Below are 144,179 nucleotides of genomic sequence, written 5' to 3'. Positions count from 1 at the left end.
GGTCACATGGAAGTAAACTGGAAATGTTGGGATTTGAATGGAGGCATCTGACTCCGGAGCCAGACCGTGAACTGCCAACCTAAATCCAAAATGGCTACGAATTCCCCACTAGCCCACCAAGCGGCAGTAGCCTTTCTCTTCTAGAACATCTTTCCTCAGACTTCTCCATCCAAGCTTTCACATGACTTTAGCGGTTTGTTTTATTCATGCAAATGGTTGCATTGCCTATTTCCAATTATATTACTATTGAAACAGTTTCCCCTCATTCTTGCATTTCTCTTAATTAAGTCAGGAGAAAAATCAGTATTTCATGGAGGAGAACATGGATCATAAAGTGCATTGGCAGGGACCTAGAAACAGGCCCACCAATTCCTTGTGCCTTCCTCCCAAGTCTTATGACTTTCAAGAAATGTATCTTTTACATTAATTTCCTTAGTTTTCAAGTGCAACGTGTGAGAGAAGCCTGGCATGATTTCCCCCAACAGGAGTAGATCCATTTTTCTCACTTTCTTCCTCCTCTTAACACAACAATTTGTACTAATCCTTTAGAGGGGCAGTCTCCCGATTGCCTTCTGTTCTATTAAGGTAATGGGCCATTGTCTTCTGACCCTGTGTCCAATGACTACTTTGCCATTCCTCTCAAATAGTTCACCATGAAAGTTCAGGGTCAAATAGCCTTTGGATGCTGGAATGGCCAGCCTGGCTGAAGACAGAACTTGGCACCCTTGGCCGAAGATTGATTGATCAGCGCCACTGGTCCACTTTGTGGGGAAAAGTCTCTGAGCCAAACCATACAAAGCCAAAGTTGGGAAGGAGGGTTGGGGAGTTCAAGCCAGCCAAAAGGCAATTTTTTTTCCCTGTCAAAGAAAGCAGTCATGTAGTACAAAAGTGAGGCAGTGCGGGGCAGAGGCTGGAAGCTCCAGTGGCAACCATGGTGTATAATGGCCTCACAGGCCTCTCATCTTGATGAATGTGTTCTGGAGCTTTGTCAGCTTCTTGGTGCTTCGGTTCATCCCTAAGGAGTGATCTACTATCACCGTTATCAGTGACCTGTTCAGTTGCTGATATCTCTTTTGGCTGATTACAGTTTAGGCCCAAGCCCCCCCCTCCTTGAACTTGAACTAAACCACAGTTGCAAAACGAAACGATCCGGTATCTCAAGTATCATTTACCTTAAGGAGAAGACCTACTTTCCAGTGCTCAGTCACTGGGGTCATGGAGAGAATTCTCTAGATATAAAATCATCTCCAAACCCAGACTACCTTCCTTGACTGACCTATTTTGGCCATCAGCTGCTTTAAACATTCACATTACATTTGAATACCTTAACCTACAATGCAGCATTTTTTTAAAGGTTTATTTATTTATTTTAGAGTGGGGAGGAGCAGAGGGAGAGAGAGACTCTCAAGCAGATGTCCCGCTGAGTGTGGAGCCTGATGCGGGGCTTGATCCCACAATCCTGAGATCATGACCTGAGCTGAAATCAGGAGGTGGATACCCAAACAACTGAGCCACCCAGGCACCCCTGCAACATTTTTTCCTATCACTTCTTTGCACTTTGATAAATTATGTGCCTACTTAACCTAAACTGTGCCAATTCCCTAAAATGTTTATGTACCCTTCTGAGATAGAAGGTGCTATTCCTCTGAGAAATATGTTGCTCTTTTCTTGGAATCTGTGTATTTGAATATGGCCCCTGCTTGCTCACAACATGGGAATCAGTGAAGTGTTTAAAAACTGCTGTAAGACAAATTAAGACTCCAGTGGGGCAGTCAATAGAAGAACATGTTCAAAGGGAAGATTTGACTCAAGAAAATTACACCAAAGTGACTGATGGTAGCTACACTTGTGATGACCGTAGCATAAAGTATAGGCTTATCAAATCACTATGTTGTACACCCGAAACTCATGTAACATTGTGTGTCAACCATATTTCAACTTAAAAAAATTTCACAAAAGTATATTTTTACCATAAATTTCTTATGTCTGCGCTCTCCTGGAGTATTTTTTCAATTCCTTGGAAAAAGAGTCAAATTAGTTCCCTGCCCTCCATAGTGTATAACTTAAAGAAAGTCTTGCCATATGTTGAGATTTATGTTAAAATATAATCAAACCAAGTTGTTGAATAGAGTCAAAGAAGACAGTGGGTGGACAAGAGTGTCTTAGCAAATAGAGGGAGAACTAACTTGCCCAGCAAGCGAGCCTCCACAAAGAGTAACATTTCCTGCACTAGGACTTTCCATGGGATTTCTCAACTATCCGGGAATTTTGCTGACAGCAGAGAAGCCTCAGCTCAAAGTGTGTCTGTGGAGGCCACAGTGAGGCGATCACCTGCTCTTCCACATGCCCCTGGTCATGACAGATCTTCCCTGCCCACTGACATGCTATCACCTGTGCTCCCCATGGTCAAAGGCACATAAGCCGAAGCTGACTACATGAGTTAATGAATTCTTGGCCTTATAGCAGAACAAAGATTGCCAGCCACTGGTGTCTGACCCCACCACCTTGACCTCATTAGCACCATGCTTTCCCCAATAGAGTTAAGTTGCTGTATGCTATGTGGTCACGTCACCTAGCATGAAACCATCAACATGTGAGCCCTGGATAGGCAAGAAAAGTCTGGAGAAATTAAGGCTTAAATAACCACCTACACATCTATTTCTAGGAAATAGAATACTTCATACGACATGTTCCTATTTTCAAAAATATAGAAACTGCTATAGAATGAAAAGGTTGATTCTAAGCCTTTAATGGACTATACATATAATAGGTAGATAGATATTTTATATATATAACATAATTATAGTATTACATATATAATATATATTAAATACATATAATTTTACAACCTTGAGGAGAAACTGAAATAATAGGTAGGTAGATTTATACATATACATATACATATACATACATACAACAATTACCTTATTTTACATATATACACACATATAAAAAGGTATGTAAATATATAATATATATATAGAACATGTATAAAACATATATAAAATTTTATGACCTTCTTGGAAAGAAACTGAAAGAAGATGTTTCAGAAGCTTTGCAGTGGCTCCATTACACTCAGGTGCACCAGAAAGCTGGGGAAATGAGGATCTTTTACTTGTTTTCTAAAGTAAAATTACCACCAAAATTCTAGTGTTCTTTTCCCAGTGAGTCCCCTTTTTACTTAATCTCTCAGTCTTTCATTTGTTGGGTGCCTAAGGGCAAGGAGTCCACCTACAGTGGAAGCCTCTGCTTTAGTAGAGCAATTTTCTGCAGCAACCCCCACTCCCTTTTCTGATCCTTTGCTCCTTGTCTCTGTCTTCTCACTGAGACCTCAGCTTGCACCACTCTCCCTTTCCCTCACCACATTCCTGACATGATGGCCTTCTCTCTCAAACAGACCAAACCCCTTCCTGCCCATAGGTGCTTGCATTTGCTTGTTCACTTTACCTGGAAGACTCTTCCCTATGTGCCCATCACCTTTCATTTCTTCCCTCAAAATCACCAGCTCAGTCAGGGCACCTGGGTGGCTCAGCTGGTTAAGCATCCAACTCTTGATTTTGGCTTGAGTCATGATCTTGGAGGTGTGAGATCGAGCCCGGTGTCCAGCTTGCACTGGGTGTGGGGTCTGCTTAAGATTCTCTCTGCCCCCACCCCCACTCTCCCTCTCTCTCTCTCAAAATAATAAGAATAATATTAATAATCACCAGCTGAGAGACACTTCTGTGACCTCCCCACCTGAATCAGTCCTCTACCTCCATCCAGTTACTGTCCATTACATCCCCCTAAGACTTTTCTTTAGAGTACTTATGATCATCAAAAAACCTTCTGTGTTTATTTATTTATTCATTGTTGGCTCTCTCCTCTCACTAGAATATCAGTTCCATAAAGGGGAAACCTCACCAATTTTTCGCACTCTCAAACACCCAGTATCTAGGCAATGCATGGCACATAGTAGGAGATAAAGAAACAATGAATGAATGAACGAATTGCCCAGTGTTCCTCAATGGAAAGGCAGAACTTCTCAAGAGAAACTATCAAATATCTGGCTTGTTATTTAAGGAGTTTGAAGGGCATTAACAACTTCAAACACCCTGACACTTGGCTCAGTGTCCAAGTGTTATGAGAACCTCCCTGACTTTAAGGGTATCTTCTAGTTTCCAAACACAAAATTGCCTACATATTAGAATGCTTAGATATATTTAGCATCTAGATAATGATAATAGTTACCACTTAGTGAGTACCTTCTCTGCCAGGAATGTGTGTAACACATTCTCTCATTAGCCTGCAGAGCAACACAATGAGGTAGGGATATTATCCCTACTTCACAGATGAGGAGATTGAGTCCCAAGTGATTTGAAAAAACGCATGGAAAAAATGAGTGTTAGAGCTGGTATTTGAACCTTGTCTGTCCCATCCATCTTGAAGGCTCATGCTTTTCACCACTTCTTTGTTGGCGTCCAACTCTTGATTTCGGCTCAGGTCATGATCTCAGGGTCGTGAGATCGAGCCCTGCATTACCTGATTGAGACTCTCTGTCCTTCTCCCTCTGCCCCTCATGCTTGGGCTCTCTCTCTGTCCCTCTCTCTCTCTCTCTCTCTCAAATAAATAAATAAATCTTTAACCACTTCTTTGTTTTGAGAAACCAAAACATCAATAAAGATAATTAGCTCATGCTGCACATACATATGGTGTCCTTGCAAGGTTTGAAGACATTTGTGTAGTCATATTTATAGTAATAGTTTTCCAACCCCACCATAGCCATTCAAAACAAGTGCTTATTTGCAAGATAGGAATACAACTACTTCAGGTTTTTTGTGAGTTTTTGTCATCCCATCAACTCCAAGGGAAAAAAGCAGAATTATTTGAGATTTAGCACCTGTAGAAACTGCTGCTCTTTGTTCCAAGTGACAAACATCTTCTATTTATGGAGAATTTAAACTGAGTTCCTCACTCTTTAGTAGTAAGCTTCTCCCAACAGTAATGCGTAAGACAAAACAAAAGAATGTTCCTAGAAGTAAGATTTATACAGTTTACAAGATCTAATTTTTCTATAATAATAGCTATATCGTCATCAACACTGCTCAAACAAAGCTATAAGAGACATTAGGATACTATTTCAGAGAAAAATAGAGAAGGAAACAACTTACTTTCTTCAAACGCCCAGTTATTTCGCTTTTATCCCGATACCTGAGTTTTCTTTCTCAATCTGTCCATAGCTCATTCTGAGTCTCATTCTTTTCCTTTCTTCCTTCCTAGAACTCATCACAAGAGAATCTACCTAGTAAACTCTTGTCCCTTCTCCCCACCTTTTGATCTCCCCCACACAATTTCTACATGAAGTCTTCCAGCTTCTCCCTTAATTTTTTCCCTCTGTGAGGTGACTTTCCCAGTTCTTACTCCCTTCTGCTTGCCTTTGTACGAAAATGCAAGTGTGTGAGATTTACAACTCTGCTCAGCGGGCTCTCTTTCCATCTCTTCTTGGGGTTGACTTCTGAGCGAAAAATCCCCCAGCTGAAACAGCAAAGACGGAAGGTTTTGAAGACATATCCAAATCTCCCAGTTCACCCCAAAAAAGCAACAGCTCTCAAACTCGTTACATTATGGTGGGGAAGGAGTTCCACAGCCTGACTCATCTTTCTAAAAGGGCACTTTCAGCAGCCTCCAAGATGTATTAACCAAATGACTGAATTTTAATAAGAACCTTTTCACAGTAGGGAGAGCCTGGATGCACATGGACCTTCTCTCCCAATCCAGCTCAGAATAGCAAGTACCCATTCATAGGCCATCTCCCCACTCCTGGTTATGGGGGATAACAGGTCAAAAACCCCAAAGGTAGAGAAAATAAAACGTTGGAGAAAAGTGGGAGTGGTACGGCCTGGTGGTTAAGAGTAAAGGCCTTGAAATTCCCGTTTTGGCACAGAACAATTGTGTGATCTGGGGCAAATTAATGAACTCCTGTTACCTCATCTGTAAAATGGAGCTATTTATAGTATGCAATATGTCATTTTGCTGTGACAGGATAGTCACAATATAACAAGATAGAACAAAAAACACTTAATACTCTTATGGTACCATGCTTGATAAGTGGTTCCTATCATGACTGTTTTTATTCGCTATAACATCACTGAACCAGGCAGCTTCTCATGATAGCAAAGGAATTTAGGCCAAGAGGTATACTGTCAGGTTTCCCTCCTAGATAACCCAAACTTATACCAGATGAATTAAGTGGAAAAAAAAGGAAAATAATAAACAAAGGCCCTTTTAAATGTCTTTCCAATATAAATGGTCTAGAATCAGAAAAGAGAAAATCAAAGAAAAAGAACAGACAAAACAGATAAAGCTTGCATCTTTCCCAGATTTCAACATAAACCATCATGGATCAGGAAAAGACTCATCCATTAGTTCTTCAGAGTTCTTTTATCAAGGGAGAAGAATCTCCCCCGGAGAAGAGAGATAATGACTAACCTCAAAATACCAAAAGAAAGTTTAAAACTCTGGCCTCTGCATCGAGGTACAAGTCAGGAGCAGGTCAGGAGCAGTGACCAATCTCTGGAGCTACTGGAAAAGGGACTCCCAGATTGACATGTGTACGCTTTCCAGGGAATGCACTGGAAAGGGGGACAAATTTCACTAACCCCACCAGGCTGGTATTTCCAGTTGCTGATACTCTGACCCTCTGGCCACCAGCTGTCATAAGAGGGATATCTCGCTCTCTGAGATTCAGAGTAACCTCACTGAAAGGTTGCTCACAAGGCATGGGGTTCAGGGCAGACAAAACAAAGTCAGATGTGCAGTAGAATGGGGCCAATTCTGATGCTGAGACCAGAGTTAGGCTGCCTGGCACTTTGCCTGTTTAAAACTTGTTTATTGGGGCCAGAAAGCTCAGCGGCTTCCACATCCTGAAACACAAGATGCCAGCAACTGTCAGATGTTCCTCAAAATAAACTTTCATGTTGATTATTTTTAGATGGGGCTGAAAAGAGACAGTTGGACCTACCTATGGGTTGCTCGTGGCGTAAGTCGCAGATAAATCTTTCTTTAGTGTGTACTTCAAAATTTCTTCTGCATGGAAAAGGACACCAGCTATGTGCCTCAGTTACCTAAAAACCAAGCGTCCTCCTCCGTATGGAAATTTAATGATTCTGTAAACTATGACTTTCATTCTTCACCAACAGTAATTTTGAAAGGCTTCAAATATTTGAAATCCCTGTCAGAGGTAAAACACTAATTTAACTGCTTTCTTTCCTCTGTATGAAATAGCTGCTTAAAAATATGAATAGAGTCCAAGCCCATTTCCATCGCAAACAACACGAAACAAGTTCCTTGCTTTTTTGACTCGCCTCATCTAGCAACCAACGTGTGGAGAGTAACAGCAACTAAAACCGAGGACTCTGCTGAATGTTTCTCCTTTTATAACTACTTGAGCGTGGCAGGCTCTTCCTATTAACTACATTACATCATCATTATCAAAGACGAAAGGAAATTAATTTTGTTTTTCAAGGTCTTGGCAATAAGTCGGTTCTTTACTTCATCAGACATCTGCTACGTGTGTCATTTGCAAAGCTGAGTTTTCCTTATGACTTTATTCTCATAACAATTTATCACGCAACCGTGTTTACCAGAGAACTTGTGCCGATGGGTTTTCTCTCTCTGAGCTGAAAGTGTAACATTAGCTTAAAGCCAATATCATAATCTATATTTCACCCTCAGATCGTTTTCTGGGCTTAAAAAAAAAAAGCCAACAAGCCTGTCAAGAAAAAATAACCACTTACGGTCTCTGGCTGAAATGTATTGCCAGTGCAACTCTACTTTGTTTTAACAGATGGGCCTTTATCAGCAAATTATGTGGGCAGTTCACCAACTTCCCTTAGGAATGGAGGAATGCTTCCATTTACTTGGGCCCTTATCTGTTCACTTAAGGCCACACTTGACCACAAAATTCTAGGGATTTTTTTTTTCATGTATTGATACAAAGAATAAACTACAGAGAATCTTCTGTTCTCTAATAATTAGTCATTCCTGGGCTGATTGATAGGTCCTTGGCCTTATTGCACATCATTGGGAAAAAAAAAAATTAGGTGGTTCACGTAGTCACAACGGCTTCTCTACTGGGCTCTACTTGTATTCCTTTGCCTCAGTAGTAAGGGTCTCTAAAGAAGCTCTTCACAGCATTTACTTGGATGAATAATCTGCTGAGGTTTGACTCATTCTTCTTTTCCTTCTCCCATCTCTCCTTCGGCTGCTGACTAACTCTTAGCAGCCTCAGTTCTGCAGGTAAACACAGGAGCAAATTCATGGAAGCTTGTTGCTTTAGACAAGAGTCAACCACTCTAGAACGAGTGGTGCAGAGAATCTGAAAACGGATTTCAAGGAATATTAGAGAAAACTTTTATTTACCACATGCTTGATATAGGCACCTGGGTTTTCTGTTTATATTGTTTTATTAAGGGGCTTGGTGCCCCCCAAAAATGAATGATGGCTCTTATTTTTATTTTACCCAATTAATTTCACCTTTCCTTGTTACAGTATGCCGTAAACATCTCCACAAGAAGCAAATCCCCAGGTCTCGGTTTCTCTAAACCTATTAAATGAAAAGGTTGAACTAGAACCAAAGTTGGAGTGATCACGAGAAACACCTAGTTCAGTGTACAGATTCCAGAGTTCTACTCCTGGCAGAACTGATTCAGTAATGTTGAAACAGGAACCGGGAATTTTCCATTTCCAACTTCCCACGGGGGAGTCTAATGCAGATGGTCCATGGACCACGCTCTGAGAATACTGGTCTGATGAACTCCAAGGTGTTCCTATTCCAATTTTTCTTCCAATAGTCTGGGACTCTATAAAAATGTTAATGAGATGTTAGCTGATTATCTGGGCAAATCTTACATTTACTGACTTATTTCCATCCAGTGCGGCCTCATCAGCATCTCCACTCCCTGTGTCTATTTTGTGAACCAGCAAGCCCAGCTCTGGTGGGGACGAGGCTGAGCAGGATGTGGGTGGCAGTTTTGCCCTCCAAAGATTGAGCACGTCACTCCAGCCCAGCCTAGCCCAGCCCATAGGCTCCTACCAGCCTCAAAGACAGGGGGTTCTTTAAATGTTACATCCCTTTTGTGTTCAAAGTGAGTTCTCCAAACAGCAGACACTTGCATTTTCAAAGTTAAGTGCAGAAACCATTCATTTTAAAGGCAAGTAGTGACTTTGGGATCACCCATGATTTTTTATGTATTATATGACAAGTCTCCTCCATTAGCACAATGAGAGAATGTTGTAGAGATGCAGTTAGAAAACAGATTATGACCCACATGACAAATGAACCACAACTGAGCATGGAACTTTTCAAAACCACTCATCCTAACCTCAAGTTTCATAAATGAAAACCAGAGAAAGTACGTGGCTGGTATGACCCAGAGGCCCAGTGCTCATGTGTGCTGATGGAATTTACAGGGTGCTGTGTGGAGAAGAGTCTGGCTCATGAGCATATTGAAGTCAGAGACCAAGGCTTGATCACAACTCCTTTACTAACTGCTTGTGTGACCTTGGCCAAACTACTTCACTTCTCTGAGCCTCGGTTTCCTTATATATAAAATGGGGCTCATAGTTACTCAACAAATATTTACTGAGTGCCTAGAGTGGACCAGTAACTATATAATAAGTGCAAGCAGTGGGCAAAACAGGCAAAAATCCCAGGCCTTGGGAGGAACACAGAGAAGAGACAAAGAAATAGAAACTATAGTGTCAGGTAGTAGTAAATTAATATACACTATGATGAAAAATAAAGCAGGGTGAGGAGTTAGAATAATAGATTGCTATTTCAGATCATGTGGTCAGGGAAGGTCTCTCTGAGGAGGAGACATTTCAACAGAGACCAGATTAAAATGAGGAAGGAGCCTTACAACATCTGGACAAAAGCCGCCCAGGCAGAAGCAAAGTGTAGGTGCAAAGACCCTGAGGCAGGAGCATTTGAGGAATGGTCAAGTGACAGCAAGGAGGCAAGTGTGGGTTAAGAAAAGTGAGGAGGAAAGTGGTAAGAAATGAGGTCAAAGAGGTAGCCAGATCATAAAGGGCCTGAAAGTGAGCAGTTTGGGTCTCATTCTATATCGATAAGAAGCCATTAGAAGTTCTGAGCAGCATAGACTGATGCACTTTCAAGCTGCTGTTTGAAGATGAGACTGGGGGTGGTGAGGGTGGGAGAGGAGTGCATTAATCAGAATAGGCTAAGTCATCCTTCACTGTTGCAAGTTGACATAATCATTTCCCCAAGAATTAAGTTCCTTGGCCTCAGTTTCTCTACACCTATAAAATGAGATGTTAATAAACAACCACAAAATTCTAGTGGTTTATAAAACAAGGGTTACTTCTCACTTGTACTTCATGGCCACTGCAAATAAGCCCTGGGTCTGCTCCACCTCTCCTCATTCTGGGAGCCAGGGATGGAGAAACCTCCATTCAAATCACCATGACAGAGGGAACGGGGAGCACGGTGACTCATGCATGGGCTCTGAAACATCAACCTGGAAGTGACATGCGTTACTTCCACTCATATTTCATTGGCCAACGCAGATCGTTGGACCATATCTAACTTCAAAGGCAGTGGGAAAGTACAATCCTACCATGTGCCTGCAAGATGGGATACTGGGTGAACAGTGCTAACGAATACCACAGAGACCAGAGGGAAGCAGAGAGACCAATTAAGAGGCTCTTACAGTAATCCAGGCAAGAGATGAGAACAGCTTAGACCAGGCAGTCACAGGAGAGGTGTTAGGAAACAGATGCAGAAGATATTCTGAAGGCAGAGACAACAAGATTTCCTGATGGATTAGATGTGGAATAATCACAACCACCTCACCATGGATTTATGTGGGTGCAGATTAAATAAGATGATGTATATGAACTTCTTTCATGCTGCCAGACATGCCATAAGCCTCAACAATGGTGATTGTTACTGTTGTAGTTCTAGATTGAAGAGGTGCTGATGATCACAGAGCAGAACAGTTTAATTTTTGACCATCTGATTTTCCAAGACATACAGTTGCTTTACTCTTACACCACTGTTCACACACACATACACACACACATTGCTGAGAATAATCATAGTAGTTACTATCAATTTGACTTTAAATGGTCTTCACCTCTTAGGAAACTTTCTAATAATAAATTAATTTTCCCAGTAACTTCAAAGAAGCTTTCATTCCTGTAGACACATGTTTGGAACCCAGAAAGTAGCCTGCATAAAAGCCAGGAAGCCCCCAGTCTTTCTGCTCAGATGTTGTAGATTAACAGTCATTTGATTTGGGAATGTGAAATGAACTGATAAGAAAAGCTGTACGTACCAATGACATTCAGGAATGAAAACTGACAGATCACCTGCTTTAGAAGATTTGATTCTTCAGATTTTAAGGGGGTGTGGGGGAAGACCTTTAGTGACATTTGCTCTCTTATGGTTTACATTAAACAATTTAATATATAACATGAGGGAGAGAACATGATATAAACAATATATCCAGGAGGAAAAATAAATGACCTCAGTCCCAAGAGGCACTGTTATGCACTGATACTATTCATGTACATTATAAGGAATGATGTATCAGTTTTACTTCTAATCAGTATCTAAATATATCAGGGTCTGTTCCTGGAGTGCATTACACTATCTCACAATGCATACTCACATTTTACATTAATGTGGAAAGTATCCATCCGTTATCAGGCAGAACTTAATTCTATATTGAAAAATGAGGTGTCTGCTTGGTATACTTCTATTTTAAGGTTTAACATAATTGAGCAACCAAATCTAAAATAGAACTTTGTAGCTAAACTATGCTGTTTTTTATGGCATGGATGTTGAAAGATAAAGTTTTGATGGGTGTCTGACTCAGAGACATCACCGTTGGGTGCCTCTGGTTTCCAGCCCTGTTCTGGAAGCATCTAACCCAATGGTGTTGTGAAATTTCTAAAAATATTCTTAAAACAAATTTTTAAATAAACATATAATACATGTGGCTATTCTTGAGTTAATTATCCCCATAAACAAGCAAAATATCCCAGAAATGTCACAATTTCGGCTTCTAAATCATGTATTTTAAACTGCTTCCCACCTATTCATGTGTCTGGATTTGGGGTTCAGAAAATATGTTCTCTAGGGGCATGTGGGCAGCTCAGTCGATTAAGCGTCTATCTTTGGCTCGGTTATGATCCCAGGGTCCTGGATCGAGCCCCACATTGGGCTCCTTGCTCGGCAGGTGAGTCTGCATCTTCTCCTCCCTGTGCCCCTCCCTTCCACTTGTGCTCTCTCGCAAGAGCTCTCTCTCAAATAAATAAATAAAATATTTTAAAAAAAGAAAAGCAAGCAAGAAAGAAACTATGTTCTCTTTAGACACCAGTAGGATAAAAAGGGCTGGCTGTTGCCACATCAAACAAACGCAATTTAAGTATTGCAACACACCAATTGATGGGTTCCACAGGATAACAAATACAAGCAGGATCAGTTAGCCAGGCCACATGCCCAGGCCACTGTGGATGTTCCATAAAGTGAATCTGATGGATTTACTGAGCATCTTCTATGTGCCCAGGACAGCATTAGGTACCATGTGAAATCTGCATGACTGTCTGTGCTCTCAAACTCCTCCAAACAATTGAGGATGCAGTTGGCCCCTGCTCGGTACAAGTGTTGGAAATGTAACTTGATCTAGCTCAACCCCAACACAGAAAAAGTGGAGGGTGGTGGGAACTCACTGGCTCACCTGACTAAACTGTGGGGCAAGTGTGTATCTAGCCTTAGGGACAGAAGGATGAAATGTTTAAGTGCTTTGCTTTTTATATCTCGCTCATGTCTTTCTCTCTGTGAGTAGGCATCAATCATTCCCTCAGACCCAGTTTTCCAGAAAACATCCTGGCACCTCCAGATTCACATCTTGACCCCTTGGACACCAGAAAGAAAAAAACTCTTTTCCAGTGGTTCTAGAAGTGGTATAAATTTTCCTGGTGGGAATACTCCCACCTGGCCCCATTTCCAGCTACCCCCCTGAGGTCACTCCACCCTGAGGCCTGGGAAGAGATGGGCACAAAACACTGTCCTGAGCCTGGCGGAGCAGGTGCAAGCAGGTGCCTCTGTACATCACTGACTACATTATATTGCATACCCCTCTCTATGTACCTACAAAAGACTGAATGATACCTAGTCCCTGATTTCAAAGACTATTTCAGAGGAAACAGAGAAGGAAATAAATGATTTTAACATAGGGCAGTAATTGCTATAATACAGGCACACCCAAGATGCAGAGATGGCCCAAAGGTGGGGGTGACCCCCTCAGCCTCGGCTGTAGTTGGACCCTCAGAGGAGGCTCTGCAGAAAAGATGCCTTTATAGTTGAGAACATGTTCACCGGATTTGTAAGTGTGGTGGGGGAAGGGCATGCAAAGGAAACCCATGCACAAAGACCCACAGTAATGCAACAGAAAGTGGGGGTGAAGGGGCTGAGAGAATGGCTGGAAAGTACAAGAAGCTGAGAGACACCTAAGAAGCCAGGGGGTGAGGGCAAAGGAAATCTGGGACAAGTCATGAGGACTTTGGACACCTTCTAAGGAATTTGGATTTTTATCCTATCATCCAGTGATTTTCAACCTGTTTTAGTAGGGGGGACCATTTTACTGTGAAATGTTAAGTATGATCTCAACTTACATAACAAATTAACTTCTTATGTTGCTTATGTTGTTAGTGCATACTCATTGTATGAAAAATAAAGGGACTGGTCCATTTGATGAGAACATGAGTTTGTGAACTGGTCAAAATTTGGTAAATAGTAGATTTGAGAGAATTCATATTGCTTGTTCCTAAATGATTTTTTTTCTGAAATAATGTCAAACTTAAAGTTGCATACATAGTGAGGCACCTGGGTAGCTCCCACTCTTGATTTCCACTCAGGTCAGATCTCAGGGTCGTGGGATTGAGCCCCACATCGGGCTCTACGTTCAGTGCAGAGTCCGCTTGTCCCACTTTCCTCTGCTCCTCTCTCCTCCCCGCCCCCGTTTGTGTGCTCTCTCTAAGATAAATAAATAAAATCTTAAAAAAAGTTACACACATAGTTGCACACAAAGCATACCCATATATACTCTACCCAGATTCCCATATTGTTAATACTTTGCCCTGTTTGCTTTATCATTTATTTTCTTGCTCTTGTTCTTTTAAAAAAAAAAAATATATATATATATATACACATAGGTATTGTGTATACTTGTTTTTCTGAACCATTTGAGAGTAAGTTACATACATCATGGCTATTTAACACTAAATATCTCAATGTATACTTCCTAAGTGGAAATATTCCTTCCACAGTATAGTTATCAGTTCAAGTAAACTGAATGTTTATGCAAAACTTCACCCTTCCGGCCTAATTCCAGTTTTGTCAATTATCCCCAAACTGTCATTTATCACATTTCCCCCCCTCCAGTAGAGGACCCCGTCTCAGACCACATACTCTATGTAGTCATGATGTCTCTCTAGTCACCTTTAATCTGGACCATTTCTTCGACCTTTCTTTGTCTTTCATAACATTGATATTTTTGAACAATGCTCTCCTCCCCACTTTTCATTTAATAGAATGTTGCTCATTTGGGGTTGTCTGATGTTCCCTATTGATTAGATTTAGATACATTCCCAGGAGGGATGATACATGAGTGTTCCTCCTTTATGATATTAATTTTGATCTCCAGTCAGTGTTTTCAATTTCTCCATTCTATGTATAGTTATTATTTTTTACTTTGCTGTTAATAAGCAATTTGAGGGGAGACATTTTAAGATCACATAAATATACTGTTCCTAATCGAAGTTTCTCTCCTAGATTTGGCATCTAATGATGATTTTTACCTGAAGCAATTTTACTATGATGGTTGCAAAATGGTCTTTCCAACTTTAGCACCCCTTCCACATTTACCAGAAGGTACTTGGCATTCCATTATAAGTAAGAGCCCTCCCTTCTCCTCCACTGATTTCTTTATTCATTTCTGTATGATCAGTATGGACTCATGGATTCCTTTTTCTTCAGTTCTTATAATTCATTGCTGTCTTTAATTTTAGTGTTCAAATTACCTTTGATTTGACCACTGGGAATCCCTTCTAACTGGCTCCCGGGTCCTAGTGATATATCCCATTGGTTATTTGTTGCTAGTTTCTTTTTTTGCACTTTCTCACTTTCTAGCAAAACAAGATATTCCAGGTTTATCTTGTACCTACCCTGCTTCAGCCCTGGAATCATCCATTTCTCCAAGGAGCCCTAGTTCTCTGTATGGGGGAATGGCATTAGGCAACAAGATCTGAGCACCAAATGTACTCATTGCTACTGAGATGTCACTGCTTCTTGGCCCTTTTTAGTGGACAAAGCTGGGAAATATACATAGCTATGTATCCATACACAACACACACACACACACACACACAATTCTGAGTCCACACCAGTGCCTCTAATTCCAATCCATTCCCCTGGGTTCTTTCTTGACTTCCCTATTCCACATTTGGACCTCTTATTCCACAGTGACATGAACTCCCAACAACATGAACTAATTTACTCATTGCCCAATCCTACAATACCTCTAAAAGAGCTTCAGAAGGGCTTCTCCCAAAAGCAAACCTACAGTGAAAAGTTCAGGACTTTTTGCTCTTCTCCCCATCTCCCAAGCCTGCCCAAGACGGTGTGTATATAGTCATACTGTGTTCACAAATTACTTCAGTCAGTTATTTTTTCCCCTTCACTACAGTAATGTTATTCATACGAAATATAGCTACATTCATTTGCTTTAGTTTTCTTCCAGATTTAGGATCCTTTTTTTACCTTCCATCATTGTTGATTTTATTTCATTGTTTGAATATGTAGAAAATGCTTTCAAAAGTCAAAACTGCATGAATAGGCACACTCAGAGAAGCTTACACTGTCTTATTCCTGTTTTTAAATAAGTAGCATGCTCCTTCTATCATGACATCATCAAATGAGGGAGGAGGAAAAAGAGAAGGATCGTGCGATGGTCCAATGGCAACAGGGAGCAGAGAGGAGGAGGGTGTCACATAGCTAGAAGCTGGCTCGAGACCAAGCTCTGTCATCAACACAGGAACATAGAAGGAGGCAGAGAGGGTTGAAGACCAGTCTCTGTTGTCAGGCTAGAGTGCCCAGTGGGATGGAGGTACACCTCTGCAGAACACAGCTCAGAGGAGAAGAAACCAGTTTGGGTAGAAAGACAATGAATTCTGTTCTTGATATGTACTATATGCTGGCCCAGACTACCTTCTGGAAAGCCAGGAGAAGCAGGAATGAATGGGAGGGGAAAAGGAAAATAACAGCAGCAGGAAATGTGGCAAGGGCCAATGAAAGCTGCACAGCAGATGAACACTTGGCACTCGCCCTTAAAACTAACTTGAAATTGCCTCTCTTTATTGACTGGCCCATTACCATCCCCACAAACACCCCCCCCCCAAAGCCTGTGGCCCTTTCTCTCCATTGGCCCCTACGTAAGTCCTTTGCAGGAACACGTGGGTTGGGAATCACATAGATTTTACCTCAAATTCTAGCTCCACCACTTCCCAGCTGGGTGACCTTGTACAAGCCAGCTCATCTTTCTAAGCCTCAGTTCCTCTTCTATAAAATGGTGAGACTGACACATCACCTACCTTGCAGTCACTGTGGGCATTATAGGACAATATAAGGCAAGTGCCCAGCACAATGCCTGACTCAGAGAAAGCATTTTTCTTTTTCCGTTCACCTCAGGTAATCACAATTCCCTCTCCCTCACACTTTTAAAATAAGCTATACCATATTCTACTGCAGTGGCTCTCAACCTTGGCCACACATGAAAATCACCTGGGGAGCTTTTAAAAAATACCAAGACTTGGACTTAACCGGTCTGGGGTGGAACACAGCATTGGTGTTTTTTTTTTTTTGTTTTGTTTTTTTTAAAGTTCCAAGGTGATTGTAAGCAGAGTTCAGCACCGCTGCTTTCTTCACATACTAAATCTGAAGAAGGGCTCTCCTAGGTTGTACTCCCTCTTGACCCTTCTGACAGCACTTCAGAGGAGAAATAGATTGCCTAAATTGTTCTCTTTTTATCCCAAACAGCCAAAGCATATAGCAATATGTTATTCTCCAGGAACCTCTTTTCTGAGAAACATAAATACCACCTTCCCCACAGGAAGAAAGGAATGTTCCTCCCCACCCAAAAGAAACCTGCTCCTTTCTCACCCACCGAGGCGGGCTAGAAAGCAAAACACAATTGGAGCTTGGTCAGCGCAAACTCAGCCCCGAGGAGAGCAGCCAATGGGAGCACGTGTTTCTGTGGGCACAATCCAAATGGTCCCCACAGGCCTAAAGACGAAAGGCTAGGGGACTCCCCGAGGGCTTCGCTGTTTCCGCTCGTTGGACAAGTCATATTTAAGGGGTGTTGGCGCCCTCTCAGGAACTACGTGAACCGCGGCTCTGCACCTACATCACCCACGTGCACCAAACCTGTGCGCGCAGGTGCTGAAAGTCAACTCAATTGATTCGAGATTACCATTAAAACTCTAATCTGCCGGGGAAAGGGAACAAGTAACCATAAACAAAGGCAGAATATTAATGAGTGACTGAAGCCCATGGGGATAGGGTGGGTGAATAGCTTAGAGGAGGCTGGTCAAAGCCATTGCCTACCACTAGCTGCTTCCTTCAAAAAAAGGAAAAATTATTCTGAGAACAGGAAGTAACTTGATGGTCAATTTATTTTTTATTTTGCAAAACTTTATCTAATCTGTTTCATTTCTATTGTTTACCGGATTAGGAATATTTAAAAAAAAACTTTTTAAAATTTTTATTTATTTTTGAGAGAGAGAGAATGAGCAGGAACCCCCTGTGGGACTAGATCTCAGAACCTGAGCTGAAGGCAGATGCTTAACTGACTGAGCCACCCAGTTTAGGAACATTTTATAAGGGTGTTCCAGGATACCTTCCCTGGGAACTTAAATCCCAAAACTCCATAGTAATGAGGCTTGCTGCCTTGGTTCACCCAACTGCCCTCAGAGACCTGGAAGTCTGCAGATCTTTCATATAAAATGGGCTGCTGCATCTCAAAAGGTGTTGGGCAGAGCACCTAAAAGGGCAGTGGTTAGAATGTAGGTACCAATGCTGTACTTGGTTTTGAGCTATATATTTTTAAAGCACTGATGGGGGGCGCCTGGGTGGCTCAGCCGTTAAGCGTCTGCCTTCGGCTCAGGTCATGATCCCAGGGTCCTGGGATCGGGCCCCGCATCGGGCTCCCTGCTCAGCGGGAAGCCTGCTTCTTCCTCTCCCACTCTTCCTGCTTGTGTTCCCTCTCTCTCTGTGTCTCTCTCTGTCAAATAAATAAATAAAATCTTTAAAAAATAAAAAATAAAAAAAATAAAACATTGATGGGATTTTGAGCCTGGGCAGCCCAGTCTCAGAATGTCTGGTCATTCTTGATATGCCAGGCAGCCCAAACCAAATGTATTTCCACAAAAAGGGAGGCCTGATGGCTAGATGCCTAGCACAGATGGAGCTTTGGGACATCTACCAAGTCTGAGCCATGATTTCTGCACCTGTACAACCTCCCACAGCCATGGATCCAGAGTCCTGGGTGGTCCAAAAGTGGTTAGTTCAAGTCCACTACCTCAACCCCTCCCTTCACTCCTCATCTCTTCTTTCTAAACCTTGCTTTGGAGTGGTAAGAGACTGAAATCTTTGGCTCAAGAATCATCTCTATTATTCCTATCAGGTGTCAGAAAGACACCAGGGCTCTAGATGGAGAATGAGAAGGCAAGAAATAAATAAATATAAAGGAAAATAGGAGACTAAGGATTTGGCCATCAACATGAACAAGAAATTAAAACCCTTCTGCAAACCTACCTTATTTACCACTAGTCTATAATTTGCTTTAAGATACTTCCACATGTGCAGAGGGACATTGTGTATAACTTGGTTTAAGCTTTAAGTCTGGGGCTTGAGCTGCCCAGGTTCAAGAAATCATTCTACTCAAGAATACACAGACCTGCAGCACCTGGGTGGCTTAGTCGGTTAACAACCGACTCTTGATTTTGGCTCAGGTCATGATCTCAGGGTCATGAGATCAAGCCCCACATCAGGCTCTGTGCTCAGTGGGGAGTCTACAGTGGGAGTCTGTTTCTCTCCCTCTCCCTCTCCCCCTCCCCCCCGCTCACATGCTCTCTCTCTCTTAAATAAATAAACCTAAAAAATAGAATGCACAGACCTGCGGTGGTTGGCTAGAGTTCTCTTCAGGAAACCCATACTCTGAATGCAGCTACTACAAATGCTCCTTATTGAACTCAAGGCTCACAAGTTTAACATATTCAGTGTTAGAAATGGGTAATTGTTTTTAAACAAAAGTAGTGGTCTTTTTACGAGGATCATGACTGATAGAAATAGGCTTTTATTGGTGAAAGTAGAATTATTCAGTATGCGTGTATTGATGACAAATGTTATAGACCCTCCCCGCCCTTGCATGAATTAGGTATAAGATTCCAGATCTACCCAATACCCATTGGGAGAAGATTACCCAAGACTGTGACTATCAGGAGGTGGGCATCATTTAGGGCCATTTCAAAGGCTGGCTGCCTTCTGTTATCCTGAAGGGTTTTGGATTCTTGATGCCAGTTATGAGGGTAAAGAAATCCTTCCTCTAGAATCTTGCCAATTGCCTCAAGTAACCTTTCCTGTAAGATAGTGGGCAGAGCATCCTCCATAGAACGTCACTAAATCCTGAGCTCCTTTGTCAGTTCCCCTTTCTCCAGAATGTTCCTCCCTTCTCTTCCAATATAAATGAGCCAAGCCTGTGTCCTGAATCCCAGTATCAAGTATATTTGGCAAGCGCATTTGACCTGAGGTATTCGTTTTAATGAGGCTTACAACATTATCTTTCAGAGGAAACACATTTAGATTTTAACTGAAGCCTCTGGTGGTAGCACCTCCCTAGTAAGCTCTTTGGAAGATACTATGGAATGCAGAACTTTAATGCTAAAAGGGACCTTAGAGATCAGAAAGTATAATATCCTTGCCCTGCCGCAGAGAAGAAAACAAAGGCCCAAGGGGGACACATGACCGCAGACCTTCGCAAGTTCATATGTCCAGATCTGCAAGGATCTTTACAATCAATCAATCTTGTTTTCTCATTCTCTCTCTCAAATGAAAAAAGGGAAGCCTTTTTGTCACCCCCCCCAAATGGATCTAGGGGTGGCAGTGTTAATAGCAGAAGGAGGAGAAGGGTTATTGGTAGCAAACCCAGGGCTAATGTTAACTGTACGTTTGTTAGTCTTTCAACACCCTGGGTCTTCTGGCATTTTCTGGCATTTCCAAAGCCTACACTATCCAGCTTTTCTCTACTCTCCTCCCCAACCACTGCATCTGCCCTCTCCTGTCATGTTGATTGCCCTAGCCCTTGGCAGGTGGAGAGGCCACCGTGCTTACCCTACTGATGGCTGTCCCCCAAGGATAATGTCCAGGGCCAAGAGAGACCTGAGCACCGAAAGCTGGGGTATCTAGTCTTCCAGGATGGGCTCCATGAGACCCTCTGAACCAGACTGCCCTTGGAAGACAGGCTTTACCCCTGGACTTCATCTCTGCGCAAATGTCATCATTATTTGACATTTGGCAAAACACAGATATTCCTGCTACACAAGCTGGTTAAGCAACTTCATCATTAAAAAAGAAGCAAATCTCTGAGAGATCCCAATAGAATGTTAGCTCACCACCATTCCACGTGGTGTAAAGAACCCAGTTCTGGGGTTGCGCTCTGAAAACCAAGACTTCTTGGTCTGTACCACCAGAACCAAGAGAAGGGCAGCTGTCTTTTTTTTTTTTTTCAGATTTATTTATTTATTTGAGAGAGAGAGCGTGGGGGGAGGAGAGAGGGAAATAATCTCAAGCAGACTCCCCACTGAGCACAGAGCCCAACATGGGACTTGATCTCACAACCCTGAGATCTGACCTGAGCTGAAATCCAGAGTAGGTCACATAACCGACTGAGCCACCTAGGCACCCCAAGGGCAGCTATCTTTAAAGACAAAGGAATAATATCTTTGGAAACTGGATTTCAAAAGGCACACATTTCTTGATATTGTGCTGTTTGTTGGATTTGAGCTGCAGAGTATGATGTTCTTTGAACCTTTGAAAAGGAAGCAAAATCCAGGCTTTATGGGCAGGACTGGATCTATGTGTGATGCATATTTGCACGTTCACCACCCACAATCTTCTAATGGAAAATGACCTCAAACAGGCCTTTTCTGTGGCTTAATTAAACCAGTTCTCGAACACTTGACACCTTTGGCTTCCTAACAGGTTTGACTAGAGGGCGCATCAGACTGAAAGAGATTACACCTGGGCTGCAGTGAGGGCAACTTGAATTGCTGCCACCTCCCATGTGCCCCACTTGGCAAATCTGTGTTCAGGCCCCGTCACACTTCCTGAAAGATGTCTGGCAGACCTGAGAGGCAGTCCGCGTGCACCAGTTCATGGTACCTTTTAATTTCCCTTCTTGTACCCCAACAAGATGAGGCATTTCCTGCCTTGCCACAAGCCATGCCCCAAGGTCAAACATCTCCCACTCACATTTTACTCATCAAAGACCAAGAGAAAATGATCGGGTAGCATTTACAGAGATGACATCAAAGATCCAGCTGAACTGGGCCTAATGAAGGGCTCCGGGGGCTGTGGAACAGAGGAAGAGCTCCTTACAGGGAGGTTACCCTAAGTGTGGGCTGTTCTCTACCACCAAGGAAGAGTACCTTGGATTTGTACATGCCGACTGAAGCCAGATGGTGCACAGGTTCCCCTCCTAAATGTCTGACACAGTGGTTTCGAGAATGGAAATCTCTGATAATAGAAATTTCCCCAGGCACTCTTACTTAATGCCCTACCACTGTTACTTAATAGCTTACCTGATCCCACAGAAGAGCCAAGACCCATTCTTCATTTATTCAACAAATATTCTTTGAGTGCCTACTCTGTGCCAGACATAAGAAAATGCTGAGTATTACTTTATTATTTTACTGGTAGAAAAACCACAGTGCAGATTTCCAGTCCAGGCAGCAATCTATGATGATAACAGTGCAGAGATAGTAACACATTCTTCTTTCTTCTAAACTTTTCGTTGAAACTCAATATACAGATATTGAGGCAAAAAATTTTTAAGTATGCAGCTCAATGACTTTTCACAAACTTAACAATCCCACACAACCGACCCTCGAATCAAGAAAGAGCCCACATCACCACAGCACCCCAGAAACTTACTTTGCACGTCCTTCCAGTTACTGCCCCTTCACCAAAGGTAGCCACTCTCCTGACTTCTAACATCATAGATAAGTTTTGCCTGTTTTTGAACATTATGCATAAACAGAATTAGTGTATATACTCCTTTATATCTGGCTCCCTGCAGTAATAGTTTTTTTGTGGGAGTCCACCATGTTTTTTCATGTAGTTATGGTTTGTTCATGCCTGTTGCTGTATATCCCATTGTGTGATTATACCACCATGTATTTATCCATCCTACTGTTGATGAGCATTTGAGTAGTGTCCAACTGGGGTCTATTATATACAATGCTGCTATTCTTGAATATACAGAATGTACAGACATTCTTTTATGTGTCTTCTAGTAAACATGTATATGCATTTCCCTTGGCTATATGCCTAGGAGAGACGATATATTCTTACATAATTAAGATGTAAAAGACTTTGAGAAGTGCATTATAAATCTGATTTTTGCTGCTGGTGGCCCATCCAATCAATTTTTTGATGCAACCAATTTCTTCTCGTAGCTTCCTTTCTAATTTGGTGTCATGATCTGGTTCTAGTACCTGGAGCAAGTTGGGGTGGTGACTTCTGTCCTGGCAGGGAGAACTCACTCAAGACTCAGGCCATGGCCAAGGTTGCTGAGCTGTTCAGCAGGAGGCAGTGTGGGAAGTAACCACAACATGCCCTGGGGCAAGGCTGATAGGTCTGCACCAAAAACCAAGAAGCCATTCTATAGGGGCTTCTGAAATCACTGCCACTAGACTCCAGGCTCTGACTCCAGGGCTGACCGCTCCCTCTGATTTCAGACTTTCTGCCAACTCTGAATGTCTGGCTTTCTCTGGAAAGACTGCCAGTGTTTTGTCATGGGCCACAGAGACCAACCACTGGCATCCTAAGCATACCATTGCTGCTTGGATGGCAGGATTCACCTGATGCTAAAGAGCCCAACACTGACCCAGCACATTCCAAAGGGTGAGGGAGATTCGGTCACTCCACCAGTTCTCAGGCTGGGTCCCCGCACACCTCACCCCCAGCAATACCCACTAAGGTTGGGGGCCTCCTGCCCAGAACTGGACAGAACTTCTAATAATTGAGTTCTCCCAAAGTTGTAGCCTCTGGACAGATTTTTCCATTTATATCGTCTTATAAAATAGTCACATCCAGTCCCTCCATCTCAGTGTGGTAGGTACAATTCTATTTTACAGATGAGGGGATTGGAGGTTGCTAGAGGTTATACACTTACCCACTGTCATAAAGCTAACACATGGTAGGGCAAGAATTTCAACCAAGATCCAAAACTAGCTGTTTTCCAGTACAAATGGAGTCTCAAACATTTTAATATTAGCCTAAATAAAAGATAGTCAGGAAATCAGCAGTAGCTAATGGAAAGGATATGGAAGGAAAAATTGAGAGATCTGGGGATAACCTTCCATTCCAGTTTACCACCACTACTTGAGTGACCAGAGAAAGTCACTTAAACTCTCAGAGTAATAGTGTCTTTAACTGAAAATGAAAGGGTTGTACATTACCTACAGACCATCCCTCCATGAAGGCAGGGACAATGTCTTTTCCTCCTGAACATAGCGTTCCCAGCACCTGCCATAGTGTCTGGCCCATAGTAAGCATTTAATAAGTGTTGAATGAATGAATGAATGAATGGGAATACGTATCAGAATCTCTTGCCGGCTTTTTCAAATATACATACCAATGCCTCACCCCATAAGCCCTGGTAGGTGAAGCCCAATCATGTAAATTTTTTTAAGAGTTTATTTGTTTGAGAGAAAGAGAGCATGAGCAGGGGCCAGAGGCAGAGAAAGAGGGAGAAGCAGACCCCCTGCTGAGCCGGGTCCCTGACGCAGGGCTTGATCCCAGGACCCTGGGATCATGACCTGAGCTGAAGGCAGATGCTTAACTGACTGAGCCACCTAGACATCCCCCAATCATGTAAATTTTAAAAAAGAAAAAGAAAACCTCTCCAGGCAGTTCTGATTCAGATCCATAGTATGAAGTCACTTACAGCTCTAAAATTCTATTATTTTTCCTTTCATTACTATATTCTTCTCCAGGTTGCTTTTAAGAGTATATTATTGTCCTTGAATTACACCAGCTGGATTAAGACCATCATATCTATAAAAATATCCAAATAAATTAGAAAAAAATAATTTATTTTGATAGAATGCCTATGTGCTGGCTCACAAGTACTTCCCCTTTTTCTCTTGTCTTCATAGAAAGTTCACTTGGAAAGAGTCACTGCAAAATTTGTCATAATTCAGCACTCAGTTGTTTCACATTAAAAAAAAAAAAGAGGGAAAAGAAGAAAACCTAAATCAAATCAAACTCGCAAATAAGTCAAATGACCTGGTAGCCTACAAATAAATATTGCTGGCCTGTTTTTGTCTCAGCTGGGAAAAAGCTAGCTAATACTGGTTTTCTTTAGTATTTTCCCAGTAGAGGCATTACCCAACCCAAGTAGTGTTTGCCAGGCTGCAATGAAGCCATATTTCATTAAATACTGACTTATTTAAGCATCTGCTGAAGGTTTTTTCCAGAGCTGGAGCTTAAGGCCCTTCCCTCTTCAACTTACCTGAGGAACACTGGCCACCCCTACTACAGTGGGGGTCTGTGATCATACAGCCTTGCTGTCTATCTTACATTCAGTTGACCTAATCCAGAAGTCAAGGCAAACAGCAAGCTACTCAATTTTCTCCCTCGCCCCCTCCAGTCCCTGGGTCCTCTGTGGCTTTTCCACTTGGGTGTTATTAAAAAAGTGAAGAAGGCAAGAAAGAGAGAGTGTTTGCTGGCTCCTTTGCCAACCAGGCCCTTCCTTCCAAGGCCGCATGGCTCTAGTTTCTTTGTTTCCTCTTATGTTTAATTTTCTTTGGCCCAGACTTTCCTCATTGGTTTTCTTTTCGCATTTTATCACCATAAATTAATTAAAATGTTTCTGGCACTGAGTTCACATCTGATCATCTTGGCAGGATCCCCTTACACAGATGGCGAGGAGATAAAGAGCGATCCAAGCATCCAAGAACAAGAATGGCCCACATAGGGAGCTGGGCTGAGAGAATGCAAGAGGACAGGAGAGGCCAATTAAAAACAAATAACCGCCAGGCTGAATCAGAAAGTTGGGTTGGGGAGTGAGGAACGTGGGGGAGTGGAGGATGACTTCTGGGGACTCCCTGTATTCTTCCACCCCTCCCCCAAGTCCCCCAAAAGACAGCTTGTTACCAATTAGCGGGAGAACCAGAAGCAATTGTTCTACCTCTCCTTCCTCAACACCCTGCAAGTTTGGGTGGCTCAAATGGGCTACACAGCTGCTGGGAGATGGGGGGAGGGAGCACTTCAGAAGTTAAAGGTGGCTAGAGGGGACAGGAAGAAGCAAAGATCAACCTTGACTGAGAACCTAGTATGAGTCAGACACTATGCTACACCCTGGGAACATACGAAAGAGCAAGACATACATGGTCCTTCTCCTCACGGTATGCATAACCCAGTAGGGAAGACAAACATTAAGTACCAAATATATGTGGAGGGGAAAGAAAGATACCCTAGACTCAGAACTTGAAATACATTTTTGGCATTGCTCAGAAGTACGTCGCAGGGATAGACACAAGGGCCAACTACCCAGGGACCTGGCCCACCACTCCCAGGGCCTGGCCGCACTGAAATTACTCCAGAGGGACCTAAGCACCTCCAGAGGAAGGCCTTGGGGTCATGACACTCAGGTGGGAAAGAAGACACCTTGTGATACTCAGCAAGGGAAGGGAGGCAGACTTACAGTCATGTGTAAACTTCCAGAAGGCTATTTGAAAGGAGAGTCAAAACCCTGTCGAGACTTTAACCTTTCTTTCTCTAAAACTACGAACACATAATGCTGTCTTAGTATGGAGGGACCCCTCTCTTTGTCAAAACTAATGAACAAAGTAATTCATTTGTGACAAGTGCCTCCAGCAAAATAAACAGGATGCTGTGCTGAAAAATAATAGAGGCTGTGACCACATAAGGTAGGGCAACCCAGACAGACCTCCCTGAGTGGGGACATTTAAACCGAAAGACTGGAAGGATCCCAGGGACCTCAAATTAAAAACGTAGCATCAAAACTAATACAATTCAACCAGCTAAAATTAGGCACAGACCATGGTGCACCAAAGACCCACTCTGGGCATCCGGGGAGAATAAACAACAACTCTGAGTCTCAGAGCTAAAGTCTCTTCTAGAACAGCCCAGGTTTGGAAGCCTGAGATCTGGTCATTGTTTCTGGCAGATCTGCCCTGACAGCAGCTTCACTGAAAATCAGTTAGGTCTGTTGTCTCCTGGAGCAAAGCGAGAACGGCTTTCCAGTTGCTAACATCCTCTGCTCCGGGGAGGAAGGAAACGTGGCACATATTTGCCATACATGCCAAGGTTAGCGGGGGACACAAACAGTTGCTTTATGGAGGCCCTTTTGTAAGGAGAAGAAAATCTCTCAAAAGTTCCATGTGGTCCATCTCCAACTCCACCTCTGGCATTCCTAGCCTTCCAGCCATCACTGGGTCACTTTCTCCCCCCAGCTCCGTGAAGGTTCTTGAGCACTTGTATACACACATTTGTGTTACCATAACCCTATTTCCTGCATGTCCAGGCTCTCCACCCATCCTGACTCCCACTACCTCTGACAAGCCTGCAAGCTTCTTAAGAATAAAAACTGAGTTGTGTACTTTTTTTTCCAGGCACTTAGTAGGTGTTTGATAAACACACAAATTGAATTTTAAAGTTACAACATATAAATAGCTCATTTCCAAATTGTTAAACATGAACTCTTAAAGCATATTTGTGTGTGTGTGTGTGTGTGTGTGTGTACATCCCTGAATTTCATCTTGCAGGTTTATTTTAGAAGTTTTCAAAGAAAGAGGGAGGAAGAGGAGAAAGCACTAAAGTCTTCTACTGTTCTATACCACCATTTTCTTTATTATTCTAATGTGATAAGCAAAATCTATACGTGACAAACATACACACACACACACACACACACACACACACACACACACACACACTTTCTTTGAAAAAAAAACTCTCTGTACGGATTTCTTTTTCAACAGTACTCCGAGATACATTCAGAAAAGAAAACAAAAAATATTTTAAAAATTTAATGTTCCAAGCACTCCCTGTTTTTCTGTTCTTTGTTTCAGTTCCTAGAGTCCTGTACCCTGCTCTCCCAGCATCACTAAATTCAGAGCTATGCAAAGCGGATTAAACCATGAAACAATATGTTAGAGAGCTCGGAGGCCCTGCAAACCTCAAAGACACGGGGTCAAGAGAGTGCTGTTATTTTTATATTGGTTTACATTCGTCTCTGATTCTGAAGCAATTCCTAAGGTTCTTGTCTTGTCCTTGCACTTGCACGGCATCTTGCGTGTGCAAAGCAGAACCAGAGAGTTCTCTGTCAGAGATGCGGGGCCTGAGAAAAGGCTGGCTCTGAGAATCCCTTGTCCAGTCACTCTGGCCTGAGGGTGGATTGAAACCCTCTAGGAAATCGGACTTCCACCTCTGAGGTTTGAGTTTAGGTTGCTCCCGAGAAACAGCCTAGAGGCCGGCCTGGGCCAGCAAAAGGACATGCTGTGGGACGGCTAACACTGTCCATCTCCGACCACTCAGAATGTGGAGCCATGGAGCTTTCCTAATCAGCTGCCTCACACGCTCTCTCTCTTTGGGGTCTAGCACTTTGTCTCCCGTATTTCACTTTTTTGTGTGTATTTGAGGCTCAGGAGGTCAGGCGAGAGTGAGGCCTGAGAAGATCTAGTTTCAGAAAGATAACTTAAATAAGAACGACCTTCGTGCGAGCTAACTAGACATGTTGTTTCATTTAAGCACCACAAGAATCTTACAGGGTAAGCAATTAGTATCGTCTTTTGTAAATTAGGAGAAGGAAGCACAGAAAAGTCCATTATCTTGCCTTTAGTTTGCTGGACTGTTTCCAGGTAATGGCCAGCTCCAAAGCTAGAAGGATTTCCACCGGGAATCTGCCACACGCCCTGCTGCTGGAAGTCCAGACACACAGACAAAATTCCAGTTTTCAAAAGGGCAGGAAGGCTGGCATGGAAGCAAAAGGGACTTGTCTGCAGACTATGAATTTGTCTCCAGAACCCATGAAAAACTCTAAACCAGGCCTCTGGTTTCCCTTCACTTCCCCCTCACGGGTGATGGGACCATCCTTTGTCTTATAAGATTCCATCTCAAACGCACAGTTGACATTCAAGACATTTTAGACAACTCAAAATGAATTTCTTTCTTTTTTAATTTATTTATCTGACAGAGACACAGCGAGAGAGGGAACACAAGCAGGGGGAGTGGGAGGGGGAGAAGCAGGCTTCCTGCTGAGCAGGGAGCCCAATGCGGGGCTTGATCCCAGGACTCCGGGATCATGACCTGAGCCGAAGGCAGACGCTTAACAACTGAGCCACCCAGGCGCCCCTCAAAATGAATTTCTTACCAAAGATAAGAATATCAAGCAGCCACGCTGAGGCAAAGAAACTTTACCAGGTAGTCTTTTTAAGTTTTTAATTTTGCTACAAATCTGGAGGCCATAATTGGCTGCTGGTAAATTCTGCCATATGCCTATACTGGTTCCTTGCACGTAGCGAAGACAGAAAACTATCTTGCCACAGTTTAGATAGAATTGTAGGCACCTCTGTTTCATACAAACAAAATTCTGTTTAGATGCAGTCCCAAACCTGAAGACATCAGATACATGCCAGGAACCGGCCAGCTATTTATTTCCCCTCGAACCCGCACATGAAGGTGTGCGCACGCACACACGCTTTTTTTTTTTTTTTTTTTTTTGCTTTTCGTTCTTTTTGGGCAGATAGGGGTGAGAGGAGAATGGAACACCAAACTACCAGTTCACATCTGGAAGAAGCCAGGCCCCTGATCCAGTTCAGCTCAGATAACTTGTCAACTGGTCATAGTCCGTGAGATCAGAAACAATACCTTTCAACTAAAACATTTTTCTCAGGGTAAATTCTCGTGACAGTCCAAAGACATTGGAGTCAGGTTTGCAGTTGTGGTTAGAAAGAGGATTGAGGCTGCCCGTCTCCGCTTTGCAGGCTCACGGACCAGAAACAGAGTCTGGCATTTGGTCTGTGGACGCTGATACACAGCAGTGACACCAGCTTTGACTGGCAGGGGCTGCAGCCTCCCCAGCAGGGAGAAGTGAGAAGGAAAAGCCGCCACTCTTGGCAGCGTCCTGGGAAGCCCTGGGTTCCCCCATCCCCTCTCACCACACCCAGCAATCACCTTTCTCCCCGTGCCTCCCAAAAGACAGGACGGGACTCAGAACCTTGGATGTCCCACTTAGCCGAAGTTGCGTAAGAGACGGGATCTCACTCTGTGCACAGTGACCTGGGAACTGGGCACGAAGCCACCTGAAGGGGTAAAGGAAAATACCTCCCCTCCACTCCCCATAAAACTGCTTATAAAGAAAACAGAAGTAATTATGGGAAAAAATGCTTAAAAACCTAGAGGGCTCTATTAAAATGAACCTCACATGGATTCTAGTGTAAGTTTCCAAGACTCGGGCAAGAAGTTTTCATGTTTGAAGCCTTCCTCCTCCAAGATGCTTGGTATAGCCAGCGTGGTTGTCCAGAAGCCTAAACAAGCTCATCGAGGTGACTAGTGGCTTTTCCCTATTTTTAATTTATTGCAAAAACTGCACTAAAATAGCAACCAAGGAAATTAGAAGAGAGAAAATTTGCCTCACTTTCACCACAAACCATGGACTTGCTTTTAATCTCATCTTCCCCCTTCTATTCTTTGTCCATGGGCCAACACAATTTTTACATAGTAAATAAATGTCTCTTTAATCTCATTGTTAAAAAATGTTTTCCAAGTAACTGAATTTATTAAAATCCCACAGTGATCCATCTAGCCACATTCTCAGCCACATCCCCCCATTTAGATCTGTACGGAGCCAGCCACTTGTTAGGCCTAAAGACTCCTTCTTTGTACTAAAGCAAGCCACTTCCAAGTAGGTGTGACTAACACCCAATACCCAGTAAGACAGAGCTGGACCATAAGCTGCCGACATACACTGTACACCAGCCATGCCGGACATCCTCCACTTGCCCCTCCAGATCCACCCTCTACCCTTCTCCACTCTGCTCTATGCTCAGGAAGGCTAACCTGCATGGACTTCATCTTGGGCTCCCCCGCCCTCTGGCTCCTAGTTGGGGTCAGCCAATGGAAGGCACTGGCAGATTGGAGGGCAAGAGGAAAGTGAGGTCAGGGTATTTGGCCCCCCAGCTCCCTCCCTGCTGGGTCTCCACAGATTGACACGTCGTTCTCCTGAAGTCCACAGCTCCTCTCCTGCAAGCTTCCACTTAGCTACAGCTACCATTCTCAGGGCTCAGGAAATGTGCCCTCTTCTTGTTCTTGCAGGCTAAAGGTGGTGAGGCTTTCCAATATTGCTGATTTCCCTTAACTGTACCCAATCTGTGTAATTAAACCCTTCTCTTGGCTTGCCCTTTCGAGTATGCCATTGGTGTCTGCTGGGACCCTGACTCATCCATCAGGCAATGCAGAAAATGATTGTCCAACACCAAGTCACGTTCCCATTTCATCCTGTGTCTAAAGCCAGTGGGGGCAAAGCAGATCATCCTATAGTCCTACAGCAGGACAACTTCAGAGAAAAATCAATGAAATAGATGGAATTCAACCCAGTCTTGTGGCAGGCGTACTATCTGCCCAGGAATTGTGCTTTGCCCTGAATCTCAAGGCCACCCTGTGATGCTAGGGCCACACCTAGATGGAGGCATAACCGTCAGATACCTCTGGTTCCCCTGCAGCTCCTGTCAGCCCACATTTTACTCAAGCCCTTGCTGTGGCAGTCAGCTCCTCACAGGTACACCCAGCAGCAACTTGGCCTCAGCTGCACCCACAGTCTCTCAAGTTCTGTCTGGGAGGCTTCTCTGACATGGCAGCATGGGACATCTTGTCACTCACATTTCACAAACCTAGAAGTTGGAGGAAGTTAAGCCCATGGGACAAACCTTGACCTATGGAGCATGGGAACTAGTGGACAAATGGCCCCCTCTTCTGTCCCTTAGGCAGGTAATCCTGAGGTGCATTTTCCATGGCTCCTCATAGGGCTCCCAATGAACTGAGTCCCAGTTGCCCGAGGTGGCGACCAGCTCAGTGACGTACCTTACCTTGGCTTCCCTCTCTCCCTGTCACTATTCCCAACCCTCCCTTCTCTCTCTCTCTCTCTCTCTCTCTCTCTCTCTCTCTCTCTCTCCCCCCACAACCCTTCCCTTGAGATTCTTCATGCAATAAACTACCTGTACCCTAGCCCTTCTCTCCGACTTTGCTTTCTGGAGAGAACCCAAGCTAAGGGAGTGAGAAGTTCTTATTGCTCCAAAACAGAAGAAAAGCTCAGAAAACAAAGAAAAAAACAGTGAGGAAAACACCTTTTTCTTATGCCTATTCAAAACTCACCCCCCCACACACACCAGGTCTCAATGACCTGGCCAGCAAACCCCAATATCTTCAAACTTCCCCCAACCCTATATAAATGTGTCGAGGCAGAACCACACTGCAATACCAGCTACAGAGTACCTCAGTTTTAGATGACCCAATACTATGTTTGTCGCACATCTGCTCTTTCAGTGGGGGCGGCGGGGAGAATGAATAAACCAAGAGTGGGCACCCTAGAAATATAATGGCCAAGTTCTCTCATCCGCCAAAGACTTTAAGAAATGCACAAAGCTTGATTTCTGCAATTTATCTTCTGACTGTTCTATTTGCTGGATGCATAAAAAATCATTTCCTCACACCTCAAGATTTTTGTAACTATCCATCCAGCCTGTTTCCAGAAAATTTTCCCAGTACAAATCATCTTAAAAAAAAAAAAAATGCTTTGCTCTTCCAGGAAATTAAGAAATGACTCCTCCAGTACGTCTTTTGAGTATGAACGGAACTATATTGGTTTCCTACATCAGTAGTCCAGGGTGAAGGAGCAAGGGAGAGAACAGGTGATGGAAACAGGTAAACCCGAAGAGTGGGTAAAGTAGAGGGAGAAATCAGGAAGCTGCAGTCCAGTGGTAAGACTGAAGACAAGGTTTCAGCACTCAGGAAGCTCTATTCCTGGAGATGTCCAATGGAATAACTGTAAGCAAGCCACGTCACATTCCTTTAAGTGGGTAAGATTCTTTTCAGTTCATTCATCTGTAAAATGAGAACAAACTCCACTTATCTGGGTCAATGATCCACAGCAGAAGACTTCGCATATAAGAATATTCTGGGGACCACAAAAAAAAAAAAAAAAAGCTGGAAAGTCTGATAGAATGAGCTAGCAGTGGGATGTCACCAACCTCATGTCTAGCTTCAAATTAAACTTGTTAGGTCGCCTTCCAAATAAACAAACCCCTCGGAAAGACGTATGTAGAGAGTTCTAATTCCTGATAGTGCTGGGAAGTTATATGAACAGGATTTCCACTTCCTATTGTCCTCCTTAACTTTGTAAGTCAGCCCCCAGGCATGCACACAATCCCCCCCTCTCCCTGCCTTTGTTATTTCATCCAGCAGTAAAGCCCCATGCTCAGGGCCACACATGGGGCTGAGATGAACATCACAGGCCCAAACTTTGTGGAAAATAGTCTTTCAGCAGCAGCATCTGGCTTCTTGGCATGTTCCCCCAGCTGTTGTGCTGACAGCTCCGAAGTTGCTTTTTACTTTGTCATATGGTTCGGCTGCTAATGGGCTGTCTCTTCTTGCTTGTCCTCCTCTGGGTCATTTTTCCTTTCAAACTCACAAGGAGTTCCATGACTCCTCTGCAGGAAAGCCCCCGTCCCTAGCTGCCGTGGCATTCAGAGGACTGGGCATCCCAAGTGGGAGTAAGCAATCCCAATGCTCGAAGGGGAAACATCTCATTGCGCTGCCTGGTACATTTATCCTACGAGAAGTAGGCAATTAGGTAACTTGACAGGCACAGGTGGTAGACTAATATAGTGTTATTTGTCTGTGTTTACACAGGACCAATCACCATAGTACCCAGGGCTTAAACAAGCACATAATTTTGACACAAAAGGCCACAACTAACTTCTCGTAATTGACAATCCTGTTGGATTCCAAGTATTTTCTCCTCTTGGTGCCAATCTGAATATCCAAATGTGAAATTTAGCACCTGCAAGTGGTTTCTCAGGCTCCCAGCACTCACGTCGACAGTCTGTGGAGTCTCTGCCTGTGCAGTAACAGACCAGACAAGGGCTGGATGTCCAAACAGAAGCCTGCTTTCCTGAAACTCTATGAGAAACCAGCATGCAGTTGGCTTCTCATCGGACCTCTCTGGAGATACCCAAGGTCTGAATGAGCCCACGAGGACTTACAAAATGATCCAAAGTCAGACAAACATGCACCTGACTTCCATGAGTCCACAATCAGGGCTGCCACATACTGTGGAGCAGGCTGAGCGCTGCTCAGCTCCAGAGAATGCCATTCTTACAGGCTACTGATGTTGGGGCCCTAATGTTGTGCCACACAATGGTCCTGCCCTCAGCAAAGAGATAACTAGGGAATACAGGACAGGGTACAAATACCCAAAATTTAAGTTGCCCAAAATGTAAATAGCAGAGGCTGTAAGAATATTTTTGGAATACATAAAACAAGGATTTATGTTTTATGTATTCCATAAATATATAAAACATAAATCCTTGGAGTAAGTATAAATGAATTTTGGAGGTGATTGGAGAGTTGACTTAATCCTAAAAGATGGAACAGTTTCTGGCAGAGTAAAAGAGAGTGAAGAAAAAATGATCTGAAGAAGGAGAAATACAGTGTGATATGACAGCCACAAAGCAAAGCCAGAGACCAAAATATGGATGGGGCACCTGGGTGGCTCAGTGGGTTAAGTGTCTGACTCTTGATTTCAGCTCAGGTCATGATCTCCACAGTCAGCAGGGAGTCTGCTTGAGAGTCTCTCTCTCCCTCTGCCCTTCCCCAACCCCCGCTCATGCAAGCACATTCGCGCTCTCGCTCTCTCTCTCTCAAATAAGTAAATCTTTAAAAAAGAATATATGATGAAGTTGGAGTTACTTCTTCAGAGAAATTCTGGGGACATCTAAAGTATCGATTATGCGACTAGAACCCTATTTTCTCTCAGCTCGCTCATTCTTCCATCAGCCAACCTCTTCCAGCCCCATTCCGGCCCTCAGTGAATATGTGAATTCCTGGACTAGGCCCTGAGGAGAACTGAAATGTGAATAGGACGAGACCCCTGCCTTTCGGAAGTCGAAGTCTAAAGGAGGAAGGAAGGCAAGTGTGCATAAGGCAGTACGGGACTGTCCCCTTCCACTGTGTAAAATGCCACCAGCATCCCGAGGAGAGACAGGTCACTTCCAGCAGGGGGAATGGGGGTTCTCGGGGAAGAAGTGGCAGCTGGAACAACAATTAGGACCTCGGCAGGTAGAGGTGACAGAGAGCACAATGCAGGCAACAGTCGCACACAACTCAAGGCACAGAGGTAAAGGGTAAGGCACCGGGAAGAGCTGGCTTGGGATAAAAGGATGTGAGGGGCAACAACAGACATTGAAGAGAACTTCAGGCAATCCAACACTGGAAAGGTGGCCTGAAGACTGTCATCGAAGGCCCTAAGTGATTAACTAAAGATACTAAACGTTCTCTTGAGTCCACAGGAAGTAGCCCACTGCCATTATTCATAGGTTAGATTTTGAGCAGAGAGCGATATAATCGGGGCTGGGCTTTAGGAGAAGCCTGATCTGGCAGCAGTGGTCTTGTGAACTGGAGATGGTGGAGACTGGCAGCCCCGGACAAATTAGCAGGTGATGGGCAGCGTGCAGCTGGACAGCCGTGGCAACAGGAACAGAAAGTGTGGGTCAGGTGCCAACAAAACCAGGCAACCTTCTTGATGGGGCAAGCAAGGAGCGGGAAGGGAGAACAAGCTGAGGTTCTGAGAGAGGCCTGAGAGAAGAGAAACAGGGATGCTTACGGGAACAGAGAGAAGAGGCATGAATTTTACTTTCACTCATTAAATTTGAGGTGTTATATACAAACAATGAATCATGCAACACTACATAAAAAAAAAATTGAGGTGCTGGTAGAATACCCAGCTAGAGACACTCAGTTGGAAGGTGAGATTGAGCCAGCACCTGCATGAGAGGTGGACTGGAGAGGATGAGTTTTGGGGTCCTGGAGGCCTGGAGGCAAGCTGTGATTCTGCCTCTAGCACATCCTACTTATGTGATTTGGGGCAAGTTAATAACTTCTCAGTTAGCTCATCTGTAAAATGGGGATAACAACAGTATTCACATCCCCAGCATCCTTGTGAAGACTAAAGGAAAGAATACATGTTAACACAGTGCCTAGAACACAGTAAGCCTTCAATAAATACAGTTGACCCTTGAACAACATGGGGTTGGGCCACTGACCTCCCCACACAGTTGAAAACCCATGTATAATTTTTAACTCCCCCAAGAACTTAACTACTAATAGCCTACTGTTGACCGGAAGCCTTACCAAGAACATATACAGTTGATTAACACATAGTGTGTTATATGTGTTATACACTGTATTCTCACAAGAAAGCAAGCCAGAGAAAAGGAATGTTATTAAGAAAGTCATGAGGAAGAGAGAACACATTTACAGGGCTGTGTCGTAAAACCCCGTCATATAAGTGGACCTGTGTAGTTCAAACCTGTGCTGTTCAAGGGTCAACTCTACTGTCATTGGAGCCATTCCCTTCATTACAGCAATCAACTCCGTTCTTAACATTGCACCACAGCTGTCCTCCTGCCCTGTTGCCACTTGGGGTCCTTGTGTGGGCTTGTCTCACTCTGGTCTCTGGGGTCTGGGCCACCCATGAGCCCCTAACTCTTCCCTCCGACATGCTCAAGCTTGGATAAATGCCATGTCCCCCAAACTTGCCTTCCATCACAGATCCTCACCCTGAATTCACAAGCCAATGCTGCCCACGTCCTGGTGGGATGATTTGTTTTCTAATCCGGGGTCAACATGAGGGGAAATGGGCCCATGCCTCAGCCAGAAGGGTTTGACTTCAAGTCTTAAACAACATATTTCCTTACTATAAAAGTTGTAAAACATTGGGGTAATGTTACCATTTACTACCCCCTCCTTTGTGCTCCCGTAGCGCACTGTCCATCTCTTTGTGACAGAATTTATCAGGCTGTGTTACAGTTGGTTATGTGACTGCCTCCCCTGCCGGGCCACGGGCTCCTCCACGGCAGGGACCAAACCTTATTCATCTTTGTTTCCCCAGCCCTACCATAGGTGTTCAATAAATATGGAAAGAGAGTTAACAACAGCGTACATCTGTATAGGTCCTTATGTTTTGCAAAGGCCACTGAGGGAGATGGTGGAATGTGGCTCTAGAATGCTAAGCTATAATTTTTCTCTTGTTCAATGCACCTTGAGTAAGTATAGCCATCAAAATGGGAAGGAATAACAGGACCACATGCCAGTTCTAAAGAGAAGCAGTTCTAAGACTTTCAGATCTTACTCATTGGTTTTTAAAATAAACTTTTAATTGGGGGCAGAAACATGGTATCCCCAACTACTTATTTTGCCAAGTAAGTGCATTAAAGAATAACAATCATTACCAACTCCTACTCTGTTCATTTCACAAAAGGAAGATTTTAGGCACCCCTTCCTCAAAAAAAGAAAAAAAAAAGCTCCATAAACCAAGCCTAGAATACATGAAAACCTTTGAAACTGATAAAATTCACTTTATGAAACCCTAATACAACAGCCTGTTTTTCCCGTGTTTCACCGAAGACAGTGGACCAGCTCCGGTGCCCCAACTCACGTTGGGCAACCACATTTCAGAGACTGTGGTATTCCTGGGTGACTGAATTTGCTGCATTAGAATTTTTTATTGTGGTAAAATATCTGTGACATAAAATGTATCCCTTGAAGCACTTTTAAGTGCACAGTTCAGTGGCATTTAGTATATTCCCATTGTTGTGCAACCGTCACCACCGTCCAATTTCTAGGAACTGTTTTTCATCTTCCCAAGCTGAAACTCCAAACCCACTAAATAATAAACTCCCCATCCCCTGCTCCTCCGGGCCCCTGGCAATCATCATTCTGCTCTGTTTCTCTATGAATTTGACTACTCTAGGTACTTCTCATAGTGGAATCATAGAAGAGTTGTCTTATTGTCACTAGCCAATTTCACTGAGTGTGAGGTCTTCAAGGATCGTCCATGCTGTAACATGTGTCCGAATTTCCTTCATTTTTTTTTAAAGATTTTATTTATTTATTTGAGAGAGCGAGAATGAGAGAGAGAGAGCACATGAGAGGGGGGAGGGTCAGAGGGAGAAGCAGACTCCCTGTTGAGCAGGGAGCTCGATGTGGGACTCGATCCCGGGACTCCAGGATCATGACCTGAGCCGAAGGCAGTCGCTTAACCAACTGAGCCACCCAGGCGCCCCTCCTTCATTTTTTAAAAAAGATTTTATTTATCCATTTGTCAGAGACAGAGAGAGACAGCACAAGCAGGGGGAATGTCAGGCAGAGGGAGAAGCTGGCTCCCCACTGAGCAGGGAGCCTGATGCGGGGCTCAATCCCAGGACCGTGGGATCATGACCTGAACTGAAGGCAGATGCTTAACTGACTGAGCCACCCAGGCATCCCTAAGTTCCCTTCTTTTTAAAGGCTGAATAATATGCTGTTGTATGTGTAGACCACATTTTGTCTATCCATTCATCTCTTGGACATGTAGGCTGTTGCCATCTTTTGATTATTATACTTTATTAGAATTTTTAAGTTATTTTTTTCACATGATAATAATCTCAAATAAATCTCAAATAGGTAACATAAGCAAATTCGGAATCATCTTGCCAGTGCCTCATAAGTGAATCCTCTGGGATGACCAAGCCCGCTTCTGCCTCTCCACAGTATATGATCCACATGGGACAGTCTCCCAGTACTTCACATTTGAAACCACTGAGGGGAATTTGAGCCATCACAAGGCACATAGTAATATAAGCATACGGTGCTCAAAGGAACCTTTGTTGTAACAATCTATATTCCATTTATAATGTGCACTAATACATTGGGTGGCCCCTGTCTTTGTATATAATTGTCTGCACCAGTTTGTTACCTGCATATATTAGCAAACAACCCAAAAAGAATATTTCTAGTCCCAATTCCAACAATCTTTGAACCAGACACTCATTTGATGCAGATTTCAATGCATTGTAATGCTAATCTCACTTTCCACTGCAGAAGATACCTTCACACAATTAACTAATGCCTCATTCAGACTGGCATTTGAAAAATTTATTTTCAGCCAATCTTCTATTAACGTGAGGTCTGACTTTTTCCTAAACTCACAAATAATGCCTTGAAGTCACTAATCTTTTTCCTACGATTCATTTGCATGTACTGAAAATCTCAGAACTAGCATCTCTGAAGTTAAAAGTACAAACTAAACACAGGACTGGATCTCAGGTTTGTGCTTCTACCATGAATCAGGGATTTGGATTGAGCAAAACGACACCATCCACTCTATTTGATTGATGTTGTTATTTTGAACAGTATGTGTTCAGTAAGCATCAGGAATATATGTCCAACTTGATGCGTATGTAGGGTACAGTAACAAAAAGGATGTGAGTCAACATCAGGAATGCACAAAGACAGTGTTGTCCCTTTAAAAGATGTCTGTACATTTCTCAAGTTTGAGAGGCAGGAGTCTCAAGCTCTATTCCTGGAATGCTCCCCTTCTGCTCTCCTTCGTGTAAGAAGCAGTGGGGCAGGTCAAACCAATTAAGTGTTCCTAAAAACAGAGCTCACCAAATACCATGGCTGCGGGATAACACCACCAAGAGCCAGCCAGCAGCTTAGAGTGGGGCACGGAGAGGAATGACCCCAGGGGACACCAAGTGAAAAGCTCATATTTCACGTCCCTTACTTAGCACTTTCCTTTCAAGCTGCGACCTCTATCGAGGCCATTGAGAACAACATCTCTTCGCTCCTCCCAGGAGGGAGGACTCTCGCCTCCAGCTTCTGGGCCAGATTGCAGCCAAATGATCCGTCAGGCCCTCCCGTGGGATAGGCAGACATTTGCCCTGAGATCTATAATACCATTTGACCTTCTTTATACTGAAGTAAACACACCACCTGTCACCTCTGAAAACTCAGCCTTAGAGTCAACCACATCTGGAATCAGCCTATAAACGTAGTCCTGAGATTAATGTGGAACAAGAAGAAAGGCTAAGGTATTCTGCCACTGATTTCCACTTACTGACAATTCCCACTCAGCAGCAATGTTCGGCTTCCACATATGGACACCTGAACACCTCCCCGTCAGCAACACTATGCTTAGAGTGTCCAAAAACAAGCTTCGGGACACCTTGAAATACATTTTAGCTTCGGCTGAAACCCCAGCAGGTGGTTTTTCGCTTCTGTGCCCTCAGTCAGCAGAATCAGAAGTGATGAAGCGAGTCCCAAACGTTCAGCTGTGCAGGGTGACAAGGCTTGCTCACACGACTGCCTCAGACACATCTGGGGATGCTCCAATTTTCACCTCTTGTCATTATGGGGCCATACGCTGAAATCCTAGAAACTCACAAATGCACAGGAAATGTTCAGAGATGCCATCTACCCCAGAAAGAGGACACTTCTGAGAAACCAAAAGGAGAAAGAGAAGCATGACCATGCCTCATCTTGAGGCTAACTGAAGTACGCCTACGTTCGATGAAAAGGGTAAGTAATGCCACAGAAAGTACCCATTTCACAAAAATGATCTCCCCGTGAACACATGGAAATGAGCCTTGCGGATCTTGAGCCTGGAGCTCAAGACGTGGATCATCCGTAACCCCAGTTATACCTCGAACAGGTTGGCACTGACGACAGAACCCAGGCGCCCCACTGAGAATGAGGAAGACTCCTCCAGAGTCAATGAGATGTATCTCATTTCCCACCTCAGCACAACTGGGTAGGCTCCAGAGTGGCACGGGCTGGGTAACTGAAATGGTGCCTCTTAGTCACAGCTCCTGTGGTGTGTGCCAGGATTTAGTGGCACAATGTGATCATATCACAAACATCCTGGCCCTCCTCACTTTACCTCTGAAACCAATTTTGGTGACTGACGCTGCTTTCTTTGCAGCCTTATCAGCCTCTTCTCGCCTTCCGATGGTGGATCGGATCTCCCGCCCGGCATTCCTGTGTTTAGACTGCCTGGCTAAGGGCATTTCCCCTTGCTGCTTAACAAACAGGTTTTCGTAGCCTTCGGATTTGTTTTCTGTTTGTTTCCAACACAAGGCTGAGTGCACCGCTTTCTGGGAAGTTTCTAGTTGTTTCAGGGAGTTCCTAGTTTTTTCAGGGAGTTCAGCTTCCCGTTTTTTCGACGTGAGTGCCCTGAAGTTAATAGGGGATCAGCTGAATCATAAAAACAATTCTGCCTCCCTTGAGAAACTGGCTTTCAAAGAAAATTTTACTGTTTGCCTGTATATTTGATAAGAGTGAACAGGAAAGAAAACAGAAGACCTCCAAATCTTCATGCCATTTTTCATGTTCTCGCCGCAAATTTGATCCATCAAAAGTAATGCCGCTTAGTCTTGCGTTCGATGGCTCTTACTAATGTACACTTCTCACTAACAACCATTAGAACTTCACTCTTACCTCGGTACCTGTAACTGAACATGAGAGAGTAATCCACAATCCTCTTATTCTTTCCCTTTGGGCTTTACTCTTACACATGAAATTTAAATACTTGAACACATATTCCTACATACCTCCCAAAGCCAGCTTCGCTTTATCGTCTTCCTCCAAGAAGTGGAACACTGTATCCCATAAACAGGGCTGGTAAGGGCATATCGGAGCCAACCTTTTCTTTGGCTGCTTTTCAAAAAGTTGTTTAAAACAAGATATGTTCTTGAACTGGAAAAAGGAATTACACATGATAACCTTGGAAAGCAGATACTTGCTTTGCCCAACTAATATTATTGCCCAACACTGTGACTTAGCATGGAGCGCTGTCTTCAATTACAGGCCAGAGTCATGCCACCAAAACAACAAATTGAGATGAAATTAATTTCAGTGGGACATGCCCATATTGAAATGTTATTCAGAGTATGACTATAAAGTTGGTATAATTAAACACTTACCAGATATGGGATCATTATGAAAAGTTTTTCATCATAATGAAAAACTCTGTGTTCTATGAAGTAACAAGTGATTCCATTATTGGTCCTTAACCTCACCAACCGAATTCTAACAGTAGCACCTGCTCTGGGAGTCACCTTTCCGGTCTTAATGAATGAACTATCCCAAGTCACTCACACCGTTCCTCCCTTCCCAGAACAATGACCACATTTGTAAGACAGCAGCCTGTGCAATTGAAACATGTCTTTTTCTCTAGGCAGAGTTAACTAGAACCATTAACCCCTGACGCCAGAACACCAGATTTACTTAACTAAACCAACCCAAACGGATCCTACCCCACTCCCCTCAACAAGCAGATGAAACATACTTTTCTTTTACAACCTGTTAAAACAGACACATAAGCAAGCCCACATTCAAGCCAGTGGGCAAAAATACAGTCCTGGCCTCAATGGAGTGGGTCCACAGATACACTGTCTAATAAAAAGTAATCAACATGACCCAGAGAACACATACTTCTTTTGTTTACTTTGCAGTTTGCTCCTTCAGTGAGAAGAAAGCTTGCGAAGAATTTTTGAACTGAGGGGTTTTTTTAAGCTAACTGCAAGGCTGCCAAATGCTGTTATTGCAGAATTCTTCTACGAGTGTGGTGTCAGTGTTACTGTGGAATCTAGAAGGGATGGATTCTGTTAACTGCCCCCTCAAGTACTCCCACCATCACCAGATGTTAAGATAACGATCAGCACATCTTGTTCTCCAAGGCATGAGCCCCACCAAAATCAGCAAGGGATTCCTCCCTGTTTCGAACGTATTCAAATAGCATGATCAGAAGGGGCTCCCTGAGTTCCGGGGCCATTATAGACTCATGCTTCCTCACTGTGAGAAGTAACTGGGGTCTGAGTCTAAGCAAAAACTTAACTCCGAGGAATCTCCTTGCATAAAAGTGACCTTCCCATTACGGTTGCTTCTTGCCACAAACCTCAGGTGCTTGCTGCATCTTTCCTGATTCAGCCATCGCTACCAAATCACCCTCTAACTGAAGCAAAACTCTTGATTGCCTGGCACCCAAGTTCCCCTCCTGCAATGTGGAGCAATGGTAACCACTCCCAACTTTCAGGAATAAAGAACTGCAGGCTGCCCTTTCTGTGACATAGTCATTATTTCAGTAATAAGGATTCCTCTCTTACTTTCATGTTCATAACTCATGAAACTCAAAATGCATAATATACTTGGGATTAGTAAATTCCCCCAACTTCCTTGTTGAGCCACAGTGTAATTATTCCATACAACTGTTAGTTTATACAGAAGAGAAGTTACTTACTCTGTGACATACAGTGAATCTATGGGGGGGGAAAAAAAACCTTAAAATATCTTTACCATTTTCTTTTGTCCTCCTTTCAAAGTGTGGAATACCCAATGAATGGAATGGGCAAACACTAACTCCTGTGTTCGTCCTCTCCCCTGTGAGTCTTCTTTAAGGAAGAAGTTTTATAAGGAAAGAAATTTCTGAAGCATGATTTGTATGCAGTTAGAATCAAATCTCAACTCCAAGACTGAAAATCTGTCGAATAGCCAAAAATTAAATTCATCATTTTTATTTTTTTAAAAAAGACCTGCAAAATTGCTCTTCCCCTCCCCTTAACAAATTCAGTACCCAATGCTTCCCTATAAATAGTTGTCAATAAACACAACTGCTGCAAATGTATTCAGTAAATGTTAAGGTCAAAGGCCTTCACTGTTTATTGCCTTGTAAACTCAAAGACAAGTGAATTTATTGCTTGAATGAGTTTCAGGGTATTGGCCTTCATAAAAGTTCTGAATCCCAGGTACAAAATGCTCCATCAACTCACACCAAAGCTATTCTGCACAGAACTTAGAGACCGCCCACCACTGGATTCATAATTCAAACACGCTTTGGAAAGTGTATTGTTTGCCATGTTGCATAGATCCCCATGGATTAGTGTTGAACCGTGCCTGTCATTATTACAAGAACTTGCTTCAACCAAACTATAAATTGCTGCCGCTTCTAAAACAATATCACATATTATTAGCCTGCTACTGTAAACTCTCTAAAAAATAATAAGAAAGACATCAAGAATGGAAGAGTTTAAAATTTTTCTCATCTTCACATAAGGATACCTATAATCTCCTTGACATAAAATATGCCACATTTAAAAGAAAAGGACAACATTCATATCAGATCATGCAAGAGTGTATCGACTACTTCAGATAATTAAATTTTTATATAATTTGAAACCCAATTTTTCTAATTGTTCCATCATTTGGCAGCTTTACGTATAAATACATATGCCTAGTAGAGGCAGCAAAAGGAGAGGTCATAGGACAATTACTAACTATTGTTGTTTTTAGAAACTCTATAAGGGTAGTGAGAGAAGTTCACATTTATTGTTTTAAAATAACTGAATAATTGTTTGTACATTTCACTGGCCTGTGTTAATATTTTTCTTATGCCATAGATATTTCAATGTTAACTTTATTTGTATAAATAAATCTAGACTCTGGGCTCCGGGACCATTGGGCCTTACCATCTTGAATGAGGAACAAAGCAATGTAATACACAAAGGCTATGGTGTTAATACCAGAAATGCAATATTCATCATGAAGTATAAAAGAAAATACCAAACTCAAACCATGGGTGGTAAAATAAAATTATCCTAGGCTTCCGATACTCTTTCTGCCATGATGGCTATAGTCTCCAAGGAATGTTGCTGAAATCATACCTCTTAGAAACCTGAGTTAAAATAACATTAAATATCTTCCAACTGTCAAAATGCAGAGTATTTTTAAATGTCACACATGCACTAATCCCACTACAAAATTCACGTCTGGGCTTAATGTTGGATTATGTCATTTTTTGACATTACCCAGGGAGGGGTTGAATTCTTAATCTATTTTCTTTCATGTGAAAAACTGGATTATATCACTTTGGTCCTTAATAAATTCCTTTTATCCTAACAGACATTAAACCACTCTCCAATTTTCTCCAAAGCATGGTTATAAGCAGGAGTTTCTTCTCTGTATAAGATTATAATAGCATAATTGGAAGATATTAAGGTACATTCTTTTTAACAAATTAGCTGTATGACACTTAAACATATGATGATGATTTATAAACTGTCCTATGCAAAAAAGAAATGCATTCTTTTAGAAACATTTATTAAATTTCTACCCTGATAATATCTGTTACTGAAATGATGAAGACTGAAATGATTACTCAAGAGACCACCAGGGTGGGGAGTGTGGTGTGCAAACACATGATTACATGGCAACAAAGAGATACTTAAATGACTGGAGAGTCTAGAGGTGCTAAGGCAAAGCAGGAAGTGATAACTCTGCCTATACATCTTTTTTTTTAAAGTACTTAGACCTCATCTCCCCATGAAATAGCCATATAATGAACTGAAATTCAAATTATTTTCATGCATAAAAACTCTACTCCACTTAGGACAAGATGGAAATAATATACATGTCTATAAGACCTGTTCACAAGTCTGGAGTCACTAATACAAGCTGAAATGGATCATCTTTTAGAAGAATATGCCTCCTAGAAGGCAGCATGAAAATTTTACTACTCCTGTTACTCTTGAGGAGGGCACATTCTGCATGGAGCACTGGGTGTTATGAACAAACAATGAATCATGGAACACTACACCAAAACAAATTATGTAATATATGGTGATTAACATAACAATAAAAAATTTTAAAAAATGTTATATATGTCGAGCCTTTATTCCAGAGATATGAAAACTAATGCTCACACAAAATCCATATACAAATGTTCAAAGAAGCTTTATTCATAATAATCCAAAATTGGAAACAGCACAGATGTCCTTTGACAAGTGAACAGTTAAACAAATTGTGGATATCAATACCATGGAACACGACTGCCAATAGAAAAGAAGGAACTATCGATACAAACAACTTGGATGAATCGCCAGGGAATTACATGGAGTGGGGGGGGAAAAAGGCAGTTATAAAAGTTTACACACTGTATGATGCCACGTATATAACATTTTTGAAATGAGAGAATTTTAGAAATGGAGACCAGATTAGCGGTTGCCAGGGGCTAGGGAATTAGGGGCAAGGAGTGGTTCTAAAAGAGCAAGGTGAGGGATCCTAGTGGTGATGGAATTATCCAATGTCTTGATTGTGGTGATGGATAGATGAGCCTACATAAGTGATAAAACTGTACGGAACTAAATTGTGTACACGCACACACACACACACACTTGTACAAGTAAAACTTAGAAATCTGAACAAGATCAGTGGATTCTATCAATGTCAATATCCTGGCTGCGATATATACTAGGGTTTTACACAATGTTACCCTGGGGGAAACTGGGCTAAGTGTATACTGGATCTCTCTGTTATTTCTTTCAACTGCATGTGAATCAACAATCACCTCAGTAAAAAGGTTCCAAATTTTTTAAAAATTTAAATTTTAAATTATAAGTTATAGGTTTGTGATATATTATCAAATGGTACAGGTACAATGTGAGAAACTCCACTAACATGCACAACATTAATGTAAAAGGAAGAGCACCAACTATGATCTCTCTAGTCTCCTCAAAAACACACCTTGCACGTAGCTGGATTATTCAAGGATACAAGGATCCTACCTTATGGTACTTACAGACTGTCTGAATACCATTGGTAAATCTGACCTGGGTTTTTCTAAGCAGCTTCTGGGGGACTATTCTTTATTGATGAATCTTGCTGGAGGGCAGTGAGGAAGGCGAATTTAATTTTCAATCCATTTTGATAGCCACTACAATAAAAGAATCCTCATTAACTAATTTACTGCCTAGTACATTCTAGCTTTCAATTTTCAAAATGACACTAAACCTAAGATAGTGCAGAACATAAAGGCATCAGTTGAGCTAAAGTGGCCTGCATCTAGAAATATGTTAATTATCTGATGCTGAAACCATGGGAAGGATTAGAGGGGATTCCGAGGCAGTTTGCTGAAACCTTCCTTTGCACCTGGTCCACGAAGGGGCCAAGCTCCTCGCCACATTCAGACACTAGTAAAGCACTCTTCTCTGTCTCTGTCTCTGTCTCTGTCTCTGCCTCTCTCTCTCTCTCTCTCTCTCTCTCTCTCTCTCTCGTCCCCTCAGGCTCTTCGGGATCTAAGGCACTTTTGATAAAGATTGTCTGTATGATCAAGGCATTGATTATACCTGTGTCTTTCAGCAAAGGTAGGAATGTATTTCAGATAAGACAATTCCGCTTTTGAAAAGTGATCCATAGTCTTTCAAGTAAAAAACGTTTCTACAGAAACACTCTTTGAATAAAGCCTCCTAAGAAGCAGAAACGTTTTTAATGTATAGAGGCCCCTATTCACCCTAAGTCTATGAAAAATCATGCTGTGCTGACCATTTATTGACATAACCAAAAAGAGGTATGTTTCTCTATGAACCAAGGGAGGAAAGATAGGACCAAAAAAAAAAAAACACCTGTGGATAAAAGGCTCCAATTCCAGCCTTACTATCATAGCCTGTAAGATGAAGGGGCCTTTGTTTATATGCAGTATGTATGGGGAAGACAAAAGCACAGTTTAGAACCAGAAGCTGCTTAACTGGCTCTGGGAGCATGATTCAATCTGAACTTATTTCCTGAGCATCAAAATGGAAATCATGATTCCTCCTTTACCAAGTTTACCAGACTGTCCAGAGAATCCAGGGAGAAAACATATAGGAAAGCTTTACATTTTCAAAGCACCATACAAAGATAAGGGATCATTATTAATAGTCTAAAGAGGAGATGTCTACAATTAAAAGTCAATAGAAAAAAGGGGGGGGCACCTGAGTGGCTCAGTCGTTAAGCGTCTGCCTTCAGCTCAGGTCATGATCTCAGGGTCCTGGGTTCGAGCCCCACATCGAGCTCCCTGCTCAGCGGGAAGGCTGCTTCTCCCTCCCCACTCCCCCTGCTTGTGATCCCTCTTTCTCTATGTCTCTTTCTGTCAAATAAATAAATAAAATAAAATGAAAGTCAATAGAATATTCCCTAACTTAAATCCTGAAGAGTGCTTCTAAATCAAAACCTTACTTGAAGATTTGTTGATAAGAAGAAAAAAAAATACAGAAAGACTATGTAATTGTTGAGCCGATTTCCTTTGAGAACTCGTGATTGACCTAGAATTTTACCAGGTATATTAGGTGACAGAAAAAAAAAATTATCTAGGATAATCATGAAATAATTTGGTCTAACGAAAGTTAATAGTCAAAGCGAGATTTCTGAAAGGTTACCTGTATAAATCATTGATTAGGTTGCTTTTATCTGATTGGAAATTCCACCATCTGCTTTTTTCTTTTAATGAAGCTGTGATATTGCAAGAGCTGGTGGTCCCATGGTACATTTGAGAAAAGTGGAGACCAAAGGGAATCAAGTCTCATCCCTTTAATCCACACAGGCTGACTTCACATAATCAATGCCAGCACACCCGATACCAGGAAACATCCAACACGGATGGTACGTCTACGGGCAGCCCAGGATCTTGGCCAGATTCAGAAAAGAGGCAGAGAGAAAAGCACTTCCTTGGGCTTATTTGGATTTCCTGCAAATTCAGCCCAAGTCTTCAGATCTGCCCATTGGCTCCGCTGAACACAGTGACTAGGCAACACTGCCTTCCAGTGGCAACAATAGGTTTTAAAAATCAAAAACCACAGAATGTGTATAGTATTTTGCCCAGGTAGTACCTGTGTGCCCTCAGGCACAAGGAAACACCAAAAGATTATTTTCAAAGCCTTGATGTAGGCACTAATTAAAATTCCACTATTAGTAATACTCTTTCTTAGTACTTGTTGAAAAAATTCAAAGCACCTACCTCCTTTTTGTGGATGGGAATCCCACTCAAAGCAATTATGTTGTTCAAGTAACGTCACAGGAGAACTCTGAACTGACTTGAGTGTGGCAATCCTGTATCCCCTCATCAAAAGCGTACTCGGTAGCCAATGATTCCAGACATAGCAAAATCAAACCAATGTTTTGCAAAGTGGTTGTTCAAAGCCGCTTATGAACTTATGAAAATTCCAGTTTTTCCCTGATTAAAACCAGTCCACCCATTCCTTTCTTACATTTCTCCTAAGTTCTCCAAAACGCCTAACATAGTATTAACAATATTCTTATCCTTGAGAAATAAGGATCATGTTGCCCTTTTTAAAAGCCTAATGCTAACTAGGAAACACCATTCTCATTTTGTCTTAGCCCTAAAATACCTTCTCTAATTATCCTTCATTCTGAATCCTCCATTCTCGCTGGCCTGTCTGAAATCTCTGTGTGAGTTGATGAGATTTATCCTCTTTATTTTTATCTATGGCTTAATTGTCACCTTCCCTGTCTGTCTCATGGCTGGGCCTCTGTCTCTTGGAATCCACATCTCTAGTACCAGCATTCTTTCTTCCTGAGCTGCTGTTGCCATGTAAACATCTCCAGAATTTATGTTTCTAGGGAGTCTGAGCAATTATACCAAAAGAAACCAGGGCATTTCCCAAAAGGCCTGCCTGGCTGGGGGTAATTAGAATAGTGATGCCAACACTGTAAAGGCCTCGTATATCTGAAAGCACTTCTCGAAAGTTTTCTCACTGATAAACCCAACATCCTTGAAAGCTGAGCAGCCTCATATCATACCAACTGGAGGGAAAAACCAAGACAAACAGAAGTTTCCTAAATGTCTCAGAATTGGGATTGGTCAAAGGCAGTGAGTCATTCTGTGGCATACTATGCAACCATTAAAAAAATGATTTGGTTAAATGTTTACTGACATCGAAAGATGGCAATAATATACCACTAAGGAGATGAAAAAGCAGGTCACCAGTTTAATATACAACGTGTTTTAGTAAGTGTGTGTGTGTGTGTACATACACACACACAGAGGCACCGTCAATCACACACTTCCCCACACACTTCCTATGAGCTCTCCCTCACATCAGCTACTCCCAAATATAAAAATTAAAGTAATCATTTCTCGGATTTTTTTAAAGGCTTTTTAGACAAGTTCTCTAGTGGTGTGCTGGTAAAAGTTTAACAACTTGTTCCCCCGGGAGCAAGATCTGATTTCTGGCAACTGCAGTTGTCAATTTCCATGGTGTAAATACTCTCAACATGATCAGCTTAGAACTACCAACTTGATTTTACTAAATGTGGTATTGAAGAGAGAGGCTCAGAAAAGGCTCCACCACTCTCACAAACCCACAGGAACCAGCTCCAGCACTCACTGCCCACCCCCTACCTGCAAACATACTGTAATCTGTTGACCACTCTTACAGAGAAAAAACAATAGAATGCATGCTTTAGGTGGCTTTTGTTTTTCCTCTTGTTGATCTTTATTTTCTACTTTTTCAACAAAGACCACGTGATTCCTGTGTTGTTTTTTTACTTACTTAAATTTAAAAAGAAATTATGTTTCTTTCATTGCCTTGAAGTGGAAAAGACCTTTGTAATCATGACACAAAACCTAGAAGCCATAAATAAATTTGATAAATTTAACTACATAAAAATAACAGCTTTTGCATGGCAAAAAGCTTTCATAAGCAATGTTGAAATACAAATGACAAACTGGTAAAGAAAACATTTGCAATTCATTTCTCAGAAACATCCTCTACTCTAATATATATAATCATTTTCCAACTGACAACATGATAGAAAAATAAATTATGATTTGGACAGTGTAAAAAGAAAAGAAGATAGGGCCCTTAGATAGCTTTCCCCCCACCCACCCACTCATAAAAAGAGAAAAGCAACTTAAAATTTAACATGGAGACACCAGGTATTTAACCTACCAGATTGATCAAGTTTCAAAATATTGGAATGCGCACTGAGAGTGAGGCTGTGGTAGGAGTTTAAGCTGATACAAATTCTGTAAGTATAGTAGTCTGAGTAATGACCCCACAAAGATGTCCACATGTTAACCCAGAACCTGCAACTACGTCACCTTACATGGCAAAAGGGACTTCGTCCATGTGATTAACATTATGGATCTTGAAATGGGGAGATTATCCTGAATTATCCAGGTGGGCCCAATATAGTCACAAGAATCCTTATAAAAAAGAGACAGAAGGGTCAGAGTCAGAGAAGATGTGATGATGGAAGCAAGGGTCAGAGAAAAAGAGATCTGAAGCACTACACTTCTGGCCCTTAAAGATGGAGGAGGGGGCTGCAAGCCAAGGAATGCAGGCAGCATTTAGAAGCCAGAAAAACAAGGACCTGGATTCTGCCATGGTGCCTCCGGAAGGGACACAGTCCTCCAGAACCTTGGTCTTAAGATTTTTGACCCCCAGAAATATAAGATAATAATTTTGTGTTGTTTTAAGCCACCATATTTGTGGTAATTTGTTATAGCAGCAATGGGAAACGAATAGATCAATTTGGCAAATTACAAATGCATGTACTCTTTGGCCCAATGCCTCCACATCTAAAAATTTAACCAAAGATATAATTACATACATGCAAGATGATGCATGTCCCACATTGTTGTTTGTCACAGCAAACATTTGGAACCCATGTAAATATCCATCAAAAAGAGGCTGATTAAATATTCCATCTACATAATGTACTATTATGCAGCCATAAAAAATGAATAAGAAAGTTCTTTATATCGTGATATGACTAGATCTCCAAGAGCTAGTAAAGGGAAAAAAGATGCTTTTAGTATAAGCACAGTAGATACAGTAGGCTAACAATTATACAGAAATGACAAGGAGGGAAAATATGTGCTTATTTGCATATATATGTATAAATATGTCTGGAAGAATAAATGAGACATTAATAGCAGCTTCTGCCTATGGGGAAGGGCACTGGATGGCTGGACAATGGAAAGGAAAGGAGACTTCTTACCACATACTTTTTATATTTTGTTGAAATCAGTACATGTAATATAAATAGATTAACTATTCAAGAATTCAAACAAAAACAGAAAGAATATAAATTAAACAGGAAAAATATTATGTAGCTTGACCAGGGTCACCAACCAAGTCAGTAAAGACACCTTTACCATCAGTGGGTCTCTGCAGAAACTTCATTGTTTTTGAGGTAGGCAAGGCCATGAATTCCCGTCATTCTAGACCCATGACATTCTGTGACCTAAGGAGCAGGATGAGAGAGTTACTTCTCAATTCAGGTGGAATGTGAATAGAAGTCTTTGGTGAGCTAGAACAGAGCTAACTTTACATTGTCTCCAAAGGAAGATTTAGATTTGCTTTAAGTCATAGGTGAGGATTCTTTAGGAGTCCTTGCAGAAACCTTGTCCAGTCTCAGAAATCCTGGAAGTAGGGTTGTCAAATTCAACAAATAAAACAGTCAGAACCCCCAGCTAAAATTTGAATTTGGGGTAAACAATGAATAATAAAAAATTAAGAGGGTTTTTTTAATACTTTTTAATTTTTAATTATTTGCTATTGACCTGAAATTCAAATTTAACTGGGTGTCCCATATTTTATTTCAAAACCCTACCTCTAAGGAACTCCCTTAGAGGCCATGTGGCAGCCACAGGCTAGCAGGTGAGGAGAGATGGGCCCACGCAGATGGGGATATGGCCACCATCACTCTCTCTTTCATAGACACTGAGCATGCCCTTCTGACAGAAAAGACGAGAGAGCTGAACAGGTTTGTGTGGTAAGGCATTGCTTTGCCCTGGCAATATCAGTGGCCAAAGACAAAAGTACAGGTTTCCAATTTAAAGTAAGTCTCTAAGGCCACTTCTGGCCCCAGAATTCCCTGAAGACAATGTGTGGAATGCTCTAGAAGAGGTTTGGTGTGGGGGTGGGGAGGGTCGGGCAACACAGAGAAATGTTCTCCCAGCCCAGGTAATAAACGTATTCCTTCCCCCAAATACCGTTAAAGATGTTTTCAAAAAAAAAAAAAAAAAAAAATCTTAAAAAAAAAAAAAACCCTTTAAGCTGACCTCCTGCCAAAGTACACATCAATTATACAGCTTCAGTCAGGCGGATGCTCGAGGAAAGGGGGATAATGTTACACCCAGCTGGGCACTTTGTAGTTAGCACAAATGTAATATAAAGCACAGCAGAGTTCGTCAAGTGTCTGTCTGGATTTTCAGTTTTCATTAGTGCTATAATTAAAACCACATTTTCAGCTCTATTACCTGTAACAAGAAAGGAATGAGAAATGAGGTTGTCAAGGTCAGGCTTTTCCAGCTATTTATACTGAGTATCTGCAGGCCACAAGTTGTTGAATTTGGTGTAAACCAGAAAGACGGCTGAATGTCGCACAAGGACCCATCCTGTGTGGCTTGAAAGGCAGGCTTATGAGGTTACTTCCTTTGAATGGCCACTGGACCACGGATGTCCACCTCGCAGAAGGACCAGGAAGATGGGCAGTCAGGCAATCCACTTTCAGCCACAGAGACTGGCCACGGAAGGGGTTTCTCGCCCATTAAGACCAAACTGGTCACACACCCTGAAACAGCCCCAAAGGCAGTTCTCAGACACTCTCACTGAGTTCAAGAATCCTAAAAAGCTCAAAGCCATTTTCTCCCTAGCTCGAGTGTAAATGTGCAAAAGAGGGCTGGATGGCACTGTAAATGTTAAACTTCTCTCCCATCACTCTCCAGCCCACACACACTTTACAGGGGCCTCGCCATGTGCAGCAAATCCTGTTGGCCTGGCCTTCAAAACGCATCTAGAACCCAACCTCTTCTGACTGCCATCTGGTCCACAGCACCACCGTCTCTCCCCTGAATTCTGGCCAGGCCTCCGTACATCTGCCTCACACTCCCTGCTAAGGTCTGAACGTTTGTGTCCCTCCAAAGTCCTATGTTGGCATGCTAACCCCCAAGGTGATGGTATTAGGAGGTGGGGCCCTTGGAAGGTAATTAGGTCATGAAAGCAGAGCCCTCACCAAAGGATTAGTGCCTTTATAAAAGAGACCCCAGAGAGCTTCCTCCCCGCTTCTACCCTGTGAAAACACAGCGAGAAGTCAGTCCTCTATGAACCAGAAAGCACTCCTCAGCAGACACCAAATCTGCCAGCGCCTTGATCTTGGACTTCCCAGCCTCCACAGCTCTGAGAAATTTCTGTTGTTTATCAGCCACCCAGTCTATGGTATTTGTTCTAGTAGCCCCAGTGGACTAAGACACTCCTCCCACCCCCATGCACACACACACCCCATAGTTCTCAAGAGAGGAGCCAGACCGTGTCACTCCTCCACACAAAACCCTCCGGTGGCTTCCAGCTCTCTCAGAGTAGAACCTGCTGCCCTCACAGTGGTCTTCAAGGCCCCCATCCCTCTGGCCTACTGCTATTTCTCTAGGTGGACCTCCCATCACTCTTCCTCTCTCACTTCATCCCAGGCACACTCCTTCCTCAGGGCCTTGGCCCTTGCTATCCCCTCTGCCCGGAATTCTCTTCCTCCTGTTATCTATATGATATGATCTCTCTCTATATAATCTATATCCTTACTCAAAAAGCACCTTTTCTTTCAGTGAGGCCTTCCTTACCCACTCTACTTCAATAATGCAAACCACGAGCATCCTGCCCACTGCCAACCATAGCATTCCCTATTTCCCTGCTCACCTTTATTTTTCTCCATGGCACTTAACACCATCTGCTATTTTTTTTACTTATTTTCTTTAAATACCTGTCTCTCGTCACTTCCCAGAATGTAGATTTCTTGATTTGTGTCTATGTTTGTTCACCACTGTATCCTCAGTACTTAGAAAGAGCCTGGCACATAATAGACATTCAACAAATGTTTGTTGAATGAATGAATGAATCAATCAATCAATCAATCCACGGGTCACATAGACCAATGGAACAGAAGAGAGAGCCCAGAAATAAACCCATGCTTATATGGTCAATTAATCTATGACAAAGGGGACAAGAGTATACAATGGGGAAAAGACAGTCTCTTCAATAAATGGTGCTGGGAAAACAGGACAGCTACATGCAAAAGAATGAAACTGGACCACTTTCTCACACCATACACAAAAATAAATTCAAAATGGAGTAAAGACCTAAATGTGAGACATGAAACCATAAAACTCCTAGAAGGAAACCTAGGCAGTAATTCTCTTAACATCAGCCATGGAAACATTTTTTTCTAGATATGTCTCCTCGGGCAAGGGAAACAGAAGCAAAATTAAACTACTGGGACTACACCCAAATAAAGAGCTTTGACGGTGAAGGAAACCATCAGTAAAACAAGAAAACAACCTACTAAGTGGGAGAAGATATTTGCAAATGATATATCCAACAAGGGGTTAATATCCAAACTTACACAACTCAACACCAAACAAACAAACAAAAAAATTTAACTCAAAAATGGGCAGAGGACCCAAAGAGACATTCTTCCAAAGAAGACATACAGATGGCCAACAGACACATGAAAAGATGCTCAATATCACTACTCAGGGAAACACAAATCAAAGCCACAATGAGATATCACCTTACACCTGTCAGAATGCCTGGAATCAAAAAGACAAGAAATAACGTGTTGTTGAGGATGTGGAGAAAAAGAAATGCTTAAGCACTGGTGGTGAGAATGCAAACTTTTGCAGCCACTGTGAAAAACAGTATGAAGTTTCCTCAAAAAATTAAAACCAGAATTACCATTTGATCCAGTAATTCCACTACCCAGAGAAAATGAGAACACTAATTTGAAAAGATATACATACCCCTATGTTTCCTGCAGCATTATTTACAATAGTCGAGATATGGAAGCACCCCAAGTGTCTATTGACAGATGGGCGAATAAAGATGTAGCATAAAAAAGGGGGGATATACAGAGAGAGACACAGAGAGATGTATACACACATGCACACACGCCCCCCCCCACACACACAATGGAATATTATTGAACCATAAAAAAGAATGAAATCTTGCCATTTGCAACAACAGTGGATGGACCTAGGGGATATAATGTTGAGTGAAATAAGTCAGACAAAGACAAATACCACTTGATCTCACTCATATGTGGAACTTAAGAAATGAAACAAATGAACAAGAGAAAAGGAGACAAACAAAAAAAACAGACTCTTAAATACAGAACAATCTGGTGGTTGCCAGAGGAAAGGTGTGTGGGGGAAATAGATAAGGAGAATTAAGAGTACACTTATCGTGATGAGCACTAAGTCATGTATAGAATTGTTGAATCATTATATTGTACACCTGAAACTAATATAACACTGTATATTAATTCTACTTAAATTTAAAAAAAATGTGACTCAGAGGTGACAAAGTCAACCCCAAGCAGGCCTTCTTTGGGTGAGTGATCAGTAGGTCCTTGAGGTCCACCCAGCTAGAAAGTGCAGGAACCATCTGCTCATGGACCCTCCAATCCAATGATGGGTCTCAAGCAAGTGCTTGTTCTCTGGGCAAACCTCAAAGTGATTGAGACACATCCTTACCCACCACGACCACCCTTGGAGAACCAATTGGTAGTACCTTACAGCAGGTGGTAGTTGTATTCCCCTCACTATACAGGAACTGGAACATTCTCCAATACTGACCCCCTTGCTTTCCAGCCCAGGCCCTGGGCAGGTTGAACCCAAGCACAAAGTACCAGGCTTTGATGGTTAATTTTATGAGCCCAACTTAGCTAGGCTCACATTACTCTGGATTTTCTGTGAGGGTGTTTTTGGTTGAGATTAACATTTAAACTGATGGACTTTGAGTAAAGCCGATGTCCCCCCCTAATGTGGGTGGGCCTTATCCAATCAGCCAAAGGCCTGACTAGACCAAAACACTGACCTCCCTGAGCAAGAGGGAATTTTTCAACAGATAGCTTTCAAATTTGAACTGCAGCCTTGGTTCGTGCCTGCATCTCCAACCTTCCAGCCCACCTTGCAGATTTTATTTAAAAAAATAAATCTTTTCATTTATATAGAGTGCATGTGTGTGTGTGTGTGTGTGTGTGTGCGTGTCCTCTTGGTCCTGTTTCTCTGGAGAACCTTGACTAATACACCACCTAAACCATTCAGAGGCATTTCTCCTGGGGCTCAACCTTCCTGAAGGAAAGAAAACACCTTCTTCCATGAGCCAACTGCTCTGGATGCATGAGCTGCTGTCACTGACAGGAATTCTTCCCTTCATCCATGCACAAATGCTTACATAGCCCCTAGATATGCCAAAGGACACTAGTTGGTCACTTCCCTAGCCCAAAGGACAGCAGAGAATCCCATAAAACAGACTCCTCCTCTGCTGCTGTGTTAAGAACAGCAAGAAATATTTCCTTTTTTAAAAAAAAGATTTTATTTATTTGAGAGAGAGAGAGACAGAGCACGAGTGGGGCAGAGGGAGAGGGAGAAGCAGATTCCTCACTGAGCAGGGAGCCCGATGCCGGGTGTGATCCCAGGAACCTGGGATCATGACCTGAGCTGAAGGCAGACGCTTAACCGACTGAGCCACCCAGATGTCCCAAGAAATATTTCTTTATTTATGATGTCATTGTTGTGAAGAATCTTAACAGTGCAATAATATTAATTCATATATTGCAGGCAAACATTACACCAGCACTTTGAGCAAACACATGGCTGAAACCTACGAAGCTGAATAGAGAATGAAGTGGTTAAGAAAGTGTCCCTAGAGGCTGACTGCCCCGACTCAAGTCCCTGCTCTGCCGCAAACCAGCTGAGTAAAATGTGTCCTTTCCCCTAAGCCACAGTCTTCTCATCCTCAAAATGGGATGATAATAGCAGTGCCTATCCCACCAGGTTGTAAGAAGACCATTGAAATAAGTGGAAAAAAATACAAATAGCACACACATCCCCATGCTTGGCACATGGCCCATGTTCCCTGAATGTTACTATTATTATTGCCATGGCATGGTCCCAGCCCTTAAAGAGTTTTCTAGAAGCACAACATAGCACTTGGTTAAAAGGGATTAAATCAGTTATGACTCTGCAGGTTGCAAGTGAAGAAGAGAAAATCCTTGGGGAAGACCTGGAGCCCAAAGAACTGTTACTGGAAATGTAATGAATGGGAAGATGTTGCACAGAAATGTGGAAACTTTGAATTGGAAGAGCTCTTAGAGGTCATCCTGCCCAGCAACCCCAGAACCCCCAATGATTCCCTACCCCCCCCCAAGAGGCTGAGCTCACATCATTGTTAGGCAGACTGAATTGGAAAGAAATTCTACAAGTTACTCATGGAATATGAGAATAAACAATAAGCAAGTAAACAAACAAAGGCATATGTTCCAGGAAGGAAACAAACAGAGGACTTTAATGGTTCAAAAGAGGTGGGTGTGAAATGTCCAGAGTAGACAAACCACAGAGAGGGAATGTAGATTAGTGAATGCCAGGGGCTGGGAGGAAGGGGGGGTGGGGAGTGACTTCCTAATGGTATGGGGTTTCTTTTTAGGGTAATGGAAATGTTCTGAGGTTGCATCGTGGTGATGATTGCACAATCTTCTGAATATCCTAAAACCAACTGAATTGTACACTTTAAAATGGTGACATCTGGGCGCCTGGGTGGCTCAGATTGTTAAACGTCTGCCTTCGGCTCAGGTCATGATCCCAGGGTCCTGGATCGAGTCCTGCATCGGGCTCCCTGCTCTGCGGGAGCCTGCTTCTCCCTCTGCTTCTCTCTCTCTCTCTCTCTCTCCCTCTGTCTCTCATGAATAAATAAATAAAATCTTAAAAAAAAAATGGTGACATCTATGCTATGTAAAACATCATCATGTGAATCAGAACACAATTTAAATTTTTCTAATTAAAAAAAAAAAAGCTAGATGTGGAGAGGCCTATTTTAGACCCCACTGACAAAGAAGAAAGCCTCTCTGAGGAATTTGTGTGAAGCAAGGGACTGAGAAGTGGGAAGGAGCTGGTCCCTGGAAAGTGTGTGGACAGGTTCGAGGAGCAGATGCAGGAGCAAATGCAGACGGCAGAGTGTGGACCAGCTCGGCACCCTGAATAAACCGTTTCAGGTTTAGCCTGGAGGCAGGGAGGAAAGTGAGAGAGAGAGAGAGAGAGAGAGAGACAATGTTGAAGGTGCGGAGAGGCTATATAGTAGAAGCCTTGGGAGGCAGAGTAAGAGGTGGGGTTCGTTCTAAATGAGATCAAAAACCACCGACGGCTTTTATGCTGAGAGATGCCTTGTTCCAACTGCCATTTTTGAAAAACCACTTACATCTCGCTGCACACACAGTGGCAGTTACGGAGTGGCAGGACCAACGCAAGGTATAAAACCTTCAAGACGTTCATTCTCACTGGGTGGGGCTTGCACACCTCTAACGAAACCATCACCAAAGGATACAAATTAGAAGATGAGTTTATTCACAAGAAAAATATTACAAAAGGTAATATGAAAACAGTACAATTTAGTGTCTATTCCCAAATGCACCTTATCTCCTTTCCCATGAAATAGCTAGTAAGAAAAGAATATTCTCTCCCCACCACCTGGCTCCTTTTTCTAGGGCTGATGGTGGTGCTATTATTGAGCCACGCGCGCCCTCTACAGCTATGAGCCTAGATTGCTCCTTACTGCTAAACTAAGCCTGGATAAAGGAATTTTTTATTAATCGTGTGACAGAAAAATTACCATCCCCCAAGCCCATGCCACCCAACGCAAGCTAGATCCTCCAACACTTTCTTGAAAACTGGAGGAGAATATAAAAAAGAAGTGAAATCGGCAGTTTTCTTGGGCAATTTTAATGGAAACACAGATTCCTCTGTCTGCTCTTTTGGGTAATATGCTCTCCTTCCATAGACCAAAAAGAAGGAGTGTGTGTGTATGTGTGTGTACACATCTGCACATATATTCTCCACTCTAATATTCTGCCTCATTATGTAATTGCAAGGATAGACTATGTGTTTAAATGATCATCTTCTGTTCATCAAAATACTTGGCTTCAAGTCAGTAAAAAATATTTGCATAAAACAATAGAGCAACGAGCGAAGGAACTGGCTTTCCCTGGCCCGCGACAATGGCTGGAGGCCAAGGGGAAAGAACTGGAATCACGCAGCTGAACAATGGTATGGACATGCTGGAAACTGCAATGGACATCCAGGAGGGTGACAAAGTGGCAAGATGAATGTAAGCATGAAAATCTGGTGTGAGGCGAAAAAAAAAAAAAAAGAAGAAGAAGAAGAAGAATATCCTAGGGAGGGATAAAAGAAGAATATGCAGAGAGGCACCCGCTCCCGCAATAGCGGGAGAGGGAATAGGGAAGGGCTCTTTGTCCGGGAGACTGATGCTCTGCAACCAGAGCTGAGCAGCCTGGAAAACAGGAAAGCACCATCTGTGAAATGTATTGTTGCCCCATGCATGGTCTTCTCCTCATCCCACCATTCGCGGGCAAGGTTTATTCGGGAAGGAGAGATGGACTGGGCATCTGGGCACAGCATGTGAGTTCAGAACTGGTCTCCCTCTAAGATTCCCAGGCCACCTTAAGTACACCCAGAACAGGCCAGTGTCCCCAAGAGGCACGGGGGAGGGGGGTAGAAAAACAGATTCCATTCCCCAATTCCGCTTTGCACTGACTAACACAGCCATTAAAAAATGAAATCTGTTCACTAGACAAAATATAGTCAAACATTCCTGCGTGCTCCATCCTTGAAACAGATTTAAATATTGGCCTGTCTTCTCAGTGTTTGTTTTGGTTCCCTCAGCCCACATTGGAGTCCATGGGCTCTTTCACTCACTCATCGTTTCGCCTCCCGCTGCTTGGGCCGAGAATGCAGTAATAACTCAGCAAGCTGTTCGGGGCTTCCCATCAGCCCGGCTGCACAGAGCCGCGTGTTCCTCTGGCACAGGCATTCCAGTGGCCTTGAACTCCACAGCCCAGCAAGCCACGGGAGGGACCTTGTTCACATTGGCTCTCCTGCCTAAGGGAAGGCAATTTGGGAAGCAACGTGGGGAAAAGCACTAAAAAAGCACATTAATTTCTCCTCACTGGTTCTCACTTACCTTTTCTTACGAAGCTGGACTGTGGTGAGGGGTCCAGAAACAGCTTAAAAGGAAAAGTACAATTATATCTCAATAAAGCTGGGGAGGGGAAAGGAAAGGCAACTCTCTGGTAGAGGGTGTTTAATTAAAATCAACGACTGATTCTCTTTTCCGGAGAGCAACCTGCTGTGGCCTCAGGAAGGCTCCTTTTGTGTCCTTGCTTTTGCTTCTGTCTGAGCTGCAAGAGCCTGCCAGAGTCCCACTGTTTGGCTTATTACCCAGCTCATCCTTCTCCCTCGGAGCCTGGTGTTAATGCACACTGTAAGATATACCTGTACCCAGAACTTTCCAGAATCAAAAGACTTCCAATTACTTCACTATAACAATTGAGTGACAAATGAATTTTTATATGTTAGAAAAACATAAGTATTTGGATGAAAAGGCAATCTTGGGCCCCCTATTCAAACATAAAGAAGCAGCATCTGAACTCTTGAAGTTACTACCCCGAATCAATGAAATACAATCTTAATTATTGAATAAGCTTCTAATGCAAGCTCTGTGGGACCCTCCGGCCTAGTGATTTCCTGGAGAAGACTTGATAGCAAAGAAAAAGCTTTTCCCCAATGTAATGTAGATTTTTTTTAATGGACTTTATGTGTTAATTGTTTAGTTTTGGTGCTGGAAAATCAGACCCAGGCACTCTGCTCTTTTCACAGGACTAAGTTTTGAACTTTAACATAAGGAGCACAAAATGAAAGGACCCAGACTGCCTGGAAATAGGAACAGAAGAGCAGGATGATCAGGGGAAGGGCTGCAAGCAGTAACAGGGAGGGCAGCCAACGGTCTGAAAACCAATGCAACTGTAACTGACTGGCTGCAAGCCAATAGTGCAGGATCGTAATAGACGTCAATAGACACCAACCATGTCTACCGAACTGGGAAAGATGGGGGCGCCTGGGTGGCTCAGTCGTTAGGCGTCTGCCTTCGGCTCAGGTCATGGTCCCAGCGTCCTGGGATCGAGCCGCGCTTCGGGCTCCTTGCTCTGTGGGGAGCCTGCCTCTCCCTCTCCCACTCCCCCTGCTTGTGTTCCCTCTCTCCCTGTCTCTCTCTCTGTGTCAAATAAATAAATAAAATCTTTAAGGAAAAAAAACTTCTTAAAAAAAAAGAACTGTGAAGGATGAAAGGAATAATATGCTTAACAATCCTAAAAATGTTAGGATGGGCAAAGTCGAAATGAGCAAGGGAGCCACCAGGAAAACTACATCACATGTTATAGTTTGGCTACTGATTACTAGCAATAACACTAATAATAATATGCTGTTATAAAATTGACCAGTATGCCTTTTAAGCAGAAAATATCTTTATATGTAATATGTAGAGGAAAACAGAAAGGAAGAGTCATAGGAAGACTACACGTTGTGGGTAAATTGATAAAGTTAAGCTTGTAAAGGCACAAACTTGAGAGCAAGATCCAAGTGACTTCCCAGATACGAAGACCCTAAAAGTCATGCTTGAAACAACCATCCAGGCTTGTTGCTGCTGTCATCTGAATTCATGTAGCATGTAGTCAATACTTACTGATAATTCAGCTTTAGTAGCAATAGTAAGGACTGCCGAAAGTTTGATGATGCCTTAAATTAAAAGCTCCAGGGGCACCTGAGTGGCTCAGTCGGTTAGGTGTCTGCCTTAAGCTAAGGTCATGATCCCGAGGTCCTGGGATGGAGCCCCTGCTGATCGGGGGCCTGGTTCTCCCTTTCTCTCTGTCCCTCCCCCACCCCTCATGCTCTCTCTCTCTCACTCTCTTTCAAATAAATAAATAAAATCTTAAAAAAAAAAAAAAAAAGAAAAGAAAAGAGCACTCCAAAGGGCAGGAACTCTGATTTCCTGGCTCGCTTGTACAACGGCACAGAACCACAATAGGTTAAGATTTGCAAACAATATATTTTCTTATCACTCTCTGTTTCTCTGTTTGCTTGTGATACAGATGTACATATGTATTCTGCAGATAACGAGAGCTAACATTTATTGTTTGCTGTGTGCTAGGCACCAACCTAAATGCTGTACGCACCTCAAACTAACTCTATGAAGGAGGTGCTATTGCCCCTCTCTTTGCCAGAGGAAAAGACAGGCACAGAGAGACTAGTCAGTCTACCACTCCCATTCTCTTTCAAGCTCTCACTCCATGTGCTGGCAGAAATTACACTCCTGGCTAATTTCAAGTACATTAAGCCATTTCAAGGTCAAAATCAGTTCTGGAGTATCTCCTCCCCCTCCTTTCCCCTTAGTGGTTTCCAAGCTCCTCAGGCTCACACAGCATCATGACACCTGCAGAAGGCATCTCGTCCCTTGTTGCCATCATCTGTCCTCCACTGGTTTCTGCTGAGATGCTCAGCCCTGGTTGGCCCTTGGCTCTGGTGGATGACCCCCCCCCCCCGCCAGGCCAGCATTAGCTTAGGGGGCTGAATTCCCATCTGGTCTCCAGCCACACAATACATATATTCTCACCACGGCTGGTCTCCCTACCAAGAGACCCCTTCAGGCCCACCTGCTCTTGCTCTGCCTCTTGGCTAACTTCCAAGTCCTTCTCAAAGTGAAACTGTGGCTCATTCAGCCAGGAAACCAGGCGGGCCATCGAGGCCCCCTCTGTGTTGACACATTCCGCAGCCTTATCTACACTTCTTTGGGGACATCTCACCAGGGCAGTAAGGAAGCTCCAGAGTCCGCCTTGCTTTCCCAGACCCCACTCTGAACATAATCACAAGTTCCCTCTGTCTTCATATCCCCTTACATAGTTGAATGTCCTGGGATGCTCCCCTCCCCCAACCATACTCTCCAAGGAGGGGGTGGGGAGCAGCAGTGTTCCTTTCCCCAGGAACACAACAGCATCTAATACCCTTACTTCTGCATCTATCTCCCCCCGCCCCCACCCCAGCCCATAGTTTTTCACTTCTCTGGCTCATGGGGAAAAAAAAACCCGACTCCTTCAGTATTCTTCACAAATCTTACTTATACCCATAAAATGGTTTTTCAATTTAAAGTGAAGGGTCAGACATTTGTGTTCTCTACTTTCACACCAACAACCTTTCCCTAAAGCAACAGTGACTAATGTCGGGTGCCCACACTCCGGGCAGGGCCTCCATGTAAAAATGAGGAAGTTTGATGAAGCATAGGGGAGGAGAATACACACAAGTTATGACCCCAGAATATCGTGGTGCCTTGACAGAACCACCGGGAGAAAAGTTTAACAAGTGATAGAGACTTTTAAAGGCATCCACACCCTCTGAAACAAAGATCAGAATATCTCATTGAACTAGAAAGGCTACATATCATATGATTTCATTTATATGACATCCTTGCAAAGGCAAAATGAGAGAGACAAAGAAACAGATCATATCCATACAATGGAATATTATTTAGCCACAACGAGGAATAAAGTATTGATGCGTGCTACAAACACCATGAACAGCCAAAACATTATACTAAGTGAAAGAAGCCAGACACAAAAGGTCATATATATTATATGATTCCATCTATATTAAATATCCGGAATAGATAAATCCACAGAAACAAAATGTAGAGTAGTGGGTGCCAGGGGCTGGGGGGTAGGAGAGAATGAGAGAGAAAACTGTAAGGAGTTTTGCTTTGGAATAACAGAAATGTTTTGGACCTAGACAAGATTTGGTGGCTGCACAATATTATAAATATACCAAAATGCCACTCAATTATTCGTTTTAAAATAGTTAACATGACATTATATGTATTTCACCTCATTAAATGATTGTTTAAAAAAAAAAGATCAGTGGTCAAGGGGGAGATCTGACTACAAAAGGGCACAGGGATATTTGAGGGGAAAATCAAACTGTTCCGTAGCTTGAGTGTGATGGTGGTTACACAACTGCCTACATTTGTCAAGACTTGCAGAACAGTATACTAAAAAGGGTGTGTTTTACTGTATGTAAATTACCTTAATCTTAACATGGGGAAAGAGAGCTCTTCAACATCTAGAAACTAAATAAATGTTGTTGACTAAAATCTGCCATAGATTATTTTGTTAGAGAATGACTGCTCCATAGAAAGGACCACAGGAGGGGCGCCCGGGTGGCTCAGTCGTTAAGCGTCTGCCTTCGGCTCAGGTCATGATCCCAGGGCCCTGGGATGGAGCTCAGGTCATGATCCCAGGGTCCTGGGATCGAGCCCCGTGTTGTCGGGCTCCCTGCTCCGCGGGGAGCCTGCTTCTCCCTCTTCCCCTCCCCCTGCTTGTGTTCCCTATCTCGCTGGTCTGTCTCTCTCTGTCAAATAAATAAATAAAATCTTTAAAAAAAAAAAAAGAAAGAAAGAAAGAAAGGACCATAGGAAATATTTTCTACAATTCCATGATAATGAAGTGAAAAATGCCCTTTTTGGATGGAATTTATACTGGCAGTTTTTCATTATCACATTAGTCACTGTGAGAGAATTTGAAGGAGATGAGCTTGTTAGAGAACTTAACTCAGATTTTTTGATAAATATATAAACGTGTCAGTAGTATATAATTCAGTGAAGGAAACTACACAGAACTCCAAGGTCAATTGTAGCATGACAGGTCAAACTATTCTTGACATAGTAATTCCAAGCTTATTTTATTCTGGTTACCCATTGCTGTATTAACAAACCACTCCAACACTTAATTGGCTTGAAATGTAATTCTGTTATTATGACACAGTTTTTTGGGTTGAATGGGCTCAGCTGGGCAGATCTCACTTGGGGGGTATCATGCGGTTACACTGCAAAGTTGGCTATGCTTCAGTACGAAGACTCAGTTGGGCTGGGTGTCCAATATGCCCCAGTCCCATGCAGGCAGTTGATGCTAGCTATTGGCTTGAAGCTCAACAGGAGCCGGTAAGGGGCCTACACGTGGTCTCTTCATGCCTCTCCACACAGCAGAGCAGCTGGGTTGCCAGAGAGATTGAAAAAGAGCAAGCACTCCAAAAAACTCAGATGGAAGCCATAAGACCTCCTCTGACCCAGCCCTGGAAGTCACACAGTGTTCCTTCCACCTTATTCTATTTGTCAAAAAGCAAGTCACAGGGCCAGCCCAGATTCAAGGGGAGGGAATTACACAAGGTCATGAACATTGGGAGGCATGTTCACTGGTGGCCATCTTTGGGGACTGGCTTCCAAAAGAGGCACCGATAGCATAATATCCATTACGAGGATTTTGGAATGATATTAAGTTTTCAACCGTAAAATAACATTTTGGCATTTCTTGATAAAACTTAAAGTGAGTGTCAATTTTAGAAAGTACACATCTAGTTTATTCATTCAACAAATATCTATTAAGGGCCTACTATGTACCAATCACTGTGCTAGGTGTTGAGGAGGCATGGATAAATCTGTCATGGAAACTGTCCCCTTGCAGCTTAAGGTCTAGAGACCAATAGGAAACAAAAACCAAAGAAGTCCCACAGAACCTGTTGGAGGGCAAAGGAAAGTGAGTTGGTTCTCCTTAAAGTGGAGTGAAGGAATGCCAAGAAACGCTTCAGAGAGAAGGGACTTAGGAGGGGAGTCTTGACAAATTAGGATAAATTCCAATATCCTCAGCATTTATTTGGGAGAAGGGTGCGTGGGATGGGAGGAGCGTGAGGGGGAAGGCCGGCATTCTAAACCGAGCAAGCCGGCAAAAACGAAGGTGAGGAGGCATAGCACATGTTTAGGGCACTAGAAGCATTTCCATGTGGCTAAGATGCAGAATTCAGGGGGAGTTCTAGACATCTTGCACAATCTTACACAGATGTGTTTAATTTAGTCCACAGATCATGTGTTTTTCTTTTTCACGTTCATAATGAACTACCACACAGTGTTTTTTAATTTTTTAGATTAGTTTCCAACATTTAATAAACAGAAAGTTTAACATAAAAATCCAGCTTCTTATGGAAAAAAAACCTTTAATTTGGCTGGGCTGGGCCCAAATTCCCACCCGGCAACAACAGGCTGGAGTCAAAGAATGTCCCCTTTAGATGGGGTTATGAACTCTCCGATTCGCAACACCCACATCTGGTCCCCACCATCCCCTTCACTGTAGGCATTTGAGTCTGAACCGCTCCCCCCAACAAGAAAGCTAAGATGCATACTTTATGCCGGGGGGTGTTGGAGGGAGGGCAATTAACAAACAATATTTTATGCTATGCTCAAGGTTTGAACTTCATCCTCTCTACAGTGAGGAAAGGTAAAAGGTATTCAGTAGGGAAGTGACATGATCAGATTAGCATCGCAAAATGATCCCTCTGGCTTCATCAAAAGATTCACAGGGAAAATGCACTGAAGATGTGTATGAACATGTGTATGAAGCAAGTAGGCAGGTGGGAAACTCTTTCAATATTCCAGGTGAGAACTGATAAGGTCTGATCTGGGGCAGTGGCAGTGGGAGAGGAGGCCCAGACAAAAGGTATTAAGGAGTTGAAAAGGCAACAAACACCTGGTCACCAAGTAGGGGGAAGAGAAAAGAGGTAGGATGACGCTCAGGTGTGGGGCTACAATGATACAGAGGAAAAGCAAGTTTGAGAAAGAGATCATAATTCCAGCCTTATGGGTGTTGAGATTTATTGCCTGAGGGCCATCAAGGTGTGAGGCAGTCGTGGACATGGGTCCAGAACGAAGAAGAGGGGTGAGGGCCAGAGGTGGAGATTAGGAATTCATGGAGTTATTGGCAGTTGAAACCACAGGAACAATAAGACAGCCAAGGGAGAGTATGGGGAGTTAGAAGACAGCCAAAGAAAGGACCCTGAGGAATGTTTCCAGGGCAGTCAGAGAAGGAGGAATCAGAGGAGGGGCATTAGGATAGCCTACTCCTTGAGAACTGAGGGAAGAAGGAATTTTAAGAAGGGATGGGTCATCAGAATAAAAAACCACAGAGGGATCACCTGAAGTGTCCACTGGGTGTGACAGGTAGATTCATCAGGAGGTGACCACAGAGTGTATCAGAAGAATGCCAGAGATACAGGCTAGAATCCTGAGTGTGGTTGATGTGGAAGATAATACTGAGTCAAGCAAAAGTCACTGTGTTGTGTTTAGGATTCAGGAATAAACGTCAGAAATTCCTTTTTAAAGGACTCTACCTTTAAAGAAGAAAGGAAGCATTAGAATTGTTCCCTTTAACCAGGAAGAGTTTACAAGGGGCCTTTCTAAACCTTTTTCAAGAATGCACCTTAATAAAGATTAGCAAACATCCGCGGGTTCATTTATATCAACCAGTTCACTTGAAGAACCATCATTTATTTTCACCTGGTCAGTCCCTCAACCTTCAACTCCAGTAGATGGGGTCTAAATGAGGATTTCTTCTTGGATAATGAACAAGTTTTACAATAAGAGATTGTTCTTGTATTTTTCTCTTCTGTTGTCAAGAGAGTTTGCCAACAGTAAGTTCCATGATAACAAAATGCAATTTGATTTGGAATTTATGCTCTTATCCTAAGAAATCTAGCTAGCAAGGAAGAATAAAATCTGATTCTTATTCTTAAAAGAAAGACGTATTTTCTGATTTTATATTTTCCATCTGAGAGAAATTTTTCTTGTTTTGTCTCGCAAAGGATAAGAGGAGAAAAAAGAAGTGAGAAAGTGGAATCTCTTTCCATTCAACAATTGGGCTGTGACGGTAAAAGTGATATGGGGCTATTTTTGAGGGGTTGGGGTCATCGTGTTGGTGGTGGTAGGTGCGGGTGGTGTGTGTTTGATATTGGAGAAACCTGAGCTTCTGAGGGCTCTGAAGTAGCCAGCGATGAGAAGCAGGCAAAAGAGAGAAGAAATCAGTAATACTGTAAGATTCCACAGAGGAAAGGGATCTGTCTTGTGTGGAAGGGATGCCTCATTCGAACTGGAGGAACAGAGGTGAGCATTGTCATGGCCACGCCATGTTATAAGTACAGACAAATTTCCCTTTGAGACAGGCCAGGCCGCAAACTGAGCCAGGGGAAGGGGGCCTCTTCTTGAGCAGAGTAGGAAAGGCTAGGGGAGGGAGGGAGGCAGGAATAAGTGAAAAGCGTGGCACGTGCACACAAGGCCCCATTCGAGGTGCCATATTGACTTTCTGTTTGCCCCATTTAGTAGAGAAATGCCTATAACTGCCTTCTGTCTAAACTGAATATAAACAAAGTAAGTAGAATAAAAGAGAATAAGAAATGGACAATATGATATTTACTATGCAATTAAGAAGAGGTTGGGCTTACAATCAATTATATATTCACTCATTACTCATTCAACAAATATTTACTAAGTGGCTATTATGAGCCAGATGTAGATCTAGATACTATTAACAATGATTAACAAAAAAGACAAAAATTCTTGCCTCAAAGAATACATATTCTATCCTCTCCATATATGCCAAGAGAGTCCTTGCTCACATTCCTAAAAAGTGTTTGGTTTTTTTTCCACCAGCTTCCACTGCTATACAGACCATGCCAAGCAACAGTGTCCCTTCCTAATAAAGGGCTGAATCACAAAGAACAACTATGAATCAGGTACCATGGAGGACAGGTTGGTTAATACTCATTCAAATAAAACTGGAGGACCATTTAAAAAAAGAATGTCATTACTTCGTTTTGGAATTGGGCCAGGCCTCCAGACTTCACAGTCTCTAAAAGAATTAGTGTTTTCTAATAATCCATCTGACAGATTATGTTCCAAATGTGATTTTCTGATTAAGGTACTAGGCGTACAGCAGACAGATCCTGTAAAACCCACGCAAGATCCCCCAGGTGTGTGCTGCGGAAGCTGAAAGGGGCAAAGGATGTGGCCATATCCTTTCTGGTCAAGTTTCAAGATAAACAGATTTAAAGGACAGAATTCTAACCAGGATTTGGCCACCTTGGGAAGGAACGCGGTATTTGAACAACATGCTTCCCAGACTGAAAGCCACTCAGACATGGATCGTCATTCCAGGCATTTGGCATGCTGGTTTATACTAGCAGCCAAGTGCATAATTGCCAGGAACTGGCCAAATCCACGGAGACACCAATCACTTCTGAATGCCAAAAAATGTTTGTAATATACCATAATAAATGTAAGCCTGACTCATTTAATCAGATCTGCGTCCTACCCTGGGGATTTCTGCGCAGAAGAGTGATGTTTACTGAAACTACTTCTCTCCACTGCCACCTTCCCTTCCAGGAAGAATAGAACTATCATCTGGTTGGCCTTGCCAATTTCTGTTTTATATTTTACGTCATTAATATGGATGCTTATAACATACATGTTTCCAACTCATTCTGAATTCACTTCAGTATAAAGTGATGAAAATAACGCTTTCTCCTTATTTTAGATTGTATTGAAAAGGAACCTAAGTATTACTGAAAGACAGGGATTTGAGAGTATCAGGCTCTTCTCCCTTCCTGACAAGTTTCTCAGACTAGTTTCCCCAAAACCAATGAGATGAGATGCGGAGAAGTTCTAGTCGCCCTTGCCTGTGAGAAGCCGTCTGACTCAAGGCCTTTCTGGGCTTGAAGCAATTTTGAGGTAGGTGAATAGGAGCTGACCAGACGTTCTCCTGACATGAAGATGCAAAATCAAGTTGGCTGTTCCAGGTTCTCTTCCCCAGCTTCTTTTATGTAGAGTCTTGATTCCTCAAGTTCAGAAAGCTGATTTTCCCAAAGACCGGTCCAGTTATCTGGTATACACCAGATAACTGATGTATACCAAACTCAATGGGAAATTCTCTGAGCCCAGGTGTCAATTTTCAAGCAGCAATTTCATTTCATAGGCTACAGATGAGGAGATTCTAACTCAGGTTAGGTGACGGGGTGATTGGTCCAAGGTCGCGTAGGTCATTGCAGAACTAAGGCTTGAATCCAGGTCTTTCGACTTCAATGGCCTTGCGCTTTCTGCTAGAGCACCGGCCTTCCTGGGGGGAAGCTAGCATGCAAGGGTGACAAGAGGTTACAAAGAGCAGAGTGCGCAGCTGGGGGAAAGAGGACGGACACAGGGGAGGGCCGTGGGAAAAGCTGGCAGAGGACAGCAGGACCCATGTGACTGAAGGTCAGGAGCCAGAGTCCAGTTCCGGGGCATTCCATGGGATGGAGGAGATGGCAAGAGATCATCAGGGCCCTGTTCAGAACTAAAATATGAACAAAAGAGAAACTGTCTGAGGAACACAGCAGAAGCCCGATTAGGAAATGTGGGCACACGAGGGCGCACTGGGTGGGCCCACCACCCCAAGTATTAATTTCCAGCTGAGTTTCAGAGCACTCTGCTCCAGCTCTGCGCAAAGAAGAAACCGTCTGGGACCAGAACAGAGACCGCCGGTAGGTGGAGCCAAGCGGCTACCAGTCGCCGGGCTGACAGGGAGAGCAAGGGCAGTGGGCGGGGCAGGTCACTGCAATGTCAACACCAGCCTTTGGGGCTTCAGAATAGATAGTCTCTGTCTTGACTGCTCTAAAATGTGCTGTTGATTCTGCTTGACCTCTGAAAGGCTTCCCGAAAGATGGCTGGAGAGAGGGTGACCATATAATTTACCTCCCAAACCCGGAAACTTGTGAAAATAAAAGAGAGAGCTGTTAATACCTATGCCAGTACAACAGTCCTAAGCCAGGACTAACCCAGGCCGACCCAGACGTGCGGTCACCCCAGCTGGAGACCAAGCACTCAGGACTCAGGCATGCCCGGGCACACCTGGCAGAGGGTGAGATAATCTTACCAGGACTGGTGACAGGGAGAGGCCAGAGAACTCCTGGGAAGTAATTCATCCTAAAGGAACAGAAAGGCCAAGGACACCAATTGGGCTCCATGACATTAAGACAGGGCCAGAGGGGAGGGATGGTTCCCAGGTCAGCCCATTGTTGGCCACACCCAACATCTTGTGACCGTGGCTTTTAAAAAAGCCAGTGAAGGGGCGCCTGGGTGGCTCAGTCGTTAAGCACCTGCCTTCCTTCGGCTGGGGTCATGATCCCAGGGTCCTGGGATGGAGCCCCAAGTCGGCTCTCTGCTTCTCGGAAGCCTGCTTCTCCCTCTCCCACTCCCTCTGCTTGTGTTCCCTCTCTCACTGTGTCTCTCTCTGCCAAATAAATAAAATCTTAAAAAAAAAAAAGCCAGTGAAATTAAAAAGAGCTGTTTCATTAAAATTGCCATAGAACATGAAGTTTCAAGGGTTAGTGAAATCCTGCGTCAGCAATTTCAGCGGCAGCGACAGAGAAGGTGCGGTTGGCGCGATAGTCGGGTGGGATGGTAGTGATTAGTCACAGCCCCTTGGGTGGGTGCCAGCACGGCAGTTGCTCCAGGCTTGGGCAGTGACCAGACACATTACCCTAGCAAGCGAGAGGGGGAGAGCCAAAGACAGTGGGTGCTTTACTCTTATATCTCAGAGCATATGGAAGGTCATCCGTGAGGACTCACTGAACTATCATGAGGAATACGGAGGGGCTGCATTAATATTAATATTTCTCCCACCACAACATAAGGAGCTCATTGATGTTGTCTAAATTTGAGAACCTTCTTAATTTGGAGCCACTCAGTTCATATTGGCAGTTTCATAGTCTAACATAGGCTCATACCCTCGAAATATATATGTTGCAGTGATTCGTACATTTCTAAAATAATACAGAAAAATATGTTACCAAGTAATTAACACATAATACAGAAAAGTTTTCCAAAAATTCCTAAAAATTATGAACTTTTGCTACCTCTTAAAGAATGGCCTCTACTGATTCTCTCTGTCATCCAACTGATCAGTGTTAACCTTTCAACGATTTGAAATTAGATACTGCTTGGAAATAAAATGACTCACTCACCCCATGGCTAAAATGAAAAAGACAGGCAATACCAAATGTTGGCAAAGATGTCAAACTAGAATTCTGACACAGCGCCAGTGAGAGTGTGAATAGGTATAACCTCTTTGGAAAACTGTTTGGCACTATAGACTAAGAATGAACAAATGTACTTCCACTCCTTGTATATGCCCAACAGCAAGGTATACATATGTTTACCAAAAGACATGGACAAGAATGTTTATGACAGCATTTCTCATAATAGCCCAGCACTGGCAACTCACCAATATCTGCCAACAGTGGATTGGAAAAATAAATTGTAGTGTATTCATACAGTGGAATACTACCATGAGAATGAACAGGTACAACCACACACAACAGCATGAATGAATCTCACAAACATCAAGTTGAACCAAAAAAGCCAGACATAAAATATTCCATTTGTATGCAGTTTACAAGCAAGTGAAATTAATCAATACTGTCACAAGTCCAAAGGAGCTGGTAACGTTCCATCTCTTGATCTGGGTGCTTTTTTGAGCTTATCATTTGTCACTATTCGTTAAACTAGTCAGTAAGTTCAGACATATTTAAGAGGAGGAGTATTATGTGCTACCTTATGCTGGAGCATGGCAAAGTCACATTGCAGAAGAGCATGTGAGATGAGGGAAACTGTGATATCCATTCCAATTATAAAACACAAGAGCATTTTAAATTTTAAATAATATTTTAAATAGATTTTATAATCTACTCCAACTATCCAGTGCAAATTAGAACTCAGCATCATTCTGGGGTAAAACAGAAGGCTAAGGAAGGTAAAGAAGAAAGTAAGAGCACCACCAACCAAAGCACACAAAACAAGAAAGGACGCTCCTGTCGCGTCATGAGCCTTCCCTGGAGCAATAACTGTGACCAAAAAAATAAGGTACATTTATGGGTCAGTCTCAACCGTCTGCTCAACAAGAACACATGAAATGAAAAAGGGGCAGCTCTCCAAAGGGAAAAGCAATGGGAAAACAACATATGCCTACTGCCATGTTGTATACTGTACTGACGGTCATCATCACAGGAGAAATTCTTAAACTTGGCATATCAAGAATGAGGAAGTATGTTCTCTCAAGTGGCATTCAACTCTAAGGTTCCATTGTTCTCTCCCCTAACACACGTGTCAAATCCATTAGTGTTAACATTAAAATAGTTTAAAATACGGATCTAGTCGTAAAAGATACATCCAAGGGCAACTACTGATAGCAATCATATTTCATTTCTCTTTGAGCATCTCTCAAAATACTCATCTGTCTATGAACATGTGTTAACACTTTTCCCTCTGGCAGTTTGAATAAATCTTCCACATTGTTTTGACCACATACATTTCTGTTAACAGCCATGAAGTCACACACACCAAAAAATTAACTGAGGACTACAGCTGTGGCAGGCTGAACCTAACCCCCCACTCCTCCTTTCAGGGGAGAATCTTGGGGATTCGAGAGAAACCAGGTTACTATGATGCCATTTAACCAGACAGCTCAGCCAAAGACCTTGTCGGTTTATGTGGGACCCTCCATAACAAAGGGACCACGCCAAGCAGAGAACATCTTTTTGCATAATAAGGCAGGGACTCTTATTTTGCAAGAAGCGGGCTTAAAATCCTGTTGTTAGAAGAAACATACACTTTTCTCAAAGACTATATACCAGGAGTTGGGCAAACATTTTCTGTAACGGGCCAGGCAGTAAATATCTTACATTTTCTGTAACGGGCCAGGCAGTAAATATCTTAGGCTCGGCAGGCCATACAGCCCCTGTTGTAGGGACTCAGCTCTGCTGTGCAAAGGCGACCGCAGACAATACTTACACAACTGAATGTAGCTGTACTTTACAAAAACAGGCCTGTGGGAATGGGTCCATTGGCCAGTTTGCCAACCCTGGGACTAGACAAAAACAAGCAAACAAAAAACTACATCACAGAAGTGAGATGTGTTTGTCTTTAGGCAAAGACAAAGCCTAGATGCAGCCCTGCGGATGGAGAGAACAAACAAAAGTTGAAATGCTCCCAGGTGACCCCCAGCCCCCCACCCCCTTCCTACCATGGGACTAGAGCTCATCCTCCCCACTCTGCAGAATCAGCAAGGGCCAGAACAGGTTGATTCTGTGTTCACATCCAGCTGAGGCGAGAGGAGGCAGAAATCATACAACACTCAATGGGGCTGGGACTTCATCCATTCTGAGGAGGAAGGTATGTTCTGAGGAAATGGAAGAGACCCCTGATGCTGAAGATTAAAGAGATCTGTGCAGACAACATAGGGAGAAGGGGAAAGAGGGTGAGACTCAGAGAATGAGAGAGTATTGAATATCCACCAGAAAGGACCTACCCAGAGCCCAGGCCCCAATCTTTCTTTGGACCCTTTCTTGAATCCTTTAGAAAAGAAGCTCTTAAGCCACATGTCCCTGCTTTATTTCCTACCACTCTCTGCCTCATTCAGTTTCTCCCAAACTGGCCCCCTTGCTGTTTCTGGAACATACCTAACACATTCCTACCTCAGGGCCTTTGCACCTCCTGCCTTTTTAGACAGACTGAAAACTCTTCCTCCAAATACTCAAATGGTTCACTCTCTTTTCATTTGGATGTCTCAAATGACATCTCCTCAAAGATGTCTTCCTTGACTTTTCTATCTGGAATAGCATCTTCATCAGTCTCTACTTATTTTAATTTTTTTCACAGCACATATCACTACCTAACTCTTTTCACCTATAGCATGTGAGCCCCATAAAGACAGAGATATTGGTTAATTCATTCCAGTTCACTCCCAGCATCTTGAATAGTACCTAGAACAAAAGTGGTGCTCAATAAATATTTTCTGAATGAATGTATCAATCAATCAAGTCCAACAGGTCTATGATGGCTAAGTTTATGTATCAGCTTGGCTGGGCTATTGCACCCAGATATTTGGTCAAACATTGTTTTGGATGTTTCTATGAAGGTGCTTTGGGATGAAATTAATATTTAAATTGGTGGACTCTGAGTGAAGCAGACTGCCCTCTATAATGTGGGTGGGCCCCATTCAATCAGTTGAAGGTTTGAATAGAATAGAAGGCAAGAGGGCATTCCACAGCAATCTGCCTTTGGACTTCATCTGCAAAATCTGCTAGTCCTGGTTCTAAAGCAGACTGCCTTTCAACTTCAACTGCAACTCCTTCCTGAGTCTCCAGTCCCTTAGACGCCCCGTCAGACTTTGTGGACTTGCCAAACTTTCACAATTGGGAGAGCCACTCCCTTAAAATAAATGTCTTTATGTCTATATCCTCTTGGTTCTGTTTCTCTGGAGAACCCTGGTTAATACAGACTCCAAGTCAAACTACGCTATCTTCTTTACTAAAGAATTCCTCCTATTAGTTCTATGCCCACTGGTTTTCACAACCTGAGTCAGGGAGCTGAAATTTCCATATATTCTGCAGACATGCAGGTAATATTGCTCCCGATGACTTCCTTCTCCATGGTCAGCTAAATGGGGACGGGAGAATGGGGGAGAGGATAATCAAACACAATTTTTCAAGATTATAGCCAATGATGTAAAAACACTAGCACTTAAAATCCTTCCTTTCATACAATACCACTGCATTCATAGTGAACAGGAATGTGAATCTACAACCTAACCTTGTCTAGATACTAGAATGGTAAAGAACCTAAAATACCAAACATACAAGTTATGTTTATATTTTGGATTTTTAGTCGTGTCCATCGTATTTATATGACTAGATATGACCATAGGTATAAAGTCTATGGGGTATGGAGTGTTTTCCTAAGATGCTCCAGGACAGTGCTCCCCCCATGTCCTTAAAATTTTAAAAATTTAAGAAACAAAATTCCCTACCCTGGTACCACTCGGAATCCTGTCATGAGAAAGTAAGGCTTTCCAGCGTCCCCAAAGTGTTGGGGCTACGCTCAGACGCTTTCTCCGCTCCCACTTCCCGCCCTCTCCCCGCTCCCCACTGGCGGGAGGAGGGCGCCCTCCCAGCCAATCAACGTTCAGTAGGGCCCTCCACCCGCGCGTCTTTCAAAGGTCCCTAGCAACCAATGGGCGGTTAAAGGCCGAGCCGGGGCACTCGGGGGCGAAGGAAGAAACAGGGAGAGGGCCTGATTGGTTCCTAGAAGACGCCGCGCCCCACCTCACAGAGGGATGGACCAATGAGCTGAGCGAAGGGGCAGGCTCGGCGCGGGGCGGTGGCTGAGACGCCGGTGCTGCTGGAGAGAGGCGGCGGCAGGTCCCGACGCGGGGCGGCCAGCGATGAAGCCGGTGAGTCGGGCGGAGGCTTGGACGAGCGATGCCACAGGGACGGAAGCGGCCCCGAGGCCAGTTCTTAGGCCTGGGGACAGCCCAGGCGTGGTCGCGGCCTGACTCGCACTGTAACCGTCCTGGGTCGGGGAGGTGGCGCTTCCCTGTACCGGGGAGAGCGATGACTGAGGAGGAACAGGGTCGGTGGCGGACTTGGGGACGACGGACATTGGCTGTGCACCTGTTGTACACAGATTGGGAACTGCCGCCTGCGGAGGCTCCTAAGCCTCACGACAGCCCTGCAAGAGAGGGCTGAATCCGGTTTTACGGAAGAAACTGAGACGTGGAGAGCTAAGATGTCTCAGTGTTATCAGTCTGCCTAATAAGCAGCCCCAGAGGATGCCCGGGGATGCCCCGCGCACCCCTGGTGAGCGGTCCTCGCCGCAGATGGGGAAAACTTCACGAAAGACCTCGGCCCACCCCCGTTTGTGGGCGCGTCACCATCCCCCGGGGCCAACTGGCACTGCATCCCTTTCTGGGGTTCAGAATCCCTGGACCTGGGGGAGCAGAAACGTCCAACTCTGTTAGGATTTGTTAACCTGGCTGGGAGAGCCTGAATGAAGGAGGCACAGTCACTCTGAAAATCTTGAGTCGTCAAAACTGCTTTAAAGAGAAAGGAAAAACAGACGCAAGGAGCTGAGGCCCCACCTGACTCAATCATCTACCACCAGGGTTGACAACCTATTGAATATTAAAGGACCTTCATTTGAGTTGATAATAATAGCACAAAGAGATCCAAAGCAACTCACATCCATAGCCTAAATGGCTGTGTAGTGTGATCTTGTAGTAAGGAATAAATCCATTATAGAATACAGCTTCAGAACTGGAAAGAGCATTAGCTGGTTACACTTGCCAATCGCCATGTTTCCATGTGGAGGAGCATCAGCTGTCCTTCACTCCTGGCCTCTTTCTCCACTTGTTTCCGGAAGGGACAGAGCGAGAGGTCTGATCCCCCAGTTTGGGAGGAGCTGGACAAAACAGCTGAGCCCTTTCTTCCCTTCTCTCTGAACTGGGTTGTCCATTGCTCCCATCACCGGGTGGATAAGTCCAATTCTGGAGTGAAGAATTGGCAGGCCAACTTGACCACAGCTTTAAAGCCACATCCTCCCTTTGACACTCAGTAATAAAACCAACATATTGATCTCCATTTGCCTCTCCACTGTTTTATCTCTCAGGTGGTTCCAACTTGGAAATAAGAAGAAAGGTGTGTTTTTTATTGGTCCTATAAAACTAATGTGTCTCGTGTAGAAATCATGCCTACAGGATTGAGTTCCAACTCCTTAGATCATTACACAAAGTCCATCTTGATCTCTCTAGTCCAGTGATTCACAAAGTTGAGGGTATGTTATTCTACCTGTCCACCCCCCATCAACCAAACTACTAGGCCCGTATTGGGGTTATTTCTTGAGAAATGGGGTAGTTAAAACTACTTATCTGGCTTCATCGCCTCTGCTCCGATGACACAGTTCCTGAAAACAAGACCTTTCTCCTTTTGCTTTTATTGCCTTAACTTCTTCCTCATCTGCCAAAAACCTCCGCTCATCCTTCAAAACCCAGCTAATATATCCCCTCTGAAGTTTTCTCCAGCTCTGTAAGCAGTCACTCCCTTCTCTGGGACTGCAACTAAAATGCATAGTTTAGGGGCACCTGGGTGGCTCAACTGGTTAAGCATCTGCCTTGGGCTTAAGTCATAATCCCAGGGACCTTGCCCAGCGGGGAATCTGCTTCTCCTTCTCCCTCTGCCTGCCATTCCCCCTGCTTGTGCTCTCTCTATCTCTCCATCAAATAAAAAAATAAAATCTTTAAAGATAAAAGTGCATGGTTTATGCTTCCATTTTAGCACTTACAACTTTCTTTTATAATCTATGCACATATCTCTCCAACTATACTGAAGCTATTTATTTTATGGATCTTTGCATCTCCAGAGCTTGGCAAATGAATGTGTTTAAGAAATGTTTGTGAATTAATGAATAGATCTCCTCACTTTATAGTCGTAGAAAACTGAAACCCAGAATAAACCAAAGTTGCTTCTCCGAAATTATACAGTAAGTGGCAGAAACAAAACCAGAATCCTGGTTTGTTCCCAATCCAACTCTCTTTCCACTACAGAGCACTGTAATTGTTAATAGGATGGTAAAATCAGTAATTTATTACTGATATCCCTGATCATTCTGATATTCCAGATTGAATAAATTGCAAATATGTATTCAGTGTGTGTTTAAGCAAGGATCAACTTATATGTACATATTCTTCTTTACAGTTATTTAACATAACTGATTTCTTTTGAAGCCTAGTTCATTGCAAACAAATGAGTTTGACTCATCAGATGAAGAGCCTATTGAAGATGAACAGACTCCAATTCAGATTTCATGGTATGTTAACACTTCTGATCAATGATGAGCTAAATTATTTGATGTGTACGTCATAATCCATGTAGATAATGTAGTCCACATATTGAAAATATTTAGTGATTCTCTTCTGCTGATTGTGTTATTCTAATCTTTAAGGGATCCTCTAACTCCATGATTTATTTACTATCTATGATAGAATAAGGCTTTTCTTTTGGGTGGGGAATGGGCAGAGGAGAAAGTCGTTCTTTATGCATTCGGAAAACCACAGTAGAAACAAGTAAGTAAGGAGCTGAGATAGGATCAGAATATCTCCTACTTAGTACCAAAACCTACTTATTCTTTTATGACAAAAGAATAATATACCAAACATAGGATGAGATATTTGTTTATCACTTAGTCAAATCCTAGAACTACTTGCCACAATAATGCATCTATTAGCAGACCCTGCTTAAGATAAAAGTCATGTTACCATAGATACAAGAGCAAAAACAAATGTTTCTATATAGAATCAACTTCCAAATCTGGGCAGTAACTTATTGTTGCACTAGAATCTCTACAACAATCAGTGCTTTCTCTCACCCCTGTAAATGTAATAATCTCTCTATTTGAGAAAACATTTCCAATTATAGGAAGTGAAAAAAAGTATGTTATCCCTAAAGTTCCTTTTGTTCTGCCATCAAATAGCAATTATCTTTCATTTCCCCTTATACCCCCTTTAAAACTCAAAAACTCATCTAATTTTCCAAGTCACATGGTATTTATACAATGCCCTCTGTTTTCCTCTAAACTCATCTTCTGTCTTAAAGACCGGGTTAGCCTTTACCTGCTTTGTCCCTGAGTACTGCAATTGGGAATATGATTCTTTGAAATTATTTTATTTTAACCAAAATCCATTACAACAAAGAATGACCTGCAGTTTTTATCATATGAAATTATATCTGTTTAAGGAAGTCCTATAAAGAAATCTTAAAATAGTAATGTAGACTGAATGCTGGGGATGAAATCATCAGAAGGTCATTTTCTAGCTACTTCCCCAAGATTACTAATACAAAATATCTCCGATAACATACCACAGGGTAACTTAAGTATGCTTTATACTAGCCATAGGCAATCTAGGCATTATTATTTTTAAAGTAAGTTTAAATTAACTCACCACTTTTAAAAATTAAATTGTGACAGGGGTTCCTGGGTTAAGCATCCTACCCTTGATTTCAGCTCAGGTCACGATCTCAGGGTTGTTAAGATCAAGCCCTGTGAGCCCGAGTCCTGTGAGCCTGAGCCCTGTGAGCCCTGCACTGGGCTCCACACTCAACAGGAATCTGCCTGTCCCTCGCCCTCCCCGCTCTTGCCTGTGCTTTTTCTTCCTCTCTCTCAAATAAGTAAATCTTAAAAAAAAAAAAAAAAGAATTAAATTGTGACAAAGCAAATGATAAGTCCCTGTTTTAAAATTTCCAGTCTTTCTGGGCCTTTTTGTGAATAACGTTTTGATATTTGCATATGCATTTTTGTTTTGTGACTATGGTAAAACTTTAAAACACTCTTGTTCAGTGCCAAGCACACATGTCTTAAATTGAATTTCCATTTATAACTTTTTAAAAACTGAACTAAACTTAAAGTTTTATTCTTTTCAGGCTACCCCTGTCACGAGTGAATTGTTCTCAGTTTCTTGGTTTATGTGCTCTTCCAGGTAGGTAACACTGCAGGTGGCTTCGTATTGATATTCTCAAGATAATCTGTTTATCGGCTAGTACATCACTGTACTGAGCAAGAAGAGAATTTCATAGATCGTCAGCCTAGGGAACTCACTTTTGGAAGCCCTCATGTGAGCTCTAGCAAAAAGAACAGAGATCACTCTTCAACCCTTCCAGACCCATTCACAGTTCTGCATTTCTGATTTACCTATCTTAATAAGACTTCAACACTGGGGTACAAGGTGAGGCTGAGGGCAACAGGCAGGTACTTGTTACAGAAAGGACACAGAATAAAGACTCTTTGGATTAGGAGTTCCTTCAGCTGGGCTCTATGAGTCCCTGCAATTATATTCCTAAGAATAAACTAAATTGAAATCCACACTCAAAATGAAATGAAATTGAAACATAAAAATGATCATATAAGTATGACCTTGTAAAGTAGCTTTGTATGTGTTTAAATATATTTGTTATATGTGACCAAAAACTGACTTTTTCACTTGCTTTATTACTGCTTATAGGTTGTAAATTTAAAAATATTAGAAGAAATATCCAAAAAGATACAGGTAGGTATAACATGAAACCACCATATTAATAGTTTTTTCTTAATAACACTGAAAATCTCTTTGTCAAAAAGAACAAACGTTAGTCTCTGCTCATATACCAAATAAATGTGTGTTATTTCATAGTTTCAAACTGTAGACTTATTCTAATACACGAAGAGGTATTTGCAAAGGGCACAGAGAACTAACTCCTCATTTACTAAACATAGAATTGCTTTTCACTGATCATTGTAGTTACACATATTGCATTTGAGTTTAAATTGTATAAGTTGGAGGGAAGAAAGTATGTAAGTAGAAAACTGCCATTTCACTGCCCAGATCTTTGAACATACTGTCCTTTACAGACTTGATTGTGATAGTAGAAATTAAGCCTGAGCTGAGAACCCAGAGGTAATAGTGAAATTGTCCATGTTGGATAGAAAATTTAGAGAGCATCTAAGTGGGAAAGATGCAGTAGGGTCTGATCTTCACAGGCTCAAGGATGTTTATAACACTGTAGCCTCAAGTCTAATAACCCCATAAATATCCTAATAACCCACCCCACTTTGGAATTTACATATTGCATGGTACTAAAAAACTTGGATTTTCAAAATTTATCCTGGTTGGCCTGGAATATCTCAAGGCTAGTAGTCCTACCAATGTCCTTATAATACACCAAAATAAATATAAATAAATACACACACACCCTCACATACACACACACACACACACACACACACACACACACACACACATCTTGAGTCTGACCAGTATAAATTTTTGAAATCTTGAAATTTTTTCCTGGTTGTTTTGGAATATCAATTTATTAATTTGCTTTCTCTAATTTATTCTTTACCTACCAAAAAAGACTTACAGAGGCTAATTAATTGACTCGCATTATTTGTAAAGATTCTCTGATTTAGAGGTACATGCCATGGTAGGAAGTTTTCATATGGAGAACATTTAGGTCATAAGCAAACTATAATGAAAATCACTGGTTCAAGAACCAATCTTACACATTTTGTAAAGCCCTATTCATTTAGTATCTTCTATAAAAGGGGTTTCTAGTACTTTACCAAACCTTTTGTTTTCCAGTGAGATCTTAAATGGAATCCAATGTATAAAAGATAACAATCTGATGGGAGAGACCTAGAATCTCCCTGCATCAGCCCCTGTGGTTCCCTCCTCAGAGTCCTTTCTAGTAAAGTTTGAAAACCACTATATAATAGAAAGTAGCCATTGTGTGCAAGAGGCAGAGAGAAAATTACCTACTCTTAAAAATGGTTAAGTATGCGGACTTCAGTTTTAATCCTTTTAGAAGTACAAAAAAATAATAGTATTATCTAAAGCAGCACTGTCCAACAGAAATATGACGGGAGCCACAAATAGAAGCTACGTGTTTAATTTTACATTTTCTAGCTGCCATACTAAAAAAGTAAAAACAGATGAAATTAACTTGATATATCTTATTTAACCTAACATAGCCTAACTGATATCATTTCAATGGTTTTAAGCATAAAACAAATTATTAATGAGATGCAGGTTTTTGTACTTAATCTTTGAGATCAGATATGTATTTTACACTTACAATACATCTCAATTTGGACTAGCCACATTTCAAGTACAAATCTGGAGGTTCGTGATAAAAGGTGCTTAGTTAAATGTCCCTCGATTTAGGAGGCAGGGAGAGAGAGGAGGCTGAGATCAACCAGAATTAGTTACTCATTTTGAATGTAAGACTCTATAGTGAATATTGCCATAAGGATGTTCCAGTGTATAGAATGGCCAATAGTACTATTGCTTGGTTCATATTCATTATAATGAAATTAGCTAAGTCACCTAATTCTAACACAGTTAACGTTTTATTTCCTAGAGACCTAGTCCATAAAATTAAATGCATGATGGCAAGACACAGTACAAATATAAAGGAGAACGTGAGCACCATGGGCATGCAGGAGATTTTATATAGAGTGCTTAGGGTAAAACAAAACAGCAGAGGGAGGAAAGTAGCAAACATGGATTCTGTGAGAAGAAAATGAGAAAAAAAATGCTATCGTTTCTTCACAAGAGTTTATTTTGAAATATTAGATGTTTTAAAATTTATTTCTAAAGCCTTATTGAAAAAAGATTTTTTTTCAAGAATAGCAATATAGTTGACTCATCTTGAAATTCAGTTAAAAGCATTTTGAATTATTAAGTCATTAATCATAATAATATTATGATCATTGTATAATTATAATCATTGTATTATAATGCTATTATCATATTATAGTGTTATTATATAATTATTATTATATTATAGTATAATTTTATTATTTAGGTGATTAATTTTAATCACCTTTTGGTTCAGGTGTTTCTAATTCCTATTCTGTGCTTAGTGACTTCATTTTTACCCTACTTTGAAGAGAGATCAATATTGTTTTAGCTTACCAGTAAGTATTTCAAATGTATAGATTATCATGTGTTATTTACTTAGTTTGGCTTAAGAAATTTAACACCACATCCTCTGTCTTGACTGAATTTAAATTTGTAATATTTTGTACATGTGTATCTGTATCTTGGTTTATTGACAGAAGAACTAAAGAGCTATGGTATACAAGACATATTTGTTTTCTGCACCAGAGGGGAACTGTCAAAATACAGAGTCCCAAACCTTTTGGACCTCTACCATCGGTATGCAATCATCACTCATCATCATCCAATCCCAGACGGAGGGACTCCTGACATAGCCAGCTGCTGCGAAATAATGGAGGAGCTTGCAGTCTGCCTTAAAAATAACCGAAAAACCTTAATACAGTACGTTTTTATTTTCTCCATAAATGACTTGAGAAATGCCCCAGTCAGAATGATTTTTCTAATTATTGCATCCTTATTCACTTATTACCTACCTTCTAGTTTGATGCAAGGATTAAAAGGAGATGAGGCATGAATAGTACTAGCACAATGTCTGCTACAGGGCAAGCACTCAGATATCTGCCATTATTACTTTTGAAGAGCAAGGACAATAAATGAGTAGATTTGGAAATTTTTTAGAACAGGTTTACAGGCTTGTTATTCTTTCCTTTTGCCTTAGACCTTTACTTATAATTTTGGGACCCTCTTCCTCCCAAAAAAGGTGGGGCATCATCTTTATGATACCCTTACTCATTGGTCAGGCTTTCAGTTGCTTAGTTGCTTCTAACAGCAAAAAAAAGTCAGTTGGAGGGGCGCCTGGGTGGCTCAGTTGGTTAAGCATCTGCCTTCAGCTCATGTCATGATCCCGGAGCCCTGGGATCAAGCCCCAAGTCAGGCTTCCCACTCAGCAGGGAATCTACTTCTCCCTCTCCCTCTGATCTTCCCCTCCACTCATGCTCTCTCTCTCTCAAATGAATAAATAAAAAATCTTTTTTAAAAAGTCAGTTTTTAAAATATTAGCAAAGAAATCATTCATAAGCAATGAGCATTCTTAAAAATATGACTGGAAAATTATATTTGATGATATGAATTTGCCACCAGAATGAAAGAGGGACTCTCATTGTTTGTCAGTGGCTACGCACAAGCTGCTGGTATGGAAATTTAAAACGAAATAAAATGAGCTAAGGGGGGGAAAAAAAGAGGAGAGAGGAGAAAAGTAGCTTGAAGAAAGGAAGAAGGGAGTGACAGTCAGCAGTAGGCAGTAGCAATACGAAGATGAGAAGTGGTGCTGGGGGTAATGCAGCAGATGCTCTGCCGGAAGGGAGACGCATGGCAGAGGAGAGCCGGCCACAGGGAGCAAACTAGTCCTTCTCTGTGCTTCTCGTACGTTCTGTATCCTAATAAAATGCTTAATCCTTTCTGGAACAAGATAGAGTATCAAATAGCTTGATACCTCCAAAGCCCCAAAGTCATTGATTTGAACTAGAAAGTGTGCAGACAATACCAAATAAGCAGGTAGGCTCAGGGCACCCAGGGAAAGGGCAAGCCCAGCCAGCTTCTCTCCTTAGACCTAGAGCTGGGGGGCCTCGTGCCGACTGTTCCCATTCTGAAGGCAAACCAAGTAGTGCACAGGGCTCTGGGGACACACACTCTTCGTGGCTGAACTAAAGTCTAATGAACAGAGAACTAGAAACAATCCTACATTCTACAGTTTCCAGCCTTTCTCTAGAGAAAAGCATAATCTGTAATTGTAAGCAACTACTAATTGTTTTACTAATTATAAAAGCAAACTTTTAGAATAAGTTGCCTATACTAAGTAATTTTCTAACAAGTCTAAGGTAAAATAGCATTAGATAATTTCATGTGGCTCGTGAAAAATATTTTCCAATTTTGGGACCCACTTTTCAAATCAGTTCTGAGATTTTTTTTTTTTAAATACATCTTTGAAAAAACAGCCTCTACTGAAAAGTTTCCAGAGATCAAACTAGCTCAGATTAGTGAAATTTAACGAATTCTACTTGAGCAGGTGTCTAGCACACCAAATGCTGTCTGGTGTTTGAACAGAATACAAACAAGATGGAAAGATGGTTGCATATGTTGAATGCTTCTGGCTCCCATAAAATAAAGCATCTGATGACTGGAAATTTTCATCGTCCTAGAGCTTTCAAAGGTGTCCTACAGTGACTAATTTTCTATCCATTCTGCCATCTTTGAGCGCTCCCACTGCTAGACGGCTCTAGAGTTTATCCCTCAGAAACTGGGTCTGGTAAAATTTTTTCCACCATTTTGTTGTTTGCTAGCACTGTCCTGTTGATTCTCCCTGTGCATTTTTGTTCCTTTATAAAATCAGCAGACACTGCTTGCCTACTGTACTATGCTGTTCCCTAGGGCTGTTATAACAAAGTACTACAAAGTGGGTAGTTTGGACAACAGAAACTTGCTCTCCCCCAGTTCTGAAGCTAGGAGTCCAAAATCAATGTGTCAACAGGACCATATTCCCTCTGAGAATCTGGTAGAATCCTTCCTTGCCTCTTCCTAGCTTCTGGTGGTGGCCGTCACTCCTTGGCGTTCCTTGGCTCACAGCTCCATCACTCCAATCTCTGCCTCCATCGTCACATGATTCTCTCAGTGTTGCTGTGTCTTCTTGGGGTATTTCCTCTTATAAGGACACCAGTCAGGGCGCCTGGGTGGCTCAGTCAGTTAAGCGTCTGCCTTCAGCTCAAGTCATGATCCCGGGGTTCTGGGATCGAGCCCCTCATTGGGTTCCCTGCTCAACAGGGAGCCTGCTTCTCCCTCTGCCTCTCTCCACTGCTCATGCTCTCTCAATCTCTCTCAAACTAATAAATAAAAAATCTTAAAAACAAAAAAAAAGGATACCAGTCATACTGGATTAGAGCCCACCCCTGTAACCTCATCTTAACTTGATTACATCGGCAAAGATCCTATTTCTAGATAAGGTCACATTCATAGTACCAGGATTAGGACTTCAGCACACCTTTATGAGGATACAATTCAACCCCTAACACCCACTGTGTACCAAACACTATAAATACAGAACATGCACTGCGAGGCCCGCTCCCCACCCTCAAGGAGTCCAGGCTAACAGCGCGAGCACGCAAGTGCAGTAAGACCCTGTGGCTCACATCCTCTCCCAACTTCACCTACAGTACCCCATGCTCATTCATGTTCCAGAGAAGTCGTCAGCACCCCATCAGGTTCAATAAACCCTCTAAGAAAGTTAGGAAGTGTGTAATGCATTTTTTTAAAGCATCCTTGAAAGTAATTAGAATGAATGGTTTTGTTGCTTTGAGGTTTAATCATGATTTTTTTCTGGAAAACCCAGTTATGCAGAACTGCTGATTTCTTCACAAGGCTAGACTCTAGCAGCTAACATTCATTTACTTCTTACTCTGTGCCAAGCTCTTTACAAATGTTAGTTACCTCATTCAGTACTAACTATGATGCAGGTACTGTGGCTGTCACTATTTTTTAGGTGAAAGAAAGGGCTGAGGCCCAGAGAGGTGAAATCGCTTGCTTAGGTTCAAACATGCCATAATGACAGCCTTACCATTCAGCCCCAGACAGTGGGGCTCTAGAACCCAGGCTCTAAACCTCTGTAACACACCACCTCTGTACTCTTTTTAGATAAATGAAGAGTCATCATATGGACTTGTTCCATAACCAAGGTTTTGTTTAGACAGAGGAAAATAAACCGGCAGTTGGTCAAAATAGTCTGATTTCTATTTAGTAACATGTTCCATTTCTCAGATGTGGATCCTGGTGTTTAAAATGTCGATAAAAAGGCCCTGTCTACATTGACCGTTAGAGGTGTTCAGAATGCCTCCCAACAAATAAATAAGCACCCTTTGCTCTTGATTAATTTAAAAATACTTATTAACCTCTGTGTGCCAGGCACTGTGCTAGTAAGGCACTATTAGATTTAGAAGGAGAAGGCAGAAAGAGCAAGTCTTTAGTTCTAATTGGTGGGATGGAAGGAAAATGTACAATATTCAAAACTGTGCTTCCCTTTCAGCTGTTATGGAGGACTTGGGAGATCTTGTCTTGGTAAGAAATGTGTTTTCATTATTCTGTCTTTTTTTTATCCTCAAAGTAGGCAAAAGTATCCTGTTTCTGGGCCATATGCTCACTTTGTATTAAAATGAGACAAAACACAATATAAATCTGCTAAGACCTAAAGAATTATTTAAGGCCCCTAATTTGGTATTCTCTAGAAAGCTAGAGTGTGAATGGGAGGTATTTTCAACACTGTTTTGAAGGATTCTGCAAAACATAATCTACAAGTCTTAGCACCTGCATTCTTGTGTTTTGTTTTGTTTTCTAATGTTTTCCCTATGCAGGTGTTATGATACTGACAGTAAATTCTAAATAATATCCACCATAAGTATGAAAACCAAAGTTAATTACTTCATGCAATTACAGTTCACCTTTGAAGAAATGTGTTAGGAAAAAAGATAGTTAACAAAATGGCATACTAGAGTAATAGTTATTCCTTTTAATGTTGGACGGTATCAAAATTAAAAATGTTTATGCTTCTAAGGACGTTATCAAAATGGAAAGACATCTCAGAATGGGAAAAAATATTTACAAAGCATATATCTGATAAGGGACTGACCTAGGATATACAAAGAACTCTTACAACTCAATAATAAAAAGACAACTCAATTAAAAAATGGGCAAAGGATCTGAATAGATATTTCTCCAAACAAAAACATACAGATGACCATCAAGGACGTGAAAAGATGCCTAACATCATTAGTCATCACAGCAATGCAAATCAAAACCACAATGAGATACCACTCAATATCCATTAGGATGCCTATTATCCAAAAGGTGGGGAAAAAATGTGTTGGGATGTGGAGAAACTGGAACTTTCATACACGGCGGGAGAGAACGTGAAATGGTGCAGCTGCTTTGGACAACAGTCTGGCATTACTTCCTCAGTTAAGCCTAGAGTCACCATGGGCCCCAGCAATTCCACTGCTGGGTATATGCCCAAAACAAATGAAATCATGTCTACATAAAAACTTGTACACGAACATTTATAGCAGCATTATTCACAACAGCCAAAAATGGAACCAACCTAAATGCCCATCAACTGACAGTGAATGTATAAACAAAATGTACATCCATACAATGGAATATTATTCATCCATAAAAAGAATGAAACAGTGACATGCCACCATAGGTATGCATCTTCAACACATTATGCTAAGAAGCCAGTCACAAAAGCCCACATATGATTGCATTTATATAAAATATCTAGATTAGGCAAATCCATAGAAAGTAGATTAGTGGTTGCTTAGGGCAGGGGTGACGGGGGCAGGGGGATGATGACAAGAGGGGACAGGGCTTCTTTTTGAGGAGATGAAAATGTTCTAAAATGGACCACGGTGATGGCTGCGCCTATCTGTGAATACACTAAAATCCACTGAATTGTGCACTTTAAATGAATGAATCATATGGTATATTAAATAGTACTCAATAAAGAATGAAGCCAGTTTAGACTTCAATTTGACCACAGTCATTTAAAATCATAATTTAACTGTCAAAAACACATACTGAAAGTCTTTTAATTCATTTTGCACAATGACACTAAACTCCATCTTCTGCACCAGTGGAAGTCTAATTAAATATGCAGTGCTCTACCCTATCATTAATTATTTAATAATATACTATTTTCCTAACGTGTTCCGTTAGTAGCCGCCTGTCTCCTCCTCTACCTGTCTGACACAGTTTCACCACAGCAAGCCATCGACAGCCTGAGAGACCTGCGAGGGTCTGGAGCAATACAGACAATCAAGGTAAGGAGGCTGCCCACTCCCGTGAGCTCGCGGGTTAGGGGCAGTTACAGACACGTGGAATCCGTCATCAAGAGGGCAATGAAAACCCAAAGCATTCTGTTATTCATATATCACCTGCTCAAAATTTATGTTTAAATATAACTCAATGTTATATTTAATGTCTGAAAAAAGTGAGAGCAGGAACACAAGCAGGGGGAGTGAGAGAGGGAGAAGCAGGATGTCTGAAAAAGTTCAGTGTTTCAAACAAAATAATGAAACATCTGAACTTTCCAGTTTACTCTTGCAGGATCTACTACTGTTCAGTTTTTGCCCATCCAGTTCTCAGAATGAATCCTCTCATTTAGAAAAATTTTCCGAATTTTCCAAATGAGAGGATTCCTATAAATTTGGTAGTTTCTTGGCCAGAAAGATCTAGTGATGATCCTATCATATCACCAAAACAGTTAACAAAGACAGATGAATGACTGTAACACAAAAAACCCGCAAAGCAATGCTAATTATCCTTTGCCATGGATAACTAAGGTGAAAACTTCACCATTTACTTTCCCCTTAACACTTAAAAACCTCTGCAGTAGCAGAGGATATTATTATGTATTAATGTTCCTGAAAGATTCTGCAGATTTCACTTTATTTCTAGATTTGTAAAACCAATTTGCCTTCCTTTCCCAAGTACCCGGTCTCAGCATTAGGACTATATCAGAGGATCAGGCACAAGAGTCCTGGCCTTCAGCAGCTTCCTGTGCTTGAGTCCATCTTCCCAGGGTCAGGGGTCTACCCAAGGGCCATGACTGTGAATTATTACAGTAACTGACAAATTCACCAAGCAGTCTGATTCTCAGGACTTAAATCAGGTCATTCAAAACAATCCATACAGGATCCACCTCACTGTACAGGTTCTGAAAACAGAGAATTCCCCTTCTTATCTCTTAAAACCAAATGATTCTTCAAATTCAAGATGTTTTCAGGCCTCTCTCTGAAACAAAACCAAATGGTCAAACATATCCGAGTGTGAGTGTTTTACATCTTTAATCCAGGAGAGAATTAAGCCCATGTTATATGGACTGTCAGTTGATCACCTCAGCACTCTGTAGCAGACGGGCTTTCCCATCCCTGTGCTGACAGCCAGTAGTATGCAATTTCAACTTCCCAATGATAAAAAATGAGATTATTGGCAGAATAAGAAAATCCTCTGGGAAACTATTAAAACTCCAAATAAATTATTTAAAGCTTTATTTCACTTATCTGTTAAGATTAGTGATTTTTTTTAAGTTTTTTTTTTTTTTGACAGAGAGACAGTGAGAGCAGGAACACAAGCAGGGGGAGTGGGAGAGGGAGAAGCAGGCTTCCCGCCAAGCAAGGAGCCTGATGCAGGCAGGGCTCGATCCCAGGACCCTGGGATCATGACCTGAGCTGAAGGCAGATGCTTACGACTGAGCCACCCAGGCGCCCTGATTGTTTTTTTTAATATTGACTACTGTGAACATTGTTCCAAATGGATTATGTCATCACAAGAAGCAGAAATCTAGGGCTTCCATAAACTAAGAAATAGATTTTCTTGACTATACCATGGTTAATTGCTATAGAATGTACCCTCTCCTCCCTACCTAACCCCCAGAGGAAAATACATTAGCAAAAAAGAATGCCTTCATGTATTATTTTTAATTTTAATTTGCTCCAGTAAATGCGAGTAAAGGGAGAAAGGATTTTACAGATTTATAAAACATTCAGGTGTATTGCATGCTACCTTCTGATTTTTAAAGCAATAGTTTTTTCACACTATATGCAGCTTTCCTGAAAGGTAAAACTTCTCATAATGCAAACACTTCCTTACCCAAAAGGATGTAGAACTGTTCTTAGCAATTATTTTTTGATTCCTGATTCCTACTAGTATTGTGACTACTCTGCTAACTAGTTTTCTACAATATTATTTCAATATCTCTTTACTTTTTTCAGCAATATAATTATCTTCATGAGTTTCGGGACAAACTAGCTGCACATCTATCATCAAGAGATTCATTATCAAGATCTGTATCTAGATAAAAAAGAATTTCAAATAACATATATATGACCATGTCTGAAATTTAAGAGCTATTAACATAATTTGTATTGAAATGAAACTTACTAGTGTTACCAACCTGAATGTAAATGTGTATGTGCAGATATTACTAAAGCTTTTATTGACAAATCTCAGTTGTGTCTCTCATCTCTTACAGAAGATCGAAAAATTGCCATACGATTTTCCTTTTTAGAAATGCACTGACTTCTCTGGAATATTTTACCTGAAGTAATGCTGAAACAAACATATGGAAAAATATTTGCCTATTTTTATTATTTACCACACGTTTACCTCATTTTACTATTTGTAACTACGGGTAGAATATGACATAGTAATAAGTATAAAAATTGGTTTGAGTACCCAAGCTAAAATCAAGTAACTCATCCTCTATTCCTCCCACATTTTCTCCCATGGTTTTTTCTACTTCATAGACATACAGAAGTGTGAGAGATCCTAGGATTCGTCTGGTCACCTCCCACCCAATACTGGATCATCCCCAACAGGTGTTTGGCCAGCATTTGCTGGAACATTTTCAGATAAGAGGAATTCCCTGGGTCAGACAGCTGCTGTTTACAGAGCATTCATTTTTTTTTTACCCTAGGGACTGCATGGAATGAATTTAATCCCTCTTTCACATTCATGTGAGAAAGCACTTATCCACAGATTAACAGTCTCCAATTCTCTCACTCCTTCACCTCACCCTTTGCTACTGAATATGTCTTTTTGTCTTTAACTGTGATGTTGAGCAGTTGGCACTGTGGACAAGGAGGTTTCACAGGCGTCAGTAGCCTCAGTGCTACATACAGTAAGTAGTCCCTTGGCTGCTGGCAATCACAAATGTGAACCACGGGTCATAGGTACTTCCACACAAGACAAAGTAAATTTCACCGCATCAAAACTTTGTTTCTGAATCACCATGTAATTGCCAAAAGTTCCCTTTTGTTTCACACTCTTCTTGCTGCTGATGAGCTACTTTAATTTCATTGGGGAATACTTTAAAACAGTTACTAGTGCTGTTCGGGATCTTCAGACCAGAGACCAAGTACGTTCCATAAGATACAATCAGTATTTTAACACTTTGTTTGTTTGTTTTTTAAAGATTTTATTTATTTATTCATGAGAGACAGAGAGAGAGAGAGAGAGAGAGAGGGAGAGGGAGAAGCAGACTCCCAAGGAGCAGGGAGCCCGATGCGGGACTCGATCCCAGGACCCTGGGATCATGACCTGAGCCGAAGGCAGACGCTTAACCATCTGAGCCACCCAGGTGCCCAGTATTTTAACACTTTTATATATATATTACTTCAGGAATTTAAGATTTTATAAGACTACTAAGGAAGATGGGATAACCACAAATCCCACCAGTAGCTGAATATTTAAACTAGGAGTTTCTTATCTAGGATAATAAATGCCAAATTTACAGCCAGAAAAAAAAATTTTTTTAGTAAGTACAGGCTGCAATAACAGACTGACCTTCCTCATGGTTTCAGTATTACAACCAAATACAATTTAAAAATCTCAGTACTCTAGTAAACTTTAGGAAATCACTGAAATTGACATTACCAAATCTTACATTGCTTTTTCTTAATATGAATATAGAGCTTATTCATGAACACTTAAGAAAGTAGAGGGAAAATATTGGCATGGATTAACCAAATCCCTTAATAATCAACTGAATTTTCAAAGTCCATGCTTCTCTCATTTTTACTGCAAATGCTAGTTAAGCCTTCCATGTTTAAAATGGTTAACTACTTTAATACTAAGTATCAAGGGAAAACAATTATTCCGTTAACAGAGAAACATGGAATGGCACTACTCAAAAAAAAAAAAAAACCTGTAATTTCACACTTCTGGGAAAGTATTTTCTCTACAAGACCTATGGGATAGCCCTCCCTCAAAACAATGGGGGAGAGGCAGAGAGACAAGCTCGAGTCCTGGTCACACAAAAGCCAGAGTTAGCTGCTGAAACTGAATTAACACACAGACCCAGTCATTAACAATAAACTATACAAGGAAACATTTGAGACGGTTTTTATTCAATATACAAAAGCAAAATAAATGAAGCTCTAAGAAGGTAGGACTACTTAAGGGCATCTTCTTTGGACAGTGGTACAGCCCCAATCAAGTTAACTCAGATTTTAACAAACCATGAGCACAGATGGCTAACTACATTCTGTTTCTCTTAGTAGTTTTAGGGTCTACCTAGTCATCAACCTATTATTTAAGAAATTTTTCTTCTCCAGGCTACATGAACATAGTAAGCAAAGAGATTTAAATGTTTAGAAAACGTATCATACAATAAAATTAACTTATCCATGTGAAGATGTTCTCTACATCTTCACGTCCACAATGTGCATTAATAAAATTAACATAGGATAAAACCTTCACTCCAGTCCCACAGATCAGTCACTTTATATGGTTAATACTGTTTTCCAGAACTAAGTAAAACAAGCAGCAGAGTTGTTTACTCCTTTTAGATACTTAGCTTTAGGACTCTTCATTTTAATCGAAGGGAAATTGTTCTAAGAAATCTATTCAACATATCCAGAAACGGAGCCACGTTTTTTTCTCTTGGCATCACTCTAAAGATTCATTCAGAATCATCTTCTGAGCTAAAATACTGGTACCAGAAACTCACTAGTCGCTGCTCTGACCACAGATGAGAGTTTGGTTTCAGCAAAAGAGCTTAAATAATTTGAGACTAACAGCAGTAGTTTCCCAAAAGGATGAATATGAGTACTCTTATGAACAGTGCTAGACAGGTATCAATATTTTTATCTTTCCCCTTCAAATAGAGTTGTTTTAAAATATTTTTGCTGTCAACATTTGTTTATCATACAACTGATTATTGAGAGATGCACATTTGTGGGTGTTGAATGAATATAAATAAGTAAATTAGATGAATACTTTTAAATACAGACCATTATTTAATTGGGTGGGATACATCATCACACTGCTATGCCGTAGCCACACCTAAAATGAAAGCTCACACCCCTGCAGGGGGTCAGAAGTCATTATTTGCACCATGGCAATAATATTCCATGAACACATAATTGGAAGAGAAATGTTGTAGCAAGGAAACTATTTTTCTAGTTGAGTGTATCTACATTTCTATCTCCTTTCTATGCACACATCTGACATATTTTCAAAATATGCTGATTTGGAGAGCAGAGAAGAGCTATGAGAGCTATTAGCATGAGCGGTCCTCGGGCCTAAATAAACTGAACAGGCTTTAAATGAGACACATACTGCAAACCGCCACATAATTCGCCGCTCTGTGAAAGAACATTATCTGGGGATCTGATCTTGACTGCTAGGTCAGGCAGTTCATGGTGTAATCCACGAGGCTTCTCATATGCTTTCATAATACTCGACACATGTCAAAAGTGATTGTCTGGTCATTTCCTAACACTTCCCCTTCCCATGAAAAATAATTCAGACTTCAAACAAATTAGCACTTTGTCCATCGTCTGGGACCCATCCAACTCTCCTCAACCATGGGACAACTGGACAATACCAGTTAAGCATTGTGAAAATCATCAAACATCATTAATAGGCTTCTACCCCTACACCTCCTTAGTACTAAAGGGACGTATTCCATGATACACTATTATTACTCCATAGAATAACTGCTAAATAGACATTTATTATATAAGATTTTTAATTCAGGAGAATCTGTAGTACCATAGCAACAAAGAGTTGTCAGTATAGATACAAACCACAGTGTGGTATACTAATGGTTTCTGGAAGTTGGAAAACTCCTCAAGATAAAACAAGCACATAATAGCAAAAGTAATTGTAACAAGGAAAAAAAATACCTACGTAAACAGCTGTCACTGCACAGGAAGCAGGGTGGTAAAAGCTGTACGGATTAGGAACCCAGGCTAACTATGCCGCAGCTGGACTGCAGGAATAACAGAACGTGAGGGCTGCCCAAACCAGATTAACAGGGGCCACAAATTAGATTCCGAGCAAGGAAAAGAGCCAGTAGGATACTGCCTAATGCAAGGACCTTGTCTCTGCTTTCTCCTGGCAAGTGATTTAAGTTCCTGAAATACCAGAAAAGGTAAAGATGGGCAGATATTGTAAGAGCTTCCAGGTACTCAATCTTTTAATGGCTTACATGCTTGGGAACCAACAACCTACCACTGAGATGGGTAAAGCTCACTGGCAGTCAGTCACCTTTGAGGAATCAGCTAAGGACTACATATCTAATTTCTGAAGCATGAGAAGGTGGCTTCCACATATTGCAGCCAGTAAACCTTACAGAATTTTGAGAATATTCTGGAATACATTATTAAAAGGAGATGTGTTAAAACTTAGAAAGTAGTGCTTGCTAAGAGACAACAAAGGCTTGTGAAAATACTTTGACAGGAATGCTAAAGTAACAGCCCAAGAAACCTATCTGGACTTGGCAAGGTCTGTGATGATCAAAAGTACTTGTGAACCAGAAAGAAAAATGAGGAGTGGGTGCTGACATTGTTAGCTGGATTAGAAACTGAATGGCTGCTCAAACTCTGAGCATGAATCTTCAGTGCCTAGCAACTGGTCAATAAATAATTTTCTGCATGAACTGCCCCAACAGACAGATCCCTCGAGGTGTCCTCCAGACCATAAAATGTAAGGTCTTTAAAGCTTCTCTCATGAAATGGTCTGGCTCTCCTCACTCTTCTGGTTCTACATCCTCTTCTTCAGCACACTCACCCTGTTACACAATCCCAAGATGTTAACAGCTACTCTCCCAAAGGTGGGGAGGCATTGTCTCACTAGCCAAGAATTCAACAGCATCTAATTCAAGGAGCTCTTAGAGTAGGAACTCCACAAACTCATCCATAAACTCACTTGAGCATTATGTGGAATTCCTAGGTATTGGTTTTCTTCCTTTGATGTTTTAAACTTCTGAATCACTTACACTATTTTCAATTGCCTTAACTACTTCATTCCAAATAAAGCACAAGAATTCTTCCCAAAACATGCAAGCCACAATTTACCTACCTTACAAGCAGCAGCAAAAACTCAAATTTAACAAGTCATTTTTCCTTGAAACGTGCTGTTTCAAAAAGGAAAAAAAATTTTTTAACATTTTAAATGCCACAGTAATTTTTTAAATTGGTTAAGAAAAATGATGATGCTGTGCCATCCATGTTTATGAATCCTGTCAAGTGACAACAGAGGGTAATGTGCTTAGCCATTTAAAAATATTCCTTTTTAGAAGCATGGTATTTAAAAAAAAACAACAAACACGCACACATACAATGTCATACTCTACTATTTTTTTTTAAAAATTGACAGTAATATGTCTTTATTATGTATTAAGCAAGTGTAAGAAATAGCTATTTGTAATCTTTAAAACAATGCACTGAAAATAAGTTAATTTCAGAGTTTTATTGTATTGCACTAAAGGAACAGCAGGACGGTTATACAATGTTCTCTCTCATTCAGTTTTGAAAATCTAAAGTACTTGCAAATTCTTAAGAATACCTTTACCACCAGATTAGAACAGTTAAGTATAATAACCAATTTCTTTATAAATGACATCTTTACAAATTAAAACACATTTAAAATAGCTTTAAATGCATTCTTCACAAGTAAATCAGCATATATGTTTATATCATGTTCACTTATGCTTAAGAATTAAAGCAAGTATATTACTCTGATGGAAATATGGGAAATCTCTCATTCATGCAATATACAGGGATAATATTCAAGTTGGAGGGAAAAAAATTCCACTCTTCTTATTTTGTAAATATGTCCATATATAATCACATACATGATAAATGAGGAAACCCATGAAGTTTCCCACAAGTCAGATATATATTTTCAGTTCATCAGAAGCACCTGATATCTACAGCTAATTTATAATTAGATGGCATTTCAATAAAACCAAAATAAGCCCTACAAGTTCCTATATATAACAAAAGCTTCCAATGGACTAAGGATAGTCAATAATTAATGCAATCATTCAAGGGATTATGGCTGTTCCTTAAGGAGTGCAAGTTCAAACCTGTCAACACCAGAGGTAATCATTTTATATTAATTTATACGTAATTCCATTTAAATTCTTTATCCAAGTATAACATATGAAAACAGTCTTTCCACAAGCAAAAAATGTGGAAACATTTAAAAAATAAGGAGTCATTTTTTAAAGTAACTGATCAGATTCCATAGGCTACTCTTGGAAACAGGATCTTGCTGGATAGAATCCCTTCATTTGGTGGCTTTTTGCATGCACTTTGGACCAATTCTTCTGTGTGTTGTTCTAAGAGCTCACCAAAACATAGATCATGCTGAAAAGAAGAAAAAGCCTATTAATTCAAACATTCCTGACTATAAAAACTAAAAGCACCAAAAAGTTGAGACTGCTTTACATAGCAAACTGGTTTATGGTATCACGCCACCACAGAAAATGAAAAGACCAATGACCAGTTCACGGTACGATCTCAATTTGCATTTATGGACTTCTGCCTAAGGTAGGACTTGGCTCAGTGCATGTGCTGTGGTTATTCCCTATTTCTTTTCCAATTTTAGCAAGTAGAACAGCACAGCTGAAAGCTTAATAGGGGATCAGAGCTTAGAGAAGCAATCCAAACAGTGCACTGCCCTGGAGTTGTCTAATAATAGCAGCGAGCATCTCCGGAGGGCTCACTTCATGCCAGGCCCTCCACTAGATCTTTTATGTAATGATCTCACTGAATCCTCCAAGCAGTCTTAGGAGGTGGGTACCATTATTATCCCCCATTTTACAGATGGGAATGGTCAATTAAGAAACTTCCCCAATAGGGAAAGGCTCTAGACAACAGCAACGGGTTGAAAAAGGGCACAAATGAGCAAAATAAAAACAATTACTCAGGGCAATTCTACCAGAGTGATGTGGGAAAAGCACGGTTCAAAAGCACAGATCTCTAAATGGAAATACAAAGCAAAGGGTTGTGCAAACTCGATAAACAATTTAAAGCAGAAATGAAATGACCTAGTGCCACCATCTCCTGGTGAACATTTTCCCACAACTATACATCTCCAATTTTATCATTTAGTCAATGATTCATGTCTTTCTTTTAACATGTCTTTTTTTTTTTTTTTTTTTTTTTATTAAGTAGGCTCCACACTAGCATGGAGCCCAACGTGGGGCTTGAAATCATGACCCTGAGATCGAGACCTGAGCTGAGATCAAGAGTGAGACACTTAACCGACTGAGCCACCCAGGTGCCTCTCCACAAATACATCTGAAGTGCCTGCTATATGCGAGCACTGTTCCAGACATTTGTTAAAGAAACTGAAAAAATGAAAATTAGCAGGAAATAAAAATGACACCTGGCATTTCACTTTTCAGAACTTATTTCTGTTTCATAAATGAGCATCTGTAAATGCACTAAAGGATACTCATTTTCACAATTATAATCTCTAAAAGCATAAACGTACCTTTTTCATAAATTTCGGTCTAGCACTTCATCGTCTTCCATAATAGAAACTTATATGATACAAAGAGAAATAAGAATATAAACCAACCATCTAATACTTAGCAAGTTTTCAAGTAACAAAAAGGAGAGGGAAATAGAAAGAAGCTGAATGATTACAATTCCATCTTATACAGCCCATCTTCTTCATTGTTCGAAAATCAGGTGGGATGTCCTCTCTGGTTGAATATATGTCAATAAAAGATGAGAAAGGGTATTTACGTAGCCTAAAGAAATATAATTCCACACTTGTGAGCATCCTTTTCTCGTTTTAATGAGAATCTACAGGACACCTAGGGTGGTGGTTCTCAACCAGGGCTGGCTTTTGCCCCGCAGGGGGCATTCAGCACCGTCCAGAGACATTTTTAGTTTTGGTGACTGCAGGAGAGGAGGTGCTACTGGTGTCTACTGGGTGGAGGCCAGGGACACTGCTCCACATCCCACAATGCACAGGTGAGCCCCCACAACAAAGATTTATCCAGCCCAAAATGTCAACAGTGCTGAGGTTGAGAAACCCCGACCTGGAGGAATGATATGAGTCCATCAGGGTACAAAGGCAGAAGAATCGATAACTGCACCATCATATAAGACAGATCTGTTTCTTTCATTCATCCCATTCAGGTCAAGCAAGCCAGAAAATAAAGGGTAGAGCATACAGTTTGTCAAAAATGACAAAAAATTAAACACCATCTCAAGATAGTGAAGCCAGGCAAACGGTTTTTTGCAAACTCACACTTTTTTGCAATCCTCTCAAGGCCATCACTTTGCCATGGCGAATGAGGATTATCCTTCACTGATGCACTGTGTCCGAGAGTTTAGGAAGCAGCACCCCTTGCCCATACTTTCTGCCGCGGACTATGCAGCAGCTGGCCGCCCTTGCCAAGTACCCGTTTATTCCTGTTCAGTGTGCGAGCGTTTGCCGGTGTGCACAGCGCCGTTACCGGTCACCACCATTCAAGACACTGAGTTATTCTTCAAGTAGACTTTAAGATGTTAAGACCATAATGCCTGCAAACTTTTTCAGAAGGAAAATGAAATCATATATTCATTTTATTTTTTAAACTTACCCGTATAGGTAGTAAAAAAATGCTAGAAGATAAAAAGCTAATTTGCACCAGCCTTCTTTCTGACAATACGCTAAAATGTCTGCATTCATGATGGTCGTAGGGTCATAGAGTCCTGGTCCACTCATCACTGGTCTACTCATATACCTGTAATAAACATAGTCGGTTAGCCGCTCCAAAAGGGAAGACAACCTTTGAGATGGGAAGGAGGGGTTTTCTTCTCAAGTAACATTTGTTGCAATGAGAGGTGGTCCACACAGGGAAGCAGTTTAGTTCTAGGGTGGAGTTCTTTCCTCTTATCATCTTAATTTCAAAACAAGAGCCCCTATATGAGACCAGGACAGTTAAAAAAGTCCTATCTGGTCTCCCCAACAATTTCATAAATATAAGAAAAAGAAAAATAACTGTAAAAAGGAAGTAAGATTTTAACTTTTTAACATAATTTTAGGCTTACAGAAAGGGTGCAAGAACTCTTCAGCAAAATATTCCAAATGCTCACATTAACCACACAGCTTTACCCTTCTCTTTTTTGTTTTAGCTCCAAATATGCATACATTTTTTACAAAACAATTTCAGACTCAGTTACAGATGTCATACCACTTGACACCTAAACACTGCTTAAGTATATTTCCTAAAATCAAGAGCAATGAGGATTCTAACATTCCTATTAAAAAAAAAAAAACCTCTAACTCTATTATATAGATCAGACATAACTTTTAAAAGTTACGACATATGAATACATTTTATAAACAACCAAATTTAAAATCATAAAATAAACATGGAGAAAGAAGTTAGATACACTGTACATTTTGATTTATGTGAAGTTCAAAGATGGGCAAAATTAATCCAAGTTGACAAAGGTCACTGCTGTCCCAGGGAGGTACAGGGGTAACTGACAGGGATGGGGCTTCAGACTTATGCATATTATTGTATGTAAATTAAACCTCACTTTTTGAAAAACACCTTTAAAGAGTAACAAAGTAAGCTCCATAAAAGGTACTGAAGCAGTGCTTTGTTCATCTACTTGATTTTTAAAATAAATGCCAACCGATTTTCAGTTTTCATTTAGGTGACTAGCATGCAAGATAACTGTATCAACCATAGTATAATTAAAATATAATTAGGAAAAGTATTAGAAATATATCTAAATATTACCTCCAAATATGATATGCCAAGAGAGGCATATTGAGACCCAGCGTAAGCCACTCTGCTGCACAAAGAAACATGACACAGAAGAAAGCATGGATGAGGTACTCTGGAAGTACAAGCTGGAAGAAAAATACAAGCCAGTTATTAAAATGCCTTGGCGGTAAGTCAAATGCTAATTTGGAAAGCAGGTGGCAACCAAGTTTCCATAATGAAAAAAAAAATCAGTTTTCTTAGAATCGGGCACAAACGATGCTACTGAGGTCTGTTTCTGTATTTAACTTTTTACCAAAAGCAGAATTACAAGCAAACTGACCAGATGCTTGCTCTGAAAGAATAAACAGAACTTAAAATTTAAAACTCAAATTCTTACAGTAACAGATTAAATTATACAAAGTTACCACCCAGACGGTTCAGTTATTTGCTGATCACTTGGAATACTTTTTCTTTCCACCATTCAGTAATGATAAAAATACAAAAATGAGGTATCTGATCACATGCAACATGATATAAAAAAAAATCCACAAAAACAAAACTCCCGTTTAGAAAACTTTACACATTAGTGTTTTAAAGCTTTTAACAGAAACCAGGAATGCTATATAAACAATATTTAGCAAACCACATCACATTACCACAAAAGTAATTTTTCAATGGAAAGCCAAAAGCCAATAATCTCAGCACAGTCAGGGGGGAAAGAACACAGATGCAAACGATGTGCATTCTGCAATGTAGGAGGGAAAAGACAGTTCTGAACCATAAAGTTGGAATTTTCCTGGTTCCTGAGCTCTGATTCTTACATGGCCTTTCTGTTTCTTTAAGCCTGTGACAGACACAGCAGACCAGGAGAAGCTCAGAACTCAAAAACAAAATGATTTTTTTGACTGTAGGTGGTACTAAATGAGAAAAATTATTTGAAGCAAAATGCTTTTTATAAGGTGACCAAGAGTTCATGCTTTAATTCTTTTTCATCCTAAAGACTTCAGCCTAATGACTCTGTTAAATGAAAGTCCCAAACTTTTCATTGCAAGTTTCAGCTAAATAACTTCCTACAAGTCACAGATGCAAAGCCAGCTTCTCAAATGTCTGCATCAGATCAAAGTAAAATTATATGAATCCTCAGTATCATCAGATCATTCCCGAGAGGAAACCGTTGCTGTAGAAATAACAATTATACTACATATTCAAACCCACTTTCTAATACTCCCAAATCACTTTTTCCACTTCAAAGCTGTAAAGCAGTTTTTTTTAATGAATATTTTAAATGAAATCCCAGTAAAACCAACTAATCTACAACACTAACCAGGTATCTTCTACAAACTTAAGCAATATAATAAATAACAAAAGATAAACTCTGCATATGTATATAAACTTATAAATAGCACGAACCATTAAGCCACACCATTTAATTAAGATCAAAATCAAACATCTGCAAGAAAACAAGAAAATGTCCACAGGAAATCCTTGAAACGCAAGGACTGCAACCAGGACAAACCAAGAAAAATATATACTGTATTAGGAGTTCCAATAGAGCTGTTTATAATGCTAGTTTAAATTACAGGATTTTTCTTTACAATATAAGTCTATTTCAGCTCTCTAAAGCCAAGTGATATCTAACAATATAAATCATCATCCACGTTTTCATCCTACACTTCCAGACTGAGATATGGGGAGAAAATGACTTTGAAAGCACAATACCTACTGCTCTTAAACAATATGCTTTAGTAAGAGCGAGACTACAGATAATCTGCAACTCTTCCGGTTCTAATATGAAACACATGCCACACTCCCTTCTCCTCAAAAAAGTCCAGAAACTTTTATAATGCATCTCTTATAAAAACCAGTCCACTCCAATCATTGTTTCATGGTGAAATTTCCGCATAAGTGGCACAAAAATTATTCCATTTAGGAACCAATGTTTACACAAAAGCTAGTAGCCTAAAAAATTCCTCATGCAAATATGGCTGAAATGATAGTACTTAACATGCAAATCATAATATTCTCTAGTTAAGGTTCACATTTTAAAAAAAATAGTATTTGTCTTCCCCCATACTTTGGCAGAATTGTCAAAACAAATTTTAAATAGGGAAAACTGTCAGATGCACTGCTAGTAAGCCAATTATCGGCACCCTATCCAAACGCAACATGTGCTGATATAAAAACTTCTTCCAATCTATGCAGCATTAGGAGGTCCCAAGCACATGTCTTTTTTAAGTGAGAATTTCCTTCCATGAAGAAGAGTCAGAAATCACACATTAAATGTAAAAATGAAATTAGTCCCTCTTAAATTTACGGTAAATTAGGGGGATACCAAAGCTTGAGTGTAAAAATCCAGCTGTCTGGGTTCAAATGCTGGTTCTACCTTAGCTATGTGACCTTGTTGGTAAAGTGCTTCAACCCTGCTAAGCCTCAGCCTACCCTCCTATTCATGAGAATATCAATATACCTACCCTTCAGACAGGTCAGGAGCACTGAATGAAAAAGCCCAAGTAAAGATGCTTAACACAGAGCCTGGTGCCCAGAAAAGCCCTCATCTGATTTCAGCTCCTCATCCTCATTTGATTATTTGAAGTAATGAAAAGCCAAAGATAGAATACTATTAATGAACAACCGTCAAAAAAAGAAATTTCGGTTTCTTAAACTCTTGGTAACAATTAGTTTCAACGGTAGGTTAAGATATTTTACAATCAACAGTATTACTTTCCAACAAGAAAGCGGATTCGTCACCTATTTTGTTTCATAAGAGCAGAGAAGCGGCTAGTAAGTTAATACTTTTAACTGTACCTACATCAAGTCTTACTGTAGCAGTTCTTTGAAGACAAACTAGAAATCTACCCCATCGCTCGTATTTATCGAGGAAACAATGATAAAGTAGCAAACTCACTTTATAGACTCTTTTCCAAATAAAATCCCTCTGGTGTGCTATGCCTTACAGTTTTACACAACTAAAGTCTACACAAGTTCTCATCTTAAGTAATTTTTAAAGATGAATTATTATATTTTATTGCTTGGAGACATACCCACTGCTTTCTTACAAACAACCTTTCAGCTTCTGACCAATTAGGCAAAATCAAACCTACAGACGAAAGGAGAATCCTCCTAAATGAGTAAACTAAATGAAGTCAAAAATATATATAAACCCCTAAGCACAATGGAGCCACATTATAACTAAATCCATCGGAGCTCAGAACTTAGTGTAAGACAAGTCTGTCTTAGAAATTTAGAGTGATATTAGAAATAACTATGTAGACATTTGTATACAAATTGTTATCCACAAAATTCTGGCAGCATAAGTCCGAAGGTCAGCACTAGTGCAAGATTCCAGAGCCTAAGAAAAGAGCTATCATCTAGAAGGTGCTGAATAAACATCAGCTGAAAGAGTGAATAATTAATTCCAGAACAGACATAACCAAAGATAAAAGCAGACATGGTACTGAAGACTCCACTTCCAGACTACCTCCCAATAAGTCACAACAGAAGAATCTTCCTACCATCTATTAAAGTCATTTTATGTTAACTAACTTTCAAACACTGCACCAAATAATTTAATATAGAAGTGCCTATGGCTCTAGCATTTTTATTTTTATTTTTTTTTAAAGATTTTATTTATTTGAGAGAGATAATGAGAGATAGCACGAGAGGGAAGAGGGTCAGAGGGAGAAGCAGACTCCCCGCTGAGCAGGGAGCCCGATGCGGGACTCGATCCCGGGACTCCAGGATCATGACCTGAGCTGAAGGCAGTGGCTTAACCAACTGAGCCACCCAGGCGCCTGGCTCTAGCATTTTTAAAAATGCATAAGCATTTAACAGCTTTCCCTACTTGACTGGGCCAGCAAGCAAACATTTGCATAAAATGCAAAATTTCATGAAATCATAAACCTCAACAGGCATATGAACGAGGACACTGAACAGAACATTTTACAAATACAAATGCCCTGACCCTCCCCATGAAATGAATGTAGCATTAAAACATTAAACTAAAAAGCAGTACACACCTTTAATGCAATTTTGACTCTTTTAATCTTTTTGACCTTTTCAACTGTCTTTGGCCGACAATGTAAAAAGCAGATTGGAAGAATGTTAGTATGACAGCTGACAAGATCACTGGCAGATTAATAATAGTCAGAATAGTCAAGCAGGAAAAAGAATATTTTTGTAAATTCTGCCTACTTCAAAAAGTACAAATATATCATGCTACTGAGAATATTGGCCATTTTCAAAATAAGTTAAAAGCAAAAACAGTTTAAAAATCTAAAGAAAAATCCTATATTTATAACTTACAGGATTCAGGGTATTACACTGGTCTATAGGATTCTTGTAATCAGTCTTCAGTTCATCAAATGCTATAATCTAAAATAAAATTAAAATCAGTTAGGACCTTTAATAAAAAGCAACAAACCTGCCCCATCATCAAATGACAACTGAATAAAGCTAATAAAACAAAAGCAAAAGTATACCAATACTGCATGTACCAATTTATAGTAAATTCACTATGTACTAATAAATAACTAGAATCAGATTTAAAGAACTGAGAACATGTTTATACTGTCATTTAAATGAGCTGGTATCACTATGATAAATATCTTCAATTTTCAATGCCTCTGTTCAAGTCATTTTCTCTTCTCGAAATGATCTTTTCTATCTATCAAAACTTTTCACCCTAAAAACCCTCTTCCTACATCAACTCCTCTCTGTAGGTTTCCCTGACAGAAATGATTGCCTACCTGTCTAGTCACAGAGCACAGGGCTTTACAGTGCTACCAATATGGCATTTCTCTGACTGGGGTATCTGTGTACAGGTTTGTGTGCCCCTCAGGGTGAGGTATTTTTAATCATCTGTGCATGCCCTGCCCCTGGCACACGGTTCAGTGGAACACTAGAGATGGACTCACGCGCTTCAATTTGTTCCCATTGTGCCCAAACACATACATTTCAAAGTCCTGCTTCAATAAGGAAATACAAGAAATGGCCTCAGCATAGAGGAACACCAAACGATTATTAAACTTCATGGCCAGGACCACCACAAAGAGTAGCGCCCTTCCTGCATGGGACAAAAGGCCAAGGTGGGAAGCTCAAAGCCAGCCCGTGCTCCTGCTGTCGAGCACCCTGGCACGGACTCTACACGAGGCTCTGCACTGAGGGGCCGCGTCTGTGGAGGATTTTTCTAATTCTTCTGCCCCAAGAGGCATCTTGTTCTGATGCACCTAAAGTCATCAGATAAGCAAGAGCAGCGCTGTTCAAGGCCAGGATAAAAGTGATCAGTCTAACCTCCTTTTGTGTCCTATGCATAGCCCTATACTTGTGGATGGTTTCATGAGGTCACCAAACCAAAGACTGACAAAGGGTAACCCAGGTAGGACCAGCTTCTCACGGTATGAGGAGTCAGTTATAAACGTAGTAAGGGGAGAAAGATCTCATCCACCTAGGAAATATATGACAAGAATGTTTGTCTACACTCTGGAGAAATGTGGGTGTAACATTTAGGGTCACTTAACACAGTACTTCAAAGTCAAAATGTACTAAAAATCAAAATAAGGGCAACACCCCACTCTGTGGTATTAAGTCAGATGTCAAAATAAGAAGCCAAAGGCACCAAGTTTATAGGAGAGTTATTTTAGTTGCTGTCACTGGTCAGCCAGGAGATAAGAGAGCTCAGTCTGCCTTTCCTCTGGTGGGTTAGGAGTAGTATCTTTGTATGTGAGACCATGTTACTCAATATTACCGGTAATCAATGGAGTTCTATATTTCTAGCTTTTACTATGCTGGTTTATTTCCCTGTTAAAGTTTTTCACTTCATAAAAAGATGGGTTGTTCTTTTTTTTTAATTTCTAGAATTTTACAAAATCCACCAACCAGACCAAATAAAAATTCTAACTAAAACAGGAACAGAAGAAAATCATTCGACATTAGGATGTAAACTCCATGACAGCAAAGATTTTTGCTGTGCTCACTGCTATGTCCCTGGGCCTGGCTCATACTTTAATGTTCAATCAATATTTACTGAATGAAAGCCTAGCTTAAAAAGAATACAGAACTCACCAAAAGGCATTTGCCCTTGTTAATGAAACCTAACACATATGTTAAAAATGTTAAAAATATCATACAACTAGAAGATACTAATTTCTAATTATTTAACAGATATTATTAATCAAATACCTGACATTTGCTGTGTGATATATCCCCAATGCATCTTAGTAATAAAGTTCAAAATAAGAATTGTCATTGCAAATTAAATTACTTGCCTATAACAAGATCGAATTTAATAGCAGAGTATAAAACTTATGTTTTAAAACTAACTCTTGACTGGACATTTTCTTCAGGTGATTTCAAGGGATCTTTTAATGAGTATGTTACTGCATGAGCTTCTGTTTGAAATGCTATAAGATGTTTTCAAACTCTTCTGAAAAGATCAACCTACTGGTTTTTGTATCTTTTCTGACTGTGCGTCTGGACAAAGATGTTCACAAAATTTCCAACAGAGTGCAAAAACAAAACAGATATATCCCTAAAGATATCAAACTATGCAATTCAGGATACATTCAAATTTGACACATGTCTTTAGGGAATGACTTCTGTTCAAACAAACCTATGTTCCCATCTACTCTCCACAGAGTATCAATCACATGAATTAGTACTAAACTGACAGATGTAACCAACAGCACAAAAAGTATCCTCCATAAAATGATTAATGTAAACAGGATTCTTTGAATTTCTACTTCAAATTTCCAAGTGAGTCTTCTGATACTTAAACTACCTAAGAAAATAAACTGAAGGTTATGTAGTTAATAGAAAAATTAAAATTATATACTTTAGAATTCTCAATTTGTTCCCAAAGGATACATAATCCTCTGAACTACGAAGAAATCCCCAAGGATAAAAGCTTGCCACTAATCTGTGGAGTACAAATGAATTTTTAAAAGTTCTATAATAGGACTTAAAATTACCTACTTCACCCGATACATTCTCATTTCAAAGCTGAAACTAAGTTACCCATTTTTTTAATTTATTTTTTTTTAAGATTTTATTTATTTATTTGAGAGGGAGGGAGGGAGAGAGCAAATAAGCAGAATAAGGGGCAGAGGGAGAAGCCAACTCCCCACTGGGCAGGGAGCCGGATTCGGGACTGGATCCCAGAACCCTAGGATCATGACCTGAGCAGAAGGCATACACTTAACCAACCGAGCCACCCAGGCACCCCAAATAACCCATTTTTATTTTTAATGCAGTTCAGATTTTCCTTAAGCCAAACAACCTGGTTCAAAATGTAAACAAGGCCATCCACAGCTTTCTTAGAATCCTCATCATTTCAAAAAACAAAGAGTACCCACCAAGCAGGAAGTGACTTAAATCCATATCTACAAATGGAAGGGAAGCCACACATTTCACTTCCACCAGTGAAATGTGGAGCTAGTTTGCATTCCAAATGATCTTTATTTATTGTTCTTCCACCAAAGAGCCTATAGTGCTCTTAATTTATTGGTTCCTACTGACAAGTATTTTGAGGGAGCAGTTACCAAACAGCCTACCTAAGCATTCTCCACTATAGAGCAGTTAGGTTCTAAAATAATTATGAACATAATCACACTCCTTATCAAAAGAGAATAATTTGTAGTATTCTACTTCTGAGATTTTTTTTTTTTTTAACACAGGACACTGCTGCCATTTAAATCACTTTGCCAGGCTATGTTCCCTAAGAAATCCTTGTTATTGGCATGATGAAACCTGACTTAAAATTTACATGAATGAACATGTCCAATCATTCAAAAGAGGACTGATATTCCAGAAGTCACTAAAAGAGTATGAGGAGGGCAGAGGCAAATATAAGATACATTTTTAATGAATGCTGACTTCCAGAAGGCTCCTTCTAATTTTGTGCTAGAGAAACAAGAATCCTTAAAAATCTGTTGTAGAACTGTCACGAGGAACTTACTTGTTCCTTACAGTAACCAGTAAGGATGTGCTTCTATCCTGCAGCAAGATGTAAGTAAAAGAAAAAAAGAAAGAAAAAAGAAGAAAAACTGCCCTAGGGAAGTTTAAGATTTGTGAGCATTTTCGAAGACAAATTAAAACTACCTCCACTAAATCCAGCTACCCTGAATACAGAGGTGGCTAGGAAGAGTGTCTCTTGACAAACTCTGGCGGTCAAAGTATGATTTAGGGGAAAAGTTCGGAGATGCAGTCAACAAAGTAATCAATCCAATCTGCATCAAAGTTCACAAGGAAAATCTGGAGAAAAAAAGGGGGGCATTCTACTCGAAGAACGCCCAACAAGTGCTGAAAATAGAGTTGGAAATTCATCTAAAGTAGGCTATACTATCTCATTGGGGCCACACTCCAGCGGAAACCCGAAAAGAAAGACAATGTGATTAAATAATTGTAATTCGGCAAACTTCATTCCCGCTAAGCACGCAGCATGCCTCCGTGCGCCCTTGACATCCTCCCCGGGGATGCGGGGATGCCGAGCCCCGGGCCGGCTCAGGTCCACGCCAGCGAAGCGCTGTCCCGCAGGGCCCCGCGGGGCCCCGCAGGGCCCCGCAGGACCGCGGCCGCCCCACCCATCCAGGGAGGAGTAGCGGCGCGCGCGGCCTGAGAGGGGGCACAGTGGGCGCATCCATAGGGCCACCGCAGCCTGGACCTGCAGCCCCTGGACCTGCAGCCCCCGGCCCGCAGACGGAGGGTTAGCAGAGCCCTCGCCGCGCGGCCTGTCCCGCTTCGGCCCCATCCCCCGGCGCGCGGACCTCCGGGGGCCGTCGCCGCACGGACCGCAGACGCGGGGCGAGAAGAAGCTGCGCCGCCTCCTCGCCCTTCTTCCCCCGGTCCCGGCTACTCACGTGCCAGATGGCGAAGAAGATGAGCGCGGCGGTGAGCAGCAGCGCCAGCATGTAGCAGAAGGCCGCGAACGTGAACGCCATGGCCGGGAAGGAGGAGCAGGCAGCGGCGCCGGTGCCAGCGGAGAAAGGCGGCGCAGGGCCCTCTGGGTAAAACCATTCACTTCCCCTGGCCTCAGCCACGACCGCCGCCGCCGCTGCTGCCGCCGTCGCGGCGCCCGCCCTCTCTGCGCGCCTGCGCACCGGCCGAGGTGCGCCGGCGCCCTCTGATGGCCGAAGCCTACGATGCACCAACATTGTCCGCGCAGCAGATTGATTTTTCTTTTCCTTCCCTCGTTCATTCTTTGAACAAATATTTATTGAATGAGTGCCTAGTATGTTTCAGGCGCTGTGCTTCCCCTTTGAGATACAAAGATAGGAAACATAGTACTTGCGCTGAAAGAACTTAGTATAGTGCCGGAAACGAACACTTAAATAAATCATTACGGTATTATAACCCTGTTAACGGAAGTCTGCGGCTCCTGATGAAAGGTCAGAGAAGGGTATCCATCCCGTTCTGCAGCGTTCAGAACAGGATTCCTGGAGTATCTGTTTCTTAAGCTGAGGCGTATGTGATGAGCAGAAGTCCAGGCAAAGAGAAGGTAGAACGAGAACTCCTAAGAGAGGGTTCAGCTTGAGCAAAGACGCATAGATGAAAGAAAGAAAGAAAGAGAGAGGGAGAGAGGGAGGAAGGGAGGAAGGGAGGAAGGGAGGGAGGGAGGAAGGAAGGAAGGAAGGAAGGAAGGAAGGAAGGAAGGAAGGAAGGAAGGAAGGAAGGAAGGAAGGAAAGAAAGAAAAAAGCTCAGTGTCTCAGGTGAAATCACCAGCAGTTCTAAATTAACGGAACCTAGCACAAAACAGTTTTGAGAGTTCGGGGTTAGCGTGGGGTTCAGACCACAGAGTGTCTTATAAGCTTGGTTTTGTTCTTATGCTGGTTGTGACCCACAAAATTGATTCACCACCTGCTAACTGATCGCTGCTGATGGAAGTGGAAATCACTGAAGGATTTAAGCAAGAGAGGGACATATTTAGATTTGCATTAAAGATCATTCACCCTAGCAAATTGTATAGAGAGGGGTTTAGAAGCGGAGTCTATCCAGTGCTGTCCAACAAAACTTGTGGCAATAGTGGCAAAAGAGATTGTCTTTTTCTGCACTGTTCAATACAGTAGCTACTAGCCACATGTGGCTATTGAGCACTCTCAGTGTGGCTAGTATGATTATGGAATTGAACGTTAAATCTTGCTTATTTTCATTAATTACAATGTAAGTAACCACGTGTAGCTAGTGGCTACTGTCTTAGACAGTGCAGGTCTATACCACCAAGATTACAGGGCACCCGTGTGCAAATCACAAAGGTATTCTCTCCAGAAAACGAAGTCCACACTAGGGCACAGGAATGCAGGCTGTGTGTGCCTTGTGCAAACTGCCCAACTGTGCACCATGATCCTGAATAGAGGAGTGTGAGAGCAGCAGGAAGGAGCCCTCAGCAATGGTCCAGCAGAAGCTGGTATCTGACCAAAGCAACAGAAACCAGGAGAGAAAGGAATGAACAGATTTGATAGTATTTGAGAGATAAGCTCAGCAGGACTTGATTGATTGGATGCAGTGGTTAGAGAAAGGAAGGCCTACAGGCCCCAGAAGCTTAGCAAAATACAATTTTGGGCAATATTTGTCCAAGAGAGTTCATCATCTAATGAGGGGTGCAGTTTCCTGGATTCAGGGAAAAGTTTTTGGGGAATTGTCTAAGCCAGACCATGAGATGCAGCTTGGTTCTTATAAATAAATTCCGTCTACACTTTGGGAAGTGATGGTTCATCACCAAGAATCTCCAAGTCCTCCTACCTTTTAGCAACAAGCTATTCTCCTGATTCGCTTGAAATGTAGCTTTCCCTTACCTGGTAACTATGTGTAGCACCTTACTACACAAAATGGAACTGCCTCCCAAGAACACATCCTTGGTTCTGGAAGGGACGTCCCGCATTTCACCTGAGGAGATGGAGAGACTTGGCAAGAGAAATTTTTTCTGCTCCAACCCCCCTTAATCCTTAACTGCTGTTATATTATAAAACCCAAGCCCCTCCACTTCATTCAAGGGTAGCATTTTAGGTATTTCAATGAGGGTTTATTGAGCATTCATTCTATATCGTGTGGAATACTGATTTGCTCAGAAGCTGGGGCAGTATGAAGCCCTTTCACATTTTACCAGAACACATAGGTAAATTGTAGACCTGCATTGTCTAGTAGAGGAGACCTGTAGTCACATGGCTATTTAAATTTAAATTGATAAAATTAGGGGCACCTGGATGGCTCAGTCATTAAGCCTCTGCCTTCAGCTCAGGTCATGATCCCAGGGTCCTGGGATAGAGCCCTGCATCGGGCTCCCTGCTCCATGGGGAGCCTGGGGAGCCTGCTTCTCCCTCTCCCACTCCCCCTGCTTGTGTTCCCTCTCTCGCTGTCTCTCTTTCTGTCAAATAAATAAATAAAATATTTAAAATAAGTAAATAAATTTAAATTGATAAAATTAAATAAAACTAAAAATTCAGTTCCTCAGCTATACTAGCCATATTTCAAACGCTCAATAGCCTCATGTGGCTGGTGGCTACTGTGGTGAACAATGTAGATATAGAATATTTCCATCATTGCAGAAAGTGCTGTTTGCACTGCTTTAGACAGTATTACACCGCTGTAATCAGTTAAAGAATACACCCATTTTAATGAGGGCAAAGGGCTAATTAGATCAACTATAGGCAAGGCAGTTGGTGAGGAAGATAATGGGTTTACTTGACATTTTGGAGAACCCTTACAAGCAGCGAGTGATCTATACCATCCTCATTCAATCAATTCTCAGTATTCTTTGGAAGTTGCATCAACCCTTCCACCTCATGGGAGTAATTTTGTAGTACATACTGAATTAAGTTCCTACTTCTACTTGTATATATGGCTGGGGCTGGATGATATTGCAAAGAAATATTAATCTTATGTTCTCTTTCTCTCTCTCTCCTGCACCCCCCTTCTCCCACTCAGACTTCCTTTGTTCAACTTGTCTTTTCCATCAGTTTGCGCCCACTCCACCCACACTGCCCATGCCCCCAGCCCAAAAGGCTAGGCACAGGTCAGCCACTGGAGAATTAGAAAACAAAACACAAAATACAAAGCATGCAGTCTGAGAATGGGACCCAAGGAGTTCAGATACACACCTGAAAGAAATTTCCAGCCCCCTAGACTAGATAAAGAAAGCCAGTAGTGGGAAGGGGGGAGGGGAGGTGCTGAGCGGTTAAGAGAATGTGAGCTCAAGATATCTTCAAGCCCCCACACTAACAAGCTCAGCCATGCCAATCTCCAGGGAATAGCCTGGCCTCCCCCTGAGCTCAGCTTTCTTTTTCACTGTGTCTGTTGAGAACTGCCAGACAGCAGCAGGCCATCTTCACACATCCATCATCCAAGTGGTAGTCATGTTTGCCACTCTGCTCAGCACCCCATCCAGCCCGTGCCAGGGAGACAGTCCTCTTTCTATGGCCAAGGAAACTCATAAACCGCACACACACCCCCATGGGGAGCAATAACTAGGAAACTCAAAGACATGGTGGTAACATAAAAGGGAAAGCTCCTAGACAATCGTGAATTTGCACTTAACCAAGTTGAGCTCTCCCACAGATGTGAAATAATAGGTGAACTGTAATCCTAGTTACATAGATCATATGGTGCCCATGACGCTTTGGGAGGATCTGGGCCCTGGCCTTGAGTAATGAGGCACTTCCAAGAGGATAGAACCCTGAGCACAGAAAATTGTGGGCCAGCGGTTCCCCACCTTCCAGAGGAGGTTTGCACATTGGAAGGAAAAGCCATTTCACCTGGGGGTTGTGCGTGGCACTTGGATCTGGACATTGACATGGGACTTGAAAAGAGTAGCTATGGAGCTGGGAAGAATGGGAGGTGTAGCAGGAAGTATTGGTTGCCCCCAAAGCCACCCCACTTCTTTCTTGTTGACGGAGTTCGAGGTTTGTCTGGGGTTCATGGTCCCCATGCCATGTGCTTAGAGGAGGAGCCCTTCTCAGCCCAAGGTTTTGGGAAAAGGCAGCTCTTGTCCCTCCAGAGTGAGGTCTGACTCCCAGTTGCTTTCCGTATAGAGTGGAGCTGATGACTATCGGTGTTATTTTTTGTTCACTATACACATTTCTTTTTTTTTTAAGATTTTATTTAGTTATTTGACACAGAGAGAGATAGAGAGAGAGCGCAAGCAGGGGGAGCAGCAGAGGGAGAGAGAGAAGCAGGCTCCCCGCGGAGCAGGGAGCCCGATGTGGGGCTGGATTCCAGGAACCTGGGATCATGATCTGAGCCAAAGGCAGACGCTTAACCAACTGAGCCACCCAGGCACCCCTCACTATACACAGTTCTAACACACTGGGTTACAGCTGCATGCTGTAAAGGGCATTGGATTGTCTAGTAGGATGTGGCTTCTCCGTATTGGGTGGCTGTGTCATCCACCTTGCCCTTTGCCCTGGAAATACCTGTTACACAACCATTTACAAGAAGAATCAATGTACAGAAACGACTCGCTCGACAATTTCATGTGTGCAAAATATGTCTTTATTGTTATTGTTCTTATGTGTCTTTTTTTTCATAAAATCACATAAAGGTAAAATTTAAAGCTGGTGAAAAACATAGATTTTAAGAGTATGAGGACTTTCGATACACACATAAGTCCATGTAATAACCACCACCACACAAGACAGAGAACATTGCCACCACCCCACTTAATTCCCTCATGACCCACCGCCATGGGCAACAACCCGTTCTGCTTTCCAGTACCATAGATTAGTTTCACCTGTTCTTGAATTTCATTAAATAGAAACATATGCATTCTTTGTGTTTCCTTGTTTGGCTCAGCATAATGTTTTGGCACTTTACTCTTTGAGATTCTTCCACATTGCTGCATGCATCAATAATTTATTCATTTTTAAAAACAACTTTATTAAAGTATGACTTACAAAAAATAAAATGTACTCATTTTAAGTGCACTATGATCTTAGACAAAATTATACACTGAGGTAACCACCCGTAATCAGTGTGTTCAATGTTTACAGTACCCCCAAAAGTTTCACTCTCCCCCTTCCTAATCCCCAGCCCAAAGCCATCACTGAGTCTGTCATCACAGATTAAATGTGTCTTTTCCAGAGTATCATAGCATTGAAATCATACAATATGCATTCTCATATCTGGATTCTTTCAGCATGTCTCTGAGATTTGCCCATGTTATTGTTGTTGTATTAGAAGTTAACTCCTTTTTATTGCTCTGTAACATTCCATCACATGAATATATCATAATCTGTGTTCCATCCTCCTATTGATGGACATCTAGGTTATTTCCAGTTTGGGGCTATTATGGATAAATCTGCTGCATACATTCTTGTACAAGGCTTTTTTGTGAACACATATTTTCATTTCTTTTAGGTAAATATTTAGGAGTGAAATTGCTGGGGCGCCTGGGTGGCTCAGTCATTAAGTGTCTCCTTTCGGCTCAGGTCATGATCCCAGGGTCCTGGGATCAAGCTCCGCGTCGGGCTCCTTGCTCCGCAGGAAGCCTACTTCTCCCTCTCCGGCTCCCCCTGCTTGTGTTTCCTCTCACTGTCTCTCTCTGTGTGTCAAATAAATAAATAAAATCTTAAAAAAAAAAAAAGGAGTGAAATTGCTGGGTCATAGAGAAGGTGCTATGTTCTTTTGTTGTTGTTCTTTATTGTTTTTTATTTTTTTAAAAGATGTTATTTATTTGAGAGAGAGAGCAAGAGAGAGAGAGCACAAGCAGTGGGGTGGTGGGGAGAAGGAGAAGCAGACTCCCCTGCTGAACAGGGAGCCTGCTTCGGGGCTCGATCCCGGGACTCCAGGATCTTGACCTGAGCCAAAGGCAGATGCTTAACTGACTGAGCCACCCAGCCACCCCCTTTACTGTTTTTAAATCACTTAATTCTGACTCTAATTCCCCTTCCACTCAATTAGTGAAAGATTATGTATCAGATATTATCCAGTGTCACCCTAGAGTTTTGGAATTGTATGTCCTCACGGCAGCAGAACGGACAGCTCTTAGAAGTCTTGCCAAGGCTAGAAACTCTGGTCCCTCCAGGCACCCTGGGGTCGTCCTCTCTACCATGTCACCACCTCCCCAGGGCCCACAGAGCAGGGCACAGGGGGCCACTGTCTGCAAGACCCAGAGACCTCTGATCCCTTTCCAATTTGGGAGACTAAGCACTAACTCTTCTTTTTCTCCCCAACCCCACAGCCCTCACTCACCACCCTCCCTCTCTGGGACACCCAGCAGAGTCTCTTCAATGCAGTTACGACTTTCACAAAAGGCAAGGAGAACTGTTGACCTCAAATGGCTTCTTCTTCCTGGGTCCTGCCAGCAAAAATACTCAAGCAAGGAAGCCTAAATGGCCTCACCACTTTCACAGTATGGAGGAAGAAGGGAATACAAAAGTAAAACACCAACAATTATTTCAAGACATTAATTAGCCACCTTTTAAGCACCAGCATGGGTGTTTAACCTTCTCTGAGAACTTTGCACGTTGGATTACCTGAAGTTGTAATCTGAACGTCCTCTGTACTTCATTCTCTCTATGGAACATACTCTTCTCAAATTTCCTTTATTAGAGATTCTGCCCATTTGACCCGTGTGTGGGTTATTCAGGCTCACTAGGGTGACAAGGAACAGAGTCGTGCTCAAGTTGCATGGGTTTATGGAAGTTTGTCATCAGAACAGACTGGAAAGAAGAGGAGCTAGGTACAGAGGAGACAGCCCCCAGGGCAATGCTGTAGCGCAGCAGGACAACATCCTCAAGCAGACCACACAGATTCTTTGTCTCTGAACAGGAGATACATACAGACACTCGGCAACAGTGGGCAAGCCCACAAGTGCGGAGTCACTAAAGAGAAAGCAGTAAGCAGAACCCAGGAGTACGTGGAATCTCAGAGTGAGGCAAAAGCATAGATAACACAAGTTAGGAGTAGATCAAAACCGTGCCTAAGCAAAAGCCAAGTAACCACTCCCCACCCCCCACCACAGGCACTGCTTCTTTTCCTAAACAAGAATGGGAAAGTATTCAAACTCTGTAAGATCAACAGTCCAAATGGGCACTGCTTGCTTGCTACTTGTATCTATTCTTCAAGTCTTCCTAAGCCACCTCATTAGTCCTGAGACATCACAGAACCTGACACTGGGAGTCTAGCAATGCCACGGGCTCGGAAAACATGAAAAAAAGAGCCAACTTTTGCAGACATAACATAGCAAACCCTCATGTTATGAAGGTGCTATTCAGCCAGCATGGCGCACCAGTCTCAAGGCTTCTACGTGTGGGAATTAGGCCAGATAATGAGTGTGCGGGTATGTTTTTTCATTTGTTAATCTTTGAATTTTATACTCTTTTGTGGTTAATCTTAAAATTGTACACTTTAAAAATCTTTACACATTTTTGTATTAGAAACATTTTATAATTTTTTAAAGTAAAAAGTTCCTAATTTTTAAAGAACCTATTTCCCTCCAGTTCTTTTGGATGCGCTCCATTTCTCTTTCTCAGAGAAGGCCGCAGCCTAGTAGAACAGTAATGAGGTTCCACCTCTCACCTCCAACATTACGTGAATTCTCACCTTCGGAAGCTGGGCTGCATCGTAGCCAGGCCAGGCCTGAGGCAGGTACAGCGTCCTGGCCTGTTGGCATCTTGTGGGCAGGGCTGCAGGAAGCTAATGGGGAAGGTGCAGGACGCCGGGGTAGCCACGAGCTACTATAACCCCCCAGGCCCTCAGGGATGTAAAGGGAACTGAATCTGAACTGATAATGTGAGAGTGGTTATGAGGCAGGAGGGGCTAACATGGGCCATGGGTAAAGGAAACTCAGATTGGTTTTGAGCAAGTCAAAGCAGTGAAATTGAGATGACATTAGCGGAGTACATGGCCAGGTGGTTCAACCATAGGAGCAGTGGAATGAGGCAGGGAGGTGCTTTATTACCCTAAGCGTGGAGGATCAACAAACTTCTGCATTTGAGGTGAAAACCAGAAAATTCAGTCTGTGTAGCTGAAGCAAGGTGCTTCTAGTTCCCAGGACATATTCCAAGTTCAGTGAGGCTCAGCTGTACAGCCTTCCCTGGGTCAGGTTCTTCATTATCCTGAGTACTCTCATGATCTATCATCTCTATCATGAGCTAATCCCATGACTAGAGATGGATTAAAATGAATCCCCAGAAATTTCAACAAGGAATGTGTGCTACCAATATGGACAAAATTGAACCACCTCACTGAGAAATATAGAAGATGTAACAAAGATTTTCCTTGACTGAAGTTTAAAAAATGTCATTTTCCCCAAATTAATTTATATTAGCATGATTGTAATCAACATCCCAATGTGATTTGGAACTAAATTATTTTAGAGTTCACCTTAAACAATAAATACATGAAAATGCCAAGTAAATATGTGAAAATAAAGAACGATGAAAAGAAATTAGCCTTATTGAGATTGGAAAACATCTTATAAACCTGTAGTAATTCTAAATATGATTGAGGCACAAAAATCAACAAGCATTAACAATGTAGTAGAACAATTATGTCAGAAAAAGACCACATTCTATATAAGAATTGAACACTTTCTAAAGGAAGCATCCCAAATTATTGGGAAAAAATATTTTAGATATGTTAAAAGCTTTGTTGAGGTATGTTTAATAATTTAAATTCTCTCTTTATATTATATAATTAGGTCAAGCCAAGGTTAACCATAAAATGATAAAAGAACACATAGGGTTGTCAAATCTCTGGGCATGGGTGTCTTTTTAAATGAAACTTTTTAAACTAAAAAGCAGTGAGTTACATCACATACACACACACACACACACACACACACACACACAAAACCCCACCCAATCAACAGATTCAACATTACAAATAAATAAATACAAATTTTAAGACAGTAAATAAATAAAAGAGGAAACAAATATTCCCAGCAAAATAAAAAAAGACAAAGGATTAATAAGTACATTGAAAACTCACTAAAATCAATTCTAAAAAACCAGCTGATAAATGGACAAAAGATAGGATCACAAAATATACAGTTGTATGTGACTAACAAAATATATGAGATTCAGGTCTCTCTAGTAATCAAGGAAAAGCAAATTTAAAAATAAAGATAACAACTTTGTAAATCAAATTAGGCAGTACTTTAAATAAATAAATTCATTGTTGGCATGGTTCCCTTGTCCGTACCTGCTGACAGTCCAGTTCAGTATAATAACCCTCTTAAAAATAATCCAAAGCATGGAAAAATTCTTTTGCACAAAAATATCTTCAGCAGTAATTTTGGAAACAACCAAAATATCCAACAACAAGAGAATTATTGAGTAAACCATGATATAAGCACTCAGAAAAATATTATAAAGCTACATTTATGAATAGTTTTTTTAAATAAAGAATGTATATATTATGTTACTCATGAAATTGGATACATACCATATATAATTGTCTTCTATATGTGGAAATAGATTGAAATGAAACTAATATATATTAAAATGTTTTCCCCAGTTTTATTGACATATTATTGATATACAACATGTAAGATTAAGGTGTACAACATGATGATTTGATACACAAATATAGAGTTGACCCTTGAACAACACGGAGGTTAGACCCCCTGCACAGTCAAAAATCCATGAATAACTTTTGGCTCCCCCAAAAACTTAACTAGTAATAGCCTACTGTTGACCAGAAGCCTTACCAGTAACATAAACAGTTAATTAACATATATGATATATATGTATCATATACCATATTCTTACAATAAACTAGATAAAAAGAAAATATTAAGAAAATCATAAGGAAGAGAAAATACATTTATAGTACTATACTGTATCAAAAAAAATCCACATATAAATGGACCCACACGTTTCATACCTGTGTTGCTGGGTCAACTGTAGCACTTTTTTTTTTAAACCATGCACAGTTGTCTCACTTTTTAAAATTTCTATTATTTTTTGTTTACTTTTTTTGAGAGAGAGAGTGGGGGAGGGGCAGCGGAAAAGGGAGAAAGAGAATCTCAAGCAGGCTCCATTCCCAGGGCAAAACCCTATGCAGGGCTGATCTCACAACCCTGAGATCATGACCTGAGCCAAAATCAAGAGTCCGAGGCTTAACCGCTTGAGTCACCCAGCCGCCCCTGTAGTTTCTTTTTAAATGTATTCATAAAATATTTATTTGTAGAAATGCTATTAGCTGCCTATTCTCAGATAAAAGTCCTTTGTTGAGATATAAAGTGTTTATAAAATATTTTGTAGACTATGAAGAAATTTTGTCTTCCTTGCTTTACTGTTCAATCTTACTAATAAAACTTTTAGGGGCACCTGTGTGGCTCAACAGTTAAGCATCTGCCTTCAGCTCGGGTCATGATCCCAGGGTCCTGGGATCAAGCCCCGCATCAGCGCCCTGCTCAGCCAGGAGCCTGCTTCTCCCTCTCCCACTCCCCCTGCTTGTGTTCCTGCTCTCACTGTGTCTCTCTCTGTCAAATAAATAAATAAAATCTTTTTAAAAACCTTGTATGACTTTTAAATATGTAACTGAAATTTTAAAATCACCAAGTGGGGTGGAAGAGAAAGTTGAGGTAACTCTCCCAGAAAAAGAACAAAAAAAAGATAGAGAGATGAACAATAGAAAAGATAAGAAAATTAGAGAATCAGAGCAAGTAGTCCACCATCCAAACCAGTAAGAGTTCTAGAGAGAGGAAAAATATGAAGGTTACCAAACAAATAATAGGAAAACATTTTTCCTTGAACTGAAAAATATGAATTTCCAGGTTCAAATAGTCCATCAAATATCTAGCACAATGAATGAAACCAGATCCACACCAAATCACATCACAGAGACATTCCACAATATCAAAAATAAGGAGAAGACCCCAAAGGAAAAACTTAACTTACAACAAAATTGCAGTCAGACTAGCATCAGACTTCTTAACAGCATAGTGCAGCTGGAGGAGCAATGCCCTTAAAATTCTGAGGGAAAATCATTTCCACTCTAGAATTGAAACCCAGAAAAGAGATGGCACTCTCAATTAAGATAATTTGAGTCCTTTGATAAAGGGCTATTACTACAGGCTAGGAAGAGATACCTCTGTCCTGAAAGCTCTGCTGTTTCCATCACTAAAGCCTAAGGAAGGAGGGGAGGGGGGGTTACCAGGATTCAGAAAGAGAAGACTGTCTCGAGTGGATGAATGACTTTCTTTCTTTTTTTTTTTTTAAAGATTTTATTTATTTATTTGAGAGAGAGAAACAGCATGAGAAGGGAGAGGGTCAGAGGGAGAAGCAGGCTCCCCAGTGAGCCGGGAGCCTGATGTGGGACTCGATCCAAGGACTCCGGGATCATGACCTGAGCCGAAGGCAGTTGCTTAACCAACTGAGCCACCCAGGCGCCCCATCGAGTGGATGAATGATTTTCAATGGAGGGCCATAGCCTGCGGAGACCCTAAAGGACTGATTGAGGGAATAAGTACCTGTCTTCCCTCTCCATCCTCCCCAGAGATTGGCTGATCTCAAGCAGAAACCAGAAGGCAAGGGAGCCAGTTGATGTCTTTCCTCAAGTTCAGCCTCCTGGGGGGCAGAGCCAGGGTGGAGAAGGGTGGAGAGGGATTCTGGAGAGGCAAACAGAAAACATCCAGGACAGCTGCCAAACCACTGATCAATTGTGAGGATGGAGCAAAAATGTTTTCAGAAATACGAAAGCTCTCCTCCCATGTACCATGAGCTATAGCAAAATGGGTTAACAAAATAGGGAATACATGGGATCCAAGCAAGGGGCTCCAACGAAGAAGCAAGCAAGGAAGGCTTCTGGATGACACACTCACGTCTGCGGAGCATCCAGTACAGACTTTAGAGGGAGGACAGAAGGTAGGGAAGGAGGTCTCCAAGAAGGGGGAAGAAAAAGAAAACCTTATAGATTTTCTTTTTTACTTTCACTGGGAATTATTATTTAACTGCAAATTACTTAAATATACGTTATTTCAACTCCCCTTTCTTATTCGAATCTTTTGGAACGGGCAGATTTTATTTGTTGAAGCATTTGGAAGAATTGCTAGGCATTTAAGCAATCCATTGAAGGTATTTAGGGAAAAAAATAATAACTACATTGGAAACTAAGAAAATGGGGACAAAAGATCATTATTAATTCAAATAAAACAGAAGTTATAGAAAGGGTAATCATGAAGAAACCCTACAAAGCAGAAGATGACTTCTAGGGAAAAATCAGCATTTGAAGGCTTGCCCTACTCTGGGCACTCATGGCCGGTCAGTGTTCAATAGAGAAGCAATGACATCCAAAAGAACAGCAACCTACTTACCAGCAAGGTGTGCACGCGCAAGAAAGGAAATCGATCCAGCAGCTTAGAGTCAAAGCTAACGTCTTTTCTGTCTCCACCCTCGCATCCCCAACACCAGGGGGGGAAGCACCAGTGGCAAGATAAGAGAGAACTTGAGGATAAATGCTCCTTCGTGCCCCTCCCAGAGCCACAAGTGTAGGATGTGCTGAAGGAAAGAAGAGGTTTGAATCAAATATGAGACTGAATTTTTAAAACAAACAGAAGTGGGCGCCTGGGTGGCTCAGTCGTTAAGCGTCTGCCTTCGGCTCAGGTCAGGATCCCAGGGTCCTGGGATCGAGCCCCGCATTAGGCTCCCTGCTCGGCGGGAAGCCTGCTTCTCCCTCTCCCACTCCCCCTGCTTGTGTTCCCTCTCTCGCTGTGTCTCTCTCTGTCAAATAAATAAATAAAATATTTAAAAATAATAATAAAACAAAATAAAATAATAAAATGAACAGAACTGAATCTTAGTGACGGAAAAAGGCACTTGTAACACCTAAGCGACTGAACTATAATGGAGATAGATCACCAAGCAAGCCTTTTAGCCAGAGGAAAAAAAGAGAGGTTTGATGGGAAACAGAGGTAACAAGTTTTGAAAAAACCCCAAAATTGTCTTTACATGATTACTTTTGAGAGTCCTTCTGACCAGTTACATAAATTAGAAAACTATCAGATGGTGGTCAGCACTAGGCAGAGAATTGGAACAGATGGGTTATAATGGTGAAGGTGTTGCTACCTTAGCCTGAATGATCAGGGAAAGTCTCTGTGAGAAGCAACATTTAAGCTCGGTTCAGAATAAAGGAGCCAGCCAAATGACAATTGGAAGGTGGGTACAGAAAAGGGAGAGTGGGCAATCTTCCCAGGAAGAAGCTACAGCTAGTGAGAACGTTTGAGCTTGGCGTGTTTAAAGAACAAAAATAAGCCCAGCATGGCTCAGGTGTAGTGCGCTAGGAGAACGGGCCAAAATGGGGTCAGAGAAGTATGCAGGGGCTAGATCTGAGAGCTGCCCCTGATGGCGGAGGAAGCAAACTGTACCCTCCCTGATGGCAGCAAGGCAAAGATGCATGCTTCTTGGGGGCCAGTATGAACCCTGAGGAAGGGAGCCAAACAGGGGACACAGCTCAAGATGCAATCTGCAGAAGCGAGGTGCCAGGGACAGAGCTCACTACCAGAAGCCAAGAGCAGGGAGGGGCGTTTCTAAAGCCACTAGCCACAGAAAACATGACCCATGTCAGGGGACTTCCAGCCAAAATCCCCAGTGGAAATTGGCAAGGAACTCACAGAAGCATGCCATGAGGAAAAAGAATTGATACTTAACATTAGCCCTAGCCCAGAGGGCGCCCACTCCAGATTACATCTGTACCAGGTTAATGAGTCATTGCCCCCCTCCACCAATCCGAGGGCCTAGAGACAACTAGTGAATGGGGGAGCAAGGCAGGAGGGTGATAATGAGGGACAGACCACACCCCATCCCCACCCCCATGGTGGGTTCCCAGCCTGATGTGGATTTGATGGAAGTGGAGTGGGAGGAAAGAGAGAGATGAGGGAGGGAGCCTTAAAGGAAGTAAGATATTGAAGTTTTGACATTCGACTAGGTTGGAATTTTTATTACCTGAAAAAATGGGTGTAATTCTATCATTCTTTAGGGTTCCTAAAAAAGCTATGGGGCCAGAGAATTCCTCCAGAGATAGGGAAACAGATAACCAAAAATGTCACGATGTATTTCTTGGGGAATAGACATTTTCTTCCTTTCGCTTGTATTTTCTAATTTTTCTCTAATGATATTGGTTTAATAGAAGTTTTGTGGGTTTTTTCCTAAATTAGTTACTATATTTAGTTCAACAAACAATCGACTTCATGGTAGAAATGGTTTTTGAGGTAATTATTGAAGATTGTTGATTTTGACAGGCCACGACAGCCTGGGGTGTTTCTGTCAGTAGAGACAAGGCCCAGAGCATGCTTGCATGAAAGAAGGGCGTTCAGTTAGGCTGGGGTGTAAATGTAGGAATGTAGGGAATGGTGGCAGGTGAAACCAGAGGTCCTACTAGAACTAGCTTCTCTGGCATGCAAGTAAAACAGACATGTCCACATTAACTTAATTTCTGGTAGGGGTAGCCATGTAGAGGAACCCAGAAAGAGCGAAGCAACCCACCAGGCCTCAGAAAAAGGGAACTCTGAGGAGTGGCCCTGGGTCAGAGGAGGCCCTAGGAACCTAAAAGGCGGGAGTGTGGCTCTTCAGCATGCTTCAGCTACTCTGAAAGCCTGCTTCCTTCTACGCTGCCCCAGCCAACATTGTCTCTCTTTTCACCATCTAATGGCATTCTTCTGAGTTTAGTTGCCACTTAAGAGAACGGGCTCCTCTTTCCAATGTCAGAAACTGAATTGTAAAGTACCTCTTGGTACCTGACACCGGAGAGATGGGCCCAGCTCATTGTTTGGTACCAGTCAGGCAAACATCTTAGAGGCGAGGCTCTTGAGTTCAACCACGGGGTGCTGGAAGTGAGAGGTCCTCTGTGTATTGAGGCTGAGAGGCTGACAGGCAAGTACATCCATGTGGGACAAATCATGGCTACCTAAAGGGCTTCAGCAAGGAGCAGTGCCTGGGGCATTTCTATCTAACAAAGGGCTTACAGCACATTTGGGCTTGGCTGTCCACCACAGGTGAGGAGTGGGCCAAAATGTTGAGGACCTTACATTCTAGGAAGAGAAGCTGTGTTTAATCATGTAGGTGGTAGTGAAAAGGAGCGTCACGCTCACGCACGCTCTCTCTCTCACACACACACATACACACATTTTCTCTGGGGACTACAGCATGGCTTTTGGATGCAACCTAGGCATTCTGCTTTTTCTTTCCTGTAATTGGAGAAGGGGGATACCTCAGTAGGGTGCTTTCAAGTCACCTGGGGACAGATCTCAAGTAAAGAACAAGAGCCGGTGTGAAAACTCCCTGATGCTCAGCAGTAAGATCTTTAATCTACTTGGCTCCCCAACATAGCCAAAAATATTACTGTAAAGGATCCAATATCCATTCAGGGTATGCCCTCATACAAATGAGAGTGGGCCCACCCTGGGACATTAAGTGGTTAGAAATGCTTTTTCCTCCTGAAAAGTAAAAGGACCCCCCCCAATAAAAATGAAGGTGAAAAAATTTAGGAGCTGGCTGTTTCGAATACGTAAATGGACAAATTTGAGAAATAAGACATTTCCAAACTCTGGCCAATTCTCCTTATGAGATTCTTGAAGACAGGAAGACAATAAACTACTCCTTTCACAAACCATGAACAAATCGTGACTCCTATCATATATTCAATCACAAGAAGTGTACGTTAAGACTCTAAAAATTAGGTAAGTAGTGGTGATTTGTATTCATTCGACAGATACGAAACACAAACCACTCAGAATAGTCTAAAACAAAGGCAAGATGGATCTTCAATGGATGTTTAATAAATAGTGACATACTACATTCAATAAAAGATCCTTCATTTTGATTTCTTGGGAAGTACACAGCCGCTTTAACTTATGGTTTTCCCTTTAAGAGCAAGGGTTCATCATTTGAGATAATGCCCTCTGCCACTACAAACAAATCATTTTAGCCTCAGAACAAGTTTGAGATATAATCTTGTTACATTCTCCCTCACCCAATCCTATCTTTGCCAAGTGGTTCCTGTTTACTTTGCCTCTTAGTTTTTCCAGAGAAAGTAAACTGCTGAATCACTGTGGCTCATGCAAAGGCCACAACTGAGCCAGGCAGGTGAGAGTAATTCCAAAATGGAGAGGAGGTGAGAAAAAAATGAGAAGCCAGAAGTCCTTTCATGTTAACATTTTATTTAAACCAGTACAAGCACCATGCTTAACAGAAGACTGTCCAAAATAAACATGCAATATGAACTAGCAGAGACTGAAATCACAGCTTAAGAAGTTGTGCCAGTTGTTGAGTTTGTTAAATGATGACAGGGAACTGTTAAAATTCACAAGACTAAACCATTAATGTTTCAAGCCTCCTGAATGAGATTATATTGGACCATCTAGATCAGTGGGAACTGCCCTGGCAAGTTAGTGATCTCAAACAATATTCAAGTAATATATGTGTATGAACTATATTCCAAAAAGCAAGAAAACACAGTTTCTATCACAACCCTAACATAGTTGTTCTGAGTATTACAGGAACATGGTCACTGATTTGAAATGTCAAATGGCATAACAAGAAACAAATTTCGCAAGAATATTCAACTTGGGGCCACTGGTGTTAAGTGGCCTAAGAAGATTTACATTCTTCCAGAAATACAAAATAAGATTTGTCCAGAAATGTTTGAGACACTTCTTCACATAAGTTGTAAAGGCTCAAATTCTATAGATTCCAGTATTATCAGTCTATTGAACAAATAGGGAAAGCAACCATACTAAGAATATGTGAATTGATAGAATACAAGTTACTCTCTACTTTCACCAAATATCAGCATTTAAACTCTCATGAGAATATCTACCCATCACTAGTCCACGTTATGGATTAATGACATTGCTCAGGTTTTAAAGTAGTCCAAACATTTTTTAAGTATACCTTCCTAACTACCTATATAGGTGGGGAATAAAGACAGCCAAATTTAATTTGGCAATAAATTCCTCTAACTGGAAATTTTTAGTTAAAGTGTCACACCAGGATACAGTTTATGGCTACATCTGACTCCTGAAAACAGGAGACAAAAGGGGAGAGAAAAGTGCAGACAGACATTTTCCTACAAAGATTATTTAGTAACGGTAGTAAAAAATTTTGCAACACCCTCTTAAACAAGAGTATGTTTAACTGCACTAGGTATTTGGTAAACTTTTTAGAAATAGACAATTTGAACATTTATTTTAGAAGTCAATTAAACAAAAATGGTCTAGATGGATCTTCAATGGATGTTTAATAACATGATTGCTTCAATACCAGAACAAAGCGAGACTATTCAGAACTCTGACATTTTGGAATTTCAGCATAGTAACCTGAGAACAGTTTTTCTTCATATGTCATTTATGTTGCCACAGAAACCATACTGAAAGCATGCTAGGATTACTAGTTGGCTCTATTGTGACAACATTAGATGCTATGCAGAACTCATGCAAGGCCAACAATTTCAAAACTAATGCTGACTTAGAAGACCATGAAGGAGGTTCCCAGGAAAAAAGCTGATGCCAAAAGGTAAAGATTAAGATATGAACGGGAATGGCTGCACCAGAAAGCTATGGAATGTAAAAACTGGAATTATCCAATCTGGAGTTACTATTTGAGAGAAGCAGAAAAGGAGAGCAAATTGAACATATCTTGAAAAGAACAATGCAAAATTTGATTACATGGAAGGGAAATTTATATAAAAGTCTGAGAACACTCTAGAGCATAGGATTTGTAAGTCTCCCTATAGGACAGAGGGAGTCAAAACATGTTCTACTGATTCCCCAATCATAATCTATTGTCTTGCAAAATACATGTTATTGATAAGGAGTCAAATAAGCTCAAAAAAGCATGATTTATCACAGCTCTTTGTCCCTGTTAGAGAACAGGGGAACTAAGTTCTGTTTATGGAAGTCAGGATCATCTGACAATATGGAGGATTTTCAAATTTAAAAACAAAACAAAAACATGCAAGACAAAATAAGGAACCTCATTAAAAAATACATTCTTGCAGCACTAGTTTCTCTTATTGCTGCAAACATGGTGAAATGAAATCTCATTTCCTCCATTTAAAAACATTAAAAACACTCTCCATTCACTTGGGTTATATCTGCATTTCCACAGAATTATAAGCATTATTCTCCAATATCAAAATAGCTGTTTAAAGAATTTGTAAACTTCCTGGGTTTGAAGTTCTCTCTCTCTCTCTGGAAATTGGAATAAAGAGTCCTTCCCATTCATTAACCAAAACAAATGCCCACTCTAGCACTTCCTCATCTCCAACTAACTTCCTATTGCTTCCTGTTTTTTAGATTAGTAAAGCCAAACAGTGTTGGCCACAGAAGATTCAATATTGTGAAAATTCCAACTATCTTTACCTCTTTATTAGTGTTGGCACAGAAACTTAAAAAAAATGTAAAGAATATATAAATGAAACATACACCAACATAAAATAATGCCTTTCTAGTTTTGAAATGCCTAAGATATTCTAATATAAGAATTCACTCACCAAATTTGGTTAGTCTTTACAGTCTCAAGACCTTTTGTCAAATTAATGTGAAACAGTCACTTACATGTTGTTCTTAAAGTACACTATATATTAGAATCCTTGCTTTATGCCAAGGATGCCAACAAGATGGATGTCCAGTTGGGAATATCTTCTGACGTTTAGGATATAAGATGTAATTTCTATTACTGTGTTAATGTTATAACTCTGGCCAAGGTTTTAAGATAAGTAATTTTTCTTATGGCACAAAGGTAATCATAAATACACCCCAAATTATAACTCTCAACTGCCATATATTCACCAATGCAAGTAGATAGTTGGAATTTTTAAAAATATGAAGTTGATTTTATTACAAATTTCAGATATACACATTAGAAAACTGTTTTACTTGGACCCTTTACAAAAGTATTAATTTCACCAAATCTGGAATACTGGCAATGTAAAGTCTTAAACTAACTTTAAAGCTAACAAATCAAAGGCACAGTATTAACACATTTAAAATAACTTGTGTTCACAGGACAACATTAAGAGGTGCTTTATAAATAAAGTGTTATTAACCTAGATCCAAAACTATCTAGCTATGACACAACCAGGAATGAAGCCCTTGATTAGTTCCAACCTATCAATTTTCAAGCCTAAGATGCTATTTCCTGTAAGAAGAAAACGTAATAGTCATAACTACTATAAAATCTAATTCCCAGACCCTAAGAATGAATGACTGATGAACAAAGTTTCTGGACTTGATTAAAAAGATATAGGAAACCAAAAAAGGTATGGAATTGATGACAAGTGTACTTGTAATGCAGCTTACACTAAATTATTTTTCATGGCTCTAAATTGGGTCATTCAAGTCTTTTACCCCAAATAAATTTTAAAGATTTGACAAGCGATAATATGCTATTTTCATATATAAACTGCTAATATCCAGTATTTGTCAAAAGGAGGCAACTGTTGTCTATCACAATCTAATACCCACTTTCCAATGGTGTCTGTAAATAGTAACAAATTCTGAACCGTAAGTTATAGAAATTAGTCACAAGAGTGCAAAAAGTCCCTGGAGAGAAGTAGTCCACCTAACAATTACAAATATAAGGAAACACTTTACAAAGTTTCATTACTATGAAGATGATTTCCCCTTTGTTCAAACTTTGAACAAATGAAGAATTTTTCTTTACTGCAGGAAACAAACTGTAAGTAACAGTGCATTTTTAGGCATAAGTATTTATGTCTGGTTCCAGTATGGTCAGGTTAATACATAAATACTTCAGAAACACAGAAGTTCACATTAGTGGAAAAATCCAAGTTTCTCACGTAACCATTCTTCAGTTAGGTCTTCGGTATTTCTTATTTCAAATACCTTTAGAAAAAAACGTTAGGTCATACTTTGACACTCTCAAAAAAAAAAAAAAATCAAACACATTGTATATATGTATTACATACCAAGTTCTCCTTCCTTTCATTCATGTTGGTCATGACATATCTTTGTAAATTAGATATACCTTTACTTCTTTTAAGTGCTAAGTACTGAGTTACCAAAGTTTAGCAATCAAGATGGCATAAAACCAAAACTCTCTTAAAAGCTATGAATATTCTAAAAGAATCTACAAATCTCCAATCAAATCTACAAATATTCTAAAAGAACAGTTCTGTACATCTTACCCACTAGAAAAGATACCCCAAGTACACACAACTAAAACCAATCTAGTTAGTTAGGACGTGGAAGAACATATGCTGGTCTTCCATAGTTGGAGGAAATACAAGCTGTGGATTGTTTTGAAAAGGATGGACTACAGGTCCTCAGCCATGGATCTCTGCAAGAATCTGTACACACGCAGGCCCAGGAAGTATTTCTATACAGAAACAACATAATAGAGCAGAAAGGATGGGATTGAGGCCAATGTGGGTTTGAATCCTAGCTCTGTCATTTACTATTATGCAACCGTGGGCAAGTCTTCTATCTTCTGAACTTTAGTTCTCCCATCTACAGAATAGGAATATCATCATCAACCTCACAAGATTGTGGTGAGGATTCGATATGATTTGTAACAGTAACTTATAAATTGTAATGCCTTAATTCCAGCACTTGATGGTGTGCCGTGGGATTAGAATGGAAATGAGGCTGTTAACAGAGCTCCCTCCTAATCACCCAACCCCCTTAGAGCAACTCCAGGGTGTTCCTATGGTACAAATGAGAAAAAGCAGCATCTATAAGTTGGCGGTGTCAAATGACAATCACATGAGCTAAAGGGAAAAGGCAGAGGGCACTTAAAGACATCTCCTGGGCTGATGGTTAAACACCTAAGGGTGAAACACTGATGCTGTCCTTAAAATAAAACCTGAAAGGAAATGTTATTTACTATTGTTTTAGTGATGTAATGTTCTATTTCAAAACCTTAGAAGTATATACTTTTTTCAACTCAAACTAATACATGGAAGTTAAATAAAGTTTGAAAACAAGTACCCCTCTTACCGTTAAACTTCAACAATGCCATAAAACAATGGGGCCTGTTAAATCTTAAGGAAAGTGTCTCATATAAACAGAATGGTCTAGCTTAATAAAGTTAATAAGTATTCTTAACAATTTCAGACTTGGGAACAATATACAGTTAACTGCATAATATGGAATTCCTGCACAGAATCTGGTTCATTTAGTCTATGGTAAAGAGCTCTGAGAAGCTTCAACGCTTACTTTTATCTACTAGAAACTACATTATGGAAGATGAAAAACTCTGAATAGATTGAATGGTGGCAGTGGCTTTTCTAAAGCTGCCTATATTTTAAATGTGATTTCTTCTAATCAACTTATAATTTCCATTCAAAAAACACACTTTGATTAAAGACTTCTATCATTCTATTTCCAAACAGTAAAACTCTCTAAATTTACTGCTCTGTTCTAATTAATTTTCACCTGCATAAAAAATACTTAACTGTTAAGATTATTTTAGCTAATGGTCTAATAGTGAGGGAAAAATATTATCTCAACAAGCAAGTAAAACACAAATATCACCTTGGTTAGTTCAGCTGTTTGGACTAGCTTATTCTTACTCCCAGCATACATCATCTGTTGTTCAGGCTTACACCCTGGAAAAGAGATCAGTATAGAAATGAGACTTAGATTTTAAAAATGTGATGGGTTTTCATTTTTTACTTCTAAAATGACACATGTAGGATTTTCTTATGCTATCAGGTTTACAGAAAACTTCAGTCTAACTGTGTAGGTGCACTTCACTGCCTGCACGGAGCCATAGCTAACTGAAAACAAGTCCTGGGGCTTGACAAAAATAAATGTGGCTAGATCCCTGCACATCTTTTAGAACTTTGTAAATACTTAAGAACTTTTCAGCACAATCTTAATTTTGACATTAAATATCAAGATCGATTTTATGGACGCCTAACATATATAGGTTTGGGGATGGTGATGGATCAGTGTGGGGAGATCTGCCCTGAAAAAAAGTTACAGGCTGCTTACAGATTAAGTTAAGGGCGCCTGGGTGGCTCAGTTGGTTAAGCGACTACCTTCGGCTCAGGTCATGATCCTGGAGTCACAGGATCGAGTCCCGCATCGGGCTCCCTGCTCAGCGGGGAACCTGCTTCTCCCCCTAACCCTCCGCCCTTCTCATGTACTCTCTCTCAAATAAATAAATAAATAAATCTTTAAAAAAAAAAAAGGTACTGCAGTTATTTTAAGTGCTAAGTAAATGATACAAATAGTAAAGTTTAAAGAAGAGTTCAGAGTTTACTGTGGGCTTAAATGGTAGTGGTACTGGGAGTTCTGGTGATAATGGATATATCTTAAATAACAATAAGCCACTTCAATATCCAATGTAAGCTACTCTGGGACTATTCTTAAGGTTACAGGAATATCATCATTAAGTACTATTTTAAAGATAAATGCAAATATATATCATGATTATACACGAAGTTCATGCACTTATACACGAAACCTAGAAAGAAAATGTACATTGGTGTTTTAAAATGTCACTACATTTCAAATTCCTTAAAATGTATGTATGATTTGACCATACAATTACACTTCTAGAAATTTATCCTAAGAAAACAAGCAAGTTCCAAGAGGGGACGCTTTATAGCAACTTCTTTCTAGGGATGAATTCGTGTGCACAGACACACATACCTCTATTTAGGTTATTCAACACTTCACACCTTTAAAACAAGCATAAAATTTGTCTCCTATAAAAATGGTTTAATTAGATCAGAACCAAATATGCACTATTTAAAGAAAGTCACTCACCAACAGGACTGGAGAAAATAAAGCACAGAGGATATGAAACTCTTCCATCATCATGTTGGTATTTATAACTATACACAATGAAGGTTTTTCTCAAGTTAAAGAAATTAAAATTACTGTTCTATTTGACACAAGTACTTACCAACAAAGTTCTGAAAGACAATACACACCTGGGGAGCTAGTGAGTGGTAAATTTCTGTTCTCTCCATTTGAGTCGTACCTTTATTATCATTATCTTTCCATAAAAGTACACATGAGCTCCAAAGATAAGGTATAAAAACATATAATCTCTCAAAAATAAATGTATTAAAAGTATGGAGTTAGTATGGATTCTTTTCTCTTTCTAAATTTTTACTGTAAACACATAATAATAAAAGGAATTTTTTAAAAAGGAAGTAATTCATCCCACTACTGTGTCAACTTCCCATTTTCCTTAGTCCAATATGTGCATACATATTTTGATTGTGATCATGGTGTAGGAGAAATTTTTGTAAAATACACGGCTTTTAAAAATTGAACAAACCAACTTCATAAATAAAATTCTGACCACAAAAGAAAACAAATCTTTTTAAAGCACTAAGAAAAGGATATCGAGGTTGTCGTTCAGGCAGTTCATCTTTAAGTTCATCTGGTGAAATGCCCTGGCACCATAAAGAAAAACAACTTTTAAGCATTTTCTGACCCATAAATCCTTAAGAGATATACCAAGCAACCATTCTACTAGTAGATATAAATTCATAACCATATACCACAACATAAAATCTTATGTTACTAAATTGCATATAACCTGAGATTACTAAACCCTTAATCCACTGAAAGCCCACTCCAGCCCACTCAGCTTAGTTCCATTTATTAACTAAACAGTCGTGCTCATGTTCCAGTTGGCAGGAAATACTGAATAAGATAAAAAGCCACCCCCCAAAAGAAACATCAACGTCTGACTTAGGGGGAAAAAAGTGAATTTCTTTTCAGTCTAAATTTGTTACTTAATTTGACAAACTAATGTTTAGGTTATAGCATTTTAGTTTTTAATTACTGGCCAAGCAAGTTAGAAGTTATATTGGACATGTAGTCTTAACTTCTACCACTTATTATACTGGATTTCAGTAATGTTTTAAAGAAGGTGATTCAATCAGCAAGACAATGTGCTACATAATAATTAGCACATGCTTTTCATGCATAATGAGCATGTATTTAGACTCGTTTTAAAAGTACATGTAACTAACATAGCATCTTTTAGGCAATAATAATCGCTTAACTATAAAAATGTACTTAGATGATCAAACAAACCTCAAGCTCTTCATCCAGTACCACCAGGCGTTTATCCTTATCAATTTTCACTAAAATAAAAATATAGTATAAGTAAACTGATTTTTTTTTTGTAAACTGATTCCAATGTGACCTTGATCTACCCAACCCACAGAGTTTCAGCCTTTTTTCTGGCATCTAAAATTAAAACATTAAGAAACTCATTTGCAGTTTAGTTTATGGTCTATTAGCTAGCTGTGCTTTTCAAGCAGTCAGCATTTAAAGGCTTTTACCCATAATTCCCATCACCTAATTTGCTTACTTAGAATTTTATGTGAACTCCTTTCATTTTCTGTGTGTCTGAAGAATTTTGTAACTCAAATGCAACTTCCTACATAATAAGGTCTGAAAGGGTGACTGTAAATGAGATTGGTCTATGTAACATGGTTGGAGTTGCAAGGGGAAAAGCAGACCGGGGTTACGATAGAACCACCACCAATTCCCAGCTTCTCCAGAGTCAAGATTTCATAATGCAGTAGGATTATTATGAGATAGTGGATTACCAAATAGCAGTGATATTTATACTCAAATACATGTAACATAATCCAAAGCCAAACTGAAATATGTTTAATCTATGCCTTTATTCTTTTCCATTACTCAGGAAAGGTGGCCATTTTTGGTTTTACACTAATTTCATAGTAAATTCTGTAAGATATGGTAAGATCTCAGAGCTTTACCTTTCGCAGCAAAATGGCACGGACATGAATTTTCACTTTTAAGAACTGTATGCCTATGTTGTAGTATTTATTTGTAATAGAACCAAAACTGATTACAGGTTGTAACTACCTCATTAATTCACATCTGCCAGATGCCTCTCTGTTAAGCAGTCTATAGAGATCTACACTGTTACCCCCTTGCCCTTCCTTCATCTTTCTAAATCACCACCCACATATTAAATATTACTTAAGAATATAAAAGAAATCTACATAACATCAGATACAGTTCACAGTGGAAGAGGAAATATACAAATCATTCTTTCTATCGTCAGAAGTCAGTGACACTTAAAGTACTCTCCACGAAACTGGGGTTCAAGTCTAGAATTGAAATAAGGCCCCAAATCACTGTGAAGACAATGCTGAACACTACCATTTTAGGCGCAGGCAAAAGTTTCTGGCTGAGATTGAATGACCAGACAATTTTTAGTCTCCTGAGAAGTTAAAGGATGGAGTTGGATGGGTCACTACAATGACCAGGTAACTAAGAAGATCATCTTCTTCAGAGCTGTAAAGGCAGCTGAGGAGGGAGGTAGGACACTCCACCTCTATTCTAGGATAACAGCTGTTACTTATTTTTTAAAATGATCTAAAAACAAGGGGGAAGGGACACCTGGGTGGCTCAGTCAGTTAAGCAACCATTGTTGTCTCAGGTCAGGATCCCAGCGTCCTGGGATGGAGGTGCCCCCCCACCCAGCCTTGCTCAGCAGGGAGCCTGCTTCTCCCTCTCCCTCTGCCTGCCGCTCCCCCCCTGCTTGTGCCCTGGCACATGCTCTCTCTCTGACAAATAAATAAAATCTTTAGAAACAAATAAATAAATAAAAGCAAGGGGGAAGATTAAAACAGAAGGAGGCAAATTATTTCCTAATGGCTCAGTTTATTCAATGTAGCTATAAGATAAAATTCAACGAAGGCCATGTAACTGAGGCAATCACGTTTAGCTTACTTATAATGGCAGCATTGTTCGTTTCTTTGCGAAAACGAAACTTTCTCAGCTTTTCCACTAAATCTTCAGCGACATCACAAACCACCAAAGACTCACTCTAGAAAAGAAAAAAAATCATGACTTCAATGCCATGTATGTGTTTAAGTTATAAAACAATACCTTTAAAAACATACACTGACATCTACAAATGTCACAGTTATGTGAGTTAACATGAAACACATGAATACTTAAAGAGCTTTTAAATCTACCAACCTTTGTATCTACATTAATTGTTCACCTTATATCTAGGCTACACTTTAACTTTCTCTTTGGCTAATAAATGTCTTAGAGAACTAGATACAATAATGTGCAATTTCATCAGAACCGGAGAGGAAGAGAAGAATATAGGCAATTCCAGGATCACTGTCTGCTGTTAGGAAGTATAATATTTTTGCCCTATGCAGGAAAGTAATCTTTATTATACTTAGAATTAATAAGACCCTGGTTCATTTTTGCACCTCACAACTATGAAAAAATACATATAAAGTATGAAAAATAAACCACAAGAGTAAAGACCAATAACATTTTATATCTTAATAAAATGACTATGGGAATTTAAAAAAAGAACTTATTAAGAATTATGAAAGCAAGATGCCTGCCTGGCTCAGTCTGTAGAGCATGCAACTCTTGATCTTGGGGTCATGAGTTCAAGCTCCACACTGGGTGTAGAGATTACTTTAAAAAAAAAAAAAAAAGAACTACGGAAGCAAAACCAGATGAAACAAATATAAAAACTAAAAGAACCTTTTACAAATTATGAAAAATTTAAGAGATTCTTCTCCAGAAATGTGGCAAGGAAATGACCAAAGGACTCTTCTCTTAGTAATGCAAATGTATTATTGATTGCAAACACAAGCATGGAAATTTTTTTTTTTTTTTAATGTGTAAAACTTCAAACATAAAAAAGGAGAGAATAGTATAGTGGAATCCTATGCACCTATAATTCAGCTTCAAACATTATCAACCTACAGCCAATCTTACTGCATCAACACTCTCAATACTGCCCGATAGACTGTCACACAGCAAAGACCTGAAGTCATTTCAACTGTAAATATTTTAGTATGCATCATTAAAATGACAGTATGTGCCATAAAGAATATAAGGACAATAACATTATCTCACCTTAAAAAATTAACAATAATTCCAATCTCAAATAATCAAACAGAATTCAAATTCCCCTCAACGTTTTGTTTTGTTTTTTTCCCCCAACAGTTGGTTCGATTGAGTCAGGTACCAAACAAGGTCCACATTCTTTGATCTTTTCATACATAAGATCCCCCCTCCTTCAAGAGAATTAGAACAGTTCTGAGACCCATGCTAAATACACATGTCTCATTATAACCCAAAAAGATTAACATTTTCAATTTTAAGTTAAAACACAAATTTAATAAAAGCCTGGTTTTTTGACACCATGTTGGGTAAATGAGAGCATAGGTTAAAGCAGGAAATAGTTGTCCATTTTAAATTGTCCTTTAAATTCAGAACACTGGTAATATGTAAGGTATAGATATAGGATATGCTATTTACAATTAGAAAGAACATCCCACCAATAAGTATTATCCAATGAATAAGGCTCCTGTAGGAGTCAAGTACATGCGTCCTGTTAGTTCTCCTTAGAGAAAGAGATGCTAAATCATATGGAGCTTCCTGAAGGTAGTATTCAATCCTAGTCTATTTTTTCTATCTTCAAGAAAGATTTAGAGTCAAAAAACTAGAATTTTCATTCTCTCTTCAACTAAAGGTAGAACCCATTACTGAAACTAATAAATATTTTAGATTCCTCTTTAGGCAAAGACCAATTTATCACACATGTCTTATCTTCCAGCTCTGATACTCAGAGCTGCTTGTGCAATCCTGACATTCTAAGGACCAGGAACCAAGTGAAAAACATGCTGTGATTTAATTTATACAGTTCTTTTGGAGGGTATTTTCATCCCCCCAATATCATAATAAGGCCAAAAATTCCTTCCTACAAGAAAAGGAATCCAGGCTCAGTCAATTCTAATTGCTTAATTAGTAGAAGCATTTAGGAATGAGTGTAATACCCTGCAAACAACTCTGTATGGGTAAATATTAACACACAGTAAAGTGGAGTGTTGAACAAGTGTTCACTTATTGGTTTATCCATGTAAGGAACATTTAGTGAGTGTAAGCACTGTGCTAAGTGCTATTCATATAAATACAATCATATAAAATAAATCAATCAATCATATAAAATAAATAAATAAATATGGGCCTGCCCTCAGGGAGCTTCTAATATAGTCTATAGGGAACAGACCTACATCAAAAGGATCAGGTAAGAAAACATACTTGTTTGCACCTGTGATAAGAACTAGGCAGGAGAGACACAGGCTGCTATGAGAACTTATGACTAAGGAAGAACACCATGGTCACAAAATACCTGCCTGAAAAAAGTATCTGAAGGACCAAAACGGCCTATGCAAGGCATCCCTTTGATTAAAGGGATCATGGCACATCTAAGTTAATGAAAGGCCAGTGTGACTCAAGCACAAAGAATGAGAAGGAACATGGCATAATAGGAGGTTGGGTAGGGGCTGGACCACACAGGTCCCAGTGGGTCATATTTTGGTCTTTATCCTATAAGCAAAGGGAAGTCACTAAAGTGTTTTAAGCAGAGTGATGATGGGAAACGTGACCAGATCTGCATGCAGGAAACAGGCAGAGTGCCAAGATGAATAGAGCAAGACTAGTTACTTGGCAAGCTTAGTACAAGGGAGAGATGAAAAGTAGCTTAGGTTGACGAAGATCAAGAGAAGTAGGGAAATACTGCTAATAACAGTTAACATGTATTAAACACTATGAGAGAAACATGGTGCTATATCCTTTACACGTATCTCCTCTCATCCTTAAGACAATCCCTTAGGATGAGTTTGTTCTGTTATTCCCATTTTGCAAGAAACTAAGGCTTAGAGAGATTGTTTACCCCCCAAAGTTACACAACTAGTGAAGCCTGATCTCTAGCCACTCTCTTAACCCCTACAAACGTGCTAGTGACAGATTGGATATTGGAGGGGTGAATTAGGAAAAAGCGTTATCAAGATGACTCCGAAGCTTCTCACTTGTGTAACACACTAAATGATACCTTTCACTGAGTTAAGAACACTGAGGAAGAGCAGGTTTGGAGGGAAAGAGCATGAGTTCTATTTTGGAGGAACTGAAGTGGCTTTGAGGCACCCAAGTGGGGAAAAGCTTCCTAGAGTATAACTAAATAGTAGGATATATAGGTCTGGACTGGATCTCAGAAGCAAGTGTGATAAAAATTCACAAGTCATCTGCTTACAGGTAGGAGGTAATTGAAGCTATGAGTGTAAGAAAGGATGAAGAAAGAATACAGAATGGAAAACAAAGCATTAGACTGTAGCCTAGAACACCTACATGTGATATCCAGGTAAGGAGAACAGTCTGCATGAGACACAAATGGACCAAGAGAAAAAGTAGGAGAAAAAAACAGAAGCCAAGGGGAAAGCATGCCGGAAGAAAATGCTTCAAAAAGGAGAGAGTAGTCAACTGCCTGGAATGCAGATGAAAAGTCAGGAGAGATGAGAAGCGAAGACAGTCCCTTGGATTTGGTGACCACGACAAGATCTATTCGAGGGAGGTGGGTTGAGAAATGAGTGGGAGGTCAGAGATAGGACAGTGGGGGACTGTGTTTTGTTTCTAATTAAAGAAATGAGCATATTTAAACACCCGATAGGAAAGATCCAGAAAATTCTTGCTGGGCAATTTATTTAATTCTCCACTTTATTTTTGAGCGAGGGGTTCAACCCATTCGAGAACGGAAGCCAAAGCCCCAGAACAAACTAAAGCTTTTGACGGTCACTTTAAGGCTAAGGACCAAAACCTTAGGTCAAAAGATTTCCAACTGCCTTAACTGGAAGAAAGCAAGAATACGGAAAAATCCTTAGAGGCAGGCCGGGGAAGGAGACAACAGAAGCTAAGGCGAGGCCATGAGAATGGAATCTGAAATTTCGAGCACTCCCTGCAAAGGCCGTCAGGAGGAAGGTACTCAGCGCCTGTCGGCCTGGCCCGGGTCCTGGCAAAGAAACCGACGTTTGGGGCAGCCCTTCGCTGGGCCGGACCCCCGGCCCCTCCGACGCTGCAGTTCAGGAGCTGGAAGCCTCCATCCAGAAAGACTGGGGGAGGATGATCCAGCCGTACTGGCCGCACCCCAGTCCCAGGAGCCGCTGGGCGGGTCGAACCCAGGCCCGGCTGGAGGATGCTGCCCTTACGCGGGTTGGCAGCGGGGGGAGGCCAAGTCCCTGGCTGTGGGCACGCGCCAGCAGCCGGGGCGGAAGCGGCCGCCGACCGCCGAACTCGGCTCCGGCAAACGGGAGAGCCCGGCTGGCTGGCCCAGCCCTCCGGCCCCCGCCCTCCCGGCGGCAACTCACCATTTTCCTTCCGGCCGTCAGCGGCTCCTCGCCTTCCCTGGGGCCCCTTTAAGAATGGCACGGCGGCCGCCTCCCTTCCTGCCCCGGCGCCTGGTAGAGTGGCCCCCCGCCCACCCATTAACGCGGCCAGGGCGGGCCGGCACGTGACGGCGGACGGCGGGAGGCGCGGCTCAAAATTAGCCGAAACGCGAGCGCCCGCTTGTTCCTGCTCTTTTTAGGAAAAGAGGTTCTGTCCGTCTGAGAGTGGGGCCGCCTTGCCGAAATGCACGCTTAACATTCAAGCCCGTTCTTGCTCCTTTTTAACTTTACTCAAACTCTGAGAGCAATTTCATGGTGACATGATTAAATCAATCATTTCAGTGGCAAATATGTGCGTTGACCACAGCCTACCTTCCAAATTTAACTCTCCACTTTATTTTTGAGCGTGGAGTTCAACCCGTTCGAGAACTGAAACCAAAGACCCCAGGTCCCTCAAAGGTCCCTCAAACTTAGGCACGCCTGCCTTTCCTCCCACCCTCTCTGACCACGCCCACCCCGGGGTCCCCACCACTTTCCAGGACTTGATGAATACATTCCTTTTCTCAATGGTGTTTATTTATTGAAGTATGTTTGAATGAGGATTGCTGTCTGTATAGGTGTTATGAACCACTGCCTCATGACACTTAAAGAAGTTTCTGTAGGAGATGCAGACTTACTGGAGCAAGCTAATTTTCGAATGTAGTGAGGAAAGTAGTTTGGAAGAAGTAAAGTTTGAACTCTAGAATTCATACAGTTGCCTTCAATAAAGAAACTTCCTGGGGCAGGATATCATGGTGTTTACAGGGTAGTGCTAGCATGGTGCCTGGTCCATAATAGGCGCTCAATTAATATTTGCTAGGTGAGTGAAAGAACCAAAGAAAAAGAAAATTCCAGAACATGCTCCCACTGCCATCCTTCCTCATTAGAATTATTAGAATTTTTAAAGTTTGTATTAATGTTTAAATTTAAAGAATTGTTAGCATGTTAATAAATAACATTAAGTCAGGGTTCAAAATACATAAACTAATTTGATACAATACTTACATTTGCTCATAAATTAGAAAAATAAAAGTATTAGCTATAAGAAATTCCACAGCTCAGCTACATTCTCATAGTGATCTGCCCCCATAATACTTTTTATTATGAGAAGGGGACTGGTAAGTTTGACAAATAGTACCATATAACAAATGATGGAAGATAAAATGATGTTAGTGGTCCATGAGCTTATATGTGACTTTAACATAAGTTCTCTCCCAACCTTCCCCACCCTTTCCCAATCTCCTCTCTCTCCATCTATAGGAGGAATTGGAGGAAAAGGTGAAAAATTTAACATTAAGCTACATGATATCACACCTGATAAATAGAAAATCCATTGGGTTTTTTTTTCCCCTTTCATTCTGTTTTTTTTGTTTGTTTGTTTTGTTTTTTTTAATGTTTCCCAAGTGTTACGGGCTATGAAATGGGCTGGTCTTATATTACACGGAAGAGAGGTTGAACTGGGTGTACTGACAAGAACACTGGTGAAAATGTGATTTATTTTCTTTTATGGGAGGTATAAAATTAATATAGACTATGTACAGAAACTTCGAACTCATTCTATAGAACATGTTTTAACCAGTAAAAATATTACAGCTATTTTAAATGGGGCTTGGAAATGCCATCCGGCTTGGGTTATTTACGCAGGGGGTGGGGGGGGGTGGTATGGCACAAAGTTCCGGAATGTTTTCCAAAACTTTTCTGCCTGGCTAACCTATATAAAAAAGTCAAGTACCTATCAATACTAAGCTGTGTTGAAGTCACTGAAATGTGTTCTATCCCCGGGGAAGCATTTGACATGAAAACAAGATCAGGGTCAATGGGAAAGGAGTATTCTAAGTAAAAATTGACGGAAGATCAGAACTAGAATAATCTTTTCTGGCCTGAATTTTTTCTAAGTCCTTTTTTCTCTGTAACAGCACATTTGCTAAAGTATATTTGTATTATTTATATATTCCCACCGCCTCGCTCCATCAATAAATATTTAATAAGGGCCCATTATAGAATCGGCACCAAGCTCCAAAACAGATTTAAAATCCCTACCATCCTGGAACTAACATTCTAATGTAGAGGAGGAAGTAATAGACAATAAGAATAATAAATTAGTAAACAATTGTTCAGTTAGAAGGTGATTAGTGTTGGGAGGGGATAGGAAAAGAGATTGGGAGTGCAGGGGATGAGGGATTTGTGATTTTAAATAGGGTAGTAGTCCTAGTCCTCATTAGGAAGGTCATGTCTGAACAAAGATTGGAAGCTGTGGAGATTAGCCATGTGGATATCTGGAGGAACATTCCACAAAGGAAACACTGCAAAGGCCCAGAGGCAGAAGCATACATGCTATTACAGGGGACAAAAATCAATCAAATGACTGGAGTGGATAGGCTGGGGTGAGTTGTAGATGAAGTCATAGAGGGATTGGAGGGCCGGATCTTACAGCCTTGTAAATGATCATAAGGACTCTGGCTTTTACAGAGTCAAGATACAGTGTTATTGGAGAGATGGAGCAGGGGAATGATGTGGTCTGTCATGCATTTTAGCAGAATCATTCTGACTTCAGTGTCCTTTTAAGAAGATCCTTCTGCTACTGTGTCAGACTGTAGGGACAGGGGGACTTCCAGAGCCAGCCAAGACGGCACAACCAAGCTGCAGTCTCTCTTTCTCACTGATTACAACTAAAAGCTCTGGGCAGAATATAAACACAACCACCTAAGGACTCTAAAGAGTAAATAATAACAAAATAGTCAGTGAATTGAAGAAGGAAAGGTTTTTTTTATTATTATGTTATGTTAATCACCATACATTACATCATTAGTTTTTGATGTAGTGTTCCATGATTCATTATTTGCGTATAACACCCAGTGCTCCATGCAGTACGTGCCCTCCTTAATACCCATCACCGGCCTAACTCATCCTCCCACCCCCCTCCCCTCTAGAACCCTTAGTTTGTTTTTCAGAGTCGATCGTCTCTCCTGGTTTATCTCCCCCTCCGATTTCCCCCCCTTCATTCTTCCCCTCCTGCTATCTTCTTCTTCTTTTTCTTAACATATAATGTATTATTTGTTTCAGAGGTACAGGTCTGTGATTCATCAGTCTTGCACAATTCACAACGCTTACCATAGCATATACCCTCCCCAATGTCTATCACCCAGCCACCCCTTCCCTCCCACCCCCCACCACTCCAGCAAACCTCAGTTTGTTTCCTGAGATTAAGAATTCCTCATATCAGTGAGGTCATATGATACATGTCTTTCTCTGATTGACTTATTTCGCTCAGCATAACACTCTCCAGTTCCATCCACATCGTTGCAAATGGCAAGATTTCATTCCTTTTGATGGCTGCATAATATTCCATTGTATATATATACCACATCTTCTTTATCCATTCCTCTGTTGATGGACATCTTAGCTTTTTCCACAGTTTGGCTATTGTGGACATTGCTGCTATAAACATCATGGTGCATGTACCCCTTCGGATCCCTACAGTTGTATCTTTGGGGTAAATACCCAGTAGTGCAATTGCTGGGTCATATGGTAGCTCTATTTTCAACTTTTTGAAGAACCTCCATACTGTTTTCCAGAGTGGCTGCCCCAGCTTGCATTTCCACCAACAGTGGAGGAGGGTTCCCCTTTCTCCGCATCGCCACCAGCATCTGTCGTTTCCTGACTTATTAATTTTAGCCATTCTGACTGGTGTGAGGTGATACCTCATTGAGGTTTTGATTTGGATTTCCTTGATGCCAAGCGATGTTGAGCAGTTTTTCACGTGTCTGTTGGCCATTTGGATGTCTTTTTTGGAAAAATGTCTGTTCATGTCTTCTGCCCATTTCTTGATTGGATTATTTGTTCTTTGGGTATTGAGTTTAAGAAGTTCTTTATAGATTTTGGATACTAGCCCTTTATCTGATGTGTCATTTGCAAATATCTTCTCCCATTCTGTCCGTTGTCTTTTAGTTTTGTTGACTGTTTCTTTTGCTGTGCAAAAGCTTTTTATCTTGATGAGGTCCCAATAGTTCATTTTTGCCCTTGCTTCCCTTGCCTTTGGCAATGTTTCTAGGAAGAAGTTGCTGCAGCTGAGGTCGAAGAGGTTGCTGCCCCTGTTCTCCTTTAGGATTTTGGTGGACTCTTCTCTCACATTTAGGTCTTTCAACCATTTTGAGTCTATTTTTGTGTGTGGTATAAGGAAATGGTCCAGTTTGATTCTTCTGCATGTGGCTGTCCAATTTTCCCAACACCATTTGTTGAAGAGACTTTTTGCCGTT

The 144,179-nt window shown here is 41.2% G+C and overlaps 3 protein-coding genes across 4 annotated transcripts; 1 reads left to right on the top strand and 2 right to left on the bottom strand.

The window, feature by feature from the left end:
- The first annotated feature begins 76,193 nt into the window (after positions 1-76,193).
- CDKN3 (cyclin dependent kinase inhibitor 3) lies at positions 76,194-91,230 on the top strand. Of its 2 annotated transcripts, XM_028098276.1 has the most exons (8): positions 76,194-76,258; positions 78,587-78,669; positions 80,280-80,335; positions 80,858-80,902; positions 83,452-83,674; positions 87,306-87,337; positions 88,991-89,094; positions 91,048-91,230. In XM_028098276.1, exons 1-8 carry the CDS (start codon positions 76,250-76,252, stop codon positions 91,132-91,134), a joined length of 639 nt encoding a protein of 212 aa, XP_027954077.1. In that variant the 5' UTR covers positions 76,194-76,249; the 3' UTR covers positions 91,135-91,230. The 2 variants fall into 2 exon arrangements, with proteins under 2 accessions (XP_027954077.1, XP_027954085.1); XM_028098284.2 differs by lacking the exon at positions 80,858-80,902.
- Positions 91,231-96,513: 5,283 nt separating this feature from the next.
- On the bottom strand, positions 96,514-109,791 carry CNIH1 (cornichon family member 1). The gene is made up of 5 exons (XM_028101747.2): positions 109,640-109,791; positions 105,090-105,158; positions 100,821-100,933; positions 99,669-99,812; positions 96,514-97,434 (listed from the first exon to the last, which is right to left on the bottom strand). Exons 1-5 carry the CDS (start codon positions 109,718-109,720, stop codon positions 97,407-97,409), a joined length of 435 nt encoding a protein of 144 aa, XP_027957548.1. The 5' UTR covers positions 109,721-109,791; the 3' UTR covers positions 96,514-97,406.
- Positions 109,792-125,855: 16,064 nt separating this feature from the next.
- GMFB (glia maturation factor beta) lies at positions 125,856-139,968 on the bottom strand. The gene is made up of 7 exons (XM_028101051.2): positions 139,867-139,968; positions 135,419-135,515; positions 133,742-133,791; positions 133,043-133,092; positions 132,455-132,540; positions 131,213-131,286; positions 125,856-129,562 (listed from the first exon to the last, which is right to left on the bottom strand). The coding sequence occupies exons 1-7, from the start codon at positions 139,867-139,869 to the stop codon at positions 129,491-129,493; spliced, it is 432 nt and encodes a 143-aa protein (XP_027956852.1). The 5' UTR covers positions 139,870-139,968; the 3' UTR covers positions 125,856-129,490.
- Between the last annotated feature and the right edge of the window lie 4,211 nt (positions 139,969-144,179).

This window comes from Eumetopias jubatus, unplaced genomic scaffold, assembly GCF_037043125.1.
Source record: "Eumetopias jubatus isolate StellerSeaLion01/CBP00866 unplaced genomic scaffold, mEumJub1_p1.0 scaffold_7, whole genome shotgun sequence".
In the NCBI taxonomy this organism is placed as follows: domain Eukaryota; kingdom Metazoa; phylum Chordata; class Mammalia; order Carnivora; family Otariidae; genus Eumetopias; species Eumetopias jubatus.
Note: the sequence above shows the minus strand (reverse complement) of the source record. Positions and strands in the feature narration are given on the sequence as shown.

What these genes read in the sequence shown, in the direction of transcription:
- CDKN3 (XM_028098276.1), top strand. An exon ending in ACTCCAATTCAGATTTCATG is followed by an intron (nt 78,670 to 80,279) that starts GTATGTTAACAC and finishes TATTCTTTTCAG; the next exon opens with GCTACCCCTGTCACGAGTGA. An exon ending in AACCGAAAAACCTTAATACA is followed by an intron (nt 83,675 to 87,305) that starts GTACGTTTTTAT and finishes CTTCCCTTTCAG; the next exon opens with CTGTTATGGAGGACTTGGGA.
- CNIH1 (XM_028101747.2), bottom strand. Translation starts at nt 109,720, where the DNA reads ATGGCGTTCACGTTCGCGGCCTTCTGCTACATGCTGGCGCTGCTGCTC. An exon ending in AGTGTAATACCCTGAATCCT is followed by an intron (nt 100,934 to 105,089) that starts GTAAGTTATAAA and finishes TTTTTCTTCCAG; the next exon opens with CTTGTACTTCCAGAGTACCT. An exon ending in TTTTTTTACTACCTATACGG is followed by an intron (nt 97,435 to 99,668) that starts GTAAGTTTAAAA and finishes TCTTCTTTTCAG; the next exon opens with CATGATCTATGTTTTGGTGA.
- GMFB (XM_028101051.2), bottom strand. An exon ending in GAACAATGCTGCCATTATAA is followed by an intron (nt 133,792 to 135,418) that starts GTAAGCTAAACG and finishes TTTTTATTTTAG; the next exon opens with TGAAAATTGATAAGGATAAA. An exon ending in CTGCCTGAACGACAACCTCG is followed by an intron (nt 132,541 to 133,042) that starts ATATCCTTTTCT and finishes TAACTTGAGAAA; the next exon opens with AACCTTCATTGTGTATAGTT.